General features: G+C 37.8%; 5 protein-coding genes, 1 long non-coding RNA gene and 3 pseudogenes across 21 annotated transcripts; 5 read left to right on the top strand and 4 right to left on the bottom strand.

Annotated features, from left to right (window-relative positions):
- Window positions 1–921: 921 nt before the first annotated feature.
- Window positions 922–18,510, top strand: LOC103696858 (OVARIAN TUMOR DOMAIN-containing deubiquitinating enzyme 12-like). 8 transcript variants are annotated; one of them, XM_088718120.2, is made up of 14 exons: window positions 923–1,091; window positions 7,962–8,018; window positions 8,100–8,154; window positions 8,257–8,447; window positions 8,564–8,721; window positions 9,543–9,616; window positions 11,113–11,167; window positions 11,923–11,997; window positions 12,138–12,211; window positions 12,293–12,341; window positions 14,816–14,900; window positions 17,356–17,412; window positions 18,075–18,108; window positions 18,193–18,510. In XM_088718120.2, exons 3-14 carry the CDS (start codon window positions 8,120–8,122, stop codon window positions 18,230–18,232), a joined length of 927 nt encoding a protein of 308 aa, XP_088574246.1. In that variant the 5' UTR covers window positions 923–1,091; window positions 7,962–8,018; window positions 8,100–8,119; the 3' UTR covers window positions 18,233–18,510. The 8 variants fall into 8 exon arrangements, 6 of the variants coding, with proteins under 6 accessions (XP_088574241.1, XP_088574244.1, XP_088574246.1 ...); XM_088718115.2 differs by having other exon boundaries at window positions 922–1,091; window positions 8,100–8,447; window positions 14,777–14,900; XM_088718116.2 differs by having other exon boundaries at window positions 925–1,091; window positions 8,100–8,447.
- Window positions 18,511–19,157: 647 nt separating this feature from the next.
- Window positions 19,158–20,325, bottom strand: LOC103696859 (TCP family transcription factor). Its single transcript, XM_008778580.6, has one exon. It carries the CDS (start codon window positions 20,037–20,039, stop codon window positions 19,386–19,388), a length of 654 nt encoding a protein of 217 aa, XP_008776802.4. The 5' UTR covers window positions 20,040–20,325; the 3' UTR covers window positions 19,158–19,385.
- Window positions 20,326–23,671: 3,346 nt separating this feature from the next.
- LOC103696860 (ruBisCO large subunit-binding protein subunit alpha-like) lies at window positions 23,672–38,128 on the top strand (annotated as a pseudogene). Its single transcript, XR_016399870.1, has 6 exons — window positions 23,672–23,726; window positions 23,953–24,073; window positions 24,689–24,896; window positions 25,129–25,274; window positions 25,395–25,697; window positions 37,791–38,128. The product of XR_016399870.1 is annotated as a ruBisCO large subunit-binding protein subunit alpha-like (transcript).
- Window positions 38,129–38,279: 151 nt separating this feature from the next.
- Window positions 38,280–38,366, top strand: LOC149768072 (ruBisCO large subunit-binding protein subunit alpha pseudogene; annotated as a pseudogene).
- A 7,317-nt stretch (window positions 38,367–45,683) lies between these two features.
- LOC103699779 (receptor-like protein EIX1) lies at window positions 45,684–62,078 on the top strand. Of its 6 annotated transcripts, none has more exons than XR_016399867.1 (3): window positions 45,684–49,370; window positions 52,078–52,217; window positions 61,769–62,078. XR_016399867.1 is itself a non-coding variant. In XM_089929591.1 (3 exons), exons 1-2 carry the CDS (start codon window positions 46,081–46,083, stop codon window positions 49,329–49,331), a joined length of 3,156 nt encoding a protein of 1,051 aa, XP_089785717.1. In that variant the 5' UTR covers window positions 45,933–46,080; the 3' UTR covers window positions 49,332–49,370; window positions 61,672–62,078. The 6 variants fall into 6 exon arrangements, 4 of the variants coding, with proteins under 4 accessions (XP_038979556.3, XP_089785716.1, XP_038979555.3 ...); XR_016399866.1 differs by having other exon boundaries at window positions 61,672–62,078; XM_089929591.1 differs by lacking the exon at window positions 52,078–52,217 and having other exon boundaries at window positions 45,933–46,172; window positions 46,268–49,370; window positions 61,672–62,078.
- Window positions 53,872–59,051, bottom strand: LOC149768071 (uncharacterized). The gene is made up of 2 exons (XR_016399869.1): window positions 59,011–59,051; window positions 53,872–58,094 (listed from the first exon to the last, which is right to left on the bottom strand). It is a non-coding gene; the product is annotated as an uncharacterized LOC149768071 (long non-coding RNA).
- A 19-nt stretch (window positions 62,079–62,097) lies between the features above and the next one.
- On the bottom strand, window positions 62,098–85,507 carry LOC103719988 (uncharacterized; annotated as a pseudogene). The gene is made up of 9 exons (XR_016399868.1): window positions 84,997–85,507; window positions 83,501–83,621; window positions 77,785–77,913; window positions 76,118–76,227; window positions 75,837–76,020; window positions 74,173–74,373; window positions 66,939–67,104; window positions 66,598–66,830; window positions 62,098–62,779 (listed from the first exon to the last, which is right to left on the bottom strand). The product of XR_016399868.1 is annotated as an uncharacterized LOC103719988 (transcript).
- A 7,815-nt stretch (window positions 85,508–93,322) lies between these two features.
- SIGF (RNApolymerase sigma-subunit F) lies at window positions 93,323–107,456 on the top strand. Of its 2 annotated transcripts, none has more exons than XM_039123630.3 (9): window positions 93,323–93,530; window positions 95,564–95,712; window positions 103,814–103,932; window positions 104,044–104,268; window positions 104,380–104,644; window positions 104,750–104,980; window positions 105,646–105,786; window positions 105,859–106,056; window positions 107,024–107,456. In XM_039123630.3, the coding sequence occupies exons 1-9, from the start codon at window positions 93,449–93,451 to the stop codon at window positions 107,309–107,311; spliced, it is 1,698 nt and encodes a 565-aa protein (XP_038979558.3). In that variant the 5' UTR covers window positions 93,323–93,448; the 3' UTR covers window positions 107,312–107,456. The 2 variants fall into 2 exon arrangements, with proteins under 2 accessions (XP_038979558.3, XP_038979557.3); XM_039123629.3 differs by having other exon boundaries at window positions 93,324–93,530; window positions 104,368–104,644.
- Window positions 107,457–109,682: 2,226 nt separating this feature from the next.
- On the bottom strand, window positions 109,683–120,501 carry LOC103719984 (amino acid transporter AVT1C-like). Its single transcript, XM_088718114.2, has 12 exons — window positions 120,061–120,501; window positions 117,893–118,212; window positions 115,379–115,593; window positions 115,247–115,270; window positions 114,222–114,402; window positions 113,264–113,483; window positions 113,028–113,163; window positions 112,386–112,405; window positions 111,598–111,743; window positions 111,094–111,137; window positions 110,956–111,018; window positions 109,683–109,924 (listed from the first exon to the last, which is right to left on the bottom strand). Exons 1-12 carry the CDS (start codon window positions 120,291–120,293, stop codon window positions 109,829–109,831), a joined length of 1,698 nt encoding a protein of 565 aa, XP_088574240.2. The 5' UTR covers window positions 120,294–120,501; the 3' UTR covers window positions 109,683–109,828.
- Between the last annotated feature and the right edge of the window lie 1,466 nt (window positions 120,502–121,967).

Below are 121,967 nucleotides of genomic sequence, written 5' to 3'. Positions count from 1 at the left end.
CTTTCTAATCCTCCAAAAATATTTTTGGATGAATTAAAAATGTTTGGTAAAAAAAAAATCAAAAAATTGTTTAAACTTTACCAAAAAGCTAAAACAGCTTTTGTCGAATAAAATTTTTTTAGAAAAATATTTTTAGCATGCGGCAAAACTATTTTGATTTATAATTTTTTTAACTAAAATATCTATAATAAAATATTATAATTATAAAAAATATTTTTTTATGTTACAGAACTATGTAGAAGTTTGAATAACAAAACAAAAAAAATCCTCATGGGCCTGACCTTCCTATGATCAAAGTATTTTTTTATTAAATTATCTATAGTTTTGATTTTTGTTTGAGAAAATGTCAAAGCATGTTACCGTCTGATTTGAAGCTTTCTACGTATTAGCAATCACCAACCATCCAGTCACCATTCGATGGTTCCAGTATTCCATTCGAGATACACCATGAACGGATACCTGATTTGCCGCCCCACTTGGAAACTCTTTCCCTGCTGTCACGTCATCAAATTGCGCGAATCTCCATTCGCGAGGCATTACTGACGTACACGCGTGCAAAGAAACTAACGGCGGAATTCTCTGCCGCCATCCCAACTAACGGCCGGATCACGCGGAGACGGGCGAGATTACGGCGAAGCCGTGGGGTCAGGGCCGGTGGAGGACGGACGGGACGTACGGGCGGCGTGGGATTCAAAAAAGGTGAGCGGCCGCGCCGCTTAAACGCCCCGTGGCGTCCGCGATATTCCCCGCTCCCCCCAGCTCCCTCTTATGGGAACTACGCGCACCCAGCAAACCCTGGCCAATAATGAACCACCACGTGCGCGAAATCCTCTGGCTTCGAACACGTGGCGTTGTTTTTCTGACTGGTTTGGGTGCGCGGAGTGCGTGGGTCGGGAACCTAAAGTCTTCTCGGCCTTGCGGTTATCCCTCTCATAGTCTCATACTTATCGTTGTTCTTTCGTCCTGTCTCCGAGTGGCGTCTCCTCGAAACCGGTTCCATTTCTCCTCCCGTTTGAAGAAACCAGACCCCCGCTTTCTCTTTCTTTCTCCCCGTCGCTGCCGCCTTCGACGTCAGATTGCCTACATCCGAAGTAAGTTGGTTTTCCGATCGGGGAGAGCTTTATGGATTCTCTTCTGTGCTTTTTATGGGATTGGAATGTCGACTTTGGCTTCTTTTAAGCAAAATACGATTGTTTGATGGTTTGGGGTTGATTTTCTTTCTGGATTACATGTGTAGTGTCTTTGGATCGATTTCTTTTATCTTTTGCGGTTGTTTCAGTTTCTTTGATTTGATGTGATGAATTTCTGCGCTATTATGTTGGAATGGATTCGTTATAGTTTTCTTGTTTGTCTTTTAGGTTTCTGATGCGGTTCTTGCAATTAGGTTATGATTTTTTCACTTCCAGATCCGTTTCTTTTGAAAAGATGGCGATAAAATTGATTAATTTAATGGATTTCTTGACCTATGATGTGAATCGTTCCAGAATTGATAAATATCGAGTTCTTTACCCCAAACGATTTTGGTAATCTAAATCTTGGAACTATAATGTTTAATCTCGTCCGCCCATGATTTTGTAGAAGTTCCATCAGTGCAGATAATTTGAAACCTTTGCAGGAAAATATTTTCTGTTTATACACACTAATCTCTCAATTGATTTCGGTTTTGAACAAAAAAACCGTTTGAGATAAGGGCCGCAGATTTATGTGCCAACGAAATTGAATTGGCATGCAATGTGTTAGTGATCTTCCTGTCCCTGATAGGTCTCTGGCTCGATTCAGAAAAAGGATGAACTAAAGTTACCCCCTTTTTGGATAAGAAATTAGGTTTTTGGCTTGGGCTTGATTTAAGTTGTGTGTGATTTATGATGACTTAGAATGTGAGAGTTCATCTGGCATTTCTTCAGTTAGAGTGGATCCAGCTGAAACTCTGAGGTAGTTCAGCAGGCTGATCACTTTGGAAAAAAGTCCGAACAGGTGCAATCTTTGACAGCAGGTCTGGAAGTTTGCTTGTAGTATTGTTGATCTTACCTTTTGTTCTATTTACATGTACTACTTGGGGTTTGAGATAGGTTGGGTAGGTTATTCATATTCCTTGATTACCTAGCTAATGTTACTAATGGACCTGATTGGCTGGTTTCAATGCGTTTCAGTGGCAAGTGGTGTAAGCTGTGAGGTCCATGCTACGAATTTGGATGGTTTAAGAAAAAAATGGACCCTTTCATGTTTTTTTTTTTTTATCTTCTTTATCTTCTTTTTTAACTTTGAAAGTTTTCTTCTAAGAACAAAACTTCCCTTTAGCCAGCAAAGAACACAATTCTCTATTGCGAATCTTTAATTCTAAATAATGTTCTTACAAAGCTGGGATCATTATGGATTAAAGATTGAAATTCATTCAAGAATTTAGAATTAATGAAAAGTTGGAGTAAGTTGGGACTGTGTCATAGATAAAAAAATAGATAAATTAGTAGATGAATACAGAATTGGGAGAAATTTAGGAATAATAGTTGGTTCTTCTGTAATTCTTGTCTATGACCCATTACATTGGTCCTTTTTTTTTAATCTTAATTCCACCCACTTTGATATCTCTTCATAATATTCTCCAGTGATGATTAGGAGTTTACCAAAAGAAAGATTCAACATGTTAGTAATTTGTTTTTTTTTTCAGAGATAACTACTTTTTAATTTTAGTAGTTTTATAATAATAACTACAAATTAGAGGTATGATTTTAGCCAAATTTGTAGGTTAGTTATAAGTTTCCAAGATACATTTTCTTGTGTCAGTTATTTCACCAGGGCTTTGTGATGAAGCCTTTAATATACTTTTTGTTACTCTTTTTTTCCCTCCAGGGAGGGGAAAATGTCCTTATAGTGATGACATCAATGTGGAATTTTACACTCCGATATAGTGAAAATCAACACGGAGAGGTGGTTGATTACTTAGTTGTCCTATACATGAGTGATGGTGAAATTCTAATGTACATGAGATCAATGGCAAGATATGCTATTTTATACTCAATATAGATTTTTTTTTTGTGGAGGGTGGTGGTGGTTGTGGGGGGGGGGGTTTGCACTGAGTGGGGGAGGGGGCTTAGCATTGCGCATACAGTATTTGATGGAGAGAGAAGCTTGAGGCAGAAAAATACTGTATTGAGGATCATTGTCCAGTTTTGAGCATAACTTCTTCTATGGATTGTCTTATTTCTTAATGTTTGATTGTAATATGTAAACAGAAATCTCCATGAATTTCTTTCTAAATAGATCCATAGTTGAGTGGAAGGGGAAGCTATTTTGCATCTCTCAGAAATCTCCACTTCGAATTTCATAACTTAAATAAGAATCAAGGTAAACCCATGCAATTGGGCCTACTAATTTGACATGTTATTGAATAAGGAATAATTTGCACATCCCAAAAAATGTGGTAGTTATTGAAAAATAAAACCTGATTATAATTAGGGTTACGCTATGATGTATTTTTATTTTATATTGTCAAAAAATTTCTTTTTCATTCTTTTTAGCAGGGTAAAATTGGAAAACTCTTTCTAGCCACTTTAACTGGTTAGACTTGGAAATCAAAAAGGGTCAGGCAATCAGATACATACAATGGGTGGAGGAGAAGATAGATTTGATGTCTGTGGATCACAGAGAAGGTGGGCGAGATCCATTATTATGGTTGTATGAAGGGGAATGTGGTTGATGTCGAGAGAAATGGCAGCAATGGCCCTCATCTAAATTTTTGACCTAGGGCCACTGGTTGCTCATCCTAGATAGCCCTTCCATGTGGTTTTATTATAGTGTTTGTCAGTTGCATGTGGAGTTAAAGCTAACTATTGTCAGTTGAATGTGACCAAAAGTGGCTTATCATTTAGTAATGATTGACTATTATTATATAATAAAAGATATTGTATGAAACCTTTGGAGCATGACAACAAATGCTTTATAATTAATATTCCATCCATTTTAAGCTTTCTTTTATGACTGGATGTCGACACAAGTCCTAGAGCTTTTCTATTTGGTTGGGATGGGAAATTCCATTTTGGTCAAACTAGGGTTAATCCAAGGGACTATCAAAAAACGTGCTTGATTATAGTTGAACCTATTGGCTAATATTGGAAAGATGTAATGTAGTTTATGTCTAGATGATGAAATGGTGATTAATGAGAAGAGAGTAACATTAAATATTAAATTGGGTTTTTGTTATAGGACAATGACATGAACATCGTTACAACTATGTGGTGCAATTTCAATTGAGCAGAAAGTGAAAACAAGGACCGATTCTTCCATGGTATTATCATTATCTTGGATCTGCTATTAAAAACATAGAGATTGAAAGAAAAAGATGGGTATTTATGTAATAGAATATTAGTGAATGGGTTCTTTTAGAATTTTTTTAGGGTATCATTGACATTTCCATGTCGTGGGTAATTTTTTCACGGGAAGATTTCCATCTCGATTTGTCTTGATCCGTCTTGTGTTGTACCGGAATGGAGAGAAACTAGGTCATAGGATGGGATACATTTGAGACCTGCGTCTTTCCAGATCGGGTTGTCTTGGTCGGGCTTGGCATTCGAGGACATTTTTCTTTTGGACTGATTCAAGGCCACCACATTACCATCTTGGTAACATACCAACCCAGCTCCAAACAGGGAGGAGCTCTAATACTAGGACTTGAACCCTTGGTTAATGCTTCATGGCAAAATTTGAAAAAGGTTGGGACGGGCATTGAACCATAAAAAGGGTATAAAGAAAGATAATGTAAGAAACTAAAATAAAATGGATTTGAAAGAAAAGGTTAGAAAAGGAAAAAAAAGGAAATTATTTTAGTTTTAGTTAGGTTTTCATATTGGCCAAGGTCATAGTATGTATTGGTATCAAGCCCTCTCAATATGGTATATGGACAATCTTAGCCCCTATTATTTCAATTGATACAAACCAACAAATCTCCGAATATTGATCAATACTGTATCGCTTGATTAGCTAATATTTTCCAATTACTATTTTACTTCCTTAAATAGATGTCACTATTAATAAATTTTAAAACCAATACTTTAAAATAATCGCTAATCATAAATTTTCCTTAAAACAGCTGGGATATCAGAAAATTCCAGAACTTTCTAGATTTTCGCACCTTCCACCTCCATTGAGATAAGCCGAGATCTTGGTTCATCTTAGCCTTGGTCATCCACTGAGATAACCAATATCTTAGCTTTTAAAAATTCCGATTTTAGAGAGAAGATTCATAAAAAAGAGAGATAAAAACATTTTTGGGATGAAGTGAAAGTAATAATGGAATATATTTGAGAGAAGATTATATTATTCAGAGTGAGGACATAACAATTAAGAGTACTTATTTTTTGGAAAAAATCCAAAGATTAATATATGGCTCCTGAAGAGAGGTCTTATCTCTTGAAAGATTTTGAAGAGTAAATGCTTTCATGCACAATAACAAATAAAGAATCAGAGTTAGAAACCAAATTATCCTCGGGATGATAGATGGGGCAATTCAAGTAAGATCTAGTGTAGATCTAACTTTTTATTCACTCGTGGGATCTAGGCTATTGGAGTTGGGGGGGCCACGAAGCTCCTTTCTTCTTGAGAATTCATACATCTTTTATCATTGTATGAACATCTATCTCTCAAGCATAGGTTTAGGTTCGGTCTAAATGAGAAAAATTGAGCATCTAACAATCCATCTTCATAGACCAAGAACTGCAAGATCGCCCCTTTCATTTTATTTTGGGGTGATGAAGGGATCGGACCATTTGAACCTCTTTTCATGCTTTTTCTCTGAGGTCTGGAGAAAGCAACAATCAATAGGATTTTCTAGCCCTCTCTTTTCGAAAGAAAAAAATGTGAAATTCTTTTTCCTTTTGGTAAGGACCACAAGATTGGATCTAGCTATAAGAAGAATGCTTGGAAGAATGGGATGTGTCTATTTATCTATCCTATCTATCTCTTCACTCGAAATGGGAATAGGTTTGAAAAAAGATTAATAGTGTCTAGATTGGGCTAAGAGTGTATTTTAGTACTTTCTTTTTTTCTTCCCATAGTAGTTATTTTACAAAGGCTTGCCATGATAAGGGAGAAGGGGAACAAGCACACTTGAAGAGTGCAGTACAATGAAGAGTTATATACTATGTTCAGGAAGGATGAATTGCTCCCAAATAAGAATCTATTACTTCTCTCCCATTTGTTTGGATTGTAGGTGAAATCATTTAGTTCACGAGCAAGGTTTCTAGTTCAAGTCCAAGATAGCCTAGCAGCACCAGCGAAAAGAATAGAAGAACCATCTAGCTCTTTCATGCATACTCCACTTGCTCGAGGGATATAGCTCAGTTGGTAGAGCTCTGCTCTTGCAATTGGGTTGTTGTAATTACGGGTTGGATATCTTGTTATCTAGGTGGTAATGATAGTATCTTGTATCTGAACCGGTGCCTCACTTTTTCTAAGTAATGGGGAAGAGGATCAAAATATAACACTGAAAGACTTTACTAAGACAAAGATGGGCTGTCAAGAATGTAGAGGAGGTTGGTAGTTGGTCAAATCTATTATGGATCATGCATGGATAAATATTTGGTGCTAAAGGGTCGCTAAAATCACCCTCATACGGATGCACAGAAATTTATTACTATAACACATAAAAGTGTTTTGTTGGCATTTTGTATTTTCCCCTAAATTTATATCATTTTCTGCATCATATAAAAGTTATTTGTTTGCTTGATAATTGACTAGCTAGTCACTCAGTAGGTGGTAATGCTACCAAGCATTTACATACTTATAAGTTAAATATGTAACTCAATCATATTTAAATGTTTGAATAGTTTTCCCTGCATAACTTAGTGTTTCCTAAGTGAAAACATTCGCTGAGATATTAGATTTGGATCCTATATTGTCCTTTTTGTGACCTGCTAAGCTTGGATTAGATGAAGATTCTAATAGGATACAATTGGGTAAAATACTGTAGGAGTAGTTAAATCTTTCTCTTTATTTTGTACTTCTTAGCATTGGCTAAGTCCTAGGATACAATTGCAATATGTTGAGTTTAAAGAAATTCACTCACCAGTGGCAAGAATGCATACTCAATTCTTTTTCTTTATTTTATACTTCTTCTTAGCATGGACTATGTCCTTGGATACAATAGCAGTATTTCAAGTTTAAAGAAATTCACTAGTGGCGAGAATGCAAGGATCCACTCTTCTAAGTGATGGATAGGAAGACATGATGGGACTGATTATGGGACTTGTTAATGCTACTCCTATACTACTTGATGTTTAAACCTGATCTTTGGCTTGAAATGATAGCATAACCAATGCACCACATGCACATCATTCTGATTCTATCCTATACACTTGTCAGAGTTTTTATCTGGAAGCATAACAAAAGTAATTCTCCACCCTTGCTCTCAATTGCACTTTCAAACCATTAGGTGTAATTGTAGTCATTCAAAAGAACTATTATCTTTTTTTCATTTCAAAAGATAGCTGAAATTTTCCTTTTCATGCTATCCGATTGGTGAACTAATTCCTTTTCGTGCATATGATAAAGAAATTTTCCTATTTCAGCATTGAGCCAGTGACATACAAACTGAATTGAAGATGATCATAAGAATGTTATCTAAATAGGGATTTGGATTAACTTTTTCAGCATTGTGAAATATAATATATCTTTATAGTTATTTTTCTTAGCTGGATGATTATAATATATCTCAGTATTGGACCCCGTACCAGTTCCACATTAGCACAGTGTCAGTATAGTACGGCACAAAATTTTTTTGGCATACCGAATGTCGGTACACCACTCATACCAGGTATCGATACCGAACCGGTATGGTACGGTACGCTCTGTACCGCCTGATTCGAGCCAGTATGGTGTACCATGCTTGTAAATATTATCTGTGAGAAAAGAGTGGCATGCTCGTTTTTCTTTTCTCCTCTTGTGGTTGGTAATGTCATTATATATTTCAGGTGCTTTATCTTGTGACACTGTCTATTCAAAGGAAGAGCAATGGATAAAAATCCCCAGTATGATCAGTGAAATGATGAAAACATTCTATTATGGGAAGTCTATATTGAGATTTTCATTTGTCTAACACTATTCTGCAGGAAGCTTTTCTCTAGAGCTGATGATCATGTATGAACAAGATCCTGACGTCATTAGGTGGGGTCTCCATCTTCTTCAAGGTGACCCTGCTTCAAATTCTGAGTACTGTGGGACTGCTAATCAAAATGATGTCAGTGTTTATAATGGGAATTACACCAGGGAAAATGATTTTAGAGATGATGGTACTACTGTAGAGAATGATGAAATTATTGCACAAGCTCTTCAGGAAGAATTTTCACAAGTTGCTGTTGTGGAAGCATCTGGACCTTCACATGCAGGTGAAGAGAAGTTGCAAGCATCTGTCCTTTCACAAGATTGGTTTGGTCCAACTATAAGTAATTTTATTTCAGGTATACAGTTAGTAGGGACTATCTCTTTTATTATCCAATTATATAGACAAATTTCTGTTCCTCTTGCCTTTCTTTTGTATTGATCATCCATGTTTTTTTTTTTTGTTTTTATTTAGTGCCTCCTCCGGAAAGAGCAGAAGACATGGAAAGTTCATGTTCGAGCCCTGGAGAAAAGTTATATGATGGCGTCGAGTACTCAATAGAGCTTACAGATGATTTTTCTACCTTAGATGGTGAAGTAGGCAAGAGACTGAATCAGATGGTTCCTGTTCGTGTAAGTTCTACTGTACTCATGGAGTTTATAAATTTTCTTGAACTATTAAAATAACAAAAAAAGGGAAAAAAAAGATTTTTGGGCACTTTCCCAGTGAAACATTATCTAGGAGTTATATAAAACAGAGATTGGTGAGGGTGGAGAGTCCTGTAGTCCCTGGCTGGATTTTGTAAATTGCCTTCTGGGTTGGTTGCATTGTTGAGTAAGTATAAGCCACCTGATTTGATTGCATTGTTGAGTAAGTGGATAAGCCACCTAATTAAATGCCTAATTGCTCAGCCTGTTTCCTTGTGAATTTACATTAGACAGTGTCCAAGCATCCCTTGAAATTTAAAAGCTATCTGCTAAAAACAAGCAAATATCCCTTTTAGCCTCAGGCAACCAAACAATATTGAGAGCCTTTTGTTGCTTTCCTGGGATAGCAATTGTTACTTTGTCTGGCTGATATTTTCAGACTCAAACATGTGCAAATTGTTTGCATTTATTTTTATAAAATATCAACCTTAGAGAAACTGCACATGCATATTTTTACGTGCATAGATGTGCATCATGTAAGTTATTTAGGCTTTTTTTCTTGCTTGCTATACATACCAATTTTTAAGTTGGCAAATTACTTAATTTTCTGGTTATAACACAAAAAAATCTATGTGCATACTAGACAATTTTCACCAATTTTTTTCCTTCAACATTGTTTATTCTGTAAAGAGATGGTCTTTGTTGATAATATTGTTTGATTTATGCTGTATTTTTGCATTTCCTAAGAGCTGTTTAAAGATTTGCATGCTGAATTAGCAAATATTCTCTGAATTTCTTATGTGCAGCATGTCCCTAGAATTAATGGGGAAATTCCTTCTGCTGATGAAGCCACTACAGATCACCAAAGACTTCTTGATAGGTATGGCATCCAGCAGTTCTCTCTTCAACTTTCTTCACGCGCTGCTTGTATGTGCTGCTGTTAGCTTTTGTTCTGAAAACATCATATAAAGATTCTAGGGCAAGCTCCCCCCTCCCCCAACCACCTGACTTTCTCACAAGTATTCAGAGTCAATCTCATTAAGTGCTAAAGCATCCTTCAGGTTATTTGCGTCTCTGGTAGATGTTAAAGTGGGATTAAAAAATTAGGGTGGTTCGAAGGCTTGGTTAGGTGGTTGGTTTGATAATCTAAGATGACTAGGAATTTGTGGTTTTCAAGAGAATTGGTATAAAAACTTTATTCTTATAAATTAAAGTCAATACAGGACCAAAGCATGCTTTCCAATAAAGTAAAATAAGAAAAAAATTGGTGGTAGCTGTTCAGTTCATCAGTTGATTACAGCTTGCTGTTAGGTTAGAGATTGTAGCAGAAATTGATGCTTATAATGTAACTTAAAAAGAGGGGCCTGACATGCCCATTTTGCTCGATGTTTCTGTTGCAGCATAACAACATCCCAAGTTGGTTTAATTCCAACTTGCCTTAGGCGGATTATTATTTAACTCCTAGATGGGCTTGCTTTAAAATATCGAGTGAGCAGCTTGTAAAGCTGGCCCTTTAAGCTATAAGGGGCTAATTGTCAAATCAGTCCTGCTGCTTTTAGCAAATTTGAATGTCATTGAGAACTCATAATTTGAAGAATTCCAATTTGTTCATAGAGACGAGCACCATACATTTATTCAGGTTATTGACTCAGTCATAAGCATTTCAACCGAAGCTTTTGCATCACCTAGGGAGAATAACATGTTGATTTGGCAATAGAATGTCGTTTGACGGACCAGTTAAACTACCAGAAGCAAGTGCCCTTAAGCCAACTATAAACTCAAAAATTGTTTCCAGAGGTCAGTTTAAATATATTAATCGTAAGCAGTCTGGGATGGATACAGCCTTTTACTTAAATATGGAACATAAAGTACATTGAAGTCATAGCATTTCATAAGAAGTGTATTCATGGTGCTAATACTAATAACCAATGTGGTGGATGGTGATAATGTACAGTTTGGCCCTCATTTAATTGCCACTTCAAACACAACCACTAAAACCTATCCAATTCAACTACAAGTACTACTAGAATGAAAAGTAAAAATGATAATTTATTCATAATATACTAGATGAATGATGAAAATCCAGAGACCAAGGTCGACAGCTTTATTTTTGTGCCTAGGGATTGCGAGAGATGTACCAATTACAATAGCATTTCCTTTTTCATCATTGGATTTCCCATCAGAACAAATATTTCTCCCATTTAATTCAGAGGATATCTTTTATAAGTATTTACTTCATTTTAACTCACAGTTCTATCAGTCGGCATGATGCTTATGTCTTCTAAATTTTGTTGTTACTTGGAAATTTTTATAGGTTTGTATTTTTTTTTTTTTTGTAATGCATTAGTGATGGGGAAATGATGCTTACATGTGTAGGTTGAAGTTATATGATTTGGTTGAACTTAAGGTTCAAGGAGATGGTAATTGTCAGGTAAGTTACTTGACAAGCTTTTTGCTTGTTTTGTTTATTTATTGTATTGTTTAAGATTTCATTTTATGCCCAGTCCTACAAAGATGTGATATCGTAATTCATAGTCTGCCTTAATGATGAAATTAGCTTATGACTTAATTGGCCTTTCTACTCAACTTAAAAAGAGTAGGGGCCTAATGTCTTTTCTGGATTCTCATGTAATTCAGTCCTACATATGTACTTGCTGGATGTGGTGTACAGTCACTATATTTTTTTTTAGGCTGGCTAGCTAAGTTTGCTACGACCATCATAATCATTATTTAAGATTTAAGCCTTCTCTCATCCAATAATGGCAGTTTTCTATGAAGCAAAATTAGAACTCAACACGGCTCCTTGGAAGGATTTTCCTAGTTATTCTATAACCTGTTAACTTATAATTCACCCTTTATGAATTGGTGACAAATCCCTTGAAATTGAAAGTTTAGATAAAGGAACGTGCCATGAAACCTAGAAAGCCAGTTAACAGGTAGGAAGATTTGCTGCAATGTTTAGACTCTTGCAGTCTAGAGCTATCTTTTATAGTTGCCCTAGTCTTCTAATCAGTATTGGGTATAAAATGTGATATAGGGAATTGTGTTCATTTTTGAGTCAGCAAATATGTTCCATTCATTCGTGTTAGTAACATGTTCCTTTTAAGTTATCTCTGAAGTTTTCTATAACTAAACTAGTTCCATTTATCATTGAATTGAACACTCTTGAATTCTCTATCTTTCCAGTTCCGAGCACTATCTGATCAGTTCTACCGTTCTACTGAGCACCACAAGTTTGTGAGACAACAAGTTGTCAATCAGGTGAGCCGACTTCCTACTGATTTTATTTTTATCCTTTTGTAGTTTTATTATCATTGTATCATTGTCATGATGATTCCTGTTCTTGGTTTTAATGCTTCATATCATGTTCTGATAACTTTCCCTTTTTTAATGATCCTCAGCTAAAATCTCATCCTGAGATTTATGATGGATATGTTCCAATGGCCTATGATGAGTATCTGAAAAAGATGTCCAAGTATGGTTTCCCTCGTTTAGCTTTTAGCATAACATAATTCTTATGTTTTTCTTTTCATCATTTTATATTGATGAAAAACAGGAATGGAGAATGGGGTGACCATGTCACATTACAGGCTGCTGCAGATTCGGTATGCTTAATGTTTCTCTGTGCTACTTTATATATCTTTTGTTTGTTCCTTTACTTGAAATTCATGTTTAATATAATTGTATCAAAGAGCATTTTTCACTTGAATGACTTCATTTCCAATTGTCATGCGGTTATTTGCAAAAGTTGATGATCTGGGTGGTCTTAAAAAATATCTAGATCCTCTCCAAGATTATGTATGATTTTTTGGAATAGGAAATTTTTGGGGGAGTGTCCCTTTTTTGGGAAGGCAGGAGGGACAAAGACCCACTTAGTTCCATAAATGAATAGAACCATTAGGATCTGCAAAGGCAATATACTTATGCTGGCTTGGAAATTGGCTACTCCAGTTTTTGTTCTCCTGGTTTGCTGCCCTGGTATCTGAAGCCAGCCTGCTGGCTGGATCCTCTCCTGGTAGATATATTTCACTTTAAAGGAAGCCAAAGAATATCCATTATGACTCATAGATCTAGTAGAATTAATAACATGTGATGGTCATCAAGTCTCCTAATCAAATCTTGGCTGTGTGGTACAACTAAGAGTCCAGCGAAAGGCCCTCTGAGTGATCTCTAAGCTGTTAGCACCTAGCAGTATGGATGAGCTCTTGATGTGGCAGGACCTAGCATAAAGGATCTGCCCCGTGGTTCCAAATGATGAAGCTGGGTTTTGCCAGCACTATTGTCATGGTGAAGGGCCTCCATCAAAGTTGACTTTGATTTCATCAGTTCGGCAAGGTAACCAAGTAAAAGGTAATGTTGATGCAAAGGGTATAGGATAGGTAATAGTTACTCTAGTAGACTGTTGGAGTCTCCATTGGGTTCATGTTGGGGCATCACCTTAGTAATCAACATGCTAGGGCTAGTCTGTGGGGTGGTATTCTCCTTTGGGCATTGTTTGTAGAAGAAAATTTCTCCATGAGAAAGTTTCTGAGTAGTGAGAAATTTTGTATGCAATCTTGCAAATGACTGCATGAATAAGATGCACTGTTGATTAATTTAAACTTAGTGCTTTTGAAGAGGTAAATTCATCGAGGCTGACTTTTGTCCGGGGTTAAAGTAGAAAAAAGATCAATTTAACTCGTCAAATACACTTTTGCAAGCCACTCTAACCCAAGGGGTAAAGTTAAGTACTTAAAAAAAGTGGAGGGCCTTTTTTTTTGTGAGAGAGATCGCTTTGGCTCCCTTGGGGAACGAGGGTGTTGAAGGTCCTTATTTTCCAGCTGCAATGACATCCTTATATGATCCATTTATTGTCTGTGTGGAATGTTGCATCTAAATTAATGCTTGTTAAATCTCTATCATCTAGTTTTATAAAAAATTAGAGAAAATCTAGATGCTGCCTGCTATTCCAGGCTCCTACCATCTGTCTACCAAGACAAATCATGACTGACATTTCTTCTCTAGTTGAAAATTCATCTCTTTGGAGATGATTTAGTTTTATATTGATATATTGTCATGCAAATTTCATGGATGTTCCATTTCAATGCAAAAGCTGGCAAATTATCTGGCCAGGTGGGAAACTTTTATAATGGAAAAATTCTGAAGAAAATAAAATTTGGACACAAACATGGAAAATACTTATTATACAGGGGGTATTGGCGAGCATATTATGCTCATATGGATGGACGGAAACGTGCAAGATATTATTAGTTAATATTTGCAGCTCAAGCTACATTACATATCAAAATAGTTGGGTTAAATGGCTAGAAAAGACAGTTATGATGTGTATTTAATGATTGTGGTTGTGATACATAGAGAAGGCAATTTTCTTCATATCTCTATTTTGAAGTCATGGTATGCTTAAATTTTTACAGGTGTTGGCAAGCATATCTATGATTGAGTAGCTGCCATACAAGGAAAAATCAATTTGCATTGCTTTCCAATATCTATCTGGTTGTTTCTTATGTTAATAGATACTGACAGAAGCATATTTCATAATTTCATAGAGTTTCTAGTGGAATGTAAATGGACTTCATCTATTTCCGGACATGAAAGAAAAAAAGAAGAGGTTATGTTGAATGATGGATATGATGTTGGTGGAATGTAGAAGGTCACGTCATACTGAGATGCATGGTATGCTGTACTGGCCGAAACTGAGAGGTGCAGGGCGTACCATACTATACCTTGGAACTGGGAGGTACGAGGCATACCATACTGTACCGGTACCCATTACGGATGTCGTACCGACACTCGGTGTGCTAAAAAAATTTTGTACCATACCGTACCGAAACTGTGCTAGTGTGGCACCGGTATGGGGTCCGGTATCGAGATGGTGAACCTTGCTTAGATGCCATGTTTTACTCATTACGCATCAATGATTGAATGGATATTAAGGATCTATTCTCTGTATATTTATTTTTTGCTTTTCACAGTTATCTCATGCATTTTTATTCAAAATATCATCATTGTCTAGTTATTCCATCTGGTTGATAAATTTCAGGACATTAGTGTAATGATTGTGATAATTGTGATTCTGCAGTATGGTGTTAGAATATTCATTCTAACATCATTCAAGGATACCTGCTACACTGAGATTCTGCCTAATGTTCAGAAGTCTAAACGAGGTACGCTTAAATTATTTTGTCAAACAATAAGATTACAATTTTTTAATTTTGTGTGACTTTGAGGAAACTTTCAGTCTTAGTAAATTAATTTTTAGATAGGAACAAATTTTGAACTAACATGTGCAGGTTTGGTCTCAGTAGATTAGTCTCCGGGTATAGTTTCTTGTTAGTCATATAACAATGTTGCCTCAGAGATGTGGCAATTTTATTTGGAAAATACTAACACACAGTATATGTTTATGGATTTTAGCCTTGCTCTTTTTGCATCAGCCTGCATATACGTTTTATGAAATTATGGGACTTTAACAGATTCATCATGATATGTTTTCTATTTTAGCATCACACTTCCACTACCTATGGCTATGACATAAAACTCATGAATAGACATGTTCTTGGTTCCTTGAGTGGAAGGTTTTTTCAGGGCAATTCATTGGTGCAGAGGCTCTATAAAATATGCCTTGTGAGACATGTACTGGAGTCTTTAGTAATGCCAACACATAAAAGTCTTTAGTAATGTCGACACATAATGATCTTATGGGGCTTCATGGGCTCATGGTTAGTGTGGTAGAAGCATATTTTATTCCATCCTGCACTATGTTATCTTGCATCATTTTGGAAGTACACTTACACATGGAGGGAAGGAAATTTATAGATTCTATGGAAACCAAGATTAGGAGAGAAAAGGACCAGGTGAGCTAGCTGAGTAATTTAGTCGTTTTTTTTCCTGTTGATAGACTTGGTTATATAAATACACACACATATGACTATGCTACACTTGAATGGAGCGAGCCCCAAATCCGGTCATCCTATTTACCGTCCGTTCAACGCAAATCGCAAAGAATCCAAAGCTCATGTTAGATGTTAACTATTGTCGTTCCAAAAAAAAAAAAAGAAAAAGAAAACTGAATAATTAATGGGACAGGATGGGATGTCCTGCCCACGTTTGTGTTTATCCCTTGGTACAGTCACCCACACGCTCTTCCGACCCTCTCCCTCTCGCTCTCACTCTCTTTGTTTTATCAGCTGCCGTGTTGTTCAACAAAAAAAAAGAGGAGTCATTAATTACCGAGACACACGACCATCTGGGGCTCTCTTTCCCCCCCGTTGGATGTCCACTCCATTAGACCCATCAGGTGACCCTCTGTTTCTGTTTATTTTTATGGTGATAAACAACACCGTAGACTAAGTGTTTATCCTAGAAAGTTTGTGTTTATTCTACGAGTAGTAAGTGTTTATTTCTAGAGAGGAATGCAGGAAGCTAGTGAACATTCATGTAGTTTTATGTTTATTACTCACTAGTTTTTGTTTACTCTGAGGAAGTTTGTGTTTATTTTGGACCACTTAGTGTTTACTCCCTCCAAACTTCCTGTTCATCCTCCAATGTTGCTATTTACTATGAGCCGGGTCGGGTCGAGATTCAATAAACCTAGACCCAACCCAAAAAATAGAATGGGTTCAATTTTAGGACCCGACCCAGCCCCGTAGGTCCTCCAATTCGGATCGGGTTGGGTCACGGGTCAACCCAACCCATTTGCAGCCTTAATGAGCCCTAACCTGATCGAGGGTGGGTAGTCGAGTTTTTATTTATTTCTGCAGTGTTTTGTTTATTGCTGCAGACTAGGAATTTATCTTGGGAGGTTTGTGTTTATTCTGGAGTGGATGGCCAATATAATGGACGTCCAGTGGGGGGAGAGAAATCTCAGATGGGCTTCGTTCCCAGTAATTAATGACTCCTTTTTCTTATGAATGATGTGATAGCTGCTGTAATGGAGAGAGTGCGAGAGAGCAAGCGAGAGAGAGAGAGAGAGAGAGGGAGAGGGTTGGAAGAGCATGTGGGTGACTGTACCGAGGGATGAGCATGGGCATGGGCAGCACATCCCTTCTCCCATTACTTATTTGTTTCTTCATTTTTTTTGGAATGACAGCAGGTAACAGCTAATGGGAGCTTTGGATTCCTTGCAATTTGCACTGAACGGATGGCAGACAGGCCAACTAGATTTGGGACTACTACACTCAAGTGCAGCATAGTCAATCTCATATATATATATATATATGGGTGTGTGTGTGTTGGGCTTTTTTTTTTTTCTTTTTTGGGGTGGGGGGTGGGGGGGGGGGGGGGGGGGGGGGGTGGATAAATGCAGCAGCTTCTATTGAATTACTCGTATGCATTAGAGTAAGTTCATGTTTCTAGGTCATGTTGGTTGCTGCCGTAGGGAGCTATATAAAAATTCTCTATCAAGCACTGATGGATGAGGTTTGACAATGGTTTGTTTTTTGGGTGGTTTGTTTTTCGGCTCACTTTTACCGCTGTTATTGACCTTCATTTGATACCCAGTAGTAACCAACTAATTCGTGCACTTTGGATAACTCAGATGCATGCTTAGGGAGCATGATTCTTTTCTTCTCTTCGTCTTCTGCTTCTAGTGCAGATCTAACGGCTGGTCCTTTTTTGCAGTTATTTTCTTGAGCTTTTGGGCTGAGGTGCACTACAACTCAATCTATCCTGAAGGAGGTAAGTCTGATTTCTCCATGCCTTCCTGTTGAGGCATCGTTCTTTGTATTTTCACTGACTTTTTTTTTATATGGAGCATGTTGGCAAGCAAATTTTTCACTCTTTGAGCATATATGTAGAGAATTGCTTGTAATTCCTAAACATAGTTCTGCCTTTCTAAAGTGGGCTGATGAGGAAGTGTAAGTGAGAATGGGCGTGCTAAGATCAGTAGGGCTATCATTGGTTGCTGTTTCTCAGAATCCTTTTGAATTACTCTTAGTTCCTCAAGATGAGGTGTACAATTTCTAACACTCGTGATTGAACTACATGAGTGACTTGTGTCTGCTTCCTGGCCCATTCTGGTTGCATATACAACCACATGTACTTGGCCTATTCATGACTCTTGGTCTCCAATAGCCCAGGCTACCAAAATGTTCCAGCCTTCCAACCCTAAAGCCTTCCTAAGGATCTTTATGAAATGATAATTTAGAATATGTTATTAAAATCCAAGCTGCGAGACAGAAGCATTACCACCTTGTTTGGTGTGGGATCTTGTCTAGGACAGCAATGAAGTCCATGCTGGTGGTCTGGTTGGGGAGTGGGGTTCACAGTGTCATGCTTAGACTGATTGCTTTCGAACGTAAGAAATTCTGGCCATTTATTGCTTGTTCTTCGATGTGCAGAGCTGCCAACATCAGAAAGCAAGAAGAAGAAAAGGTGGTGGCACTTCGGTAACATGCATTAGGATATAAGGCTTCTCATATGGCGGACTTGCGTTATTTGACTCGTTCTGTTTCCCAGGGGAATCCTCTTGGAGCAGTTGCCGTGTTCGCTGATGTAGTTGATCGAGCAAGCGCATGGCAGGAAAAGGAAGGAATATGTTTCACTTGCTGATTTGCATTAGTCCCATACATAGTTTCTCTCCATACTCCTAGGTCAAACTAATGATATTCGTTACATTTATACTGAAGGAAATGAAATTCAATTTATTCACCCCATTTTTTTGCTCTGCCCCCTTTTGAGATACAAGTAATGTTGATTTTATGTAAAGATGGCGGGCGGACAGAACAATTGCTCCTAACAAGACCGTATTAATAAATTGCTAATCTTTACTCTCTACATCCCACAACTGAATATTAGATTAGCATTTTCGCATATCTGTGCTAAGCAAATGCTAAGACTATGAAAGTGATTTCAGCGGCAATAGTCAGTAGCATTTTTTGTCCTTTTGGTGTGTTTCTGATAAATTCCAGCTCAATATCGTGCTTCCTATTGGAAATAAACTCGATATGGTTTCCAATTCCCGGGGAGCTTTCTGCACAGGAATGCATGTGGTTTCCCAAAGAGCCTTCTTCATACAAATGTATCATACTTTTTCATCATATCGTTCACTTTTGAAAATTATCAATAATTCTCTTGACATCACCTGAAAAATAAAAAAATTCAATATGATTTTCTTTTTCACTTTAAATCGGAAGCAAAATGAATTCTACGCCATGATGAATTGGGCCATCACATTCTTGTCATTGCTACCAATTCTTTATAATTCATTCTTCTGGGACCAGTTAAACCACTTATGCCATGAATGAAGGATCCGAGCAGGAGGACCCACTAAATCTATACTACCTGCTTTATACAGAGTACAGACTACTTTCCAACCCTCTAAAAACAGAGACACCAAATCCCATATTATTATCAAAGTTCGCAGGCATAATCTAAAACCAATCACATAATATGAAAGAAGTTATATAACTGAACATCGAATATTTAAAAGTATACATTATGTTTATTTTTTTGTAAGTAAAGAGAGACATCGTTCCAAGTCCTCGACCACCACACATGGAACACACTTTCTAGTTACTTCTCCTCTTTCTTCTTCTTTATACGGAACAAAAACCCTTATAACCCAATCAAAAAGAACCCAAACCGAAGAAGAAGAGATATAAAACAAAAGGGATCGACGAGAATCCTAAACCGTGACTCTGTCCCTGACCTCAGTTGTTGGTGTGATCTCGATGATCTTCCTCGTCGGCCGTCGACGGTCTCATCAGCATCGCGGTGTAGTACGGCATGTGCCGGTACTCCATCCCGGCGACGGCAGGAGAGGAGAAACCCAATCCCCCCATCGGAGCGCCGAACTCCATCCCGTTGACGGCGAAGAAACCGGCCGGGGTCGGCGGAGGAGGAGCCGTCATCGAGGAGGAAGACGGCGGCGGTGGCGGGGAGGGGGAGGAGGAGGAGGGAGGCGAGGCGGTGAAGGAGGGAAGGAAGGCGGAGGGGTGGGGGGCGATGCCCGAGCCGGTGGCGGCGATGATGGAGGCCTCGGCGTGGCGGAGGAGCCACTCGATGGTCTCGCCGTCGGTGCGGTGGCCGAGCTCGCGGGTAAGCTGGAAGATCCGGGCGGCGCAGAGGGCCGGCATCCGGACCCTCCTTCCCCGGCCGTTCACCTTCGTGTGGCGGTCCTTGCTGGCTGCCGGCGCCGCCGCTACGGCTGACGACGCAGGCGAGGAGGCGGCGCTTCGCTTGGGGGCCTTGCGCCGCCTCTCGTGGGCGTCATCGCGTCGTTGTGGGGGCGAAGGGGCAAGGGGGGTATGGGAGGCGGAGGGAGCGGAAGGGGTGGGTTTATAGAGTATTAGCTCGGACGCCATCGCTTGGTATCAGATAGAGGGAGAGAGAGGGAGAGAGAGGTGGGGTCGGGTTATGGGGTTTTTAGGGTTTTTAAAGGTGAAGAAGAAAAGGCGAGGAGGAGTTTGGACTTGGGACCGAGTGGTATGGCAGGGGTTGGATTCGGGAATTAGGGTTTGAGGGAATTATTGGATTTGACGGGTGGTGCGACGATGGATTCTATGCTACTTTTGGAAAGCCGCCGTGGGTGAAGTCGGTTTTATTAGAGTTTTGGACTTTGGGTGGGAACCGGGGAGGGTACTCGGGAGGTCGAAAGTACTTCTGCCACACCGTCTCCGATTTCTGTCGGCTTCCACACCGCGCACTGGATTGGATTCGTGCATGTATCGCAAAGAAATAAAAAAGTGTGCAAGTTTAGCTCAATCTTGGGCTGGGTCACTAGCCCAAGTTCCAACTACCTTGGAACAAATCAATAAATGCTCGGATCGAGCCAAGCCCAAATACAAACACCAAGACTGGGTTAGGATGAGGGAAAAGTTGCCTAATTAGTCGCAACTTAGAGGTGTGATGAATTCTTAGTGGTGATATGAGGATAGTCTTTACATATCACAATTTTACAAGAATGTGTTAATTGTCGATTGGGTCAATTGGTTAAGCTTGAGTTTGATGGAGGTCATGTGTTCGAATCCCTCCGGTACATGGTCTAGGCCGCATATGAAGGTGGGAGCAGGTTTAAGCCTGATGTTGATCAAAAGACCCAGTAAAGTTGCCAAATTTTAATGACAGCCAGAAAATGTGCATATAAAGATGTATGGGTTTGACGTAAAGGCTCGGAGGTAGCGCATGTAGGTGTCTAAGATCAGCACAAAGTATGCAAGGACGGCTCACGATCAACACACAACGCGTCTATGGCACAATGAGAAATCGTAGGGGTAGTACATGTACGTCGCAACCGTGCTGGGCCAAAAGTAGTGCTTCCCTATTTGACAGCATGGCAACGGAATGTCGACTTTGGTCTCCAGGACAAAGTGGCGGGCTTGGAGATGATATTTAACAAGCAATAAGTAGGCTGATGCAATTCAGAAAGGTTTTCTGATCCACAATCGAAGTGGTTAATGCGCATGATTAGGGTTTTATTACAGAATAAAAAATGAAAAATTAATGTTTGTGATGTAAAGTAAATATATCGCAACACCAGAATCCTAATGAATTCATGATGGGTCTCCCATATTTTACATGAGCAAAAATATCAAGTCACCCCAAAACTAGCATGAAGAGGAGCGAATCTGATAATCAGCGTTTTATAATTGTTTTTTCTTATTTTTTTGAGGCAAGCATTTTTGTAGATGCTGTGGGAATGTAGATTGATGTATTCTAGGCTTTTGGTTAAGGACACTTGCATCCCTCTCCTCTGCACTGCACATCTACGTATGTTCTCAAAGTTTTTGAAAGAAAATATTACATTTTTTTTTGGTTGAAAAAAAGAAAATTATGGTTTTCTTTTTCAAGCGGCGGATCAAGGGTAAGGGCCGTATCTCTCGCATATGAAAGAATGATTGATCTTCTTTTGCAACATTGTCCATTGGTTCGTGTAACCTAATGAATGTGTAGGTGGATGAATGAGGGAGTTTAAAGTGCTTTGAGAGTTGTGGGGGGCGTGATCCAATGGACACCACTTCAAAAGAAGATTCATCGTTCTTTGGCATGAAAGGTACAACCCCAACCTATAGATCAAATGTGAACACCAGAAATTGTATACTTTTGAATTGGATCACAATTTATCACTAGCTCTTTTTAGGGTATATTTCGCAAAATCCTGCAGGATCCAGCATGAAATTGGAAGAAGATTGAGTACGAGAAGGGGTGGAAAAAGGGAAGGGGAGTATGTAGGGAATGTGGGATGGAGACCTGCAGCCTCCCTACGCTCTCCCTCTCCTTCTCATGCTCTCTCTCGTCCTTCATTCTATCCATCTTGGATTCTACTAGACCCAGTAGGATGTTCCCAAATGGGCCCTTAAATTTAGAAGTATTTTAAATCCACACCGCGAATTTTGCATGAAAGACTCCCATGAAACCGAAGATTGAAAAATATATATTATTTAGAACATCCCCTTTAAAATAACACATGGCTTATGAGGTATTCATAAAACAATTCATTCTTTTTTTTTTTTTTTTTGCTGAAAAAAAGGGGACGGGGGGGGGGGGGGGGGGGGGGGGGGAGGAAGGGACAAGCCCACCCCCACATAGCAGCCCCGACCACTGGGCCCTCACCCCGCCAGGAGAATGTTCGATGCGGATAGACCGAGTCGTGTGTTGGGCACCCCGACCTATTTTACTCATACCCTCCCCACCCGTGGGCCGGCTTGGTTACCCGACCCGACCCTCCATGTGAGTACGTCACACCTGGCACCACCCAAGCTACCAGCCGACCAGTAGCGCTTCCAGACCCCGTGTCCAGGCGTGGGGCATCCGGTCCCTGAATTTAATCGACGCCCGCGCGTTTCGAACCTGGAACCACTTGGTTGGAAGCAAACGCCCCGTTCCAACTGGGCTACCACCTTGGTGGCAACAATTCATTCCTTTGATAGCGCAAATTATCAGTTCAAGAGCCACGCATTTCCACACTCTCACAATTATGGTGCAAATAACCCCAAGTATCAAGCACTATAAGATACTAAATTATTAGAAATTTCTCTCTCTTAAATAGTAAACAATACAGGACTCCACCTCTCATTCTGTTTTCATCTTTTTCAATTACAGATACTTTCTTTTTATATATTTATGCATTTTTATTTTTACTTTTATTTTTTATTAACAATTTTTATTTATTATATACTAGTTTTTATTTTAATTATTTTTTAGTCAATTTTATTGCTTATTTAAGATATTTTGATCTTTTCTATTCCATAATGTTCAATAATCTATTTTTCTATTTTTTATTTTTTAACATGCATTTCACATGTAGTAAACCTTTAAGTAATAATTGGCATAATATTACAACTCATGCTCCTCGATATTTCACCATTTTCTAATAAATAATATTTATAATTATATATTTATTAAATATAATTTATTTATATAAAAATGTATATTCTGTTATTATTTTATATTATAAAAATTCTTAATTAATTTATTATTAAAAATATCATTGATTTCTATTTTCATGGAAATGATCATTCGTTCCATCTAATGAGTAGAGAAGTTTCTAGAGAATCTTCTGGAAGCTCCGCCCGCAGCCACCCGCGTTCCTGAGGAGCTCTCTGCAAAACACACCAGGCCTGAAACCCGTAGCAAAATCATTCCTCCTCTCACCTTATCCTCATCTCCTCTCCCTTCTCTCCATCCACAGCGAAAAAGCTTTCAATTCCCTCGGCAAAATGGCTTCAGCCAACGCTATCTCCACCGACTCCATCCTCCGCTCCTCCCCTCGCCACGTCTCATCTCTTCTCTCTTTTCTCTCTCTGAATTCTTTGTTATAGCTTCTATAAGAAGCTGTTCTCGTGGGTATTGGGGCTTACTGTTGAATAACTTGTTCCGCCTTTTCTAATATTTGTGGTCTCTGTGGTGAAGCAGGGCGTGCTGAGGAGGAGAGCGAGCCCGGGGCAGAGACCTGGCGGCCACCGGCAGCTGGTGGTGAGGGTGACGGCCATCCCTCCAAGCCGGCGTCGAGAAACTCGCTAATGCCGTTGGGGTCACCCTCGGCCCTAGAGGTATTCTTGTTTGCCCACGTTGCTTTATTTTGTGCGTGTTTTTTGTTTGTTGCTGTATTTTGTAGTTATTTGTATGTTTTCTATCTGAATTAAGTGCTTTGATGTCACAAATGCCATAAATATTTTAACTTTTCTTTTATTGGCGATTGAGTTGTTTTGTGGTTGAACATTGGAGTGTTTAGATTGTAGATGGACTCATTTGATTTGGTTTGATTATGACCTGAAGGGAGGAATGTTGTGTTGGATGAGTTTGGGAACCCCAAAGTGGTTAATGATGGGTCACCATTGCTCGCGCTATTGAGCTTGCGGATCCGATGGAGAATGCTGGTGCAGCATTGATTCGTGAGGTAGATAGATAGTTCTATAGCACCCATCTCTTATTGCCTCCGTTTAAGCTTTTCATATAATCTTTGTCCCATGGGTTGTTCATGCCTTGGAGTGATAGCTGTTCATGAAATTTCATCATTCTTTCTAATTATGAGTAAGCATCCACGCACAAATTCATGTTTTGGAGGGCAAAGCAGGGTAAAAATTCTCAGTTTTCAAATCGAATTAATTATATAAGTTGACACGGAAAGTGAACAGCAAAAGAGAAAAAATCGATATTTTTCTTACTTCACTTGAGGCACAAAGAGATCTAAAGCATTAATTATGAGGTATTTGAACCTATGTAAATGAAAACTGTAGAAGATACGTTAAGTTGATTTTCTACATGAGGGAGAGAAAGAATCCTTACCGAGGGAGAACTTTTTTTAGGGCCAAGAAAATTGGGAGAGTATCTGTATAATCAAGATTAACTTAATAATAAGATTCAAGGGCTATGAATGGCCAGTATCAAGCCTGTAAGATCCAATGGTTGTGGTCGCTTCTAGACAGAAATTTCTTCATGCTTTAGTGCTGTTATGCCTGTAATAAATAGGAAAATGGATTTGTGATGGAGCATGTTCTTTTATTTATTGAAGGTTGCTAGCAAGATGAATGACTCTGCTGGTGATGGCACTACAACCGCATCAGTTCTTGCACGAGAAATCATTAAATTGGGTCTGCTAAGTGTTACCTCTGGTGCCAATCCTGTGTCCATCAAAAAAAGAATTGACAAGACTGTACAGGGGCTGGTGGAAGAGCTTGAGAAGAAAGCGCACCCTGTCAAGGGACGTGATGATATCAAAGGTATCATAACCTGACGTGATGATATCAAAGGTATCATAACCTTGATGTGGATATGCTTCTAACTGCTGTTGCATTTTTTGTTTTCGGATGATCAGCTACTTTGTGAGGTCAGGAGTTGTATTGCACTTTAAAAAGTGTTCGCCTATCAAGTGTTAAAACTAATGGTATTACTAATTTAGTTCCTTGTAAATAGGTTTTGTTTTTACTGAAATCCTTTTATTTGCTGTTGTAGCTGTTGTGTCTATCTCACCTGGTAATGATGACTTTGTTGGGAGCATGATTGCTGATGCTATTGATAAAGTCGGCCCTGATGGTGTTCTTTCTATTGAGTCTTCGTCATCATTTGAGACTACTGTTGATGTTGAAGAAGGAATGGAGGTCTGTTGCAGTTTCCAAGACCTTAAACTATCCTACTCATTGTTTCCTTTATATTTTGAAATCTGGGCATTATATAACATGTCGACTCCATTATGTGTGTTTTTGAAACCACCATTGCAGACTGACCGAGGTTATGTCTCCCCACAACTTGTCACAAACCCTGAGAAGTTACTAGTTGAATTTGAGAATGCCAAAGTTCTAGTAACTGACCAGAAGATTTCAACCATTAAAGAAATAATTCCTTTGTTGGAGAAAACCACACAACTGAGGGCTCCTCTTCTCATTATTGCTGAGGATGTAACGGGTGAGGCTTTGGCAACTGTTGTTGTGAATACCCTGCGTGGTATTCTTAATGTTTTTGCTATCAAAGCTCCTGGTTTTGGTGAGAGAAGTCTCCTCTTCAAGATATTGACATTGTGACAGGTAACATTTAGAGTCTCTGTTTCTTAGTTTCTACTTTGTAGTGCTACTTCATGCAATCGCTAACTTACTGTGATGGTCTTCACAAATTAAATAGTTCTATATCCCAATCCTCATTCAGATTCTAATCTATATTCTGACTGAATTTGGTAGCAAAGTGCATGTGTCTATGAAGGTCATCATCTTCCTGTTTTAACTGGTATCATCTGATTTTTACTGGTGGTTCTACTCATCTAACATATCCTTTTTTTGATGGGGTAGCAGTTCTCATTTAAGCCTTTTTAGCATCTTATCCTTACTTTTCAAATTTGTTGTCTCTCGGGCATTTGGTGTATTATTAGATTATAAGCCTCGTGAAGTTTCGAAGCAGTTTGTGATTGTTTACGTCAAAAAGGTTCTCTTTAGTCATTTAGCTACTTAGCTAACTAAGTAGCTAAATAATATAATATGTGATTGTTTACGTCAACCAGGGTATAAGGATGTATGCAATCTTTTTCTTAGGGTAAAATTACTATGTGCAATCTTGCAACAAGCTAGAATCAATAATATGCTGGAATCTGAAATTTGATATAGTAGTATTGTACCTGTTGCAGACATCTTATGACTCATAATAAAATGAAATGGGTTTACTCTTTTTGTCATGCCTAGTCGCATTTCGTATCCCTGTTTTAGTGTAAATGCCATGCATCAAAGCCTTTTCTAACATTTGCTTAGGAATATTATTTTGAAAACATGATCTATTCGATAAAACTTTCGAACTCTGGCATTCAAACAAGTTTGGTTATCGATAAAAATGGTGAAGGGGCATTAATTCATAGCTTCATGAATGTTTTCCTTGCGTTTGTTTAGGCCTTTTAGGCTAATGGTCGCACATGACTTGGTATTGTTGTAGGCCTAATGCACTCGAAATTATTTATGGATTGTTGAGTTTATTCTAAGTTCTCAATGTGACATGCAAGAAATGCTTGCAGCACAGGCATCTTGCCACTTGTAAAACTATCTCCACCTCCATGTGGAACTGGACATCAGTATATAGGTGGCTCCATTTGCCAATTTTTGCAATTTTTCTCCAATTCTACACAGAACATACAACTCCCATCTTCTCCATCTTTTTGTCCGGTTCTGTTTCACTTTGGTGCTCCCAAGGATAACCTGTGCTGTAAGAAAATAACTTCAGGATTCATATCCTGAGCCTTTAAATATATACTCGAACATGCTTCATGTTGCTCAACACGGTATGTGTTAGATATATATGCCCTAGAAGCCAATCTGGCTGACACATTAATTATTAATTCTGGGACATAAATTTGTACTTGACTTTATTATCATTGAATAATAAATGGGCATCTTTTCATTCATATTGCTTATGCGTGCTCTGATAGGTATTCATGGGTGTCACCCTATTTTTAATAGGACCGAACCCATGTAGGAGTGGAGACTTCCCACCTAACAGTGGTATCAGAGCCAGGTTATGTAGATTAAGATTAGAATTAAATTTTTCAAGGCATTTTAGATCTGAAAATTAAGGGATTATGCTTGCTGAAATTTATGTATGCAGAATTTTCAGCTTGCTGATTTTTCTGCATACTAATTATAGGATACTTAGATTAATGATTCTAATGTTTTGATAATGTGATTACAAATGTTTAGAATCATATCTTGCATAATCAGCAAGTCATGAGATGAAATAATCAGTTAAATATCAGATCTGAAAATAATTTTTATGCATGAGATGCGTATGGTGATGATCATGGATGGACCCTTATGAATGTGCTGAAATATTCTGCAATGTTCTGTGATGCATGTAATTTTAATTTTCAGATGCCTGCGTGCATTTTAAATTCATGTATTAGAGACCTGCGTGTCTCATGATCAAGGGTTGTAATTTATTATTTTTATTTTTATTTAATTTTTAAAGCAATCTGGGATGTAATCTGTGATGTGTGATGCACGTTGATGGTTGATCGATATGTACATCAACAAGCTCAATATGCGCGGACCGAGATCAAGGGTTGATTGAAGACGGATCAAGGAGTTGATCACAATTGGACCTAAGGGATCAAGATCGAGTCAAGAGTTGAAGACGATCAAACCAATTGACGTGCATGTGCTTGTAAAATGACCCCATCCTGGATCCATGATCATCACCATTATATTTATTTTTGATAAATGCCTGGATGTTTAATGCCTATGATTATGCGGGTAGATTTATATTTGCATGAGATGTGAATACGCGATCGAGTGAGACCTAAATTTAAACCTCCCTAATCAGTCGAGGGTGAACCAACATGAGTTAGTCATATTAGATTAATTGATCTAATTGGTGTCTAGGCAAGCCTAAAAGGTGGTTACTTAATTAGGACCTTACTCACTGAGTAAGGGGAGCCTTCCACCTGCTTATCTGGTCAATTGATCGATTACCTCTTATGAAGAACTCAAGTTGCAAATACTAAGACTTGATTATGCAATATTAAGTCCATAGGTCTTCCACCGTAGTAGAGCTGCTAAGATTTTTTCGGTGTTGATTTGTCTCGGCTGGACACAGTGGGCAAGTTGCATCGAAGGACTGGACCTTTCTATTAGACATGAGATGTTGCGGGGTAAAGGTGGGGTTGGGAACCAATAACTGTTAGGTGAGGACCCAATGACGACTTTATTTCTGCGGTTATACGGTGGATCTGACTTAACTAAGTAATGGGGCCAATAATTGTTAGGTGAGGTCTTCATGACTTAGAGACTAAGTATCACTGCAATTTGCTTGAGAAACATTGTACAAGAGTTGTACACTCATCCATTTATATGTCACCAATAATTGTTAGGTGAGGCCGCATGTAAATCGGTGAGATCGCAATACCCACTGGAAATCCTAGTCGCGTAGGGTTTTCGTTTCTCCATCAGGGGAGTATGAGGGATTCGAGAAAATAGTGGGAGCATATTTGTTTTAAAAGATCTTAAAACAAATAGAGTTCAAGTACAAAGTCTAACTAGAATCTTTACTCTCTATAGATTACAATGTCAGCTTCAAATTTTTTGATCCGTATCCTTGAGACCAACCGACTTACTGGAACCAATTATAAAGACTGGCTTAGAAACCTGAAAATCGTTTTGAATTGTGAGAAATTAGGGTATGTGCTCGAGAGTGACATCCCCAGGTTACCATCACGTCCGACCGATGATCAGCGTGAGACGCATGAAAAATGGACGGACGATGACATTAAAGTCAAGTGCTACATCATGGCATCCATGTCTAATGAACTTCAATGCCAGCATAAGAACATGAAGACTGCTAGAAAAATAATGACTCATCTGCAAGAGTTGTATGATGAGCAGAGCCGCACTGCACGCTTTGAAGTATCCAAGAGGATTTTCAAGGCAAAGACGCGCGAAGGGCAGTCTGTCCATGATCACTGTCTCTCTATGATCAAGGATTTAGAGGAGCTTGAGAAGCTCGGTATGACCATGCATAAGGAATTGCAGATAGATCTGATCCTGCAATCCCTACCTGATTCATTTGGTCAGTTTATTGTAAACTACCATATGAATAAAATTGAATGCACTAAGACTGAACTATTGAATATGTTGGTAACTGCTGAGGAAGCCTCGAAAGGTTCAAGGGGCTCTGTTCTGGCTGCTGAGCTGACTTCTGGTTCCAAGAGAAAGTCTACTTGGAAGAAAAAGAAGCCTGTAAAGAAGCAGAAGAAAGATAAGAAGCTGAAGAAGGAAGTTCATAAGAAAAGGGCTAGTGACAAAGGAAAATGTTTCCACTGCAATGTCGACGGCCATTGGAAAAGGAACTGCCCTTCATACCTCGAGAGCCTGAAGAACAAAAGGGCAGACACACCTTCTGAAGGTATGTTAGACTTGCTCGTGATTGAAACTAAACTTACGGTTTCTTCTACTTCTAGTTGGGTTATAGATTCTGGTTCTAGTGCTCATTTGTGCACTACTATGCAGGGTCTAAAGGAAAGTAGGAGGCTAGCGGAAGGTGCAGTGACCCTTCGGATTGGCAACGGGGCAAGAGTTGATGCTGTAGCTGTGGGCACCTATCCTCTGCGATTACCGTCTGGGATTAGTTTATTGCTTAGAGACTGTTATTATGTCCCTGCTGCTAGTAGGAATTTGATTTCTGTTTCATGTTTAGCACAGGATGGTCATGTTATGACATTTGACAAAGACTGCTGTTCTATTTATTTCAAAAATAAATTAGTTGCACATGGTTTCATGATTGACAGTCTCTATCACTTGCATATTGATGTGTCTGTGAATGTGTCTGAGCAAGAAGTGAGTGCCATTGGATCTAAAAGATCTAGAGATGAGATAAACCATAAGTATTTATGGCACCTCAGGCTTGGCCATATTGGAGAGGACATAATGAACAAATTGGAGAAAGATGGGCTTCTCGGCCCATTGACTTCCAAGTCATATCCAGTTTGTGAGTCTTGTCTTCAAGGAAAAATGGCTAGGTTACCTTTTGTAGGACATGGGGAGAGGACCACTGAAATACTTACCCTGGTTCATACTGATGTATGTGGCCCATTTGATGTATCAGCCAAGGATCGTTATTCATACTTCATTACCTTTACCGATGACTATTCACGATATGGGTATGTGTATCTTATGAGATACAAATCTGAGTCTTTTGAAAAGTTCAAAGAGTTCAGAAATGAAGTAGAAAAACAAACTGAAAAAATTCTTAAGGTTCTTCGATCAGATCGAGGAGGAGAATATCTTAGTGGGGAATTTCGGGACTATCTCAAGGAGAATGGCATAGTCTCACAATGGACGTCTCCGGGTATACCTCAACTCAACGGGGTGTCAGAAAAGAGGAATCAGACTCTATTGAATATGGTTCGATCCATGATGAGCTTCACAGATCTGCCTATGTTTCTTTGGGAAGATGCCTTATAATCCGCGATTTATTTACTGAATAAAGTTCCCTCCAAATCCGTTCCTACCACACCGTATGAGATATGGCATGGTAAGAAGCCGAGTCTTGGTCATCTCAAGATTTGGGGATGTCCAGCCCATGTCAAGCGACAACAGGCGGACAAGTTAGAGCCTAGGACCATAAGTGCTCGTTTCATAGGATATCCTAAAGAGTTATTAGGATACAATTTTTACATCTCAGAGGATCACAATGTGTTTGTGAGCCGACATGCCGTCTTCTTGGAAAAACAGTTTATCCTTGATAGAGGCAGTGGGAGGAAAATTGAGCTTGAAGAGAGAGTCTCTGAAGAGCAACGAATCTTGGATCCTATAGAATCTATTCATATAGAGCTAGTACACGTTGTACCTCCTCCACCTCGTAGATCTAGTAGGATCTTCCATCCTCTCGATAGATACTTAGGTATACTAGTAGAGGACACCTAGAAAATGTTTCTCATGGGAGATAGGGAACATGTACAGGATCCCAATACGTACCGAGGCGATATCTGATATCGATTCTGAGAAATGGCTGGAAGCCATGAAGTCAGAGATAGACTCCATGCATTCCAACCAAGTCTGGATCTTAGTGGATCCACCAGAAGGTATAGTACCTATTGGATGTAAATGGATCTACAAAAGAAAGATAGGTTCGGATGGAAAGGTAGAGACCTATAAGGCAAGGCTAGTGGCGAAAGGGTATAGTCAGCGCGAAGGCATTGACTATCAGGAGACCTTTTCACCTGTAGCCATGCTGAAATCCATTCGAACATTGCTTGCCATTGCAGCATTTCATGATTATGAAATATGGCAGATGGATGTGAAAACTGCTTTCTTGAATGGATATCTTAATAAAGATATTTATATGGAGCAGTCTCTAGGTTTTACTTCCAGTGATGGAGATCACAAGGTCTGCAAGCTGTAAAGGTCCATCTATGGACTGAAGCAAGCATCTCGGAGTTGGAACACTCGTTTTAATGATGCGATCAAATCGTTTGATTTCATCAAGAACGAAGAGGAACCGTACGTTTACAAGAAGGTTAGTGGGAGTGCTGTCGTGTTTCTCGTACTGTACGTGGATGACATCCTCCTAATAGGAAATGATATTTCCATGCTAACCTCAGTCAAGATCTGGTTATCAAAAGAGTTCTCCATGAAAGACTTTGAGGAAACATCCTATATTTTGGGGATTAAGGTCTATAGAGATAGATCTAAGGGGATGCTTGGCCTATCACAGAAAATGTACATAGAGGAGGTACTGAAGAGGTTCAATATGGAAAACTCCAAGAGGGGTCTATTACCCATAAGGCATGGGATTCATCTCTCCAAGAAGATGTGCCCCAACACATCTGAAGAGATTCAACGCATGAGCAGGATTCCTTATGCTTCTGCAATAGGAAGCCTCATGTATGCCATGCTGTGTACACGACCTGATATAGCCCTTGCTGTGAGTGTCACTAGCAGATATCAGTCGAATCCAGGCGAAGAGCACTGGACAGCTGTGAAGAACATTCTTAAGTACTTGAGAAGAACTAAAGATTTGTTCTTGGTTTTTGGAGGATCATCAGAGTTAAAGATAGAAGGATACACAGATTCAGATTTCATGACTGATATTGATGATAGAAAGTCAACATCTGGATATGTATTCTTGTGCAATGGTGGTACGGTAAATTGGAAGAGTTCCAAACAACCGATCATTGCTGATTCTACCATGGAAGTTGAGTATATCGCCGCCTCTAAAGCTGCAAAGGAAGCCTTCTGGTTCAAGAAATTCATTGCAGAGCTAAATGTAATGCCATCAGATGCCATCACACTCTACTGTGATAATAATAGCGCCATAGCTCTTGCTAAGGAGCCAAGGTCTCATCAGAAGTCCAAGCACATAGAGCGGCGTTTTCACCTCATATGCGACTACCTCTAAAAGAAATATGTCGAGGTGCAGAGAGTAGACTCCGCGGACAACGTGGCGGTCCTGCTCAGTAAGCAGTTAAATCAGCAGAAAACTGAAGCCCACCTTGAGAAGATGGGACTTAGATATATGACTGATTGGCTTTAGTGCAAGTGGGAGATTGTTAGATGTATGCCCTAGAAGCCAATATGGCAGACACATTATTAATTCTGGGACATAAATTTGTACTTGATTTTATTATTCATGAATAATAAATGGGCATCTTTTCATTCATATTGCTTATGTGTCTATGAATCGTCCAAGGAATTAATAAGATGATACATATTCTTAAGAGTTGAGAATTTGAGCCATGTATCATTGGTGATTAATTTCTAAATGCTTCTGATCAATGGATCATCACGAGTACGGTGATCGATCTGATCAGTGCACAGATCGCTTTCCTTATGGATGGACGAGACTCGAGTCCACAGTGTAGGGACACTGAAGTGATAGTGCATGTGCTTGTTAGAGAACAAGGGTACTGAGCGTGACCAAGACAAGAAGTCACTTGGATGTCTATCCACTCGTCAGTGACTTGCTTGATGTTGCAGTAGTATGACTGGTCCTTTGACCTGCGGTGCTTCGGCTACTCACAGTGAGGTTATTGTAGTTTGACTACACATATACATGGTGGGTCCTTGTTGTGTAGATTGGCTGCAGTAGGTTCACTGTAGGAGTAGGGTATGCACTTACATGGAATCTATCAACCTTGATAGAAGAGGAGTGATCCTATGTGATTTATTAGACTGAGTTCTAAGACCTTGGCCAGGGCAGTAAATATAGTGGAGAAAGAGTTTTTCCACTCTCGAATTCAAGTCGAATAAATCTAGATATATGACAGACGACGGGGTTTGACGAGTTATCCATGACCTCCGGTCTGTAGGGATCCACGATAGAAGAACTGTATCATACGATAACTGCACCTAGAGGTTCATCATTTTATTCTGCTGGGTAGCCACTACATACTACTAGGTGTCACTGGTGGATGGTGAGACTCATAGGAATCATCTCGATGGTCGATAATTCCTGGTGAGTTGAGTTGAAATTGTTTCAACCCATTGAAAAGAGTTTTCAATGATATTGTGATAGAGATCGTAATATATCTCACTATCAGTCAGAATAGAACCTATGGGATCACACACATTAGAAGTATTGACCGATTCGATAGTTGAATTGTGATTAAGAATCACATATGATCAATTAGATTGATAAATTGAAAACTCGCTAAAAGTTAGTGGTTAGAAGAAGGAATAATTGCAATCGGATTGCAATTTAATTTAATTAATTGGACTTGATCATGAGTCCTATTTGGAGTAGGTTTCTTGGAGTCCTAATTGGATTAGGATTTCAAATTAAATTAGAGTCCTACTTGGAGTAGAATTTCTAAAGTCCTAATTGTCTTAGGGCTGAAATTTAAACAAGTCCTGATTAGATTAATTTTAATTTTAATCTAATTAATTAAATGACTACTAATTGGATTAGGATTGAAGAGTTTAATAGAGTCATGGTTCAATTAAATCCTAATTAGATTAAGATAAGGAGGAAATTGAAATGGGTTCATATAAATCCAATTTTGAATAAGATTGGACTCATGAAATGAACCTAAATTAAATCACCCTTTAATTTGATTAAATGGCAGATTTAATTGGACTTAAGGGAGGGGCCCACGCCCCTCCCCTTGGGAAATTCGTGGAAGAAAAAGGAGGGGCGTAAGCCCCTCCTTGCTGCCGAGTTGAATAGATAAGGATGGGCTCCTTAAAAATAGGAGCTCATCCTTATCACATAATACATTAAAAGAAGGAGGGGTTTTGGCCCCTCCTCTTATGCTATTATCTGGATATTCACAGCAGCAACCTTGCATCTTCTTCCTCCTTTCAGCCACAAGAGAAAAGGGAGAAAAAGAAAGGGTGGCGTGGCCTTCTTCTTCCTCTTCCTTGGGTCCAGCGCAGGAGAAAAAGAAAAGGCTGCGAAAGGGCCTTTAGATCTTCTTCCTTCTTTTTCCTCCTCTCAAGGCAATCAAAGGTTGATTCAAAAGGGAGGATATCAGCCATCTAAAGCTAACTCTGCAAGGGAGCTAGCACCCCGGGGAGATCCAAAGGCTTCGATCGACTCACTACTTCGTGTGAATACCCGTAGAGGCCGGACGCGTGTGCGGCTTCCACTGAACCCTCATCAAATACCACGTGAATCAGATCTGCGGAGACCATCTACCCGCACAAGATGAAGATCTGATCTTCTTAATGATTTTAAAATGGTTTAAAATAATTTAATTCTAATCTATCTACAAACGAAAGGTTTTATAATACGTTCATACGATGAACGGATTCCGCATATGTTTTTTCGCTGCAATCTGAAAATTATTTCGAAATTTTCATTGCATATGAGGGATGCTAACAATATGAGGGATGTAAAATTCATTGCTTATTTGTCTTAAATACTTATTGGAACTATTTTTTTTTTAAACCCAAATTTTTCATATGCATCTCTTTATATATATATATTTTAAATTTGTTGTCCTTAAACAGATACAATTGAGAGTTCAATTTTGAAAACAAATTTTGGTATAAAAAGTGTGATTCTGCTCTTCATATTTATCAAAACGTATTTGATTTCTACTTTACTTACATATGTACAAGATGTTAAGATCCAGAAAATTGGAATGGTGGTGTTTAAATTTTATCTCTTTAAAAGTGAAATTTAAATAACTAAAGATAGTATAGAATATAAAACAGAAAAAGCGAACTAAGTAGGAAAGAGTTGGGATATTATTTAGATAGGTGTGCAAATAATTTTTGTTGAGGTTGTCAACTCACAATTAGGTTAAGTAATAGGTCAAAATGGTTAGATCCAACTAAGTCCAACTGAATATTCTAGTTGTCTCATTTAAAATGATTTTTTAAAGATAAACAAGTGAACTCTAGGGTATTAAATCATAGGACTTGTACTGGACCAAAAGTCTACATCACATCTTTTTTTGCAAGGATAATATATGCAACATTTTAGCCAAAAAAAAAGATAATATATCTTTTCATATTCTTCTTTTTTTTTCATATGTGATATTCCTGTGTTAAACCAACCACACTGCGTGGTGTGTGCTAGTGGTTACAGGGCAAAGGAGAGGGGAGAGAGGGAGGCCGAAGGAGAGGGGAGAGAGGGAGGCCGCCACCCTCTCTTCTTTTTTCTTTTTTTAAACCCTAGGCGTGGAGTCCCCCTAAAAACTAGGAGGAGCACCACGCCAAGCCCAAATAAGGAGGGGCGCATGCCCCTCCTTTTGCATGCGTGAATCCTCCTCTAAGGAGGATTAGGTGGCCTAATCCATTTAGAACATGACTCAATTTTGGACTCTAGGACTCTTAATCCTTATCTAATAAGGAGTCCTATTATAATTAGGATTCTTCATCCTTATCTAATACGGATCCGAATCCTTCTTCAATTAAGATTTTCAGTCCTAATCTAATTAGGACTCTAGGAGTCCTACTCCAAGTAAGACTTAAACCTTATCTAATAAGGTCAAGCCCAATTCATTTAGTCCAACTGAATTAATCAAATTGCAATCCTTCTTTCTTCAACTCACGAACTCTTAGTGGGTTAAACCAACTATCAATCAAATTGATAATCATGATCTATTGTGATTCCAAATCGTAATCCAACCATCGGATCGGTCAAAGCTTCTTATATGTGTGACCCCATAGGTTCTATTCTGTTTGGTAGTGAGATATATTGTGATCCCTATCACAATATCATTGAAACTTCTTTCAATGGGTTGGAACAATTCCAACTCATCTCACTAGGGATTATTGACCATCAAGATAATCTCCGTGAGTCTCACCATCCACCAGTGACACCTAGTAGCATGTAGTGGCAACCCAGCAGAATGGAATAAATGAACCTTTAGGTGCAGTTACTGTATGATACAGTCCTTCTATCGTGGATCCCGACTAGACGGAGGTTATGGACACATACACAGCATGAATGAAAAAAGATGCCCAATATTATTAAATAATAACAAAGTCAAGTACAAAACTATGTTCCAGAAAAAGTAATGTAGCACCACAAGGACCTATATGACTAGAGATCATGAATATGTGCAGTCAAACTACATCAACCTCATTGTGAATAGCCGAGGCACTGTAGGTCAAAGGACCGATCATACCATGCAGCATCAAGTAAGTCACTGACGAGTGGATAGACATCCAAGTGACTTCTTGCATTGGTCACGCTCGGTACCCTTATTTTCTAACAAGCACCTGCACTCTCACTCTAGTGTCCCTACACTGTGGACTCAAGACTCTGTCCATCCATAAAGAAAAGCGATCTGTGCATTAATCTCATCGGATCAATCATTGTTCCCGTGATGATCTATCGATCAGGAGCATTTAGGAATTAATCACCAAGGACACATGCCTCAAATTCTCAACTCTCGAGAATATGTATCATCTTATTAATTCCTTGGATGATTCATGGACACATACACAGCATGAATGAAAAAAGATGTCCAATATTATTAAATAATAATAAAGTCAAGTACAAAACTATATCCCAGAAAAAGTAATGTGTCAGCCAGGTTGGCTTCTAGGACATACATCTAACACTAATTTCATCGTTCATTAAGCAGTAAAGCAAATACTAGTTCGGAGTATCTTAATCCAAATATAAATACCAAAACTCATGATCCTTAAAATTCAAAAAATTACTAACTACAAATTTATAGTCAATTAAAGAATTAAAATTATGCTACAAAATCACCAAGCATTTGGAGTATTATTAGATTATAAAGTTCATCATGTTTCGAAGCAGTTTGTGAATGTTTACGTCAAAAAGGTTCTCTTCAGTCATTTAGCTACTTAGCTAAGTAGATAGCCGTGCAAATCATTTTTGTTGAGTTTGTGGACTCACAATTAGGTTAAGTAATAGGTCAAAATGGTTAGATCTAACTAAGTCCAATTGAATATTCAAATTCAATTTGTTCTGGTTGTCTCATTTAATGATTTTTTAAAGAAAAACAGGTGAACTTTATACCTGGGTATTAAATTATAGGGCTTGTACTGAACCAAAAATCTACTTCACATCTTTTTTGCAAGGATAATGTATACAGCTGGGAAAATGTGTTAATTGTTGTTGTTGATGCATATCTTCATGCAACTTTGCTTGAAGTTTGAGCTAAAGCTCGTTAAGAATGCCAACTTTACTTAATTCTCCATAAGTTCACAAAGTTATCCATTCAGGAGCTGAGTTTCCAGCCAAAGACCTCAGATTATTGGTAGAAAATGCATTGGTGGAGCAGCTTGGCACGGCAAGGAAAGTTACCGTCTCTCGGAACTCTACTACCATAATTGCAGATGCCGCAACCAAGGATGAGATACAGGCGAGAATTGGCCAGATAAAGAAGGAGCTTGCTGAGACAGACTCTGTTACGATTCTGAGAAGCTAGCAGAGAGGATTGCAAAGCTCTCTGGTGGCGTGGCAGTCATCAAGGTCGGTGCCACAACAGAGACAGCTTGAAGACCGCAAGCTCAGAGTTGAGGATGCCAAGAAGGCCTTATGAACTCCCCTTGGGTAGACTCCAAAAAACATTAGACTAATTTACTTGCTATTTTGTGACTGGACGGGCACTGGTGGCACCCGCTGCGTTGATATAGCTCATAATGCGGGCGTGGAAGAAGTGGTGGTGGTGAAGATTTAAGGATAGCGAGTGGGAGATTGGCTACAATGCAATGAGCGACAAGTATGATGAGAATCTGTTCGAAGCTGGTGTGATTGACCCTGCAAAAGTGACAAGATGTGCCGTGGAGAGATCGTAGAAGCAGAGATTTCGTCTCGACAGCAAGAATTTGAAAAGTGACTCAAGGTTATAATCCCGACCAGCAGTATGAAAGGTCACGTTGTCATCAGACTTGCACTCTGGATCACCCTGTTTTGATTCCCCGAAGAAGGACAAAGAAGGGCACCTACCCTTTTTGCTTAATTTGTGGTGCCTACTAGTCGATCAGTCTAATCTTATCTGCGTTCATCCCCCGCTGCTTGTTCTGCTTTTCATTTCATCTATCTCACTAGATAAGGGGCGGATGTAGCCAAGTGGATCAAGGCAGTGGATTGTGAATCCACCATGCACGGGTTCAATTTTCGTCGTTCGCCCATCAGATTATTTCAAATTCCACGCATGTGGCTACAACCTCGGTTCGAAGAAGCACGATCTCATTAGATGAGACTAGTCCGTCCTTGTTTGGAAAGAGTCTTCTTCATCGCTGCAGAATGCTGCATCAGTTGCTGGAATGGTCCTAACAACGCAGGCCATTGTTGTGGAGAAGCCCAAACCAAAGGACCGGTGGTCGCACAACCTGAGCCGAGTCTTGCCATCTAAGCGCACTGCCTTAGTGGTTCTCCCAGCATTAGGTTAGATGATTCAGAAACCACAGATACAAGGATAGATTGCAACTTGAAAAGGGACAATGTTGTAGCAGCATTTATTATTTCCAGTGTTATCCCATCCCGGGATTTTTATCTTTTCCTTAACTCTTGCATTCTGTTAAAATTTCGGACGAAGTGCAGCATTGGCTGTTGCCCTCAAGCTAGGTTGTTTGACTGAAAATATACCGCTTAACCATTACTAAAATGGATCACTATAATCTAATGAACTCTCAGATGAAATGCATTTTTTCCTCCTCAACCTTTTTAATTAAGGATTAAATTGTTGGTTATATATCAGATCTACAATATGCTACACATTGCAATAGACTTGTTTAATTGCATTTACTATGCAATAGAAAAGAGTATACTACTTTCATTCTGTAATAAATATGGAAGTCTTTCTGGGATATGCTTAATTACAATATTTGAATTCTTAAAGAGAATGTTATTGGAGTCTCTTCCGGTGACCATGCGTCTAAGCTTCTACTGCAATTATGAAGTTGTGTTCATGCCATAATACCAATCACTACAAGCTACGGGAGATTCATCAGAGTTTGGTTGCATTGGACAGACTATGACCCTGTAGATATGTTTCAAGTTAGTTTCAGAATAATATTGGTTCAGAAATGTTTCAATTAGCTTTGTATTGTGAACTTCTTCATGATTAAGGAAACCAATTAATTTTTTGATAAAGGATTCATGTATGAGTGCCAAATTCATGCTTAACACAACTAGCTCTGTGCCATTATATTTTTATGGGTTTGTAAATTGACCTTGGTTGTAATTTGATCGAACCTATTTACATGGTTGGTTTGGTTAGTTCTATGGTTGAGCTAAAGCTGTTTGGGTTAGTCATGAGTGACAAATGGATGTCTCCATTTTCTAGTTAGAGATTCATAATATCATGGGACGAGAAAAATTCAATTAACCCATTTACATGTTCGATGCTGGTCTCTAACTTTGGATGATGATTTAATTAGAATATAACATTTTATATATTATAACAAATTTAATATTCGTTGATATCACCAACTCTAGCATGGGAAGAAAATTACATTACAACCGGGCCTGTGGAATTTCTCTGCTATAAATTCTTTTCCTCTATTTTTTTCTATTTAAGTTACACTTTCTAAAAAATATAGTGACATCAAGTCCTTTATTACTTTATCCTATGTGACTTTTAGTCTATCTCCACCCTCTTTTTCTTTTATATGTATCAAATCATTTTTTTAGTGCATCTCTTGGTCTATATTGTGTATGTCCAAACTATATAAATCATCATTCTTTTAATTTATCTTCAGTTGGTGCTATATGTACCTTTTTGCGAATGACTTAATCATATTCTCTGTTTTCTTCATATGTGATATCCCTTGTTAAACCAACCCCACTGCGAGGTGTGTGCTAGTGGTTACAACGCAAATTTGTTGAGCTGCTATTTTTATTCCGAGCATAACTAGCCACTATAAAATAGATATCAAGACAAGGATAACTGACTTTTTTATTTTGATAAAAGGATTTCATCTTCAGCGCCCATGTAGCTTCATGTTCTGCTTCATAGGTTCACTAAATGCTTTTATTTGAAATGTAATGGGATATTCATTCTTATTTTATCATCCGATTATGATAGATGACTACCACGTCTCGAGGGTGCCAACTAGAAGACTCGGTAAAGTTATTAGGGTTGGTATCAGTGATATAGGTTCAAGTTCAGGCCTTACTGACTCATCCAAGTTTCACCCCATACAATTTCTCAAAAAGATGACTTTTCTATATGGAAGTAAATATTAACCATTTAATGGATTGGGTCATTGCTTGTACAATAGCGTCATGCTCCAACTTCGAGATGTAACACAGCCATGCTATCGAGAAGTACAACCATGATAACACAAATCCAGCAACTACATTAAGCTTCCGTCCAATTTCATCATTCATTAAGTAATAAAGAAAATACTAGTTCAGATTGTCTTAATTCAAATATAAATACAAAAACTCATAATCCTTAAAATTCAACAAATTACTAATTACAAATTTATAGTCAATTAAAGAATAAAAATTTTGCTACAAAATCGCCAGGCATATGGAGTATTTTTAGATTATAAGCCTCATCAAGTTTCAAAGCAGTTTGTGAATGTTTACATCAAAAAAGTTCTCTTTAGTCATTTAGCTACTTAGCTATGTAGATAGGCGTGCAAATCATTTTTGTTGAGGGTGTGGACTCACAATTAGGTTGAGTAATAGGTGAAAATGGTTAGATCCAACTAAGTCCAATTGGATATTCAAATTCAATTTGTTTTGGTCGTCTCATATAAAATAATTTTTTAAAGAAAAACAGATGAACTCAATACGTGGGTATTAAATTATAGGACTTGTACTCAACCAAAAATCTACTTCACATCTTTTTTGCAAGGATAATATATACAGATGGCAAAATGTGTTAATTGTTGTTGTTGATGCATATCTTCATGTAACTTAGCTTGAAGTTTGAGCTAAGCTTGTTAAGAATGCCAACTTTACTTAATTCTTCTTAAGTTCACAAAGTCAAGAACCTAGCTAGATGGAGCCAATTAATTTCTATGTTATCGAGGGGATGGTTCAACTCTCTGTTTTCTTTTCTTTTTTTTTTTTCAAGTGAAATCCCTAGTTGAATTTGGAGTTTCTAGCTCCTAAAGTTGTTGACCTGTTTTCTTTGTTCTCGAGACAGAAGCATCAAATAAGAATATATAATTCGTTTAAAATCCATAGGTATGCCAGAGCCACACTATATATTTTTTATATTTCCACACGTCATTAGCTAACTGTGGATTAAGGCTCACCAAGTCTAGGTCATCCTTATCAACTTTGACCTTAAGAATAAAAAAACAATACGGAGGGCATAGAATTCCTCCACATTTCGCAAAATGTGGCCATGTTTCTTCTAAGTTGTGTGATAAGTTTGAAGCTTGACAGAAACATTCGTGAAAGCTGACTTCTCAACCATACCTCCAAAGCACGGCAGAGAAAAATGCGTGGACTTTCTCTGCTATAAATCCTGACGGATGCTGAACAGAGGCCTCCATGCACAGAATTTGAAATTATTGTTGAGAGAACTTGAACTAGTATTTATGGAAAAATCTTTACCATGTGTGAAGGGGAAGGATTCACAGAACTATACTCTCTAGTAGAATTTTTGTTCTATCATAGTGGAAACTCCATGGCATCTTTAAAATTACAGCATTACCTAGAGACTGAAAATTTTATACTTTTTTTTTTCTGACATGCTGGACACTAAAATACTTCATGACACTCCTTGATACGTTATATGACATCAAATTTGATGTGATCATTATTATGTGTCTACTTTTGCCACTTCCATGTGAATGTTTACAAGTATTACACAACAGTTGGCAAACGGTTGATCAATTTTATGCAATTGAGGAACAGTAGGTCAGGCACAATAATCACACACATAGATGATTACATAATTATACTTAGGTATATAAGATACTGGTGTTTCCTTGTATCGAATTTTTAAGAGGTTCATGTGTCAGATTTATCTGGATGTTTCATATTTCTGACTATTATTTATGATGCTGTTTTGTAAGGATAACCTGTAAGTACGTTGAATTATACTTCAAGAAGATACTATTTTACTATGATTTTGAAGTATTTGACCATTCTTCAACTTATATCCTGATGTTTCCATCATGCTTCAATAAAATCCCAATTTGCAATTATTATAATATCTCCACAGTCAGCATGACATACGCTCCATCCATGTCGTCCGGACCACCATTCCACACGTCAATTAGCTAACTGTGGATTAAGGCTCACCAAGTCCAGGTCATCCTTATCAACTTTGACCTTAAGAATAAAAAGACAATACAGAAGGCATGGAATTCCTCTACTTCTCAGAAAATGTGGCCATGTTTCTTCTAAGTTGTGGCATGTTTCATCCTGCTTTCCATTCCACTCGGGCATCGATTGTGGAAAGTTTTTCACCAAAGTCTGGCATGGGAAGAAAATTATATTGCAACCGAGCCTGTGAAATTTTTCTGCTATAAAATTTTTTTCTATAATTTTTTTATTTAAGTTACATTTTTTACAAAATACATATATTAAGTTCTCTTTTACTACTTTATTCTATGTGACTTTTAGCCTATTTCTACCATCTTTTTCTATGTATCAAATCATTTTTCTAGTGCATCTCTTGGCCTATATTGTATATGTCCAAACCATATAAATCATCCTTCTTTTAATTTGTTTTCAGTTGGTGCTATATGTATCTTTTCACGAATGACTTACTTAACCATATTCTCCTTTTTTTTTTTTCATATGTGATATCCCTATGTTAAACCAACCCTACTGCGAGGTGTGTGCTAGTGGTTACAGTGCAATTTTGTTGAGCTGCTGTTTTTGTTCTGAGCAGAACTGGCCACTTTAAAATAGGCATCAAGACAAGGATAAATATCTTTTTTTTGATAAAAGAATTTCATCTTCAGCAACCATGTAGCTTCATGTTCTGCTTCACAGGTTCACTAAATGCTTTAGCTTCAAATGTAATGGGATATTCATTCTTATTTTATCATTCGATTATGACAGATGACTACCACGTCTCCATGGAGTGGGCCGACTAGAATACTTGATAAAGTTATTAGGGGTTGGTATCAGTGATGTGGGTTCAAGTCCAAGCCTTGCTGACTCATCCAAATTTCCTCCCATACAATTTCTCAAAAAGATGACTCTTCCATGTGGAAGTAAATATTAATCATTTAATGGACTGGGTCATTGCTTGTACGGTAGCACCATACCCCGAATCTGAGATGTAACACGCCCATGCTACCGAGAAATACAACCACGATAACATGAATCCAGCAACTATATTAAGCTTCCAAATCAACCACAAACAAAATATAATGAAAGGGTCCAATTTCATCGTTCATTAAGTGATAAAGAAAATACTAGTTCAGAGCATTTTAATTCAAATATAAATATCAAAATTCATAATCCTTAAAATTCAACAAATTACTAACTACACATTTATAGTCAATTAAAGAGTTAAAATTTTGCTGCAAAATCGCTAGGCATTTGGAGTATTATTAGATTATAAGCCTCATCAAGCTTCGAAGCAGTTTGTGAATGTTTACATCAAAAAGGTTCTCTTTAGTCATTTAGCTACTTAGCTAATTAAGTAGATAGGCATGCAAATCATTTTTGTTGAGGTTGTGGACTCACAATAAGGTTGAGTAATAGGTCACAATGGTTAGATCCAACTAAGTCCAATGGGATATTCAAATTCAATTTGTTCTGGTTGTCTCATTAAAAATGATTTTTTAAAGAAAAACAGGTGAACTCTACACCTGGGTATTAAATTATAGGACTTGCACTGAACCAAAAATCTACTTCACATCTTTTTTGCAAGGATAATATATGCAGCTGGCCAATTGTGTTAATTGTTGTTGTTGATGCATATCTTCATGTAACTTAGCTTGAATTTGAGCTAAGCTTGTTAAGAATGCCAACTTTACTTAATTCTTCTTAAGTTCACAAAGTCAAGAACCTAGCTAGACAGAGCCAATTAATTTCTACATTATCGAGGGGATGGTTTGACTCTTTCTGTTTTCTTTTCTTTCTTTTTTTTTTTGAAGTGAAATCCCTAGTTGAATTTGGAGTTTCTAGGTCCTAAAGTTGTTGATCTATTTTCTTTGTTCCCTGGACAGAAGCATCAAATAAGAATATATAATTGTTTTAAAATCCACAGGTATGCCAGAGCCACACTATATAATTTTATATTTTTCTGTTCAACTATTTTGAGAAAATTATTTTGAGTTGAATATTTTTTTCATATCATTTAATTGTGAGTTTCTGTTCCTTGATATTATTGTTGAGAGAACTTAAACTAGTAGTTGTGGAAAATTCTCTATTATGTGTGAATGGGAAGGATCCGTAGAACTATACTCTCTAGTAGAATTTATGTTTTATCAGAGTGTAAACTCCATGGCATCTTTACAGTTACAGCATTACCTAGAGACCGCAAATTTTATGCTTCTTTCTTTTTCTGACATGTCGGAGACTAAAATACTTCGTGACACTCCTTGATACTTTATATGACATCAAATTTGATGTGTTCATTATTATGTGTCTACTTTTGCCATTTCCATGTGAAAGTTGCCAAGTATTGCAGAACAGTTGGCAAACGTTTGATCAATTTTATGCAATTGAGGAACAGTAGGTCAAGCACAATAATTACACGCATTAATGATTACATAATTAAACTTATGTATATAAGATGCAGTTGTTTCCTTGTATCCAATTTTTAAAAGGTTCAAGTGTCTGATTCTTCTGGATGTTTCATGTTTCTGACTATGGTTTATGATGTTGTTTTATAAGGATAACCTTTAAGTACAGCAAATTATACTTCAAGAAGATACTATTTTACTATGATTTTTAACGTATTTGACCATTCTTCAACTTATATCCAGGACAATATTCAACTGAGAGACCTGATGTTTCCATCATGCTTCAATAAAATCCCAATTTGCAATTATTCTGTTCACACCACTGCACCGTCTTCGTGGAAAGTTCACCAATATCTCCAGTCAGTCAGCATGACACATGCTCCATCCTTGTCATCCGGACCACCAACTCCACTATCAAACATTCATGTGGCCATGTTTCTTCTTTCTGAAAAGTTTGAAGCGTGGCAGAAAAGCTATGACTTTTCAACCATACCTCCAAAGCACACGGCACACATTCCATCATGCCTTCGTTCCGCCCCGGCATCGATTGTGGAAAGTTTGTCAACAAGTCTGGCATTGGCAGAAAATTACATTACAACCAGGCCTGTGGAATTTCTCCGCTATAAATTCTGACGGATGCTGAACCTCTCAAGCATGGTCTATCCTTTCCAGTTCAATTTCTTCAGGCTGGTCTCGGGACTTTCCCTCATGGCCGGTGATGGATGCAATAGAAGATCCCTCACTATTAAGCGTCTCATGCTGATTGGGTTCCTCCTGTGCATAGGAGTCATCCCCTTCTGCCTCTGCCTAGGCACTGAAGATGGCTCCAAGGTGGGGGGCAGCTGCATAGAGACCGAAAGGAGAGCTCTCCTTGCCCTCAGAGCAGATATCTATGACCCTGGTGAGTGGCTCTCTTCCTGGACGGGCCAAGACTGTTGCCAATGGAGGGGTGTCGGCTGCGACACCACCACCAACGGCCATGTGGTAAAGCTTGATCTCAAATTCCCGTATGCTTATGATTTGTTTGGTCCAACTGGAGAAATCCCAAGAGCAAGTAAGCTAAATCCTTCTATATCTAGCTTGATACATTTGAGGCATCTGGATTTGAGCATGAACAACTTCTCTGGAGCGCCCATCCCCAAATCCATTGGTTCTCTCATGCACTTGGAGTACCTTAACCTCTCCAATGCTTGGTTCGGTGGAGCCATTCCTCGCCAGATTGGAAATCTCTCGAAGCTGTACCATCTAGATCTTGGGGGTTGGTACTATTTGCGTTATGAAGATTATCCAAATGCTCAACTACGTGCTAATGATCTTCAATGGCTCTCTCGAATCCCCTCTCTGCAGTACCTTGACTTGAGTTTAGCCAACCTCTCCAAAGCATCAAATTGGCTTCATGAGATCAATATGCACCCTTCTCTGTTAGTCTTGAAATTATCTTCTACTGGACTTCCTGGTATTCCTTCGACTCTACAGCATGTAAACTTCACTTCCCTCACCACGCTCGATCTCTCTTGGAATAATTTTCAATCTGCCATCATCCCCCACTGGCTGCTTAATTTTAGCAGCCTTGTTCACCTCGATCTCCGTGATTGCGAGTTTCCTGGGAGGTTATCAATTGTTGTAGATCTATTGGGGAATCTCAACCGTCTGAAGTATTTGGATTTCTTTTGGAACAATATTACCGGACACATTTCGCAATCTTTGTGGAATAATAAACAGCTGGAGTATTTAGACTTATCTTATAACCAAATTACTGGGCATACTACAGAAATATTTGGAAATCTTAGCCAATTGAGGCACTTGGCATTGGCTGGCAATCAAATTAGCGGCGAAATTCTAGAAAACCTGAAAAATCTTAGCCACCTCGAGTATTTAGATTTGTCCGACAACAGAATCTTGGGAGAAATACCAAAAACCATTGGGAACCTTGCCCACTTGCAGCTTTTAGATTTATCAGAAAACAATATTACCGGACAAATACCAAAAAGCATTGGAAACCTTGCCCACCTGCATTCTTTATATTTATCTGATAACAATATTACTGGACAAATACCAGAGAACATATCGATGCTCTGCAAATTGCAAGAGTTGTACTTATCAGGAAACAGTGTTGGGGGAGAGATCACAAGTCTCGTAGAAGGATTTTCTAAATGCATTAATAATAAATGGGATGGAAGAAGCCTTTTTCCAAGTTTAGCATTTCTTGGCTTGTCCTACAATAATTTCAGTGGGACAATTCCAGAAAGTTTGGGCCAGTTATCTGGAATCAAAGGTTTTACACTATCTCACAACTCCTTCACTGGAAACTTGACTGAAGTGCACTTTTCGAACCTCACAAGGTTATCTTACTTGGATCTGTCTTACAATTCTTTGAAAATGATTGTAAGTGGCGATTGGATTCCTTCTTTCAATGCTTCTTCTATTTATATGTGCTCTTGCCATGTGGGACCTAAATTTCCTGCTTGGCTTCGAACACAGATACAACTTGAAGCATTGTGCCTCTCTGAAGCTGGAATTTCAGACAACATTCCATCATGGCTGTGGTATAGGGATATATATGACCTCAATGTATCCCATAATGGTATGGAAGGGCAGCTACCAAGTTCTTTAGGAAGCCATTTTTTTGAATCACTTGATCTGAGCTCCAACTACTTTTTTGGCCCAATACCTAATCTGAAGGGAAATTACATGATTCTCTCCAACAACTCTTTTTCTGGACCCATTCCCTTGAGCTTGATTCTCTCCAACAACTCTTTTTCTGGACCCTTTCCCTTGAGCTTTTATGAAAAAGAGGGCCTTAGAGTACTCTCTTTGTCCCACAACCATATAAATGGAAGCATCCCGCAGTCCCTTTGTAATTGGACTTCATTGGAGGTTCTTGACCTCTCCAATAATGCGTTAATTGGAGGATTTCCAGATTGCTGGATTTGTAACTTGACTTCATTGGTGGTTCTTGACGTATCCAATAATGAATTATCTGGAGGATTTCCAGATTGTTGGAGCAAGTCACAACGAGAAATCTTTGGAGTACCAAAAAGCAAAAGAGTAGAAGATACATCTAGCACTGTGGCATATCCTCTGGAACTCCAATCTTTGCACATGAGAAACAATAGCTTGTCTGGTGAATTTCCTTCCTTCTTGAGACTTTGTAAATATTTAGTTGTTCTTGATCTTGGTGAAAATAGATTCTCAGGCAACATACCCACATGGATTGGAGAAAGCCTTCCATCTCTAAGAGTTCTTCGTCTAAGATCAAATTTCTTTGATGGTAACATCCCAATGCAAATATCTACTCTATCTTCTCTTCAGGTTTTGGACTTGGCATGCAACAATTTTTCAGGAAGTTTGCCATCATCTTTTGAAAATTTTACTGCCATGATTGAGATACTGGAAGGAAGCCAACCAATGCTTTCAAATATTAGCATAGTGCCATATTACGAAGAGAGTCTCTTGATAGATGCAAAAGGATTAGAACTTTCATACACTAGTGTGCTTTCACTGGTTACAAGCATTGATCTATCACAAAATAAGATTTCTGGAGAGATACCTAATGAAGTGACAAATCTCCACGGACTGCATTTCTTGAACTTGTCTGGGAATCATTTTATTGGAAAAATACCACAAAACATTGGTGACATGAGGCAGTTGGAATCACTTGATTTATCAATGAACAATCTCTACGGCCAAATTCCGCAAACCATGCTTGCTTTGAATTACCTAAGCCAGTTGAATTTGTCATATAACAACTTGTCAGGAAGAATTCCATCAGGGCACCAATTTGGTTCCTTCAATGACCCCTCCATCTATACTGGTAATCATAATCTTTGTGGACATCCACTGTCAAATTGCCCTACTAATGCACCTCTACATCAAGAAGAGGAAGAAGTAGATGATGATGACTCTGATATGATATGGATTTATGCCAGCTCAGCATTGGGATTTATCATGGGATTCTGGGGGTTCATTGTCGCGGTGATGATCAAAAAGGATATCAGGATTTTTTATCTTCAATTCATCGACAGAATATGTGATTGGGTTTATATAGAATTAGCAACAAAATTTGCCAAGCTGAAGTTTGTCATAGAGAAGAGCAACCGCAAGCGTAGCTCAGCAGTTACGGATGGTTCTACAATTATATAAATATTTGAATGATAGTGGGAACGCCTCCAGTCCAAATATGTAAGGATCTGAACTTAAGAATTTTTTGAATGATAATTACTTTTGTTGTTTTTTCGCATGTGTATTGTTTAGTTAGAATGCTATCCATATTCACCACCATTTTCTCATAAATAAAATCATGTTTAGTTACAATTGGTTGTTTATAATTTTGTGTCACACTAGCAAAGTGATACGAACCTATTGTCTCACACAAACTCTATATCATTGGAAAGCTAATGAAATAAGCTTTCCAACGATATCAATATTGATAGAGTTTGAATAAAAATCGAATATAAAATAATAAGATCTCTGTACACTGCCAGTTTTAAATCTGATTTTTGTAAACTTTAAAATTATGCTGTCATATCTTATTTTTATGTCATCATATTATTATAAATTATGTTAACTAACATTTATTTGTCAAGTGTGTGTGTGTTCTCCCATTTACAGCCCCACCTAAAGATAATTTGGGATTAATATCCTAAATGGTCCACTAGTTACACCTGATTTTGCCATGTGCGCAAAATCTAAGTGATTTTGATTTTATTTGTCAAATCTCTCTAAATAAAGTGTAAGAGAACTTTGGAAAAGTATATTTGCTGATTAAAGAGAGAGAAATTTCGTCCATTCTATCAAGAGCATGAATAACACAAGCAAATCAAGCTTGAATGGTCTAGATGATGCCATGTATGCAAAATCTAAATAATTTTGATTTTATTTATCAAATTTTTCTAAATGGAGTGTAAGAGAACATTGAAAAAGTGTATTTGCTGATTAAAGATAAAGAAATTTCATCCATTCCATCAAGAGCATGAATAGCACAAGCAAATCAACCAAATCAAGCTTGAATGGTCTAGATGATGCCATGTGTCATCCTAGTCATGTTGAAAAATCATCTTGCCACAAGAAGGGGACGTCCAAGCCATATGTTGAAGTATGTCAACCACACTCAAATATGTGCAAAATTCAAATCATGTCAACTCATGGAAAGCAAGATCAATTTGAGCATATGTTGCTTGAAGAAATCAAGCCAATCATGCCTTATAGTTGAAGATTGATAGGAATCAAGCCTTAAATGCCCTCTAACATCTCTTGCCCTCTCAAGCCTATAAATAAAGACCTTTGGTGAAGTCTTAAGGCACACAACTTAGCCAAAGCATCCTTCTCTCAATCAAGTTCTCATCTTTTCTCATAGTGCTCTTATATTGCTTCTATTGTGCTCTTATTTTATTATTGTGAGAGAATTGTGTAGTGAGCTTATTTGTATTAGATTTGTGAGATTCAAAGTTTGTAATTATGAGAACAAGCTTATGAGGTATCAAGCTTATGGGCTTTGTATTCAATCTAGTAGAATACTAGATTAGAGAGGGCAACTTCGTGGTTTTCAAGTTGTGGTGCTGTTGTAAGTTGGTGGTCCCCAACTTGGATGTTGTAAGGAGTTTTACAACTAGTGAAACCTTAAGGCGGGGCTGTCCTTAGGAGAAAGTGAACGTAGGCAAGGATTTGTCCGAACCACCTCATAATATTAGCTTCATCTCTCTATCCCTATTTCTCTTTACTTGTGTTTATATATCTTATTTAGTTGGCTTGATTGCTGAGATTTACTATTACTATGATTGTTTAGTATTTGTTTTAATTTAACATTGTTTTTATAGAAACCTAATTCACCCCCCTATTAGATGTTGATTTCACATCACTTTTGTTTAACTTTACCGATGATGAAATTCTAAAAAGTAAATATATTTTCTGACTCTAGTCTTTAAGTTCCACCTAATCAAAAAGAAAAGAATCTTGGTGATTGGGGAAATAAAGTATTTTTCAAGCTTTATAGGATATGAGGATTTTTTATCTTTGATTCATCGGCAGAAAATGTAACTGGCTTTATACAAAATTAGCAATAAAATTTGCCAAGCTGAAGCTTATCATGGGGAAGAGCTAGCAATCACAAGCATAACTAAAGGTTATGAATGGTTCTAGGATGTAGTGCTCTCTCTCTATCTCTGAATAATGGTGGGAGCACATCCAAATTACATATATAAGGATCTAAACTTGAGAACATTTTGAATGATTGTTTCTTTTCTTGGAACTTGAGAACTTTTTGAATGATTGTTTCTCTATCTATCTCTGAATGACGGTGGGAGCACCTCCAAATCACATATGTAAGGATCTAAACTTGAGAACTTTTTGAATGATTGTTTCTTTTCTTGTTTTACTGCTTGTATATCATTCAATTAGAATGCTATCTATATTTGCCACGATTTTGCTCATAAATAAATTTTTTTTCGGTACAAATAAATAAAATAATATTTAGTTAGAATTAGTTGTTTTTGTTTTTATGTCACACTAGATAAGTGATATCATGGTAGTATAACACTTAATGTGTTACACAAAATACCCTATCCTCCTCAAGATTATCTACATGACACGATAATAAAAATTGTTAAATAGACTAAGATATGCCCCACTTAGTTATCTATTTTAGCTCCATATGGGAAACTATTTTTCCTACTCTTTCGATATCCATCACTTCTGTTTTTACTTTGTCCTCATGATAAAATACTGAAAAGTAAATATATTTTCCGACAATTTCTTTAAGTTTCACCTAATCAAAAAGGGGAGAACCTTGGTGATTGGTGGAAAAAAAGTGTTTTTCAAACTTTATAGGATATCAGGATTTTTTATCTTTGATTCACCGATAGAATATGTGACTGGGTTTATACAATATTAGCAATAAAATTTGCCAAGTAGTAGTTTGCCATGGGAAAGAGCAACCATAAGTGTAGCTAAGCGGTTATGGATGGTGCTACGATTATAACGCTCTCTCTCTCTTCCTCTAAATGATGGTGGGAGTGCCTCCAATGCAAATATGTAAGAATCTGAACTTAAGAACTCTTTTAATGATTATTACTTTTGTTGTTTTGTTGCTTGCATGTCATTTAGTTAGAAGTCTATCTGTATTTCATCCATCTCATCAATCAATAGTTGTTCGCCACCATTTGCTCATAAATGAAACAATGTTTAGTTAGAATTGGTTGTTTCCATTTTTATTTCACACCAGCAAAGTGATCCCTTGGCATTAAAACACCTAACATCTCACCCAAAATACCGTGCCTCTACAATAAGACAAACATAAGCACCTCAAGATTATCAACATGACAAATAATAAAATGGTAGAAAGCTTATAAATGTCCCACTTACCTATTTTAACTCGATATGGAAAACTGTATTTGCTACCCCTTCAATGTCCATCACTTCTATTTTAACTTTCTTTTCATGATGAAATACTAAAAAGTAAATATATCCCAACTCTATTTCCTTAAGTTCTGCATAGTCAAAAGGAGAAGAACGTTGGTAATTGGTGGAAATAAAGTGGTCTTCAAGATCTATAGGATTTAAATATTGAAGTAAAAATTAAAAGAATGCCTTAAGATATGAGGGTGGCAACTAGTCTAGTTAGTTAATTTTCTTGTGTTGATAGAGGAAATGTCACGCCCCGAATTCGGATCATGACACGGCCGTGCTATTGCAAACCTTTACCCGCAATAACACGCAGCCACTTCAAAACTTCAAATCAATTATGAACAATTATATTCTTAAATGTTATCAACTATTTCATCAATAAAAGATTGATTACAAAGCATCTAAAAATAGCGACATTTAATGTTTCATTTTCATTTCCCCATAACCCTGAAGCATGTCACGCTCCTTGTTCCTAGCATCTCCTATTCATCTGTAAGAACATAAATAAATGGATATGAGCTATAAAGCTCAGTAAGTAACAATGCATAATCTTATCAGATCAAGCATAATATTTTTCATACTAATGCATTATTTTAAGAAACTAACGATTGTAATAAAGAAAGCATTTTCTATAATCAAACCAGATGTAAACCTTTTGTCTTTATTCACTGCTTTGAAATCCGTACTTATCATTATTCTTGCTTTGAAATCCGTACTCATCATTAATCATGCCTTAAAATATGTGCTGTTATTATTCATGCTTTGAAATCTGTGCTTGTAATAAAGTAAACATTTCAAATAATCCAACCAGTCATAAAACTATGCATGTCCATTCATGCAACTTCATAAATATGATTATGCATCATAAAACTTTTGCCATTATTCTATACTTTGAAATTCATACTCTCAGACGGATGTGCTGCTATGGTCACTATAATCCCGTGACAGGGCCTGTTAATCTTAGTCGACTAATTCTGTTATTCGTTACCAACTTTAACCCGTTGGCAGAGGGCCTGTTATTCTTTGGATGCTAGATCCAGGGTGTCGACTGGCCTCTATTTCTAGAGGTGGTCATAGCTATCTGAGATTTTATAAATCATATTCTTTTTCTTTCATAAATCATAATCATCATAAATAGGTTTGAAAATGATAAATGGCATTATATAATTTAAAATGCATAAACATGCCTCAAATATCATTTTTCATGCAGTCTAACATAATCATAATTTCATAACTCATACATCATCAAATATTCATGAAGGATGCTCTTTAATCAAATTCATGTATCACATGCAATCATATACTTGATCCTAATTTTGAGGAAAATATATCGTAAGCAATACATTTTCATAATGATGAATAAATAGTAATTTAAAAACTTTAAGATCAGTGCCAAGGTTACTTACCTTAATTTGCCCATCAAATGCCAATTCTCCAATACCTAGCAAGATCATTAAATTACATGTCACTTACATATTTAATTTCTATTTATTTATAATCTTAAAGTCATTTACAACCCATCCATAGGACTCAATTTCATTTTCGGGTCCATAGCCCAATTTAATTTATGGTTCAGGCCCATGGCCCAATTCAATTTCTGGTTCCGGTCTAATTTACTTCCTAGTTCGGGTTTGATTTAATTTCTGGCTCAGGTCTGATTCAGCTTTTGGTTCAGGTCTGAGCCAATTCCACTTCTGGTTTAGACCAAATTGCCCTCTGGTTCAGGTCTGGGCCCATTTGCATTCTGGCTCAGATCTGACCCAATTACTGGTTCAAGTCTAAGTCAATTGCATACTGGTTCAGATCTGACCCAATTAATGAGACTTGGGTCAATTGTATACTGGTTCAGTTAATTCTGGGTTAAAAATTATTGGGCTCGGACCAGAACCCAGCCCGGCTTCAGGCTTCTAAATCCAAATCTATTTGAAGCCCATCCCGGAATTAAGCCCATTGCGGCCCACAGCATTTTTATTTTATTTTATTTTATTTTCTTCTTTTCTTTTCCTTCTTTTTCTTTTCTTTTCTTTTTCTTTTCTTTCTTCTTTTTCTTTTCTTTCCTCTCCTCCCTTCCCGAACCTTCTTTTCCCCCTTTCTTCTTCTTTTCTTCTTCTCTTCTCCTTCTTTCTTCTTCCCTTCCCGAGCTCCTCTTCCTCTTCTCCTCTTCTCCCATGAAACCAGGAGGCGAGCTCGGGAGGGCGCTCGGGAGGGAGACGGTCCGAGGTCGGGGGTGCCGACGGCCGGCCAACATCGCCCGCGGCTCAGCCTATAGCGGTCGATTCCTACTTTCTTCTTCATCCTTCTTCACTTCAGAAGGCAGGGGAGTGGCTCCCACTCACGGAAGAGGTCGGCCGCGACAGGCGGCACCCGTGGCCGGACCCACGGCCGCGCCCGCGGCAGCCGGCCCCCTCTGTTTCTTGGTAGAAATGGGGGTCGGAACCACTCTTTCGAGAGGAAGGGGCCTCTGGCCCACCGCAGCTCCGACCGAAGCCCGACGGAGCCTGCAGTTGGAGCCGGCGGCTCCTCCCTCGTTCCCATTAGGGTAGGGGAATGATCCACGCTATGGCCATGGATGCGGCCACGGCTGCGGCCGAGCTCGCCGTAACCACAGGAGGAAAAGAGCCTCTGGCCGTCGATGGCTGTGGCTGAGCATACCTGGTAAAGTCTCTTCCCTTCCTCTCCTCTTCTTCTTCTTCTTCTTATTCTTTTTCTTTTGTTTTCATTCTTTCCTTTTCTTCTTTTGATCTCTTCTATTTCGTTGTCTCTCTGTTTTGTTGTTCCATGATTAAACTAGCTCTACTTGCATGATACAAGGGAAGAAGAAGTCAGGGACTTACCTAGCTCCGGGACAACTCTGTGATGTCCCCTCCGGCAGCTCAGATCCCTCTTCCGTTCCTTGTAGCAGAAAAGAAGAGGGGAATGGAAAGAAATGAGAGGGTGATGGAGTTCCTCTGTGAGGGATCCATGAGCCTTAATAGCCCTCAGCTGGAAGAGGAGAGTGATCGTGGCTGTCAGGCGGTTGTAACCGCCTCAGCTGGTGATCAGAGACTCCAGATGGGCCGGCCACGTTAGGCTTGGCCCATTAGCCCAGTATATATATGGGCTGGTTTTCACATTCTTCCCTCCTTAAAATAATTTCGTCCTCGAAATTTACATTCCTTAATTCTTAAACAAATGAAGTTACTTAGTCTTTTATCTAACATTCTACCACGTTTCCGCTGCGCACTCTGATTCAAAACACTAAAATCTTTGGATTCACTAATAGCTTTTGATCAAAATACTACTTGTATTATGAACTAAAGAGATCCATATTTACAATTTTCCAAGTACAACATAAAAGAAAGAATATTTGATTCTTAAATACATCCAATCTAGATTAATCTCTCAAGTCAATTGTTCCATTCAAAATCATCATATGGGCTCGTTACTATAATTCCAAAACTGTATGGAATCTTAATTCTCTTATTAATTCAACTGGACGATTCCAAGTCAAACTTTTATAACTAAAAATTAACTAGAAAAATTTTCTTAATGCTCGACCAAACTGCAAGACTTTAATTCAACACAAAATGAGTCAAACCTCAAAGATCTTCCATTTTAACCATCTAAGTCTCTAAAATTTAAATTCTTTATGCAAATTTAGGTTTCCACAATAACCTCAACAATATTGACAAAAGACCCTAGATTAACTTATAATTCTAAACTTTGAATTGAAATTCCATATACATCATATAGTCTACAATAGATATGAATAAAATCTATTATTTAGATCCAAAGACGATGATTAAAACTATTAATAATTTTACCAAGATGAATACAATAAAATCAATTCTTCCATAAGAAAATAGACCTATTTGCAATAACTCACAACATATTTTTTCTTCAACATAAGAGTTTCATTCATACTCCACAAACATGTTCAAACCTCGAAGAGTATTTAATTAGGTATCATAAAAATCTTTCATAGCTTAAATCTTAAACAATTTCTTATGAAGAGATCCTAACTTGCCACAAAATGATTAACTTCAAGCTAGAAGTGATATTACAATATACCTCCATATCAAAATGAACTTCCAAATTGACTAATAAATAAATAATTACATTGTATAATAATATTCCATGATCAATCCTCTTTCATTAAAGTTTGGTCAAAATCCAATTAATCATAACCTGAAATATCCACCAAGAGGACTCCCAATATAGCTGATCCACACTTTGGCTACGAGCCCAGTTAGCAAGCATTCCAATTTCAATATCTATCTCCAAAATCAAAGTCTCCACTCAATAACAAAAATCCCTTGTCAAATCATAAACTTAAACTTGAGGTTAGACTAACACATCAAACAGTATCCAATAATTATGAAAAAGATCTAATAGCCCAATCCAACATGGAAATTCAAATAACTAGAATTCCCCAATCAATATGCACTTAAGAATTTAATCCACCAATAGAATACAACTATTTGCAATATCCAAGTATGCCAATACCAATTATAATCCACATACGGATTTAACCTTGAAGAACAATCCTTTATAATACTATATAAAATAAAATCCTTCTTGACTCATTCCAATTCTATGACCAATCCATGTACAAATCACACTCTAATAATCACATCCAAATTTATATCAATTTTACACTTTCGAGTCATTTATACAATATCCGAACATAGTATAACCGCTATGCCATATTTAACCTTCCTACACTTATCTTAGATCAAACATCTCTCATCATGATCAAAAACATCTTATCCAGTACTTCCGTACACATCGAATACCAAACCCGGTACTTACAATGCTTAGTGATCTTTCACTTAAGCACTGAATGTAATTTTACTACTTTTATCATGTCCCAAGTGATTATAACCTTAAGCTATAATACATTTCTGTTGCAAATCCTAGTGATCTTAAACTTATTCTCCGATTCTAATTTTGTCACAATTCTATGTGATCTTAACCTAAGCTCCGGTAGTTTTCAAATCACAATTCACAATGATCTTAACCTAGGCTTTGATAGTTTTTCTGTCACAATCACGTCTCTAGAATGGCTTGTATTAGCTCTACATTTCTTCTTTTTATTGCGCATTGTCACCTAAGACAATATAACCCAAAATTAATATTTTATTTTTTTCTTATTATTATTATTTTTTTAATATTATTATTGTTATTCCAATTATGTAAAAGCTAACTTAACTACCCATTTCCATGATTAGTCTTAAAGTTTTTAATCATGGTTAAAATTATGGCTCTGATACCACTAAAAGTCACGCCCCGAATTCGGATCATGACACGGCCGTGCTATTGCAAACCTTTACCCGCAATAACACGCAGCCACTTCAAAACTTCAAATCAATTATGAACAATTATATTCTTAAATGTTATCAACTATTTCATCAATAAAAGATTGATTACAAAGCATCTAAAAATAGCGACATTTAATGTTTCATTTTCATTTCCCCATAACCCTGAAGCATGTCACGCTCCTTGTTCCTAGCATCTCCTATTCATCTGTAAGAACATAAATAAATGGATATGAGCTATAAAGCTCAGTAAGTAACAATGCATAATCTTATCAGATCAAGCATAATATTTTTCATACTAATGCATTATTTTAAGAAACTAACGATTGTAATAAAGAAAGCATTTTCTATAATCAAACCAGATGTAAACCTTTTGTCTTTATTCACTGCTTTGAAATCCGTACTTATCATTATTCTTGCTTTGAAATCCGTACTCATCATTAATCATGCTTTAAAATATGTGCTGTTATTATTCATGCTTTGAAATCTGTGCTTGTAATAAAGTAAACATTTCAAATAATCCAAACAGTCATAAAACTATGCATGTCCATTCATGCAACTTCATAAATATGATTATGCATCATAAAACTTTTGCCATTATTCTATACTTTGAAATTCATACTCTCAGACGGATGTGCTGCTATGGTCACTATAATCCCGTGACAGGGCCTGTTAATCTTAGTCGACTAATTCTGTTATTCGTTACCAACTTTAACCCGTTGGCAGAGGGCCTGTTATTCTTTGGATGCTAGATCCAGGGTGTCGACTGGCCTCTATTTCTAGAGGTGGTCATAGCTATCTGAGATTTTATAAATCATATTCTTTTTCTTTCATAAATCATAATCATCATAAATAGGTTTGAAAATGATAAATGGCATTATATAATTTAAAATGCATAAACATGCCTCAAATATCATTTTTCATGCAGTCTAACATAATCATAATTTCATAACTCATACATCATCAAATATTCATGAAGGATGCTCTTTAATCAAATTCATGTATCACATGCAATCATATACTTGATCCTAATTTTGAGGAAAATATATCGTAAGCAATACATTTTCATAATGATGAATAAATAGTAATTTAAAAACTTTAAGATCAGTGCCAAGGTTACTTACCTTAATTTGCCCATCAAATGCCAATTCTCCAATACCTAGCAAGATCATTAAATTACATGTCACTTACATATTTAATTTCTATTTATTTATAATCTTAAAGTCATTTACAACCCATCCATAGGACTCAATTTCATTTTCGGGTCCATAGCCCAATTTAATTTATGGTTCAGGCCCATGGCCCAATTCAATTTCTGGTTCCGGTCTAATTTACTTCCTAGTTCGGGTTTGATTTAATTTCTGGCTCAGGTCTGATTCAGCTTTTGGTTCAGGTCTGAGCCAATTCCACTTCTGGTTTAGACCAAATTGCCCTCTGGTTCAGGTCTGGGCCCATTTGCATTCTGGCTCAGATCTGACCCAATTACTGGTTCAAGTCTAAGTCAATTGCATACTGGTTCAGATCTGACCCAATTAATGAGACTTGGGTCAATTGTATACTGGTTCAGTTAATTCTGGGTTAAAAATTATTGGGCTCGGACCAGAACCCAGCCCGGCTTCATGCTTCTAAATCCAAATCTATTTGAAGCCCATCCCGAAATTAAGCCCATTGCGGCCCACAGCATTTTTATTTTATTTTATTTTATTTTCTTCTTTTCTTTTCCTTCTTTTTCTTTTCTTTTCTTTTTCTTTTCTTTCTTCTTTTTCTTTTCTTTCCTCTCCTCCCTTCCCGAACCTTCTTTTCCCCCTTTCTTCTTCTTTTCTTCTTCTCTTCTCCTTCTTTCTTCTTCCCTTCCCGAGCTCCTCTTTCTCTTCTCCTCTTCTCCCATGAAACCAGGAGGCGAGCTCGGGAGGGCGCTCGGGAGGGAGACGGTCCGAGGTCGGGGGTGCCGACGGCCGGCCAACATCGCCCGCGGCTCAGCCTATAGCGGTCGATTCCTACTTTCTTCTTCATCCTTCTTCACTTCAGAAGGCAGGGGAGTGGCTCCCACTCACGGAAGAGGTCGGCCGCGACAGGCGGCACCCGTGGCCGGACCCACGGCCGCGCCCGCGGCAGCCGGCCCCCTCTGTTTCTTGGTAGAAATGGGGGTCGGAACCACTCTTTCGAGAGGAAGGGGCCTCTGGCCCACCGCAGCTCCGACCGAAGCCCGACGGAGCCTGCAGTTGGAGCCGGCGGCTCCTCCCTCGTTCCCATTAGGGTAGGGGAATGATCCACGCTATGGCCATGGATGCGGCCACGGCTGCGGCCGAGCTCGCCGTAACCACAGGAGGAAAAGAGCCTCTGGCCGTCGATGGCTGTGGCTGAGCATACCTGGTAAAGTCTCTTCCCTTCCTCTCCTCTTCTTCTTCTTCTTCTTATTCTTTTTCTTTTGTTTTCATTCTTTCCTTTTCTTCTTTTGATCTCTTCTATTTCGTTGTCTCTCTGTTTTGTTGTTCCATGATTAAACTAGCTCTACTTGCATGATACAAGGGAAGAAGAAGTCAGGGACTTGCCTAGCTCCGGGACAACTCTGTGATGTCCCCTCCGGCAGCTCAGATCCCTCTTCCGTTCCTTGTAGCAGAAAAGAAGAGGGGAATGGAAAGAAATGAGAGGGTGATGGAGTTCCTCTGTGAGGGATCCATGAGCCTTAATAGCCCTCAGCTGGAAGAGGAGAGTGATCGTGGCTGTCAGGCGGTTGTAACCGCCTCTGCTGGTGATCAGAGACTCCAGATGGGCCGGCCACGTTAGGCTTGGCCCATTAGCCCAGTATATATATGGGCTGGTTTTCACAGGAAATATGGAATTTATACATCCTTACACCTATATTTGACCAAGCTTCACTAATCCTACTACTCTGGAAAAAAATAAAAAAAATAAAAAATAAATGACAACAAAAAGAAATAAGGGGAGGTTAGCATATAGTCTTGGACAAGAGAGGCATGTAAACCATATCATACCTTAGCCACATTTGGTTGCTGGGAATAGAAATCAAGCATGGTTTGTTCATTTCAAGGAAATCTATTCCTGGATAATGACTAGTTTTAGTTCTTGTTTTTTGATAAGCTAAGTAATTGGAAGAGAATGAAATAAACCTTATAGTATATAGTCTAATATATTATTTATAACCAATATTATTATAAGACATAAATGTTATATTAGTGTTTATATTTGTAATATTATAGCACTAGTGTTACTAATATTATTGTTGATGCCATATTATTATAACTAACGATAACCTTTATCAAAAATATGATAAAATAATACAATGTGATATATAATATATGATTTAGTACAATTTATAATTTTTACAAGTATAATAATAGAATATAAAGTATTATTCGGTGAAACTTGTGCTATTGATATAGTAATACAAATTATTAACATTATAACAAAATGTTAATCTTCTATTATAATATTGATATTATTATAGTGCTCCAAAATAATGCAAAAATAAATAATATAGAGTATAATATAACAATATAATTATCATATTTTAAAAACTATATTCACACATCAATCAACTTAATTAAACCTTAATCTAGAACTAGTTGGAGTCAACTGCGTGAATCCTTTTCCTCCATTATTTTCTATTTAGGTCACTCTCTCTAAAAATGTAATGACTTTACTACTTCACTTTTAGTCCATCTTTACCCTCTTTTTCTTTTATATGCATGAAATCATTTTTCTAATGTACCTCTTGACCTATATTTTATATATCCAAACTATATAAATCAACCTCCACTCAGAGTTCTGGTTCAGGTCAAATCTGAGTTTAGGTTGACCTCATGCTGGATTTCTGGCTCCTCCGAGTTTAAGTCAGTTCCTACGTGCGTTTGGTAACAGTTGATTTGCTAAGAAGAAAAGGAAATTTGTGGTGCAAAGTCAAGCCTGCTTTCAAAGTGATGATCGAAGGAACTTGAGGAGCACTAGAAGCAAAGGCAAAACAAGATTCAGGATCAAGCTCACAGACGCCAGAGCAAACTCTTTCTTTTATACTCTGAGCATCTGATACAGCATAGCATTTGTTGAAATTGACTGTAAAGCATAAATAATAAATATGTTCTATATCCTACAACTGTCACCGATTCTACTGCCTCAATCAACTATGGTCAATGTACAAATCTAGCTTCAATTTATGCTGTCAGCTTTCCAACCTGCAAATGATGCAAGTATTTTTGCTGTCGAATGTAGATGATTAAATATTGCAGTATCTAAAAAATAAGAGTAAAACACACACTTCCGCTTATACAACTTCTCATCATGCAGATGCACCACATTTACGCTTATACAACTAAAAACATAATGAGAGTAAAAGAAACTTTGTAGTTTGATGTTTTTTCTTTTCCTTTCTGCAATTTATCAGCTTTTGAAGTCCTACTGAGAACACTGCAGAAAATATAACTTATTAAAACCCAGTACCAGAAAAAAACTTCTGAGATACACCAGCACTCACTACAGGCCAGGATGCTCCTTTTGCAAAACTAAGATTATCCCATGCCTTGGGGTTTTTGAGGACCACCATGTTCTAATAAATTTTATCCATATTCCACATGCACCTTGCATTGCCAGTAGATGCAAAATCTTCTTTTCAAAACTTTGCATTGTCTAGCATCATTGGTTATACTTCAACAGCACTTAGTAAGCTTCATCCCTCCTGTGACAAAGTTGTGTATTTGATGAGATATATGTGGATAAAATGCAGCCAATGGAGCTCTCCTGGTTCATAAAAGGCACATACAAATATTTGATTTGTCTCAGTTCAACCTTCCTCCCAGTCAATGTCATCCTCATCATCACTGGATGCATTAGCTTCAACATTTAGATCAGCCAGTTTATATGTCCCACCTGTATTGCCTGTTATCATTGAACATGGTTGACATCATTTACTAGACATGTTTTACATGATTCCAATAAGCTACAAGAATCCATTAGCATAAATTATAATATTAAAAAAAAAATAAAAAATGTGTATATCAGCATCTTAAAACACCAAGACGATACATTTATAGACTTACTCAGAAGAAAAAGGGAAAAAACAATGGAATCAACATCATATCTGTATTGGCAAATTTTTTAGATGTTTCCAAGATAAAGAAATCAATGCTCCTACACAATCACATATAAAAAGTACCTAATTCCAAGAAAGAAGACCGAGGAAGTATTGAATTATTGGAGTTGAGCCAAATGTCACTCCTGGCATGACTTTTGGATACTTTGGTACCTATAGTCTTATTCAGCTGATTTCACATTACAGTGACGATGCCCTTTAGTGAAGCTGTTAGGGCAAGTAGAACTGGATGAAGCAGCCAAAAAGAGAGGATATGAGCAACCAAGGAAATAAAATAGAAAATAAGGCACAAACAGGTCAGGCTGGACCGCAGCATGCTTGACCTTAACACAACCCAGTTACATTTTGAGTCTTGAATTTGAACCCAAACTCAGCTCATCGGCAGATCAGGTCAGGTTGGGCCAAACAAAAAAAAACTGTTGACCCGATAGGCCACTTAGGATGGGTCAGGATCAATCATGACCTAGACATTGGTAATAAAAAGTGGAGAATCTAAACCTCCTACTGAGCTAGCTAAAGGACGAGGGCTTCCTCCCTCCAATTAACCACCAGATATTGTATGGAGAGCTTTTTCCCTTCCTTGTTTTATCTGTTTTTTCGGACCGGCTCTTCTGACAAAAATAAAAACATTGCTATTGCTTGAGCTCTAACTCGAGTGTGAGTTTCACAACAAAGCTAAAGCTCTGAGTAAAGTATGAGTTCTAGCTTGGGACTCGAATGATCCAGCCAGGGTTAGGACCAAGTTGAGTTAGGTCTAGAGTTTAGGTCGAAATTTTTAGCAGTCTATTTTTAAACCATAAATATAAAAATTGGTATTCAAAAAAATTATCAATAAAAATTATCAAATACAATAGAAGAAATAAATAATTTATGTCTAGAAAACGAACATTCTTAGCGTACAAGTTTATAAACTAAAATTTTTATGGAATAAATAATTTAAATTTTTTATGAAATAAATAATTTATATACTTGAGAGCATTGTAAAATAAGAATCCAATGAGACAAACAATGAATGCTTAAATAAAAGATAGAGGAGGTAAGAGGAGGCGGGTTGCTAGGGTGAATGGAGAATGGCTAGTTAGGTGAGATTCATTGGACAAATTTCAAGAAAGGCATTTAGAAAGAAAAACGGAGATTGTTTTACATGATGATTGTTTACATGATTTGGGTTCTTAGATCGGCTAGTTTGGGTCCGGAACAGATAGGGTACATTTTTCCTAACCCAAACCAAATATCAGTCAAAACAGGTTAAAGACACGTCAACATTACAGAACACAGACCCAATCGGATTTCCAAAACAAGTCTAATTACGCCTGAACTGGCCGGGAGTCTTAAAAAACAAATTAGGCTAGGTCTAATCAGGTGAGGACTAGATAAGTTTGCAGGTTGCCCGACCCATTTGCAACCCTATTCTCCTCTCTCTCTCTCTCTCTCTCTCTCTCTCTCTCTTCACCCTCTTGTATCCTCTATCTCTTGCCTGTATTTGCACTTTTATTTATTTTTTCGTAAATGGAAGAAACAAGCCCTGTTTCAATCAAAAAAAGTACAATGACCTCTAGTTGACTACCCACCTTTAAGAGAACCTTCCCAACGAGATTTTAGAAACCCTTCAATTCATAAAAAGCTATTTTCGCTTGTACATGATAAGGTGTCCTAGAGCTCCCAAGAAGAGTTAAAAAAAACACAAACACCATCAAGATGAGGCAACAAGCATGCATAAGTTGGCTAATGAAGATAACAAAATTTCTGGAATATATTATGTTGTGCAGAAATAGTTTGCTCCCTGTTCTCATATTTCTGCGGATGTTGAAATTCCGTATTGATAGATCAAATAACTCATTACAACAGGTAAAGACACAGCAATTACCAATTATATTTATTTTCACAAATATTACCAATGGCATAAAAACTAAAAGCATAGGCCAGAAGTTGATCAATAAGATGATTAATGTTGCAAATTGTCACCACTTATCTAGAAGCATTATTCATCTTAAGTAATTGAAAAGAATCCTATGATCCCTAGTTGTAGTCCATGTCCAATCCCATCTGAACCCATTTACAATTTATAACTCGATCAATCCTGCCAATGCTGAGCAAGAGATCTTCCATAACAATCTTAGACAATTAGCATGTGATATGATCCTCTAAAGGTCATTAATGATTCCTATTAAGCCAAACACCTTTGGTTGATCTAGTGTATGACTCATTGTGCGCGACCCAATTCAGTTGAGCAAGTTGAAATCAATATTTTTAAAACCAAACCGGATCAACCGGTTGAACCAGAATCGTTCGCCTATCCAGTCTGATTCAAAGTATATGTTAAAACTGGTCAAAATTCGGTTAAAACTGGGAGAACCGGACAGTCAGACCGATTTGATGGTAAAGAATCCTTTACCATGGTGGTCCTTACCCTGACTTCCTTGTCGCCGTCGTCTCCTCCTCCAATCTAAAAGAAAAGAAGAGGCAGCGGAGCAGCCACACTTGCTGTCAGCAATTGGACCACTACCTCCTCCCATGGTGGCTTCTCCTTAGCAGTACCACATAGGCCACGCGCTCCCTCTCAAGAAGAGTTGGGGACTCCTCTGGTCCTCTCTCCTTGCCAGCACCATCCAATCTAGATCCCTAGAGGTAATTACTAATCCCTTTATCATCCAACAACCGGATCAAGCAGATCAGCTCTACGATGATCTCCTTCTCGGCGATCATCACCTTCACCTCTGCCACTTCCAACAACTCAAGTACCATTTCAAGAACCCTGGCTGCATCAATACATGATTTGAGGCTGCTTCCCCTCCTTCAGTACGGAAAGCAACGCAAAAACCGATCCATTGAGATCTGAAATCAGGGCGGAATTGCGATCTTCTTGTTGTCCTCTTCGATAAAATCGGAGGTTAAGATTAGAGCAAGAAACTTAATCACCACCTCTGACATCTCCAATCTGACTTCGTCGTCGTCGTTCTTCCTTCCCACGTCCACCGATATCGAACACCAAAAAATTTCAGTATCCTCACCTCCAGTGCCTCTTATAATCTCCCTCCCTTCCCATTTCCCTTCTATTCTTCCTTTTTTGCTCCAACAATCTATCTAATATTTATTTTGTTGCTTCAGTATCTTCTGCTTCTGTGAATATAGAAATGTTGAGTTAAAACAAGAAAGGAGTAAAATGAGAGAGGAGGGGATTTTGAAGGGGAGGGAGAGGTGGGGAGGGGGTTTCAGTGGTGGAGCATGCAGCGGAGCAAGCAGTGAAGATGCTACAAAGGACGATAGGGGGGAGGTCAAGAGCAGTGGCGGAGTGCTGCAGCAAGGCGGGCATTTTTTCATTTTCGTCCCCATTTTTTTTGGAAAACAAAAATATAATTATGATATCATAATAATGTCTTGCAGACGTCACCGGTCGGACTGGTCTGGTTTGATCGGCCGACCTAGAAACTAGACAACTTGCTAATTCGCTGTCCCGTCCGGTTTTAAAAACATCAATTGAAATATCTAATTTAAGCAGGTATAAATGTAAATATACGTCTGTCTCTACAAATTCATGCAATCATCAAAAATTTTTAGTAGATCAATAAAAATTCCAAAGAGATTGATAACAAATAGAATGAACCTACAAGTGGAGCCTCTTCCCATTCAACATCATTTTCGTCATCCTCCCATTTTGATTTCATACCAACTCGACGCTCAGCATCGACATCAAAGACCCCATTTGAAAAGTCAGACGTTGATGCTCTGCTTGTTTCAGATTCTTGTTTCAGATTCTTGTTGCATTTTCTTCAATGCTGCTTCTTGTTCTTTCTGCATTTTTACCAAAGCCTCATAGTAGGCCTTGAGATACTCATCCTACAAATATTATCAAACTCTCAATGAGCGCCAACATTCAACAATAGAAAAAACAATTACAAGAATATGAATTGCAATAGCTACAAAAATTCAAGCTTCTCTACTGGCCTGTATACTCTTCTCATCTTCTTTCATGTCTTTTGATTTCTTGTCATCAACAGGGCCGGAACTTTCATCCATTTTTTATGATGGCTTACCCTTCATGGATGTAGCTTTAGTATCAGACTCAAATGTCCTCTTCTTTTACTTCAACACCAGAAAGAGCAACCTCCACCTGCAACAGAGCCACAAATAATCATCTAATGAATACAGAGAAAGACATGGCATTAACATGAAGACTCTGGAGCTGCCAATGCCAAGAAAAAAATGGATTCCATTATCCATTTTAACATAGAAGTTATGTTTTGATGCAAATTGATGTAGGCTTAAATTAACAGATATGACATCAGAAATTTGCCCAACAGGTGTCGTGACTGAACTCATGAGATACCTAAAGGATATCTCATGTGCACTCATAAATTAGCTTTTGTTAATATAATAATAGCATACGTTGCAGAAAAGGATTAGGCAAGAAGTAAAAATAGTAGCAAAAAGGTCAGACAGAATTAATATATGTAGAATATAATTATAATGTATATGTGAAATAATAGGGAATTCCAAGGAATGAACAAATCATTTAAGTAATTAACCAACAAGCACAACACTCCACAGGCCACCCTGCATCTGCAATTTTGATAAGTAATAATATATGTTTAAGTGCAGGGGATCACAGTAATGTGACTGTTTTTTTTCTGTTTTAAGCAGCATACGCAAGAGACAAAATTAGGCAACTGGAAAACTAAAAAAGAAAAATATGGTTGTGCACATGATGAGTTGAGCAAGTTTTGATGTTCATTGTGGTCTCACCTAGGAGTAGAAACAAGCTGAACATGAGCCAAGCCAGGCCTAACTCTAGCTCAGCATGTTTTATAATCGAGACAAGCTCAAGCTAGTTCATTTAAATTCAAGCCAGGCTTGCGTGCTGTTCATGAACAGCATGTCTAAGAAAACTAGGGAGAGTTTAAGATCATTTGAGGAGCAATTACAAAAATAATATTTATTTATATGGATTATAATAATTAAAATAATATAATATATATTACTTCTTTATTAATATCTTCAGCTAATTCAGGCCAAGTTCAACAGAGCTAAGCCTAGTCTAAATTGGCTTGTTTCGTAACCAATCAAGCAAAACTAGAGCTAACTCGTGAACCGCTTGCTCGTTTTCCAGCACTAGTCTCACCTGCATGACTTAAATTTAAGTCACATTGAAGACCATGCATCAATATTTGTTCAGCTAGCATCAATCAATGTCTCTTCATTTCATAATATAACTACACAGCACTACATGATGGCACATTAAGTATCGATCAGGTCCCCATATGTTTTCATCAAATTTATGCTTTGTATGATTTGCTTCTGTTGATGAAGTCTTTCTGATGTCAATTATCAATTAGAATGGTACAATGATGCAGAAGTATGTATCAGTAATATTTCATCAAAGTGGAATTGCATATATAGGAGAATGCACTGCATATAATGTATATGCACGAACTGAACATGTATCTTGGAGTTTAAAGAGAGTTAAATCCTTCAATTCCAGAATTCAAAAGAGACATGGTATTTCTATAAATCATTAATTTAACTTCCATATTCATGCATAAACTTCAATATTCTCAATTTGATGCTACACATTCCATCTTCAGCAATTAAAAAAAATAGCACAGCAAGGTAGCAGTACCATGGTCCCACTTTTCAAAAAAACAGGTTTGAGAATAACAATTAAGTTTGTTAACAAGTTATGAACAAATCCAAGGTAAGTTTTAACAAATTTTGAGCAAGTCCTAGAGAATTTCATTGCAGTCCATTTTCTCTTGATGAGTAATAAAATATTTTAATGACAGAATTGAGTAATTGATCAACTAGCACAAGAATCTAGGTCAAATGCATACTGCGTGCCAAACGAGTTGGTCTTCAAACACCCTTATTAACAAGAGAATCTGCCAAATGACTGGCTTCCACATCAAGAATGACTATACATCCTTAATTATGCAGTCAGCATCCATAGATGTTCGATCACTAAAACTAAATAAAAGAATGTCCACTATTGTCTTTTTTTTTTGGGTAAAGTGGCTAAATTAAACCAATCTAGAATCAATAGATACGCAGGAATCATAAAACAAAAGGTCCAAAAATTGAGCTGAAAGATCTACCTTAGAGTCCCATAGAAAGGATTTAGTGTGATTGGCCATATAAGCCGCCATCCAGTCAGCTGCGTTATTTGCCTCCCTATAAATATGAGATACCTCGAGTGAAAGCAAAGTGCGCATCATTCATCAACAGTCCTACAGAAGGGGATGTGGTCTAGCAAGAGAAAATGGAGGATCTAAAAGCCATCGGATAACAACCAACGAATCCCTCTACAGGAAAACATGATAGGCCCTCAATATCTGTGTAGCAAAGTTGACCTTGAGTAAGCTGGAGGGGTGGTGGCTCCCAAGAAAAATAAATCACCTATGGGGACGCAGCACCTACATTAGAAGAGCCACAAGTTACCCCTATTGTCGAGGGTTTCTCTAAAACAACCACATGTATAAACTCTTGGGCTTAGGCGGATCAACTAAGAAGAATGACTGTTGGACTCAGTCTTGCATCATGGAAAATACTATGGCTAGCAAGATATGGTAAGCAATATGACACATCAGAACTGCTTTAGATCTTCTATCATTACTAGCAGATCGCTCTCTAACAGTCTTAAGGAAATCATCAAGGGAGAAAGAAGAAATAGTAGATGAATTACGGAAAGGGCTTTGCCTCCAAACCTGAGATGCCAAATACAGGATAACATGATCTATCAACTCCTCTACATCTAGGCATACATCATAATGATTTGGTATCTGAAAACCATGCTAATGTAAAATATCTCGATGTGGGAGTCGGTGCCAAGCAACCTTCCACATAAATAGAGCAACTCTAGGATGAACACCTAATCTCCACACTAGTAAATACCACAATTTGGTTGAGGTTTAGGTAAAAAGATTCCATAAAAATCGGATACCTTAATTGTCAAACCAGAAGATGGACCCCAACCCAACCTGTCGATAATGTCACCACCTAAAATTGGAATGGAGAGTACTTTCTCAGCTAGCTCCTCTGAAAAAAGCTGGAAGACGAGTAGTTGATTCCATTTCCTTTCTTCAGGAATCAAGAGATCCTTAACCATAAGGCTTTGCAGCAAATTAGTGTCCAAAGGAGCTGGCCAACGAGCTACCTTCAAATGTTTCTCCCATCCCACTTCATTAATAGCTACCTCACTTGGCTGACTCGGCTGATTAATTAATAGCTCAGTCTCGGCGCTCAACTCGGTCCGAGTTCGAACCAAGTCCACCACTGAATCGAGTGGCAACTCCCTTGTCTTCCTCCCTTTATCGCCCACGACTCTTGAATCAAGTTCCTGTTACCATCACCATGGAAACTTTTTTCTTCGTAGCTAGCAACCAAGGGCCAAGATACTTGTCTAAAGATGGCCTTTGATCACTGCTCAGACGTCCAGCACTACTAATCCTATTCTTCCCCATCGCCGGATCTTCAAAGGAGTTTGGTGATTGTTCACCTCCCCCTTCGACTGTATCAAGTTTATCAGGATGAATATGATTCTCATTGGAGGAGTGAGAAGCATGGTTCTCTGCTTGACAAACCTCCTCTTGATGGCCAATGATACCACATCGAAAACAAACTGTCGGTATGTTCTCACACACAAACGATTGCCCAAAGACAGCCTTCTTCCCTTAATCAAGCGTCATGGCACCAAAGGCTATGAGAGATCAATCTGCATACAAACTCTACCAGGCCTCTGCCCATACTCCACTGGCAAAATTGGCAGCCACATCCAAATTAGCATTGATTTAATATCCTTCTTCGGAAAGAAATCGGGGACCATGGCTCAATAGCTAATAGTTGGCCGGAAATCATCCATGGGCCCTTTAATAAAACTTTGTTTCGACCCTCCTCCGAGCAAGATCAAAACATATAGTGTTCCTCTACCAATGACATAGCTTTAACCTCATGCGAGAGTTTGCACTTTTCTTTGAAATCTTTAGCAATCAATTTTGTCAAGATCCAACGCCCCAAGCTTTTGGCACCAAAGATATTTTTTCCCACTTGGCCCAAGCCCACCTGCATTTCATCTTCTAGCGATTCCAACGTATTGGAGAAACAGCCCTGAAGCATCGCAATCTCTTCATCGGTTATTTTGCAAGTCTGCCACACCAATTGACACCACCTTGGAACCCCCCCCCCCTTTCCACGAATGAGATCCCTTGACTCCAATAGAGGAAGAAGCACCTAAATTATTTGGTTGAGAAGACATTGCGGCAACAGAGGAAGTTTGAAAATGACGGAGATCATCGCGAAGCACAGAGGCAGCAGCAACCACGGACCACCAGGTGTTCAAAGAAAAGTTTTGAACATGCACACGATTTCAAAGCACTCTAGGGTTCTCCCACCAGTCCCATCCTAGAGGACTTGGCTACTGAAGAATAAGGAGCTACAGCCCAGTAAGCAATACTTCAAAGTGGATCAAAGCATGTCATCATATAGTAAATCAAATATAATAACATCGTCCACTATTGTTTTCTCTTTGCAAATAATGTATTGCCTCATCAGCTAAGCTCTTTATTCTTGAGAAAACTTGGATGCTAGTCAACATAATTTCTGAAACAAAGCATGCAAATACGGTTCCAAGTGCTTTCAAAAATTAGGCACTTGAATCTAATATTCATTAATGAAAATCACGTTAAAAAGACTGAGAGCTGCACCCATCTCTAACTTGCACCTACAAAGACACTATGCTATAAATATTACTACTTATGAAAGAACCTAGTAGAATAATAATTTAAATTTCACTTAAATGAATTCTAAGTGAGGGGTTCCTTATATTAGCAACCATATGCAACACCTGAATTTGCATTACAATTGCCAGCAAGAGTTAACTACATAGGAAGCAAAGATGGATTATAACCCAAAAAACAATATGAAACAAGAAAAAATGAGGCAGGAGATTGAACAATAAAGGTGGGAGTGTCTCATTATAAGAGCTCTTGCTTCCAAGGATAGCTAGTTGTCGTAGTCCCACATCACATCAACTAATACCAGGACGCCTCATGAGTTTTATAAGCCCGGGCTAGTCCTCTACCCAATAGCTTAAGCTTTTTGAGCTATAAGCCCATAATAGGAGGTAGCAGAGCGAGGCCCAATGCATATCAGCCTTTTTGATCATGTAATTCCCTCGCTAGTGATACTAGGATCATGCAAGACCTAAGTACATGGGTGGGGCCCCCTCATGAATTGGAGCCAAACCATGATGAGGGAGTCACGTGGTTGGGTGGGGGAGAATTGTCATAGTCCCACATCAGTTGATAGGGGGCTGCCACATGGGTTTATAACTTATGATCTGGGCCGGTCTATCCAATAGCTTAAGCTTTTTGGGCTGTAAGTCTATGACAGAGTGCTCAATTTAACCTTAAATCCTTTTGAACAATATGTTCTAAGACCAGGTTCTTATATGATAATTTGGGGAATTAATATAACAGCTTGTAGAAACTGGAGAAAGCTTTCATTCTTTTTCTAACTTCTACCTTCATATGACATGAATTCTCCACCATCATGTTGATGATAGGAATTAATCTAACAAAAAGGAACACAAAAAGGAGGTTTATCAACCATCTAGAATGTAGTAGGAAGCTTGCATGAAGATCCATGTCTTTACCAACTGCACTATAGACAATAACTATTTCATTTGCATGTAACCTCCTATCTTTCTTTATGCATCCTCTGGACTTTTCTCAGCTTGATCTACAAAATTATATCAACACCACAACTTATCCACTAATGCATGCCTTTTATACACTACTATATATTTCTACCTTTTTTATTGATTTATTGTTCCCCACATTACCTTAAGTTATAAGTGTTATAGTCAAAATTTCAAATATCGATATTAGACCTTGTACTGGCTCTTTGCGGGAATGCTGCAATACATGGTACCGACACATTATATAGGACCATGTCCCACACCGACACTATATACCAGTGCTTGAAATCTACCGAAATGGTATGGTACCGTACTATACCATCAAACAATATTTGCAACCTTGGTTATAGTGTAGTGGCTAATCTCTGATGTTCGAATTAATATTAATGTATCCATTCACTTTTTGGAAGGATTTAGGTTCACGTGCCAATAATTGGACAAGACAGGCACATTGTGGGAATAACCAATTTCACTAGCATGTATGGGCATAAGGACATATACAATTGGGGCTTCTTAATTCAAAATATTCTAAACTTCTTTCTCGGGCTCTTGAAAAGATTCCTCTCCGCAAGCATCCATTTCTACCTAGAAAGCACCCATACAGATTAACCGATCTGAAAGACAACTTGCATTTTACCTAATATTGGAAACAAAAAAGAAAATAAATAGAATCTTCTTTTTGGACAGAAAAGGGGAAGAAAAGGTTTAAATGGGTTGTTCCCAATTTTTCAGTGAGATATGAAGTTTATCTAGCTTGATTTTTTGAAGACCGCATAAAGTAGGCACTTCTTACTTCTCTCGGGAGCTAAGAACAAGCTCTCAACATATCTCTCTAGTGAAACAATGGGAGAAAATGAGAAAAAGAAAAAAAATTGTTTGAAGCCTTTAAACTTATTTCTGGTTAGTGTGGCCCATGCCAATTACACGATATAATGTAGACCAATATCGACAATATCGACCAGCTAGGTCAGTACCTTGGCATGCAACTCATGCCCTGTTTTGGTTAAGCGTTGGCACAGTAAGTTCCACACAACATGCACCAGCCGGCAAAACCATTATTCTCTGAGTTTATGAAGTCTCCATGTATAGACTTTTTATGCATGTGAATGCAAAAGCATGCTGAAATGCAGACTTGGTGCGAGTCCTAAATGTACGTCTACATGCCTTAATAAGAACAATCATGTCAACCCAATTCTTGCTTCTTGATATTCATGTCCCTAACAGAAAAGGTTACACACTGGGCACAAAATAACTATTACAAACTTTTGTATCTTTAAGTCAGTATATATGAAGGAACAGCTTTCTGAAAAACTATAGTAAAGTCCATAAACTAATTCAGCATACTCATACAGAGTGAGGTCTAGATGATGCCTTTCTATTCCAATATCATAGACTCTGATAGACTCATGCCACCAAAACAGCAACACTAACAAAAATATATTTGTTTGGTCAACAAATTATTGAGTATATGAAAAGCAGATAAAAGCATACTCTTGTCTTGCCAAGAAATGGCATTGGGGTTCCACCATATCCTTGTCCTTGAGATGATTTTGTGGAATCAATTGCACTAAAATCACCACTTGCACGAGCAGCTGCATTTGCTCGAGCTTCCCATGCTTGGAGACTTCCAAATTCAGGTACAGGTAAATCCTTTACTCTTGCTAGCTGCAACGTCAGTGGCTTCAGCTGCTCCTGCAATTCATGCATATTTTATCAGCAGACAGTGTAAGGCAATACAGAGATCAGGCTGGTAACAACAGAATAATGTCTAACATGATCATATGAGCCTTCTAAATCTCAAGCTCGCTCATGAATTCCTGTACAGAGGAAAGCCACCACCTCATTCTCCTAAAAACTCTTAGTTCAGTTATCAAAGAATGGAAAACTCAGCAGTTTGACATCTCCTCAAACGTAGACGGAAAACATCAAAAAGGTCAACTGAACAATGTATGTCCATTCATATTGCATATGCATATAAAAAAACAAAAACACTCCGTAAATTACCAGAAATAATGCATAGCTAAAATTGACAACTCCATTATCATTATTTTGCACAACATAACAAAGAAAAGGTTATAATCACCAGGGTTAGCATTTATCGTGACAAATTTGTTGTGCAGACGTAACATTATTTTGGCACTCAATAATCCAATAACCAACTTCACCCAATTGAATTATTTTAACCAGGTAAGCTTTTGATTAAGTAACCTGTATTTTCACAATACAGTCATCCCAGAAATTCTTTGCAAATTATTAACACATAGTCTGTTAAGTGGTTGATCTGATTGATATGTGCATCATCGGAACTTTGGCCTGGCCCATATACTTGGCTCAAGTTTGTTGTCATCTATCCATATCATGGCGGGTTATCCGTTGAGGTAAAATAATATAGTGTACGCTCCTGACTGGTTGCTTTACTTTTTTAATAATCCAAGAAGAGTGGCATAGCTGAGTAGATCTAGTTTTCATCTCTCTCTCTCTCTCTCTCTCTCTCTCTCTCTCTCTCTCTCTCTCTCTCTCTCTCTCTCTCTCTCTCTCTCTCTCTGTGTGTGTGTGTGTGTGTGTGTGTGTCAGTGCCTGTGTGTTCCAACAAGACATCTACATCTTTCCAAGATTTCCAAGCTAATATGCTAATACCGTGAATGGTAGCTACCAGCTTATCAGTGTTCCAAGGTATTATAATCAAAATATGCACTTATCAGTGTCTCAAGATAATAAAATTAAAACACGTATTGTATGAAATGTCAAAGAAAATTACTTCAAATAAATCTATGATTATTTCAGATAAATGAAACAAGAGATATACACTCTCAAATACCAGGTCTTTTAACATAAGATAGGCAAAGGCTTAAGAGGTAGTAGGTAATTGCTTCTCCAAGGGCTTCCTACAACAAACACTTCAAAGTTCTGACAGTAATTTTACCATTTATACTTGAGATGGCAATATTAGAAATTGTATTCTGCCATATATCTCTCTACCATCTTACAATGCATCAGAATTGTAGTTTAGGGAAGCTATGAAGTCATTTGGACAAGTAATTCTAGAGAACATGCAAATGAAGCATATATCGTATAGTACACACTTCATAAAGAGATAGGAATTGACTCAAAAAAATCCACATGGCAAAGAAAGAAAATGACATTCTAAGGCTAACCTCCATCTTTTGAAGCATGTCTTTTAATTTTTCACGTCTGCGGATCCTAGCATTGTCATCACCATCTCCCATTTCCTCAGCAGCAAGTTTATCACTCTCAGCAACAAGTTCACCATTGCAGTTTTCGCAGTGAAAATACTCATCAATAAGGCTTACAAGTGGCAGTGCATCGAAAGCTGAATATCTGAGCATATGGCAGTTGACAATTTTGAAGTTTCAGAATTTTAGAAGATCAACCTTATAAGTCTCATATTAAAAAGGCTAGAACGTTTCCCTGTTACTGTCTCCCACAGTTAGGGCATATATACTCCTGAATGGTATTCCTGCTGTCTAATTCATCCTTTAATTTTTTCTTCATTCGATGCAGCCGATACCTTACAACATCGTATATCTACATTCAAGTATCATTATGCATATGATACAAAGAAATCAGACAGAAGCATCAACATCATATGCAGATCACTGAAAGTTAAGAATCAATTCAGAGAAGAGAAACCATGATTGCCATCAACCATCAATGAAGTTAACAGACACCATAAAAAACAACCCCTAATAGAGATTACCACCACTAAAAATATTTTTGCAACACTATTATTGTTCTCCAGTTTCCGAGATTGTCCAATAGTAATAAGACAAGAATCATTAAAAATTTAAAAAGTCAATCATCTAAAGGTAAGAGCAGCTTCTTATGCTGCATATAAGGGAAGAGTAAATAACGATGTAGATAATTACCTCTAACAGGTTATACTCTTACATAGTCCATCAGCACTAACTCATCAGCATCCTAGAATACATGATATAAAAGTTCATTTATCTGACACAATGGTAAAGAACCCCTGATCAAAGTGCTGCTTATATACAAAGTCAGTCACAAAATTCTTGTTTAATAGTGAAGAAAGAGATTGAACTCAAAGCCATGCTTTTGCAAATTATTTGGCATAGAAGGAAAAAAAATAGAAAAAAAAAGAAACCTAAGTTTAAATATGCAGACATGAGTTTAAACACATGAGATGGAATAGCGTGGGCAGTCTTGTCAATTTGCCTAGGCAGTGTTGACGCCTTTAAAGGCCTAAACCAAACGCCTCGGCAGCCAAGCAGGCACCTGAGTTAAAAAACAAAAAGAAAATCCTAAAAAATAATAAGTTGTACGTTTTCATATTATAAAATAATATATAGTTCAAGAAAAGCACATCAAAAAAAAAACATCATTGATAAATGGTAAAGCTGTCAACTACTTCACTTTTAGCTAAATTTTTATTTTAAGTGATCTGAAGTATTTAAAGCTTCTAAGAAACAAAACATGTTTAAGCATTAATTAGTATCTAAGAGAACATGTTATAAATGGACTTGACTTTTTCCGCTCTTGAGTAAATACTTCTTGGTCAATTTGGACATAAATGGACAAGATCACTAAACGGTATGTTATGAAACACATCACTCCCGCTCACCGGCATAGGGTAAGGTTGGCATGGCAGGTACCCTGTATCACAATGGGTAGTCTTGGCTGGTACAAGCAGTATTGTGCGATACATGGATCCATGAAGAAAACAAAAATATATGTAAGAAAATAAGTGCTTTTGGCAAAAGAATTTGAAAGACAAGATTTTATGTCCAAATGACCAAAGATTTTAATTTTAAAGTTCATCTTAAATAGGGAGTAACTGTTTCATAGGCAAGATTTATAAAGAAAAAGGACCGATAACAATACTTATATGCTCTTTGAACCAGGAACTTTGTCAATACAAGATATTTTTTTCGTTCAGACATGTTCATGTAGACAAGTTCATGTCTTCTTCCTGCAAAATAGGATTTTACTTAACAAAAATAGACTGACAGAATACAAGGCACCATCACAAACATCTCACAGGAATCAGAATATATTATTTGAAAAAGATAACAGAAACAAGCAATAAGGTATCAAAAATACCACAGGTTTATAGGAGGTGACCTGTGCATAATCTAAGCAACAGTAAGAATGGGTATGCAGTTTTATCTTCTCTTCACCCTCTTTAATTATTTGTTGACTATCACCGGTGGCAGCAACTGCAGTGCTGAACACTTTTGCACCCTTGGCAGTCTGCAATGAAGTGAATACCGGTTAGGCGTAGTCAAAATAGGAAAAGAACCAATACTGGTTGATTCTCAAGTTTTCAAAGAAATGAAGGAAAAATATACCAAAACAAATGTTAAGAACTAGCACAAAGGAGACCAGCTTTTTATATTCTCACATGTTTGCATATTGAGAAGTAATTATGATATCAAAAGAAGAGAGCAAACAATTTGGGCACATATGTGGAAATTGGCAACACTGCCAAGTACGGGTTTCGATGCACTTTTCCAGTGTAAAATGATTCTTTTATTTTCTTCTGCTGCCAAAGGAGGACAGCTGAACTTGTCCTCAGATTTCCCCACAAACAATCCACCACTTAGGAGCTAATTTTTTTAAATTCTTAATACCAAGTTAGACTGATGCAGGAAAGATGAATTAACCATGCTGCATAAGCTCATTTTGGTTTAGTCCATCTTAGAGTAACCCTAATTAGTCAATAAGAAGATGAATCAATTGATTTGCACACCACAAAATTTTATGATGCCTGGACTGGGATAACAATTTCTGAAGAAACTATGTGCTTGCTATCGAGCTCACCTCGATCGCCAAATCCAAGATGACACGATAACATGCCAATTCTGAACAGTTCACGAAAGATATCATATGGCACTTCGTATTGAGAAAAAAATGTTTGATGGCCATTATTACCTTCTTCGGCAAGATGTACTTTTGGAATTGATTTTCATGATCGCAAATGGACATCTGCTAGTAAATGCTTCAAATGGAAGGAGATGAGACATATTGCATCATCATGTCCTCAATGATCTGCAAATTTAACTAAGGACATTTGGAGATGGAGAGACTCTTCATCTATCCCATACAATCATGATTGGAGGTGCACAAGTATTTTCCACACCCATGCTGAGTGTGGTGGTTACTCTTGTGAACTTGTCATTGATAATGGGAGTACTACCAATATCATCTCCAATGAATTGGTTCAAATACTCAATTTAAAGACTGAACTTCTCACTAAGACCAAGCCTCAACCATATCATTTAGTCGGTCTTAGTGAGAAGTTCGCCATCAGCAAGCAATGCTCCATCACATTTTCCATTGGGAAAACTTTGTTGATCAAGTTTTGTGTGATGTGCACCAATTACAGCTACAAATATCCTACTTGGGTGACCATGTGTTATGATACAGAACACATAATATGCGATCAAATAGCTAATGCTCTACACATCAAAGGATGTCGGTTCAGCTTCATCCTATGCAACCAGATCGTGTGAAGTACCTTGCAACTCAAACCTAAAGATAACCATATTCATTTCTCGACACCCAACCAAGTATTTTGGGACCACATCCAAAAGATCAAAGAACTCGAGGACAAGTTCTACACAGCGAAGCGTCTGATGCAGGAGTGATGAACCAACCATGTTGGATTAGCCCAATTTGGTTCAGCCCATCTTGGACCAGCCATAACTAGTCAAACTCAAAAGTCAAATAATAATTATTAGTTGTTAATAGCTAGTGGTTATTATGCTTTAAATATGTGATGTGTTCATAAATGTTGAATGTCTTGATAGTTCCCAAGTGTATTAATTGTGGTTCATGCATGATGCATTTTAGAGTTTGTAAAAGTCATTATTATTTATATTTTAGAAAATCATAAGCATCAATGCATTGGGATACATAAGGTCATTTTGTGTCTATATAAATAGATACGAAGTGTGGAAAGAATCATGGCAAAGAATTGGTTTGTTTGTGTTGTTTTACATGAAGTTGGTGGTGGATTCCACTTATTATCTTTCTTTTCATATTTGCTTCTCCTCTATCTTGATCTCTTCTCCTCGTTTGCTTAACCCCCTACCATTTCGAGCATCATAGACATTTCCTCTTCAACACCCTAACGTACATATTTCATGCCAATAGGATGGATCCTCCATGAACCAAAACATTTTCATTCCAACGAGTCACCCATTTGCTTTCAGATCAGAGTTGTACCATTTTCATATCATTTTTCCTTTCCTGATAAACTTGGTGCTTGCTTATTCATGTATCATAAAACAAGTGCCTGCTTTGCCTTCTTAGTTGTCTCCATATATCGCTCATCTATCCACCTAGAATATTACTAGTTTTGGCCTTGGTACTCATTCTTCGTTCATATCAATTAGAGGATATAAGTTCGATATCTCCATACTCGATCCAAGGAAAATTCAACACTTGGTGTTTTCCTACTTCGCCTTTTCTTACAGCGCCTACACGCATGTTTAATCAACATGGCAAACATATAATGCACCATCACCTCTTCGCGACAAATAACCAGACCTGCAGTGCTAGCCATGTTTTCTATCAACATATTTATAGATAAAATTTGAACATTTCAGGTATCCTAAATATACTGTCTGGCATAGTTTTGATGCTAAGCCTTTTAAAGAATGTGACCACTCATTGGAAAATTATAATAGACTTTATCCTGAATCTTCAAACTCCTTGACTTCTTATGAGTACATTTTCCATAAATCAATCATTAAAATTGCTGAAAATTAACTCAAAATTTATGAGCATGAATTTGGATTATATGTATGGGTCAAATATGTATGTGATTACTTCCATTAGACCAAGCACCATCATTTAACTGATGTTTCTCGAGTTAAGAAACCTGTCCTATATATTAGTATCCCCGAGAGAGGGAAGGTTGGATTTAACTCTTTCAACAGGCATACTGTAAGTAATATCCTCTTTTTAGTGGATTCAAGATCAATCCATCTTTCCATTTTTTCCAACCTCTCTACATCTTCCACTAGTATGACCTATCTTTTGGCAGGTCCATTTTTGTGGAGAAACGGATAGTTTTGTCAAAACGAAACAAGTCAGCCAGTCATTATGAGCACAATGATTGTGTGATGCAGATGAGCAATATCTTGTTAGCTTTGAAATATACAAGCAATCTATGAGGAAAAACTCCGAGATTAACACCAAAAAAATTCATGTGAGCATGACATGCCTCCCACCGAGCTCTCCTCTCTTCTCCTCCCGTCCTCTTATAGATCGCCGAAGACCGATGGATCCCGAGAGAGGAGGAGGGCGCGGTCTGCGGTCGTGTGCGGGATCACGGCTGCATCACGGCGGAAGCAGAGGCGGAGGAGGCTGGATCGGGAGCTGATGCACGCGGGATCGCTGGAAATCTGGGAGGATGACGTGGATCTGCCGTGGAGGAAGGCTTGGAGGTGTCATGGACGGCGAGGTGAGGTGCTTCACGGGCGGCTGGGACGTTGATCACGGACTTGGGGCCGCGGGATCGACGGAATGGAGCTGGAACTCGGAGGAGGGGCGCTGTGGACTTCCTTCTTTGGGCCAAGAGGGGGACGCGATGCAGGGAGGAACGCTCGGGACGGCTGATCATGGCCGGGTGCTGGAACGGAAGGATTTGCTGGGATGGATCGCGGAGGCTTGATCCGTGGAGCTGGATACGGACGGGAGAAGAGGCGAATGTTGTGGGACCGCTGGGAAGAGAAACGGGTGTGGAGAGGGCGGATGCCGGATGCTGCGATCACGGGAAGGAGATGGTGCTGCATCACAGGATGAAGAAAAGGTGCTTGATCGACGGGAGGAAGAAGACGTGGTGGAGGCTGGGATTGCGTCGCAGACGACTGGAGACGCGGTGGAGACGCGTTAGGAGCCGGAATGGGTGATGCCGTGGATCCGGGAAGATGGTGGGATTTTCTTTGCCCTCCTGAGATGGGAGCTGGGAGACACCAAGTTCCATCCAATCAGTCAAATAGATAAAAAAATAGTATGATATAAAATTTGGGTTGTAGACGGACGGACTCAGTTTGTCACGGGTCATCTGTTCTGACTGGAGGTCAAGTGCAAGTCTTTCAAGTCATGGGTCACCCAGCACCTCATAGTTATGATATGGCCAAATTAGATTTGTCCAAAATTCTTTCCCAAAAGCACAAACAAAATGGACCCGATTCGGACCTGAACCCGACTCGGACCCGACCCGATCTTCAACCGGGTCGGATCTGGGAAGGGATCCTTCTGAAGTCAAATTTGTACTCAATGTGCATTTTATCTCTAATTTATGATAATCTGTGTCAAACCCAAATATAATATTAATCCAGTGAATTTATCATTATCGGTTAGCAATAACACTAATTTTAGTGACATGTAGGTCGCACTTTTGTGCTCTCATCACATGTCAAGAAGGTGACGGCCATCTTGGAGCTCACTAATTGTTGTCATGTTTCAATGGACCCTTACTTCATCAAGCCAACATTCTCCAAACAACATCATCCTCTTTGAGTTGAACTCCTACAAGAGATACATGAAGGGAGGTAATGTCCTCGATCTCCTGTCTAGTTTCTTTCTAAGGCATTCGCTCAAAAGTTTGTTTTCAATAAGGAAGATATAAAAGTTGGTCTTCCTGGTGAGAGAATAGCGGTTCAATATTTTTGTTGCCCATCACTACAAGCATCTCTACAAACTCTCATCCCAATATTGATCATCTTTTCTCATCAACAGTGCATATCTTATTAGCAAAAACTTCAGCAAGCTAGCACTATTAGTACTTGCTGACAATCCAATGTTTGTTGAAGTCCCAAATGTTAAGAAATAAGTGCAGGAATTCCTTTAAAATCATACACATCTCATTAGCGTAAGGGCATCCCATGACAAAAGAATATGGATTATTGGATTAGTTTTTCTACAGAGTGGAGAAAAGTTTACACCTAGGAATTGAAGGAACTCAGCTGATACTTTGAAGTGTGGTTCCTTCATGCATTTTATGAACAAGTTTATTGACATTATGGAGTGCAACTCCAGACCGGGTTTATGATGATCAAGCCAATGTGAAGCCTTTTTAATGCGTTGTATTGGAGCAACCTGTACCCACAGCAGAAATATAAGGCTAAAACTAAAGAAAGAATTACAAAGCCATAAATATGATGAATGTGTTATCTGCTAAATCAAGAAACCCAATCCTTAGCTCTAATGCCATGTAAATAACTATATATTTGCGGTCAAGAATTACATGGAAGAAAGGAAGAGGGAAAAAATACTAGGGAGAAAAAATATAATATATGAGATATGCTCCTTTAAGATATGCCAGTAATAAAGCACTGGACAAGAATAACCATGGCTAGTTGCAGACATGACAAGCATGCTCTTAACTGTTGCAATAACAATTTGCACAAGCACAATTTCTCATCTTAAAATGTGTTTTGCTAATAACTGAAAGTTCAATACTTTTTGCCTATTATCTTTAAGAGCTATTTGCAGAACCTAATAATATAAAATTATATGAACTTTGGCTTAGTCACAAAAAAAAAAGAAGATGGAGATAGGAAGGAGGAATATGGTTTAAGCTATAATTTAGTTCCTTCATATTTGCACAGGTTCATATATTTGTGCTCACTTACGAAATGAACATGTAAGTTGTTTAATGAAATAAAACATACCATATTCAGATGCCTCCAGAGGAAACAAAAATGGCTGACTGAATAAACTTCATTAACTAACAAACATGTTGTGAGCAGCCAAATGTATTTGTAATGTAACAGATTTTTCATGCTACTATATATATCCACTTGATGAAGAAATCATTATTAACCTCTTTCCGGTGGTCTCTTGTGACCAGTTTCTCTTCTTCAAAAAATCGTAAAGTGCGGCGAAGTTGTTTCGAATGCAGCTTCAAAGCCTTTGCCAGATCTTCCTCTCTAACCCATTGGCGCCTGAAAAATGAAGTGTCAAAATCGAAACCGACTTTGTGGCTTAAAAATGAAAAGGATGGCAGTTTACCATAGATAGCCTCTTTGGCATAACTAGCAGTTTTGTTAGGCCTTACCTAGGAGATATTCCATCTGCCAGAAACTAAACTACAAGCAGATAAGTGGCAAACTAATGATCATAGAATTATCATGTTTCCCCTTGATGAGTTAAGGAGACTAAATCATTTGATGATCAAAGGTAGCGCTGCAAATGAACCAGCATGTAGATGAGTAGCTTAGACAGAGCTTGGTAACAGGATAAATTTTGTTTTGTTTGATCAAGAACAAGCCAAGCTCAAGTATCACTTAAATCACATCTCATTAATAAGTCAATCTTGAACACTATGGGCTCACCAAGGTGAATAACAGCATGGCTAGGCTCAATAGTTGGCTCATTCAAGCTCATTCAACTAGAATATCAACAAAGGTTGAGCACTTATAGTTCAGCTCAAATTAAACTCACTCTAATCATATAACAAGTGAAGCTTGAGCAGCCTACAGCTTGTGTCAGCTTGGCTACCTTGCAGCCCTAATCAGTAACAATTTTCCAGTGCATCCAAAAACTACCTGTGTCTGAGCTTTCATAAACTGTATCAACAGCTGCATGATCATGAAGCATCTGCTGTGATGCAATTTCCAGTGTTTTCAAGCAGTGAGTGCTTTCCTTAAGATGTGAGCTCATAAGAAGCTGTGCACAAATCATGAGATGGTCAAATTTTGGATATTAGTAGAACCAAGGTTTTCATTTGACAAACCCTCCTGTCCATGTAACACTGATATCATCCCATCAATGAACAGCCCGGATTGGTAAGGACAAGTGATACTCTTTCCTTTTTCCAAAGTAAAATACGATGGCTCACCAAGTTATAAAAATGTAGAGAACTTAGATTCTCCCTCCCTTTCCTTACCTTCTTTCATACGCTCTATCAAAACTCAAAAGGATATTAAAATTTCACAACATATTCAACAAATTATACACATTTGGAGAGATGCTACGTACTCCATGCCTTACTATAAACCTAGATTGTGGAAATATGTGATCTCGTTGTTGAAGAAGCTTTTCCGCATTGTTTCCACTTGGGCACAGCACACCAATTGGCGCAAATCTCAAGTTTCATTAGGTTAACGAAACGTTGATAAAACTCCATTGAGATCAGATGTCAAAGCTGCAGCCATCTTAGAATATCACTACATATTGAGAAAACATGATGATAATTAACTCGGAGACTAGATTCACATTGAGAATTCATGATCCCAACCACAAAAGACAATTTCTTCCACGGAACAAAAGGGAGAGAAAAAACAGCAATAAAACAAAAACAAGAAGAGGACTTAATACCTGGTAAGAGCATCGAGGACCACCACAGCCATTCCCCTGTTATCTACCCTCCCAGCCTTGGGCTGGTTATCGCCCTTCACATAGAAGGCTCGGGCCGCAAGTCTCACCAACCAACCAATTACCATCAAACAAACAGAACTAAATCAAAAATCAAAAGTACATCAGAATCAAATTTCATTGCAATCTCATCATCCCTTCTCGGATTGACCAAAATTCCAACAATTCCATGATCCATGGAGAGAAATTCAGTAACAAACCAAAGGAAGAAAAACCCTAATCTTGAAGGGGGGAAGTTCCTGTTGAAGGGCTCCAAGCTCACGGTGGAAGAGAGACGAGGGTGGGATTATCTGCAGCTCCTGTGAGGATTAGATCGTGGAGATTTAGGGCCTGGAAGGCGATGATTTATAGCCGTTGAGAGTACAAAAACTTGGAGGCGGGCATCGAGCGAGAGAGAGGGCGCAGAGGTGACGTAGGATGAGCGCTACTTTATATAGTTAGTAAGCTTTTTAGGTGGAAGCCAAGACTTCCAGGAAGCAGTTACTAATTAATCTATATCGCGAAAATAGGTCTTATTAGATGGGTTGAGGCTAAACCGGTTTGAGAAAAGAAAGGCCAGAATTTCCTTGGCTGGAGCTCATTGTTTAGGTTTGTTGTAGACTCTTATTTAAATTGTAGTATTGTTTTGATATTTTGCACACTAAAGGCTAATTGGTTTTGTTATTTGAAAATACATTATTTTTTTTATTTTCTTATCTCTAAGGAATGGGACATATTTATCCACTGAATAAATTTTCTTAGCCATGGTACACTATCTAATTGCTCTTTCATGCTTAAACAGTTGGAGGTTATTGTTTTGGAGATCAATTCCAAAAATTTATTGGAAGCTTATTTCATTATTAAGAATAATTTATGAGAACAACCGTACAATCTTTTAGCATTGTTCACAAAAATTATAAATGTAAATAAAATTGTTAAGATGCTATTTAAAAATTCAGATATTTAGATAGATGGACCCAAGAATATATAAGCATCATAAAAGTCCTTAACCTGTCTAATGTGAAACTATTACTATTTTTTGACAACCCTCACATATAAAACCTGAACGACAAAATTCAAAATGAGTGGTGACACGTGGATTAGTAAGTAGGAGTGTGGAGGTTTTAATTAGCAAGAAGGATCGGTGGGCTCTTATACTATGTTAAAGATTAAAAAAAAATCCTCATTCCTGCTTTATTAAAGAAAAAAATCAAACAGGCAAAGTTGCTTTTTTTCTAAGAATCATGGTGACAATTGGCTCAAGCTAGATCCATGAAGTCCAATTTTTGAGTCAACTTTGGTCACCAATTATGCTAAAGTTTTGCATGAGATATGCAAGAGAAGTAGCAAAAAATGCTCTCAATATTAGGAGATATTTTTCCATTATCTCTCTATCTCTAAAGTTAAATAAACTCAAAGTAAAAATTACAAGTTGGGGTGATCAAATGTCCTGTTCCTTTTATGATTGAACTAATTCTTTGATGGTGTTAAGTGATAAATGTTGGTTTTGTTTTGCATGTTTATTGGTCCAGAGACTGCTCTGTGCTAGATTAAAACTGCATGCTTAAGGACTCCCATTAATATGCATATTTATTTGGGGCCTATTTAGATTTCTGATAATTAATCATCGGATAAGTTAAGATTAGTCCATAACATCATCTCAAAAAAGCAAGGGACAGAACGAAGGGGCTGGTTAATAGGGGTTTTCAAGCACTCACAATCCTGATTTGTTAGGATTATAAGTCCTATTTGGGAGGTGATTTTAATCAAAAAAAAGATATCTCTGCGCGGCTAACTTCTTCTTAACTAAAATAATCATTTAAGTGTAGATTAAACATGAAAAGAATTCTTATAGTTCAAATTAAAATATCATGCATGTTTCTAGAAGAGCCATGGGATGCTATGCAGGGCATGAAGTTTGCATGCAAGGGAAATTGAGCAAGTATTGCAGGATCATGCCTAACTAGTGCATAAATGTGCATGTAGACATGCAAAGTCGCATGAGGCATGATGGATAGTTGCATAGGGGTAGTGATGCAGAGTTGTAGTAATCGAGAGTTGGTAGAGGAAATGAGAGAAATAGAGAAACGAAGCTGACCTAGATCATGCTTTCTTTGGAGCATTTTCTTCTTTTAGTCCCTCTAAAGGCATTTTTCTTGAAAACATGTCAAAGTCCAATAAAACTTGTTGATAATATTAATTTTGAAAAAACCTTGTTCGCTTCCCTCTGTCGACCTGATGTATTTATTGGAAACACAAGCTTCTATCCATTAATATTTACTATGTTTACCATACGTAAGAAGAAAAAAAAACAAAATATGGAGTTGTCCCTTTGAAGAGAGAGAGAGAGGGAGGGAGGGAGAGAGAGTCGATATCTAGAAGATTATAGGATGCATCCATTGGATATTTCAATTCATTGAATCTCAAAACTTATTCAGTATAAAATCAGTTCAAAACACGTTATTGCATGAAACTTATGAAACAATGCTTTATTTTTATGAAATAGCATCTAATTACGAAGATTTGTTATTCAAGCCTAACGCAGACGCAGGTGGGTGATTGCTGAAAGTTTGGGATGATGGGGATGATCTCTCTTCTTTTTTTTCTATTCTGTTCCTTTGGCAATGGCGGCTAGAGTTCTTGGATGCGGAAAGGAGGAAGAAGGAGATGGGAAGGTGGCTAATTGATGTCAATTGGGTCTAGGGTTGGCGGCTGAATTTTGGGAATTGTATTGGCTTGGGCTAGGGCGGTTGGAGTTGGCTTGAGATCCAGATTAGTTTAGATTTGAATGTGAGAGATGGGGGGGGGGGGGGGGGGGGGGGGGCGTGAATGTGGATGAAATCTTGGAATCCTAAAGGAAGAAGGATTCTAAGGAGAGATAAGTATGGGTTTAAGAAAAAAGTCTCACCTTCACTTAAATGCCCACAAAACTAGACGGAAAAGAAGAAGGAGTCACACCTTCTTCCTTCACCTCTTCTTAGCATCACACCAAGGAAGGAGAAGAGGCTCTCTCCTCACATGAACGGCTCTCAAAGCTCTCAAAAACTCTAGAAAATTTCACTCAAATTAATTCTAAATTTTATTCTTCAATCTCCTCTTCATATAGAGTAAGAAGGTTGAAAAAATAAAGACTCTTACAATCAGAATTTTAGGACTCCAACTAAAAATGAACTCTTTTAAATTAAATCAATCATTTGACGAAATCAACTAACGAAATCAACTAACGAAATCAACTGACGAAATTAATTGACGAAATCAGCTGACGAAATCAACTAACGAAATCCACTAAACCAACTAAGATTCTTTAAAGACACATGGACTAAGAGTCCAAATCAGCTAGGACTCTTTCAAATGATATATGGACTCAATAAACAAGACTCCAAACAATCTAGGACTCTTAGACTCCAAATAAATTAGGACTCTTGGACTCCAAATAAGTTAGGACTTTTAGGACAACTCGACTTTGACCAAGTCAATTCCTCTTCTCACACTTATATGGCGTGGACCCTTTGATGCCACTTGGCATTCAATTACATGGGCTCAATTAAAGAACTCAATTTAGCAAATTACAACTCAATTAAGGACTCAATTGACAAAACAAACAAACCAAAAATCAAACCCAACTTTATACGCATGCCCTAAGGATTGGGCGTCTTGCTCCTAAGCGACGATCCAAACATGACGCACATCTAGGATAACTCGATCGGGCTCCTGCTCCTGCATCAAAGCCCATTTAGTATAAGGCTATGACTCTAATATGTTACTTTTAAAGCTCTCTTCAAAGAGAGTCCAACAATCACAAATAAGCAGTTTTGACAAGTATAAATTAAATATTAATAAAACTCTAACACAATTGCCCTAAATATTTTTTCTGAAGCATAAAGTAAAATTCTCCCTAAAGTTTAAACCATGCTAAACTTCTAAAATGGTTCTAATAGTGCTATACTCTAAGAAATATTTCTGAAAAGATTTTTCTTTAAACCTTTAACTATGCTAAACTTTTATTAAAAAGGATTTCATCGCTATTGTATTCTAAGTATGAGACTGTGAGGAAACTCAAGCTGAAATTCCCATGACTTCATGCAGAGTAAGAGTTTTAGGTCACCCAAAATCCAAATCTATAGCAATCTGTTGACCGCAACAAAAATTGAACTCTATTAAGAACACAGAATACCAAATAAGCGATAAACATTTTCATAAGGAAGACATATTAGTGCCTAATCCATATTAAAACATATTATATACCTAAATTCTTCAATAGGATATGCATGCACTAGTTTATAGAAATATCGGTGCCTTCCGCACATTATCATAAGATATGATAGGCTATAGCAAGTTAATGAAAACAATGCAAGCCATCAAATTATAACATATGGATGGCTACTAGAAAAATAAATGTACCTCAGCAAATCTTTGAACAAGAATTTTCTTACTTCAATCGATACAATCTTTTCTTTAAGTCTATATATTGTTATTCCATAATGAGTAGGTTGGACTCCGGATTTTCCGATGACATGATTTCAGACTCGTGAGTTCTGCTATTTTAGTTTCAAAAGTTTATTGCCACAGATTCTGTTTTCTTCCTTGAACAGATTCATAAAGAATAACTGAACCAAAAAGACTCGGTCGAGCTCGACCTTTACGACTTCAAGAATCATATCCTTGTTACCATTCCATTCCTTTGTATGTATACAGTTGTGGAAACTGTCAATCATTTCATTAAGCTCATGAAAATGAACATGTAGAAGTGGTTGTTAAAGTGGTGATAGAGATCTTCCAAAACCACTCTCGATCCAAATTTTTGATCTAGTCGAGCCCAACAATTAAATTAGGCTATTTGGGTTTGAATTCAACCCAACCAAAGTTACATTCTTACTGGCCATAGAATTTAATTGCCTCTGGCCGATCCATCCAGAGTCCAAAGGTTGCTTTTGGATACGGATGGGTGCCATCCTCTGTACTGCCACAGAAAATCTTGCACTCCGATCCAAAAGACCCAATGACCCAACAAGAAGGACAGAGACTGCAATTCGGATGCAAGAAAAGAAAAGTAGAAAAAAAACCTTTTAGACAATATTTTTAAGAAGCATTCCCCAAACTTGCTATTATCCTCTATAATAATTATAATAATAACAATTTTAACTTGAAAATACTATTTTAATTTTAGTATTATACTAAAATTATAACTACTATAATGGTTGTTACCAAACCGTTATGATTAAAATAACAAAAATAATGGTATTACCTTTTTAACTTACTTTTTATTAAAATAAAAAATATTTTTTATAAACTGTAACGTCGTGTGGGCTGCAGACTGAGTGGCTTCATATTTGGCCATTTATGCCGAAGACGTCTTGTGGATTGGAAAAGCGAAGTTATCTAGAGTGTTCCGAAATTTGTTGTTTTCAAGTTTTATTAGATATATCCGTATTAAAATGGTATGGAACATTCCTTCCCAAAAAAAAATAATAAAAAATTAAATTCAACTAAATATATATTTTATTCAGAAAAATACAAATAAAAATAATAGTTATTATTTCTGATACAATACCAAACATATATTTTATTTCTAAAACCGCAGCTCGTCCACCTCCAGAATTTGATCTCATACTTCCTTACATATGGTGCTTCCGTCTAGGCTCCGTTACATAACGGAAAGATACCGGATGACTATTTTAATGATTATAACGTCATTATTTAAAACCCCAGGAAAAAAAATAAAGAAGAAGGGCATATTGGTAATAACGGTAATGCAGCTACGACCTTCCCCTGGGTGGTTCTATATACACCCCCCCTATTGCTAAGGACACCCCCAAAAACCAAAAAAAAAATACCCAAACTAACCTTTAGTGTAATTACCATATTGCCCTTGAAATTTTCTCAGTACACCCCCCCTTCCTCCTCACTGCCGCCTCCTCCTCCTCCTCCTCCGCCTCACTGCCGCCTCCTCCCCTCCCCCTCCTCCTCACTGTCGCCGCCTCCTCCTCCTCCTCCGCCTCCCCCATCACCCCTCCTCCTCCTCTTCCTCCCCCCCTCCCCCCTGCGCCCGCTTCCTCCTCCTCCCCATCCCCCACCTCCCCGTCCTCCTTCCTCCTCCTCCCCATCCCCCACCTCCCCCCCCTCCTCCCCTCCACCTCCCCGTCCTCCCCCTCCACCTCCCCTCCACCTCCCCGTCCTCCTCCTCCGCCTCCCCCCTCCTCCTCCGCCACCTCCTCTCACTCCTCTTCCCCCACCTCCCCGTCCTCCTTCCTCCTCCCCCTCCGCCTCCCCCCGCCTCCCCGTCCTCCTCCTCCGCCTCCCCCCTCCTCCTCCGCCGGCGAGGTGCTCGTTGCTCGGGAGATGGCCGGGGAGGTGCTTGAGGCGAGGTTTTTTGGGCGGAAGGGAGAAGCCGGCGGGTGTTTTGGAGGGGAAGAGCGGGGTGGGGGGGTTTGGGGGGTGTAGAGAGCAATTTAGGTGAGGGGGTGGGAAGGGTGGGGGGTAATTTAGGAATTTTTAATTTTTTAGGGGTGTCCTTAGCAAATGGGGGGGTGTAGAGAGTATTTAATTTTTTTTTAATTTTTGGGGGGTGTCCTGAGCAATAGGGGGGGTGTATATAGAACCACCCCCTTCCCCTCGGGTGGTTCTATATACACCCCCCCTATTGCTAAGGATACCCCCCAAAAACCAAAAAAAAAAATACCCAAACTAACCTTTAGTGTAATTACCATATTGCCCTTGAAATTTTCTCAGTACACCCCCCTTCCTCCTCCTCCGTTTCGTTTTGAAAAAAAAAAAAAAAAAAACACCCCTCAAACCCCCCTTAAACCCCTTGATCCATTTACATCGTTTAGGCGATCTTTGAAGGAGATTTAAGCCCCATTCGAAGCATGGACAAGCAACTAGTGATTTGGGACGAAGAATCGGCCGCAAAGGTACGTGTTCCACCTTGTTTCGAAATTTTTTTTTTTCACGGTTCGTGCTCCATTCGGCACTGGATCGCCGAACAAAAGGCTTCTGTTCGGCTGAACAGTGCCGAACAGAAGCCTTCTGTTCGGCAACCCTCAACCGAACTCTTCTGTTCGGCTGCACAGTGCCGAACAGAAGGCTTCTGTCCGGCACTGTGCAGCCGAACAGAAGGGTTCTGTCCGGCTCTGTGCAGCCGAACAGAATGCCGGCGACGAGAGGGAGAAGGGGGAACGGGGGGGTTTTGGGCGTTGGCGAGGTGCTTTGGGCGGAACAGTTCAAAGGGAGACGGAGGGGGTTTGGCCGCCGGCGAGGTGCTTGAGGCGAGGTTTTTTGGGCGGAAGGGAGAAGCCGGCGGGTGTTTTGGAGGGGAAGAGCGGGGTGGGGGGGGGGGGTTTGGGGGGTGTAGAGAGCAATTTAGGTGAGGGGGTGGGGAGGGGGGGGTAATTTAGGAATTTTTAATTTTTTAGGGGTGTCCTTAGCAAATGGGGGGGTGTAGAGAGTATTTAATTTTTTTTTAATTTTTGGGGGTGTCCTGAGCAATAGGGGGGGTGTATATAGAACCACCCCTGGCGAGGGGAGGGGAAGAGGGTGGTTCTCTACACCCCCCCATTTGCTAAGGACACCCCTAAAAAATTAAAAATTTCTAAATTACCCCCCACCCTCCCCACCCCCTCACCTAAATTGCTCTCTACACCCCCCAAACCCCCCCCACCCGCCGGCTTCTCCCTTCCGCCCAAAAAACCTCGCCCAAAGCACCTCGCCAACGCCCAAACCCCCCCGTTCCCCCTTCTCCCTCTCGTCGCCGGCATTCTGTTCGGCTGCACAGAGCCGGACAGAACCCTTCTGTTCGGCTGCACAGTGCCGGACAGAAGCCTTCTGTTCGGCACTGTGCAGCCGAACAGAAGAGTTCGGTTGAGGGTTGCCGAACAGAAGGCTTCTGTTCGGCACTGTTCAGCCGAACATAAGCCTTTTGTTCGGCGATCCAGTGCCGAACGGAGCACGAACCGTGAAAAAAAAAAATTTCGAAACAAGGTGGAACACGTACCTTTGCGGCCGATTCTTCGTCCCAAATCACTAGTTGCTTGTCCATGCTTCGAATGGGGCTTAAATCTCCTTCAAAGATCGCCTAAACGATGTAAATGGATCGAGAGGTTTAAGGGGGGTTTGAGGGGTGTTTTTTTTTTTTCTTTTCAAAACGAAATGGAGGAGGAGGAGGAGGGGGGGTACTGAGAAAATTTCAAGGGCAATATGGTAATTACACTAAAGGTTAGTTTGGGTATTTTTTTTTTGGTTTTTGGGGGGTGTCCTTAGCAATAGGGGGGGGTGTATATAGAACCCCCCCCCTCGCCAGCGGCAATACGAGAGTACCTCATCCATTACGCTTGGGGGGGCTTCCGCTTCACCCAACTCAAAATAGGCGGAGAAGAATACGTTCATCATCCCAACTCTAAATTCTCCTGAGTCCTGAGAGATGGAGGCTGGAAGGAGGCTCCTCGCTTCACCCCCACCCAATCCCACAAGAACCCATGTTAGAAATCGCTTCCCCACTTCGGGTAATTCTCTGTCGGTAATCCTACGGTTCATTTGAAAACTTGAGATGTTTCATTTGCCTTCTTGATTTTACTAAGCTTGAGCGGTAAATCTAGTCTTTATAGCGATAAGGTGTTTGCTTTTTTGTTTTCTTGATGGATTTTGATAGATTAGGCTGTTAGTTTACGAGCAGATTAGATTTGCTTTTTCTTGTACACATGAACATGACCAAAAAGCCTTAAACTCCCTCATGATTTTGATTTAGTATGTAAAATTTTAAGAGGTTACATCTACAGAATCAACGAGTCAGACAAACCCCTAGCTCTTTGCTTTGCTGCATAGGATTTGTGTTTTCTTTTTATTTTTTTCCCAAAAAAAGATTTTCTCCTTTTTTTTCTCCCGCTAGAATGCATAAACAAGATTTAATCTACTCAAGCAAGAATATTCATAGATTTTTATTTTTGAATTTATATGTGTTTAAAATGATCAAAGAAATGCAAAGAGAAAGGTTTCGATGAGCTGAGTTGAAGTGTGCTAGTTGCCATCTTTAAAGGAGTATTCACCACTGGGGACACTTATGCTCTGAAAAAAGACAGTCACATGAAAGTAATTAGGAGACTGTCTTCATTGATGTTCTCAACTCGAGAATGCAGATGACAATGATTAATGCTATTCATGTCTTATTACTTGAGATTATGGGTCAAAGAAAGCAGAAGGGAATCCTGTTTTACACTGAGAAGAATAGAGAGTAGAGAAAATGCTTGATGACCTTCAGAGCAGAGGAAAACAGAACAAAGACGTTTGGAGAGAAGTATCACCACATCATACTAATTCTTATACTGTTTTGTTTTTCTGGGTGCATCCACTCTGTTCGTATCTTCTGACTTGTTTGTTCCTCTCCTTCTTTCTCATCTTCAGCCTTACCTAACTAATCCTACTAACTATTAATGTATCTGGTTAATAAATCCGGGGAAAGTGTTTCACTTCCTCTGTTTTTACTCAAAAAAAAAAGAAGAAGAAGAAGAAAGGAGCATTCACCACCTTTAGTACATAGGGTTCTGGCAATCTTCTCTAAGCATACAGAGACCTACCTAATTTAAGCTCCTCTGGGGTACACAGAAACAGAAGAGCAGGTTAAAGAATATTGCTCTTGTAGCTGCATACTTGTAGAAAAGAGAAGAACAAAAGCTGACCTATTAATCTACTGAAACTCAAAGGAAAATGGGGAGTTGGATGTAAATAAGTAAAGAAACATGGGAATGGAGTTATTTGATATGAGGTGTAGTGTGGGAGGACTTCTGTAAAATGAGACATAAAAATGTCTGCTCTTCATTATTTTGTACCGAGCATTTTAATGGAAGATATAAGGGATAATGTGTTAACTTAAGATGTCTCTTTTATTTGGTCAATTTGTCAAATAAAGGACCACATGAAATAAAAAATATAAAGAAACAACTCACAAATCCCACATAATACGGATACAAGATTAGTTTGAATTACATAGTTTGATAGGTGCATGCATTACCATCATATTTTATAATATAGTTTTTCATAGACCATGTCCAATTCTTATATGTTTGAGTCCAAAAGATGAGGTTAAATAACAACTATATATCTTTTTCGTGTAATGCTCAAATGCAAGAGTATTTCATTTTTGCATCTGTGTGTTTTTTTCAATTACATTTCTCAATTGTTGCTGTACAATCAACATAAGAAATGACTAGTAAATGAATTCATAAAATAGTTTTTTGAATCATCAATGTTCAGAATGTGTAGTGTCGAATGCTATAGTTTCAGACTCCATAGTGCGCATAACCTATTTCTGGAGGATGGACAATCTTTTTTCTGTGTCATGGATTCTGCTCCTAATGGAGCACAATCACAATGTTCCAGCCATTTAAAAGGCCTCACGGAGCATGATCATAATCTTGTTAAATTCTAATATATTTACTTGCATCTTGATCAACTGGCTTTCTAATCCTTGTTCTGTATGCAACATTGGAAAAGGGTATTAGTTCGCTATAAACATCTTCTGCATATTGTTTTTGTTTTGCAGTTCCAATGCTACATGATCAAGCAAGTTGGACAAATATCTCTGTGCCAACTACATCTATAGTTTGTCATTTTCCTATGTCAGTTCTTTCACAGGAACAACGTGATGATTATAAAACCAACTATATCAGCAAGGAAGAACAAAATGTCCAGGTAAATGTCCTTGCGCTATTGTTGCTGTAGCGCATGCAACCATGCACACACATGCATATTTACAATGTTTGGGTTAGCAATAGTGTTATTCATAAGTTGATTTTATTGAAATTGATTTGAGTAGACACAGCTGTTAGCTGGTTTTTTTAATTTATTTTTAATTCTCATATTTTTGATGTATATTGTCAACCTTTTGAAGAAGAAATTGCTAAAGATCAAGTCAGATTATTTAATTGTATCACCATGCATAAGATTTAATGATATGGTTTTATATATAATATAAGAGGCATGCTCTCTCATATCTTGTAGACTATAAAATTGTTTAAATATTTTACATTCTAAATTTTTTTAGTAATCTCATCTTTAATTTCCGACCTATGGATTAGTAAAAGGGCGTCCTAGTTCACGAAGCTCTCACAACTGCAAGGTTTGGAAGTATAAAAACGAAAATTTGATGACCGAAACAAGAAAATCTTAATAACTTATACAATACAACTTTGTATCTATTTTCTTCATGTCAAAACAAGGCTACAAAATGCTTAATATCTCATTATCTTGTATTAATTTTCAAAATATATTACATTAAGAAGTAATACTTAAGCAAATTGTTTTTGTTTTAATAAAGACAAATCACAAACTTAACATCATTAGTCGTATAGTTATAATCATGGCCTGCCGTACCACTCCATACAGTCCGGTACGGGGCGTACTACTCCGTATCGTACCGAGAGAAAATCGATATGAAACTTAATTTCAAATCGGTACAAGCCCCATACTGGCCCGTATCAAGACATACCGGGCCGTACTGAGGCGCGTACCGGCCCGTACCGAGGCACGTACCGGCCCGTACTGAGGCGTACCAAGATAAAAATTGAAACAAGTTGTTAAAGAGCTATTTTAATATAGGAGTGTACCGTACCGTACTGAATCGACAAGGTTCTAATATAGTACCCGGTACTAAGATTGCGGACCTTGGTTATAATAACAGCAACTGTTGATTGATTCATAGTATTGAACACATTCTTTGCACCATTTGAGTGTGGTTACTTCTTCTAATTGTTGTTACCATCAAATTAGTAACTCATACTCTTATCTATCACTGTTCAAGAGCTCCAGCAAGCTTAACTCTTGCTAACTTGCGATTGTTCTTTTTCAAACTTCTACTCTTTTTTTTACACATAGACTCTAGGAAGGGATTAGTATGACATTGGAAATTCTGGATTCAAGAGTTTTGACACATTAACATCAACCAACCAACAAGCCTTATCTGTATGGGTTTAGCTTCATGGATTAAAGTACAATCGATCTAATGTTAGCATCATTTTATGCAGGTTCTTGACTTGAAGCTAACCCTTTATAATTTGCATTGACTTCTTGGACAAAGCAATTTTGGGCAAAAAGGGGCCTTTTGTGAATCTTAGAAGGCTAGTTGGTGGCTAGGGATATCTACCTAATTGATTATGTAGTTTAGAGCAACTAGGAAGTAGTGTTGTACTAGGCACTTGGGCTAGGTGCTTGGGCATCGTTGGACAAAGAATTGACCTCTAAATATCTTGCCTAGACTTGACTGCCCTGATGTATGGATTACCTTGGTTGTATTTTTGTTTTGTTGGGTGATATCTAGAACTTGGTGCCATTGCTTAGTGCAATGGTAAAAAGCTTAGGTTGACAAACGCAATGGTGCAGGTTTGAGTCTTGAAGAAGCTACTTTGTGTACAAAAATGCCAAAGGTTAAGTCTATTCCCAACAACTTGGTAGTGTCCTTTTGGTGACATCTTGAATCATATAAAAATATGTATGTAAAGTATGTTCTTGTGGTTCTTTATAGTAAATTACACTGATGCTAATATGGAAACGTGATCAGTCATATTGTAACCCAATCAGATTGATTCAAAAAGAATAAATAAAGATGATTTATCTAAAATTTTACCATAGCTTTAGGCTATAGGAAGTTGGATGATAGAGGCTCAACAATCTCTGCTAGATTGAGAGAAAAGAAATACATGGAGTTGAGAATGATTCACATTGAGAAGAGAGGATATCTATGGTAAAAAGAGAGAAAGACCTATGCATAGAAGGCTCCAAGAAGGAGGAGGGGGGGTGGGGGGTGGGGGGGGGGGGGGGAAGAAAGCTCCTTGGTTCTCAAAACTATTATCCAACTTTCTACAGAGCAAACAACAGAAACTAATAACCCCCAAAATGACAGTTGGCCTGGGGTTATTTGGAGAGTAGAGAAAGAAAGGGTGGGTGGGGCATACGGATGCCCAAGAGGGTTGGGGTGGTCTCTCTCTCTCTCTCTCTCTCTCTGTTTTGCTATTGGCTACAACGAACTTCTTAACTTGAGATTAGGTGACATAACACTTGATTACTTATCACTGCGTATCTAGGTTCTTCACACTGAAATTAGATTAATCTGATCTCCATTTTGTTCTAAAATAATCCGTAACACTGAAAATAGAATCAACTTAAACTGAAATAAAACAGAAGTTCATCCATCAAAAACTTTAAAATATCAATCTCCTCAATCCTATGGCCACCATATACATTGGTGACGGTATGATCGACTGAACTAGTCACCCAAACCCCTGCCTACCCGAGATTAGTTTTAATGGACAAGGATCGTTGGTTTGGCCGTGACTTTGTAGAGCAATCAACTAAGTTTTCTAGAATGTTCTTTGTACTTCGGCATCCTATACATCCCATATGTATGAAGAAGACATACTATACCATTAATTCCTTTTTTAATGTTGATGGCTTTGTTACATTACTATCTCCTAGAATGTCTTTGTATTCCATGTTTGTGGGTGTTTTGCAAATCCTTATCATTTATTATACTTTGTTGGTGGTTAGTTCGTCATGGCCAATTAAATCATTCTCAAAGTCTAAGGGTAGCCTTAGCCCTTGCTGTAGGATTCATATGAAACTTTATCTTTTCCTGTTACTACTAGCTTTTGTGTCCTCTTCTTTGCCAAGTCTCTACAACTAACTCATGTCATTGGTCTGAGAACAGTACAACCACTTTAATGAAAGTATAAGCATTGGCTTTTTCATCGTATTGCACCTTATGATCTTGAACTGACGATCAAGCATTTACTATATGACTGTTATGGAAATTACAACATGCCAAAGAACCTTCATATGCCCTATCTTGAAAACAAACACTGCTCTAATAGGCTTGCTCATGGGATTCTCCTGTTCGCCTTGAGATGCTGATGTATTTTAATCAAAGTTTTAGCTTCTCAATCATTTCTTCGAGAAGGGAGTTCATGCTAACTTCAGTTTTACAGTTAATGCTTTTCCTTCCTATAGCTAACTTGAGTCTGAGACTCATATTTATAACAATGACTTGATGGTAGGCGGGCATGAATTTCTGTTGTCTCTTTGTTTCTATTTAATTCGTTGACTGCTCATGCTGTCAAAGCCAATAAATCATGCAGCCGATTACTTGCACAGGTCACATGATAATCTTGTAATACTAACCTTCCAAAAGATTACCATTGAAGTTTGTGCTCTATCACATTGTTGTGATGATTACTCAGTTGTAATCTTTGAACCTGAAAAGATGTAGTTTGGGTTTGTTATGCTAGTTATAGCATTGAGTTGAAGAGTTTAAATTCATGGATGGTTTATTTACTTTTTATGTTTAGAAGTTACTGATTCAAAATTTAGATGTTGGAATGGACCTACAAATTTAATGTCTTCAAGCTTAGGGTTTAGACATAGATATGTATAAATTAGTGTTAGCATACAATCTAGAGCTTTTCAGGAGGAGAAAGAAATAATAGTAACTTGGTCTTGGGCATCTACATTATACCCACAATGATTGGCCATACAATCGCTATTCATAATGGAAAGGAACAATTAAGACTGACTTTATATATAAGATCGTATGGTAGGTCATAAATTGGGAGAATTCGTGCCTACTCTGACTTTCGCGGGACATGCAAGAAACGACAATAAATCTCGTCGTTAACTTATTTCCATTTTCATAATATTTTTGAATATTTCATATTAATAGAAATATAATTAATATAAATCAAAAAGAAAATGAAATGAAAATACTCAAAAAGTACTTTACTTACTATACTAATACTTATGTGTTGTGTGCAAAACACTATTGAATCAAACAATGGAGCAATACCCAATATCTTCCTTTAGTTGGGTATTGCTTCATTCCTTCAACGATTCATATACACTAAGACAAAAGTCTTATCCATTTGTAGATGGAAAATTTTGGAAAGAAATTTCCTCTGTAATTTTCCAGCTAGATCTTGTAGTAAAAGTTGAATTAGGATACAAATGCATTAGAGTCGCATCTCTGTTGATGGTCTGGCCTCAGATATGTGAATTCTAAGTTTGACAATTGTCGTGAAACCACTTTGGTATTTGTTGTGCTGTCTCACGTTAATGGCTTTAGTTAAATCACTCTGGCAACCTTATTATCCAAAACCATGTAAGTAGGGTGGCAATCCTCCAATATAGCAGTGGAAGTTTAGATATATGGAGTAGGTTTACTAATTATGATTGGTTGACTTGCCGTGCATTGTATGAATCTTATTATTTGTTATTGAGGGCTCACGTCAATAAGAATATCTTTGTACATGAATGCACATTAAAAAAAAGCTATACGATAAGGTGTCATTTGGCATCAATTTCATATTTCTATTTTCTATTTTCTAATTTTAAAAATATAAACATGTTCATATAGTCAATTATTTTAAAAAAATAAACATGGCGATGATGGCAGAGATGGTAGTAGCAGTGGAGGCAGTGGAAGCGGTGATGATGTCCATGGCTAGTGGCAATATGGCAAAAGGTTGTGTTGAAGGTGGCAATGTTGTGGTAGAAACGATGGCCATGGGGGATTATGGGTGGTGGTGACGGTGGGATACTAGTGATGTGGAGGATGATGGTGGTAGTGGTGTGGAGGTGGCAGTGACAGTGATGGTGGTGATAACGGTAATGATAGTAGAGGTGCTGGCAATGTGGTAGAGGTGACGATGATGATAGTAGTGGTATGGTAGTGGTAGCAGCAACAACAAGGGTGGCAGCAACGATGACGATGGTGAATGTGGTGTTTGTAGTGATGGTAAAAATATGATTTTTTTGTTTTTGAAAATATGAAAGTAAAGATTTATTCTTTTATTTTTCTAAAAATAATGAAAATATTTTTGAAAAATAAAAAATAAATATAATAGCACCAAACATATTTTTTGTCTCGGTTTCTGTAATTTTATTTTTAAAAATAGAAAACAAGATATAAAAATGACAACAAACATGCCTAAAAAAGGTGGCCTAGTGCATGAGGCTCTCACTATTGCGGGGTCTAAGGTGTGTTAGAAGTAGAAATCCTATCTTCATGTGTAGCGAGGTTGTTTTCGTGTTTTGAACCTATAACCTCTATGTCACAATATAGTGACCTGACCTTTGCACCAAGGCTCATCCTCTTACCAAATAGGTCTAAATATCTGATTTTTTTTGTTCAAGTAAGTGTTGGCGCATATTCAACATATTGTAACCATAACCATAGCCATCAAACATTTTCACAATTATTTGTAGTCATCTTATAAATCCTCATTCTCCAATAATTTATATTTGGATCTATATTTAACATAATTGACATTTGAGACAAATACACTGCATGCCAGGATTTACTTTTGAGTTGTAAGTTTGTGGTTTTAGTTTAGATCATAAGCTTCATCTTTGATGAGTTTCTTTCTTAGTTTGATTGGGAAAAAATGTTGGGTTTATCGTATTACGTTTTCTCTTGATGTAAAAGAGAGTGGTTCTGCATTATAGGACAGTTTTATTGAACAATATATATGCTTTTAGAGTCTTCTTTGGTGTTCTCTTCAGGAGTTCTCTCAGTAGTTCGTTCATGGGCGTTGGTGTCTGATGGGCTTGATATTTGAGACGTATTCTTAGCTTGCAAATGCATGTAGTGAGTGAGGGTGCAAGGATCAAATGACAAATAGCCCATGGGAGTATTAGTTTATTGTGCAGACATGCATGTGAAGCTTGTGGGTGCACTAGTTTTGTGAGATGAGTTAATATGATGCATATAATGATTGGAATTTGCTCTATTTCTTTCAATGAAAAGGTTAACTTGGCATTGGCACTTATGGTTGGCTGTAGGTGCTTGTAGATTTGATGACAACGAGGGCACATGTCAAAGTTGTGGTGGTTATTTTTGGTAGAGGCTAATCATTTTTGATGTATATATTGTTGTTTTACTACTTGTGGGAAAGTAAAATTCATGATTTCTGACAAATATAAACATGGTACTTAGATGTCAAGGGCAAATTGCACTTGAACAAGACAAGTGGATGCAATGGTGGTAGTTGATTGATTGTTTCATGATGCAACTTGATCTTCTGCTTGGGACTAGCGAGGAGATAGAAACACTAATAAGTTCACTACGTTACATGTATGATTGTCAACATGCAGGTCAAATGTTTTATGTTGCTTCAAGATTCAATTGTGAATCTAGGATAAAATAGTCTGTGGTCAATTGTCAATTGCAGAGGACACTGAGAAGTTGAAGGATGAAAAAATAGCACATCTTGAAGGATGAAGCACAATGACTCTATGAGAAAGAAGTCTATTATAAGCTGTGTGATACATGAAATTAGACTAGAAGATTCAAGCTTGGATGAAGCAAAAGAACATCATTTAGGGTCAAACCTAGAGAGTTCTAATGCTCTGTTGTAGGACTCGCTTGGTGTTAAAATTTCTTCACATGTGTGTGTTTGTGGGTATATATGGGTGTCTAGGCTTCTCCCATGTATGTTAGTGAGATTGAGTATGCTGCGCATGGGCAATGGTGCATGAATCTGACTTAAAGAGTGGAGAATCGTAGCCACTTATGTTGGCCTTGAAATAGGATTACTAGACTTTTAGTCACTTGGAGAAGATGCAAATTGTTTGATGTTTGTTTATTCCCATTCTTATCTTGCTACAATCCCATTGTTTTCAAATCCAATGTTGAGACATCAATGCTGATATCTTGTGATCTCTCCCCACCCGGCTTCTCTAAGTGCATGTTGTGTGCATGTATATCTATCTGAGAAACATTCATGCTTCAAAATTTACCATGAAGCTCCATCTAGGGCCTTAATAGTAGTAATATGGAGAGCATGCTGGCTTCTTGTTTATTTCTCCTTTCTTTAGCAGGGTGGAGGCATTATGTTTGTTGACAATTTTTTTCCTCAAAGTCTTTGTGAATGTAACTATAACAAAGACAAGAAGCCTTCCATGTAAGCCTACGAACAACTTTTAAGGTAGGAAAAAATAATCATCTTGCATCTATTGGATACCAAGGTCTGTAATCTCGGTATCGGGTACTGTATCGGTGCCTCGATATGGTATGGTTCCTGTACTGAAATAGCTCCCAAACCATTTTTCTCAATTTTATCTCGGTACACCTCGATATAGATCGATATGCTTCGGTACGGATCGGTACGCACCTCGATATGCCTTGGTGTAAGTCGGTATGCCATAGTATGGCGGTACGGTGTGGTACAGAGTTTGTATTGATTCGAGGTTGAGTTTTGTTCCAGTTTTCTCCCGGTATAGTATCGTATGCCCTGTACCGAGCAGTATGGGGCAGTACACCATGTTGGATACCCTTGTGAATGTGAGTTGAATCTAGCGGGTAAACTTGAAGAGTCTTTTCAAACCTTTGCAGCTGGGTGGTGAAGAAAGTACTGTTCAACTCAGAGGGTGAGGAAAATATCTTATTAAAATGCCATTCAGGCTCTTATCAGTTTACCAATAAACAACAACAAAAAGAACTTCTCACACAACGTTGATCTAGTTATGACTGAGAATTCTCCTTTTTTGTGAGCCAGAACATTTTGTGACATAATAATATGAATTTTAAACTATAGACATGTACTTTGGTTGCTTTAAATTCTTAAGTGTGGAACATAAGAAATGTCTATTTTATAGTCCCACTGATTTTATTTTGCCCCTGACTTCGTAATGTTCACAAAAAGGTTGATTTGATTAAATTTCTGGCAAGAGAATCACATTTATTTTTGTACATTTCATTTACCCATAGCCTTTATACCCTTAAATTTTAACCTTAGAAATAACACAGGATGACCGGCAAGTTGAGAGTGGAAGATCATGTTTTGAAGAGAAGGCAAAGTGTGAAGTTGCCCAATGTCTGAGATACTTCGAACACCAATTGCTTTATCATCAGGTTTTCTGGTATCCGTAAGATAACTTGGGCTCATCTCTTATGTTATGATCAAGTATTTTACATGAATTTCTTAACACTGGTTTATTAATTTCTCAACCTTTTCCTGTTTCAATTGTTTGTTTCAGATTTCTGTCTCTGTACACCGAGGAGAAGACTCCATTAGCAATGTCCACAGAACCCATAAAAAGTGATAACAAATTAGTACAGTTGGAGAATTGTGCAGATTTTGTGAGGCCAGCAGATGTTCTTGCCCTTGCAAAAAGAGCCATGAGAGCCTCAAGAAAAGCAGCATCATTAATGGAAGAGTCCAACATCTTAGCAGCTGAATTTGATGAATCACATTTTCTTGGGTTTGTTTCTCATTAGTTTAATGCTTTTGTTCCTTTCCTGCTTAAGATTTGATATTCTTATGCCCCATTAAGTTGAACTATAATATATTATGTAATCAGTTTGAACCACAGAGGATCCACAATGGATATTTCCATCAAAGAGGAAGTGGCTGTTAGATCAAAACGATTATTGGAGAGGCGGTCTAAGAAACGCAAGGTTGGGAAGAACTCAAAAAATGTTGCCTGTGAGGTTTCTAAGTCGATGACCACAGGCATGAACAAAAAGATAGATAAGGGTCTTGATCCAAATGACCCCCTCAGATTGTTCTTGTGGGGTCCTGAGACAAAGCAACTATTAACAGTCAAAGAAGAAAAGGATCTATTTGTTCAGATACAGGTATGTCTTCTTCGGATGCTCTTGTGCGAGCTTCATAATTATTTGTGTGGTCTTAGAAGTATAGTGATGTTTGTTAAAAGGTGCTCCACTATCCTCTGCTAACAGGATCTTATGAGATTGGAAGAAGTTCAACAGAGACTTCGGTTGCAATTTGATCGTGAACCAACACTATCTGAGTGGGCTCAAGCTGTTGGAATGAGTTGCCAAGCTTTGCAATGTTGCCTTTCGTCCGGAAAACGTAGTCGAGAGAAGATGATTAATGCTAATTTACGTCTTGTGGTACATGTGGCTAAACAGTATGAAGGGAAGGGCCTAAATATTCTGGATCTACTGCAGGTTGGTCAGTTTTCTCTACGTGTGCATTCTTTGTTCTTTATTATCAAGTGGCTGTAGCACTTTCTTTTGTTTTTGTTCCTATATACTGAGAACTAGTGTTGTCCTTAGAATTGCTCTGCACTATATGCTGAAAGTGCTGCTAATCTCCTTTCTGCTGGCAAGTTTCACATCTATTTGGGATATGAAATATGAACTATAATATGCTGTACCGTACCGAACCAGAAAGTACCGAGCATACTGTACCATACTGCTATGGTACCGGTACCAGTATGGATGGCGTACCAACATTTAGTACGCCAAAAAAATTTCGTACTGTACCGTACTGACACAATGCTAGCGTGGCACCGGTACGGGGTCAGGTACCGAGACGGAGAACCTAGATATGAATGCTTGCTCTTCTCCTCTAGCAGTTACAGAATGCACTGGAACTTGGTTTATAGTAATACAAAAATCCATCGCATCAGTAATGTATAATAGTTCTCAAGTTAATAGCTAGAAATGGCAATACTCTATATTTGCTCTATGACAGATTCCTTGGTGGGAATTTTTGACTAATATATAAGCATTTTGATCTGAATATTTTTTATTTTTAAATGTGTTCCTGATTTTTCTAATAGTAAACTCTTATTTATCCTTGAAGCATCAACAATTTTGTGTTATTGTAGGAGGGAAGCAGGGGCCTTATGAAGAGCTTGGAGAAGTTCAAGCCAAAAGTTGGATGCAGATTTTCAACTTATGCATATTGGTGGATACGACAATCAATTAGGAAGGCCATATTTTTGAACTCACGGGTCATTCGTTTGCCGGTATGACTTTTGTCTTGAATGATCCTTGGTTCTTTTATATGATTTATTCCTTAATATACGTTGTTGTTGCAGGAGAATGTGTTTGGACTTTTGAAAAGTATAAAGAAAGCAAGGAGATTATTCATTCAAGAAGGCCATGCCCCAACAAATGAAGAGATAGCAAAACAGGTTGGCATCAGTGTTGAGAGGTTGAAAGTTCTGTTGCTAACCACTAGAAACCCAATCTCAATTCAGGAATGTGCTTGGACAGATCAAGATGTCACTTTTCAGGTACCTGCACTCTGTAATTTCATCATAGATAATTATTCTGGATGTTTAGTATCAAAGAATACTAATAACAATATGGTATAATTAATAATGTTTAACAATTTTTCTAGCTCCCTAATGGTAAAATTGTAATGCTACCTCTCCTTTAGAACTCGTTGCATATGCCTATACCATCTCAGTTAGCTTTTCATAGCTTTATCTATGCAACTCATATGCCTTACCTAACAAAATGGTTTCTCACTCCGGCCTAATTTTACCACATATCCATTTCAGTGTGCTTCTATGTGCGACATGCATCTTGTTTGCTTAGACTGCATTTGTAACCCAACATTTTGAACCATACAAGCAAATGGGTCTTATTACGATTTGATATATTTCCATTTTATTCGTTAATACATGTGTTGGTTACATGAAGCAATACTCTACTTCATCCACCTAATCTTATGTTAGATATATGTTTCAGTCTGTCTATTCATTCTCTTGTATAAAAATCCATTAGAATGGACCGGATCACAAAGTGGTATGTTTTGGTCATCAATTTTATATTGGGGAACTTAACACCTGGTTAACTTGCATCTTTTGTTTAGCCAGCAAAAAATTATACTTAGTTCTTGTAAATAGTTAGGTCTTTTTAGACAGTAATGTTTGTTCCTGAGAAAATTTATGCATAGAAGGGGCTGAACATCAAATGGTCATTGAAATCAAGGGCCAGGAATAAATTTTCAGTCAACAGGGATTAAACCATAAATGGTAGTCTATCTAAAAATGCTAGTCTCTAGGGCATTGTATATTCTCTGTTCTCTTGCCATTTATGCTAGAGTTTGGAACAAACTTCTCATATATGAGTCGCAGAATTCAAACATTTTTCTTAAACCAAAAGCAACGCTTCTCTGAATTTTTCATCAATCAAATGGATGCTATGTAGTATTCTGTGATGGACTGGATTTCTCATCACCATTGATTCTAGCAGGAGATCACAGGAGATCCTGAGGTAGAAACTCCAGACCTCAGCATGGCTAAACAGATGATGAGGCAGCATGTACGCGGTCTTCTTAGGATTCTCAAACCTAGGGAAAGGCAAATAATTCAATACCGTTTTGGAATCCCCAACAACAAGCCGAAATCACTTACAGAGATTGGTGTAATGTTCGGCCTGTCAAAGGAAAGGGTAAGACAGCTAGAAAGCCGGGCATTGGACAAGTTGAAGGACTGCCGTCCGAGCCATGGGCTGGGGGCATATCTAGAATTGCTACTCTAGGTTCTCATTACCGCACATATCTGGAAATTGTTTTATCTGCACCAATTAGCTTCATAGATATCTGTAACTGACTGTACATACATACTAATTCCTTCGTAAGTCTCACAAGCTCAATAATGAAAGGAATTCTTATTATTGGAGTCAAGGAAAGTTGCATAAAATAGCTTGATATTATTTCTTGTCTTGTTATATTCAGTGCACCAATGAATCATCATTTATCGTTTTACTGTCTGATTCCTATAACTTTTGGCTAATCTGGCATCCTAAGCAGCTGGTTTCTTCAACATCGAAACATATCTCCTCAGTTACTTCAAATACATACTTTTTCCTTGGATATGAAAATGTCATTAGACCCAAGAAAAATATGAGATGTATCTCTGTATGATGAATATTTTTTTCACTATCATACAATCCTCATATATATATGCATATTTTTCACCTCTGATACAAAACGCGGTGAAATTTATCAATCTCTGTAGTTTTCAATTCGATATATTGTTTCATCCCTTTGCTTTCATCCTTGGAGGAGCTATTCTTAATAAATTTGTTTGATAATTTTGCAAAATCAATAATACGAAATGAGTTTCGGTGGTGGATCATGTCAACATCATTGATTGAAATTTATGCCGTTCATGATCAAAATTTCTGTGTTGGGACTACAAGTACTGGGTTCTTCACAAATTTCTTCCATGAACTCTGCTTGCTCTTGAACCTCTTCTACACCACTCTGCACATGGAGAGATGGAGCATCCCTGGTTGCTTAAATGTGTGAGTTCTTTAGCTCATGGCCAAAAATGATACTGAAGGTTTATGATTCCTTTGATTTTGGGTGATTCCATATTCATCTTGGAACAAAGCTTCCATGTTGAAGAAAAATCGAGTCCTTCGAACGGATCAAACCTCGAAATCAATGAGCGGCACAAACAATCTACATTCCTGATTTGTCTCCCATTGTTTTTGGTTCATCATGAGACCAGAAATAAGAGAAACAAGCATGCGGTGGACTGGTAGCCAAAGAATTAATTGACTCCACCAAGGTAAAGTAGACCCAAGGACAGCATAAACATTCCAAAACAAGATATATCAATTTTCTAGGTTATGTGAATGCATCACAGCCCTTGCAAAGGCAGGGACCTCTCCTGATCCAAGGCTCTTTCTGGGGATTGTGCTTGTCGCATGTCAATGAACTGCTGTCTTAGAAGAAAAGCAATAAGTGCGCTAAACATAATGAAAAAGAATAATTTCAAAATTACGGAAATACCTTAATAAATTTAAGGTACATTATATGCTTATTTTTCATCTTAGTTTTCCAGGAATTTTCTAGGTTGCTTTCTTCATGCAAATTCTTCACCTTTTGCATTGCATGCTTTTCAGCCTTTCTGCAATGCAAAACATTAGAATAGCAACAATCTTTTAGCGGAAGCATTTGCTTCTAATTTCACTCATCTTGATCATCATGCTAGCCTTGTTAAATGCTTTTGAATATACTACAAAACCATTATATTTTGTAATGTTATATACATTTTAAAAAAGCAACCTATGATCTTATCATGGTGCTTGTTTATGCAATGAGATTTCATAAAAGTCCAAAAAATATGCAATTGGAAGTTTTGCTTGAACTTAATTTCTAACTTCAGAATTAAGTTACAACCTTGTTGGACATTAAGGTTGAACTCCAGTTAAACCCAAAATTTGAATACCTTGAAAACTTGATTAAAAATTTAGAAGTAAAGCTTAGAAAATGTTATAGGACATGCCTAGACACCTCTAAATGGGGCGAAAATTTTGGATTTAGCTTATATAACATTTTCAGTCCATTAATAATCTATGTGCTGATGCTAGTTTGATTCCTGTTAAATGCAAGTTGACACTGAATTTTCAATTATATGGAAAATTTCCTGTTATTTATCCTATTTCAGTTTTTATATGGAACATTCTTAAATATGCACTCATGTAATGCGTTTTGTATCGTGTTATTAGATTTTCATAATGAAAATCATAATTCAGTACCTTTAACAGACATTCTTTCTTCCCTCCATATGGGCTGAACATAAAAGATCAAAGAATAATTTACCGATCTTTGGGAACGTTTTACATGTAGTTCTCAATTGGGTGTTATTTAACCCTTTACAAATTTGTGGCTTAATTTGGGCATAAGTAACGTTAGGGAAAAAAGAAGCCCATAGCAATCCACAGATAAATTTCTAGCTAGGAATATCTGACATATCAGGTACCGAATTTAATCTAATAAAATTAAGGATCTTTAAGGTTCCTTATAACATTGAAAATGTCTAAACAAAGAAAGAAGCAAGTATTGCCAAGAAATTGCAATTGTCTCTAACCCACACATTATAAGCAAAAGACTTCGTGCAGAAGATATCACTAAAGTAAAATTTAAAGGAACATTTAATGATCCCCTCACCTAATTTACAAGAAAAATAAAAAGGGAAAAATAGGACAAAGAATGGAACAAAATTGAAGGCCATTAGATGTAATCTTCATATGGCAAACAAAAGGTTAACTCAAATTTTGAATTATCTTCGATAGTGCTGAGTATGTGCCGGAGGTAGAGGAAACAACTCCTACTGTGATGATCAATGTACATAATGATACCTGTAGGAATAAAATGAATGAATATTAGCAAGAGTTTGAAAAGACATTGTAAATAAAAATTTTACGTGCATAACGATAGTTCTTGTGCATGCAATTCACAATAACATGAGTGCTTCTCAAATGGGCGAAATATGCCGGCAAAGTTTTGTGTGTTTTTCCATTGAGAATGTTTGAGATGCTTTCTAGGACAATACTTTTTGTTTTTGGCTAACGCCAATTTCCAAATTCCTATTCTTGAATTCAGGTGTCACATGAGCTGCATCATCCTTCATGACTAATTTTTTTCACTCGAATTGATAAATTATATAAATAAATACCTCCGTTTCACTTATTTCAACATTCCAGTATATGTATTATTCACATGGCATGCATATAAGACAGAGTCTTGCTTTGAATTAAAATTACAAATATAAGTGAATCAGCTTAAGGGAGCAAAAGAGCTCATCTGAAAGAGCATGTTTGTTTTCTACCAAAAAAAAAGAAAGGAGGACGTTCGCTAAAAGAGTGTATTTTATGCTAAGACTCATGGAAACTACTAAATAGTTGCCATTTTTTAGCATTCCTGCAATTAAAACAAAAATTCAGTCACAGATTTACATTTTCACACAATGATTAGAAAACAAAATTATTTCACATTCCAGATTTCCAAGAAGTTTTATGCTAGGACTCATGGAAACTACTAAATAGTTGCCATTTTTTAGTATTCCTGCAATTAAAACAAAAATTCAGTCACAGATTTACATTTTCACACAATGATTAGAAAACAAAATTATTTCACATTCCAGATTTCCAAGAAGTTGCATCTACTCAAATATTATTGCGACGGTATCATGACGTATTTGAAGCAAGAAAATCATATAGATCGAAACTCAGTGTAGAGCAGCCTGGTGTTTTGACCGAACATAGATAATTTCAGTTAATTAATACAGAGCAAAATTCTAATCCATCAAATTAATTGGACATATATCAAACAAAATGGTTCCATTAGCATAAATGCTGGAGATTAGTTAGAAATCTTTCCAATGTTTTACCTGAGTCCAAGTCACTTTACCCCTGTGAATGCTCAAATAGCAGGCACAAGGAAGAATCAACGTCTGCCACAGCATAATATTAGCAGCTATGATATTGATATATCTATTATAAAAACTAAGTGGAAAGTAGGAACTTACTACAAGCATGCTGAGCAAGGAACCAATTAGAGACATCACCAGACCTGACAATGCAATCGAGATATGACACCGATATAAGTGCTTAGTGCATAACAATGCATTTTTTTGTGTGCTTAAAATAGGTATTTCATATATTACGTGAATGAATACACCCAGTAGAATCTGCAAAAACTAAGTCAGACAGTGCCCTAGGCAATCCCTCCTCCCCTGCCCATAGAGTGTCTCCTGAGTGGCACACGACATTCGCCGCCACCCAGTCCGCAGCCCCATTGGCCTCTCCATAACAATGTATAGTTGCTAAAGTAAAAGATGTAACTTTTACTAGCTGATAAAATTCAAAAAAAAAAAAAAAATCTTTGGACGGCCATAAAGCTGAAGAACCCATGAATTAAATTACTACTGATGTTTAATCTCGAATCAGAGTTCACAATGTCTAGGGACATAGAACACTTAATAGAAAGATCAAATCACCAATGTAAACAAGAAGGAATGATATAAACTCACCAAAAAAGGGGATTGAAAGTGCCACGAACAAGGTGGAGACCACCAAAGCTGTTCTAATGATGATTGCATATGCGTGCGACTCTCGACGATTTGCTGGTATCAACTCTTCCAAACTCAATGCCAAGGGAGTCAGAGTCAATGCATATGTGATCATTGGTTAAGGCAACAAAACTTCTGCTGTGTCTTTTTTTTTTTTTTTTTGAAAAAAACGGTTGTGAAATATCAGGTTCAGTTAATATCATCAAGGATTTTTACAATGGTCCAATATTGTCCAAGCAACTGAAACAGATATATGATACAGTTACTATGCACCATCTTTGAGACTGCAACATATGTTTTATATTTGATTATTTGTCATAAAAAATCAAGCATGCCCTACCACTCCATGGTCAGAGAATTGAAACTTATTGAAAATATTTTTGCCACTCAATCTATACTGTTCCACTTTTATGTCAGCCACATGAGGCTCGCCAACTACAAATATTATGAATCTCATTATTATGTTTTGTTTTCTTAGCTAATAAGATCATGATCAACAACAAAAGAAGAGCAATGCTGTGGGGACCCTGTTTCATGCACTCAAAGGTTTTCCGACCACATGGCATGAGGGGATACGTGCATGTAACAGGTGCCCCATAACATCTCCTGCAAAAAAGCATTGTAGTTTATTGAGAAATCTGCTAAATTAATTCTCAGGGGTCAATGGAAAAATTATAAAAACTTTGGCTCGTTCAAGACTGGAATGCAAAACAGCAAGGAAGATAGAACAACAATCAAATAAAGGATATTTGGACAGCGGATTGACCACCTGCAACAGAAACAGTGTCAATATAAGTAAGTCTCCAATTATAAATAGCAGCTCAAAAAAATGAAGAATTAAAGATCAATAACTTATTGGCTTTTTTAATCAATCATCTTATCCAAGGATAGTGATAGTGCCATTAAGATACTTGATACAATTAGAAGTTATAAAAAGAGAATTACTATAACCAATTAGATAAGTGTAATTGTGTAAAGTATATCATCCAATCCATGAATCTCTTTGATGCAGTATAAATTGTACCAAACAGTTATGTTGTGACTCATTGGTTGGTGATCACAAGGCGATAGGCAAGAATTCTAGAGGATGATAGAGATCTCTGCTGGAAATGGAAGTTAACAGCCATAAAATTTATCCTCATGAACCAAATATGTGCCAAGATTCAAAAACATGATATTTTCCATGCAAAGTGTAAGAGTAAGATCAGAGTCTAATATTTCTCAAAGTATTCTCTATGTTAGGCGCATAAATACCTGCCTCTGTTGATCTTTGTAGTGGAACAAAGTAATGGAACTATGACTTTTTATGCCTAGAATCTATTGATGTTGCGAAGCATCAAGATTTAGAAGAAAAAAAGTATTGAGTCATGCGATAGTATTATCATTATTACCGTGGTCCACACTGCCAACTTTGAAGCCACAAGATTACGGGGCATGTTGAGGGTGAACTGAGATACCAAAGACTCTCCAAACATGAGGTAGCCCATCACAGCAACTCCGGCAAACATGGCGGTAGAAATTGCAAAACTGCAAAGTATCAAATGGAATATGTTTTTAGTTAGAGCTTGGAGTATGTTCATGCAATCCATGTATAAAGCTTAAAGTAAGGTGATTGAAAGCCACTTACCTAGTGAAAAGAACTGATGGATACTGGCTGGGTTTCTTTAAAGAGGAATATATGTTTGGGAAAACTGCATGGCCTGAGAAGCAATACCCATATAATCCAATGGCAATTGGAATCCCTGAGAGATTTAGTGAAGTTCCCCCAGTTTGAAAGCCAACTTGATCAACTAAACCAACCCAAAACAAACTACAAACCACCAGTACAGAGGCAATAACTCCTCCAGCTGCCAAATATGTAAACAGCGGTCATGAGATTAGATCAGATTGCATCTTTCATGTTGAATAAAAACCAAATTTGTATGGGTTTAATGACAGATGCTAGTTTCTTAAATTGAAGTCTCTAAGTGCCATCTATATGCTTCACAAAAATATAAAGGCAGCTGACACAGGAAGAACTCTTACATGATTCATTTAAAAAAATGTTCTAAATGATTCTTGTCGAAGATTCCAATGTTCATTTTCTCCTCCAAAAAGATAGAGTGGCCTTTGATTTTTAAACTAAAAACTAATAATGCTCAATGCATATTAAATAAATAAAATCAATCTACAGAAAAATGTCTTACTTTAATATACTAAAACTCAGATTTACTGACTAATGGGTATTATGTAGATTATTCTTGCACAAACTTAGCAAAGCCATTCACAAGCTAGGCAACCACATCATACCAAGTGCTAATTCAAAGCACCAAGGTCTACTTTTCTTTAATTAGAAAAAAAAGGAAAGTCAATGCTACAAAATAACAAACCATTAATTCAAGCAATCTACAGAAAATTTATTACTTTTAAACAGTTGACATTTGTCTAGATTACACAAATGGCTTTCAAATAGTCTGTTTTTTGTCTTTCACAAATGAACCAACCAATCAATAAATTTTCCATCATAAGCTTGGAAGTTCTTGATTCCGAGCAACCGGACAAGCATGTATACCATAACAGAAAAATATAAAGTTATGCAGTCTGACCTGAGATGTAACTCAGAAGGCTTAGATCTCGAAGCCAAGTAGTAGGCAGGACTCCAAGAGTTGCGACGATGGCAAAGAGTACATGACAATTTAGATGCAGCCCCCCAATATTTAAGTGGGCATTCGGAAACAAACTAGATAGGTTATCACTCTCTAGTATAATGAACTCAACACAACAAGCCTGCAAAACCAAGGGTCAGAAGAAATTAAACTTCACCTCTTTATGATTCAACATAAAATTATAAGCCTGCTAGATTAATTTACAGTCCTTAATTTATTTCAGTTGCTCCAAGTAAATCCAATCCAATATAGGAATGAGAGTCACAGGCTATGTAAAACACAGAACAAGAACATAACGCAAAACAGAACCCAATTTCATTAGCTTGAGCACGCAGTGATCTCAGTTTGTGACAGATTTTAATATCTCTAAAGATGTGTTCGATATCAATTGGTATATAAGATGAAGCCCTCATGTCATGTGAGATGTGGCTGTTGCTGAGCTGATGTGTTCTGGACTGCACAGAACAATGGTTGCCGTCTGTTATGGGATTGCTTGGTGCTTAATGTCTAGATCCATCAGTGGGCTCTGCAACTATCAGTTGTTTCTTGAGATTTTATATTTAACCATTCGTCGAAAACTCTTAATCCATGTTTCAGAGTTTAGAGTTTCTACTATTTTCTGGCACTCAACCTGATGACGGCCTAATGAAATGGCACTAGATTCTTGGGGAAGGCAATTTGTGAAAGATCACTTCATTGATTGTTCAACAAAGAACAGAAATCTGCAATTGGATAATTTTGGCATAAAATGAAACACAAGCAACACCAACACATGGAAAATTTCACCACCTCAAGTACTGAAGGCCATGATTGCCCATAACAGTCTTTTTCTGTCTCATAACCATCCATAAGGTAATAAGACACTATCTTCTATACACACACAGACACATATGTAAATATATGTATTATGTATGTATGTGTATATGGATGTATAAAACCTAGAAAATGCTGGAAGTTTTACTTACATATAGTTCCAGGTAAAGGATAACCTGCACAAAGTAAGAATGCAGAAAAGACTAAGTGTTAGATCAATCAAAAATTTTCAGCAATGCGAGAAAGGAAAAGAAGAATAGAAATGTTATGAGGGAGGACTTTACAGAGACAGCAAAACGGCCTACAGTGCCAAATGCAGCCTGGCCAATATCTGGGTACGTCTCCAGGCCAGGCTTACTGTCCAGGCAGTGGCGCAGCAGGATACCAGTGTAAAATGCAAGCACTGAAAAGATGAACAGAACGGAGAGCCCGATCCAGCCTCCTTCCTTCACAGCATAAGGCATTGAAAGGATCCCAACCCCACATAGAACATTCATTCCTAATCACACAGAGCAAAAAACATGTCATACAGTAACAAGAACAACATATTCAGATCCCTCTTTTGACCAAGACTGTAGGATCGAATCATGGAAGTGATCATGTAACAACAAACCAGTTATGTTTGCTATTGAAATTAGATTATGATTCTAAATCAATGACTCAATCATATATTCTACAAAAAGTTTACTATGAGCTGTTGAGATTATCTGAATTTTTAGTAAATACAACTACAAGTATCCATTGTACAGAACAATAGATGCTCGTACGGTTCTTTGCACACAAAGGTGGATGGTTAGCAGTAACTTCATTCTAAGATACTAGGATTTTTCCAACATGGAGGTTGTTAGGCTTAACCAGTAGTCCAAGTGCATATGTACTTAGCACACATCATTTGTAGGCCTTTTTGATAGCATTGATCACATATGAGGTGCATATATTAGCAATCAGTGTACACGGAGCGAAGGGATATATGCAACATAATATTCCAAATTTCAGCAAATTGTAAGAGAATGGTGCAACGTGTAAAAGTTTAATGTAGCAGCATGATGATCATGATGTTAATATAGTTGCAATACAACTCATTCCTATCATGATAACTCCCTCCGATGCCACCTAATCCTCATAAGGCCTAGTTAAGATTAGCTTTGACGCAAGTTGCTGTCCTAAATACCATACCTATCAATATTTAATCGACATTCACATGATTCTTATTCTCTATAGTTGAGGAGGAGACAAAAAGATTGGCATCACGGGAAGCAGAGGCTTGCCCTTGCCAGCTTCATTTCGCTGCCAACCTACGAGACACATGCAGTCTCACAATGCATGTGTCACCTTATCTTCTTCTTTGTTTTTTTTTTTTTTTTTTTTTTTTGCTAAAGCAGATATATCATACACGACGGATACGGATACATCCAAGAAAGTCAAAAAATAACACATTTTGTAGTGCTCCGAGTAAATCCTCCTTTTCCAACCAAAAAGTCTCTCCAGAATGATTAGCCACATAAGAGGCTACCCAATTTACTGCCTCGTTGATCTCAGAATATACATGCTTAACCTGGACGGTCATCCCCCACGCACCATAACCCGAATGTCCTCGAAAGAGATATATCCATTTATGCTACTCTCTCTGGCCCGAGGGCAGGAACATGAACACCGTTCTAATCCTGTCCCCCACCTGATTAGTGGGTCTAAGCTCTCAATTAACGCTCGCCATTTGCCGTGTCTCGGTTGGCCGGAGTGTGAGGCGCCCCGATCAGACGGTTCTGGTCGAAAAAAATCAGTCCATGGCATATCCTTGGCACTATCTTTTCCGTCCTTTGATCTGTTTTTGGCAGAGAATTTAGATTTGTTATGGTTGCAGTTTATTATCCTTGTTGTTACTGTCATTAATTATTTAACGTCTCAATTTGTAGCCATCCCATCACCATCTCGTCCGAGTTTGGATTGTTATTTTAATTTATGGGAAAACACCAGATCTGCCAGGTTTCTGTTACTCCTCCGGTCTTCCTGTCTAAATGGGAGGGTAGTCATTCAAGGCTACGGCATGTACTATAACTGCATATAATATTCATAATTTTCAGACATATGCCCCAGACTTGACTCGATCGAAGTAGACTGTTTCTTTTGTCTGCTACCCATGGTCTTGACATCATGCATATTGCATAATACTTTGAAAGGACCATTTACTTTACTTTAATTTTTTAAGAACATTAAAAATTATAATCTTTTAATTTGGACAATAATAAAAAACAATTACGCTCAACATCAAACCTTTCAGATGCTAGTAGATCTCACTAATTGCTATACAAGCAAGTGGCAGGTTCGAATCTAGTGAGACTCAGAATTTTCTATAGTGCGTATTTGCACCGGAGAGATAGCTACAACCTTAGATGGTTGCTATATCATTTGATCCGTTATCAAATGGAGTTCAATGTAATGACACCCACAATGCATCGTATATGGAATGCATCATCCGTCTTGTATTATGCACCGCAGATGATCCATGCTAAGTGTCGATCGGGGTTCTTGCCCCTACCATTTATCAATCCTTAGACTCCTACTTAGGTTGAGTGGGGGAGAGTAAAGAGATAAGATGGCTCAAAGCCTCCTCTAGCTAAAAAAACAATGAAAAAATAAGGATGCCTGTTTTATCTCTATGATGGTTTGTTTAAGGTCTGTTATGGACCATCTCGTAGACAGTTAAATCATATGACAAATGTTGATTGTTAGAGCTAAGAGTATGATGGGTTGTCGTTGCAATGGAGCGAATGATGGGCATGGCGACTAGAGCTACGTACCATTGAGCACTGCCTGACCATAGGAGCACTGCTGCGAGATAGGCAACTCATTGGAGACTTTGTGAGGCTCGTGATCCTCCTTTATCTTTTTCGCAGGCAGCCTCCTTGTTGGGATTGGACGAGAGAGTAAAAGTGAACGAGAACTCTTCCTTCCTTCTTCTTCTTGTCGATGATCAGCTGTGCTCGCGGGTATGAGGGGCCTAGTTAGTGAGGTGGTAATTTCTGGGGTGTGTTTCCCAACGAAGGAGGAAGTAATGAAGGAATTTGACAATATGCTAAGCGTTGGTGTGCCCAGGAAACTATACATATCAATGGATTGCCTGGAAAAGAAGAAAAATCCAACATTAGATGATAATGTAGAATTATATTGGATCCAATATAAATAAAATATGGATGTATGCTTTATATGTGATGACAACCAATTTCAACCAAATATATGTGGACTAGGAGACACTATAGTACTAATTCATTAGGGCCGATCATAGTGCTTGTTATTAGATTTGAATTGATTTGAACTCTTAGCCTGACGAGAATATCAGGTATTCTACTGATTTAGTATCAGATTTGGCATTTTTTATAGGATATGCCAATTATGTACTGAATCATATCATTTGTGGGCTTTATCTTCCATCCTCATGCTTCAACAGAAGAACAGGTAGAGAAGATTTATGTTGCAAGTTTCATAATTTTGTTGTTGTGAAGTAATTTTACAAATAAATCGGGCCAACATGCCACCAATATAAATTATGCATGGCACGCATGAATTTAGTTGTGATTACAACTAGATTTAATTATTTATTCATCAAATAATTGTAATAAAAAATTAATCATAGATTTATGATCAAAGTAAAATTGTTGGTAGATTTTATATGTGTGCTAGTTTACCTATTAGATTTTTCAAGACCTCTTATACTAAAAGTGGAGGAGATGCAAGTTTATCTTTGTGAACATATAATCTACTTTTTAGAACATATTATCCTACATTTCTAGAGAAATTGAATAGCAAGACATATAATGCATAGAGTACATTCTTTTTTCACTTGAACTTCCTAATAGATGAATGTTACTGATACATGGATGGTGTTATACTCTCTTGCAAATACAACTTATTGTATATTTAATTTTCAAAATCACTATTTGCGTATATGTTTCTCCAATCTTTTTATTTTCACAAGAATACCACTCTCATTGTATTTTTAGCTGTGAGTATTAATAAGTGATTATTTTAGGTATAAAATAATTATTATCCTTTTAATTTACTATCCTAAAAAATTATTCAGAAATAAAGCTCTCTATATTATAAATTGAATCTTACAATTTTTTCAAGAATATAAACATAAAAAAGGTAATAGTGTCCATTGATATCTAAAATAGTTATATATTAAAATCACTAGTCAAAAAATCTACCAGGAGGAGAAATATGCAATAACCCTTAGTTTTAGGGGGATGCATGTACAAAGCTAAAAAAGAATTGTTATTATTAAGTCGATTATGATGCGCTCAGTGTAGCTAGCGACATTGAAACATATTATACCTATCTCTTTTTGTCCCTTTGAGCATCGAACTAGTAGACATTTTTTTCTAAATAAAAAAATAAAAATTACCTTTGATTACAAAACTTCCCATAAACCCTAGGTTTGGTTATTAGTCAGATGCATAAGATTTTTGAAAAAGATTTGTAAAATTAATTATCCTAAGCTAAACTATTGCCTGTCAAGCAGAAGGGTCCACCGGAGGTCCAGTGTATCCACATAGAAACAGCCAAAAGTCTAGCACAAAACAATGAGCCGTCCTGCCTTTACGGCTCAAGATTAGATTCCTCGCAACTCCAAAATCCAAATGCAACCTTTTTCTCCTCAATATTTTGGAATTCCGGATATTCTCTCAGATCAGAGCCATCCATATACCTAATCTCAACAGCTTCATATAAATCCAAAACTATCGTAAAAAGCAACGACTCTGATCTGCCAATCACCACCGTTGCCTCCAACCATCGCTAATGATTAATACCGCATCCAAATTAAAATTCCTTTCCTCTAATCACGCATTAATTGGCAGTAAGATAGACTTCCATTAAATACCAACCTTTCATCGTCCCACCGCCGGATCGAGATCCGACGGCAGACATTGAAGAATCGATCTGGGCTCGGGGAATAGCGAATCATTACCTGTAGCTCTGGGGCCATGCGGTGTTGTAGGAGCTGGCCCTGCCGCTGTATCGATGGCTCGACGAATACGAGCCGTCGGATTGATCGTCATCCTCCTCTTCCTCCTCCTCCTCCTCCGCCGCCGCCGCCGCCGCTCGATCCTTCGTCCCTTCCTCTTCCTTGAAGACCTCATCGTCTTCCTCCTCGCTGTCGACGAAGAGGATGTGGTCCGACACCGAGTTCGAGTTCTTCATTCCTCCCCTTCTATAAATAAAAAATTCGATCAACTTTTTCTGTGAAGGACGAGCGGCGCCGAAGATCGGAGAGCAAGATATGGTTATTCGGGGAAGTTGAGATAGAGATTAGGAGGTTAAAGGAAGGGAGAAGAAGTATTACTCCTAAACTGGACTTACTCTGCACCACGAGCTCTCTGATCTTGCGTTCAGAACCCCAGCGAGCGAGCGAGCGAGCGAGAGAGGGGGAGAAAGTTTGGTTTAGGAGGGTGGGAGTGGCGTATTTATAAAGCTCGTTTGGCGTCCATGAAAGACTCATGGGGATCTCTGGAAAAAAAAAAAAAGGGTGGCTCCGAAACAAAAAACCGTGTACGAACGAATCCGGAGCAAATTAGGAGACTTGTTTCGGTTGGCTTTGTGTTGCAGGATTTCCTTATCAAATAAAGTTCCGTTGGATCCTTAATTGATACCTTTCTAATTTCTATATATATATAGATAATATCTTAAATTATAAAATAAGCGGATTTCTATAAAAGGAAATTTGCTTTTAAATAGGGTCCACTCCCAACGTACCATGAATTGGTACGGTTTCGTTGCCGAAACAGCCAAATCTTGTTACGGTGAAAATTACTGAAATAAATTAATGAGAATATATTTAACTTTTAAATTTGGCTGAATCCTGAATAAATACTTGTATTCACTGACTCTAATGCGAGAAAAATAATATTGCTATTTCGATTCTCTCTCTAAACTTCCTAGTCTTTTGAGGGTTGGATTGGAACGATGCCCTCTTTCTTATTTTTAGATGGGCTCAAATATTGGAAGCATTTGAGTTGTCTTACCTTAATGCTCAAACTCTCAAAACATGGAGGCATCAATGTTCTCTCGCCGCTCGAACTCTTAATTACTTTCTCTGCATTCGTTTGTGCTCAATTGCTGGTTTATATTCTTGGAGATAGATGAGCATCATTTTCACTTAAATTAATTGTGTCGCCGTACCACATGATCTATCGATTGTGTCCATTGGAATCATCGTTAGTTCATGCATCGAGATAGAAAAGGGAGATAAAAAATAAAAATAAAAATTCTATTCACACAATAGAGCAGGTAACTTGGGAGACTACATTATTTAAGATAGGGATCTATATCTATTTCATCAGCAGCCAACTCATTTAACAGCTGGTCATTTGTTGGCCATTAGTGGACACAAACGGGCATCAGTAAGTCAAGTTTAGGTGCAAATGGAAGTAAATCTATACCTGGTTGTTATTTTGATGGATCTCATTGTTTACGAACATCTATATGTGATTGGACTAACATTGGAAACAGTAAGCCAATAATAAGAACGAGTAGAGTGTGCTGTCTTCATCGATGGCGCCCTCCCAATGCCATCTTTAGGAAAGGCCATGATGGATGATGTAGGAAAATGTTAATTGGTCCCCACTTATTTGGCATGTCCAACTGGTAGTGAACGTGATCCTCGAGTTTAATTAACATTACTGTATTTTTTGGTAAAGATTAAGATTATTTTATTGCCAATTGTATGTATCATTAATTGTTTGGAGACTATAATTCGATTCTGAGTAATGTTAGTTTAACCCCACGGCATGTGAGTATTGAATTAAATTAAATATTTTAAAAATTTGAAAATCAAATTGGTCAACGGCCAAGTGGCAAGCATCTACGCATAAGCAA

Source organism: Phoenix dactylifera, chromosome 3, assembly GCF_051530095.1.
Source record: "Phoenix dactylifera cultivar Ajwa chromosome 3, Ajwa_hap1_PhDact_Kaust_v1.1, whole genome shotgun sequence".
Classification (NCBI taxonomy): domain Eukaryota; kingdom Viridiplantae; phylum Streptophyta; class Magnoliopsida; order Arecales; family Arecaceae; genus Phoenix; species Phoenix dactylifera.
The sequence above is the reverse complement of the archived record's forward strand: the minus strand, read 5'-3'. Positions and strand labels throughout refer to the sequence as shown.

Coding starts and splice junctions, on each gene's coding strand:
- LOC103696858 (XM_088718118.2), top strand. CDS start 8,120: ATGATCATGTATGAACAAGATCCTGACGTCATTAGGTGGGGTCTCCAT. Junction 12,212..12,292: donor TATCTGAAAAAGATGTCCAA/GTATGGTTTCCC, acceptor GATGAAAAACAG/GAATGGAGAATGGGGTGACC. Junction 17,413..18,074: donor CTCAATCTATCCTGAAGGAG/GTAAGTCTGATT, acceptor TTCGATGTGCAG/AGCTGCCAACATCAGAAAGC.
- LOC103696859 (XM_008778580.6), bottom strand. CDS start 20,039: ATGGCGTCCGAGCTAATACTCTATAAACCCACCCCTTCCGCTCCCTCC.
- SIGF (XM_039123629.3), top strand. CDS start 93,449: ATGGAGGCTGGAAGGAGGCTCCTCGCTTCACCCCCACCCAATCCCACA. Junction 95,713..103,813: donor AGGAAGAACAAAATGTCCAG/GTAAATGTCCTT, acceptor GAAATAACACAG/GATGACCGGCAAGTTGAGAG. Junction 104,645..104,749: donor ATCTATTTGTTCAGATACAG/GTATGTCTTCTT, acceptor CTCTGCTAACAG/GATCTTATGAGATTGGAAGA.
- LOC103699779 (XM_039123628.3), top strand. CDS start 45,825: ATGCTGAACCTCTCAAGCATGGTCTATCCTTTCCAGTTCAATTTCTTC.
- LOC103719984 (XM_088718114.2), bottom strand. CDS start 120,293: ATGAAGAACTCGAACTCGGTGTCGGACCACATCCTCTTCGTCGACAGC. Junction 113,164..113,263: donor CCATCAGTTCTTTTCACTAG/GTAAGTGGCTTT, acceptor GATACTTTGCAG/TTTTGCAATTTCTACCGCCA. Junction 112,406..113,027: donor AGTTGGCAGTGTGGACCACG/GTAATAATGATA, acceptor TTTCTGTTGCAG/GTGGTCAATCCGCTGTCCAA.